The sequence below is a fragment of the Hylobates moloch genome, unplaced genomic scaffold (genome assembly GCF_009828535.3).
Source record: "Hylobates moloch isolate HMO894 unplaced genomic scaffold, HMol_V3 SCAFFOLD_5, whole genome shotgun sequence".
NCBI classification, from domain to species: domain Eukaryota; kingdom Metazoa; phylum Chordata; class Mammalia; order Primates; family Hylobatidae; genus Hylobates; species Hylobates moloch.
In genome coordinates, this window is record NW_026652280.1 from 116,168,218 (window position 1) to 116,309,301 (window position 141,084).

The 141,084-nt window shown below is 42.0% G+C and overlaps 7 protein-coding genes and 1 non-coding gene across 13 annotated transcripts in view; 4 read left to right on the top strand and 4 right to left on the bottom strand.

Moving 5' to 3' along the window:
- The first annotated feature begins 5,366 nt into the window (after positions 1-5,366).
- Positions 5,367-24,982, top strand: LOC116469613 (adenosine receptor A3). 2 transcript variants are annotated; one of them, XM_032155021.2, is made up of 6 exons: positions 5,676-6,040; positions 17,566-17,672; positions 19,294-19,641; positions 21,675-21,741; positions 22,485-22,585; positions 24,569-24,982. In XM_032155021.2, exons 1-6 carry the CDS (start codon positions 5,691-5,693, stop codon positions 24,637-24,639), a joined length of 1,044 nt encoding a protein of 347 aa, XP_032010912.1. In that variant the 5' UTR covers positions 5,676-5,690; the 3' UTR covers positions 24,640-24,982. The 2 variants fall into 2 exon arrangements, with proteins under 2 accessions (XP_032010911.1, XP_032010912.1); XM_032155020.2 differs by lacking the exons at positions 17,566-17,672; positions 19,294-19,641; positions 21,675-21,741; positions 22,485-22,585; positions 24,569-24,982 and adding an exon at positions 8,027-9,155 and having other exon boundaries at positions 5,367-6,040.
- On the top strand, positions 17,904-18,010 carry LOC116469974 (U6 spliceosomal RNA). Its single transcript, XR_004248422.1, has one exon. It is a non-coding gene; the product is annotated as a U6 spliceosomal RNA (small nuclear RNA).
- A 5,191-nt stretch (positions 24,983-30,173) lies between the features above and the next one.
- Positions 30,174-34,684, bottom strand: CUNH1orf162 (chromosome unknown C1orf162 homolog). Its single transcript, XM_032155022.2, has 6 exons — positions 34,451-34,684; positions 32,447-32,494; positions 31,427-31,496; positions 30,866-30,960; positions 30,526-30,575; positions 30,174-30,318 (listed from the first exon to the last, which is right to left on the bottom strand). The coding sequence occupies exons 2-6, from the start codon at positions 32,481-32,483 to the stop codon at positions 30,178-30,180; spliced, it is 393 nt and encodes a 130-aa protein (XP_032010913.1). The 5' UTR covers positions 32,484-32,494; positions 34,451-34,684; the 3' UTR covers positions 30,174-30,177.
- A 13,969-nt stretch (positions 34,685-48,653) lies between these two features.
- Positions 48,654-60,797, bottom strand: ATP5PB (ATP synthase peripheral stalk-membrane subunit b). The gene is made up of 7 exons (XM_032155025.2): positions 60,634-60,797; positions 60,342-60,378; positions 55,884-56,029; positions 54,013-54,176; positions 53,514-53,639; positions 50,653-50,832; positions 48,654-49,065 (listed from the first exon to the last, which is right to left on the bottom strand). The coding sequence occupies exons 1-7, from the start codon at positions 60,671-60,673 to the stop codon at positions 48,988-48,990; spliced, it is 771 nt and encodes a 256-aa protein (XP_032010916.1). The 5' UTR covers positions 60,674-60,797; the 3' UTR covers positions 48,654-48,987.
- Positions 60,798-60,875: 78 nt separating this feature from the next.
- On the top strand, positions 60,876-84,079 carry WDR77 (WD repeat domain 77). Of its 2 annotated transcripts, XM_058439471.1 has the most exons (12): positions 60,876-61,161; positions 61,413-61,598; positions 62,615-62,756; positions 63,047-63,096; positions 66,061-66,131; positions 66,264-66,318; positions 66,791-66,862; positions 67,428-67,536; positions 68,095-68,163; positions 68,791-68,969; positions 83,527-83,556; positions 83,976-84,079. In XM_058439471.1, exons 1-10 carry the CDS (start codon positions 61,047-61,049, stop codon positions 68,948-68,950), a joined length of 1,029 nt encoding a protein of 342 aa, XP_058295454.1. In that variant the 5' UTR covers positions 60,876-61,046; the 3' UTR covers positions 68,951-68,969; positions 83,527-83,556; positions 83,976-84,079. The 2 variants fall into 2 exon arrangements, with proteins under 2 accessions (XP_058295454.1, XP_032010914.1); XM_032155023.2 differs by lacking the exons at positions 83,527-83,556; positions 83,976-84,079 and having other exon boundaries at positions 60,891-61,161; positions 68,791-69,914.
- On the top strand, positions 83,550-96,371 carry OVGP1 (oviductal glycoprotein 1). The gene is made up of 10 exons (XM_032155026.2): positions 83,550-83,556; positions 83,976-84,180; positions 85,180-85,236; positions 86,906-87,071; positions 87,563-87,687; positions 88,938-89,046; positions 89,150-89,335; positions 90,881-90,997; positions 94,187-94,322; positions 95,304-96,371. Exons 2-10 carry the CDS (start codon positions 84,101-84,103, stop codon positions 96,224-96,226), a joined length of 1,899 nt encoding a protein of 632 aa, XP_032010917.1. The 5' UTR covers positions 83,550-83,556; positions 83,976-84,100; the 3' UTR covers positions 96,227-96,371.
- An 11,361-nt stretch (positions 96,372-107,732) lies between these two features.
- Positions 107,733-127,937, bottom strand: CIMAP3 (ciliary microtubule associated protein 3). 3 transcript variants are annotated; one of them, XM_058439840.1, is made up of 6 exons: positions 127,740-127,937; positions 112,450-112,589; positions 111,737-111,835; positions 110,546-110,676; positions 108,968-109,085; positions 107,733-107,983 (listed from the first exon to the last, which is right to left on the bottom strand). In XM_058439840.1, the coding sequence occupies exons 1-6, from the start codon at positions 127,906-127,908 to the stop codon at positions 107,915-107,917; spliced, it is 726 nt and encodes a 241-aa protein (XP_058295823.1). In that variant the 5' UTR covers positions 127,909-127,937; the 3' UTR covers positions 107,733-107,914. The 3 variants fall into 3 exon arrangements, with proteins under 3 accessions (XP_058295823.1, XP_058295822.1, XP_032010918.1); XM_058439839.1 differs by having other exon boundaries at positions 127,734-127,937; XM_032155027.2 differs by lacking the exon at positions 127,740-127,937 and adding an exon at positions 112,828-113,090.
- A 4,115-nt stretch (positions 127,938-132,052) lies between these two features.
- Positions 132,053-141,084, bottom strand: part of CHIA (chitinase acidic) — a 9,332-nt gene continuing 300 nt past the window's right edge. Inside the window, exons 2-10 of one of the 2 annotated variants that reach the window (XM_032151967.1) lie at positions 140,795-140,831; positions 137,925-137,981; positions 137,086-137,251; positions 134,718-134,842; positions 134,421-134,544; positions 133,951-134,136; positions 133,390-133,509; positions 133,161-133,302; positions 132,053-132,413 (exon numbers count right to left, since the gene is read on the bottom strand). In XM_032151967.1, the coding sequence (XP_032007858.1) occupies positions 132,148-132,413; positions 133,161-133,302; positions 133,390-133,509; positions 133,951-134,136; positions 134,421-134,544; positions 134,718-134,842; positions 137,086-137,241 (1,119 nt within the window). In that variant the 5' untranslated portion in view covers positions 137,242-137,251; positions 137,925-137,981; positions 140,795-140,831 and the 3' untranslated portion in view covers positions 132,053-132,147. Of the gene's footprint in view, positions 132,414-133,160; positions 133,303-133,389; positions 133,510-133,950; positions 134,137-134,420; positions 134,545-134,717; positions 134,843-137,085; positions 137,252-137,924; positions 137,982-140,794; positions 140,832-141,084 lie in introns of those variants that run through there. The other variant, XM_032151966.2, reaches the window with a different exon arrangement.

Below are 141,084 nucleotides of genomic sequence, written 5' to 3' on the forward strand. Positions count from 1 at the left end.
GCAACCTCCGCCTCCCGGGTTCAAGCGATTCTCCTGCCTCTGCCTCCTGAGTAGCTGGGAATACAGGCGCCTGCCACCACGCCCAGCTAATTTTTGTATTTTTAGTAGAGACGGGGTTTCACCACGTTGGCCACGCTGGTCTACAACGCCTGACCTCGTGATCCGCCCGCCTCGGCCTCCCAAAGTGCTGAGATTACAGGCATGAGCCACCGCGCCTGGCGGTGTATGATCCTGAGCAGATCACTCATTCCCCCTGCCTCAGTTTCCTCCTCTGTGAGATGAGATTGATGATACCTGCCTTGTGGGGTTGTTAATTCAGTAAAGTTGATTGTGGGAGGAGCTTTGCACATGGCAAAGCAAAACACAAATACTGTGTTTATTGGAACAGTCACAGGTTTGAAAGGCAAAGCTGCTTCTCAACCTTCTGGAGTCAGGAGGACTGAATTTGGTATTGCCCAGGAATACTCTACGGGATTGGATCGACTTTAGGCAGTTGGTTACCTATTCTCGTCCCCTTTGCCTTCCCTTAATTCTCACTTCTTTCATTTTCTGCACCATCTGAGGTTGCTGGTTAAGCAGTTTCAAAGGAGCATTTCAAGTTCTTCCCGTTTTCTTTCTCGGCAGCAGCGTGGGTCCCGAATGACAACAGAAACGTGCTGCCCTCTGGTGGCCATCATTGAGCATAGCGCCTCAGCTGGGACGCAGGAGTCAATTCTTTCAGATGCTTGAAGCTGATGCTACCGTGCTAAGTCTCCGGCAGCTGAAACGCTTCCTCACTTTCTGAGTGCCTTGAGTTCAGTTAGCTGAACCCTTCTCTTTCCCCCAGGGCCTGGAGATCTCCTGACACACTCGGTGTGGGTGGCGGGGTCTGGTGGGTGAGGCTGAGCGCCCAGAGCAGCTCCCCTTCGTTGGGCAGGATTTCCTGTTGCTCAGTGTGAAGGAACCTTGACCTCCCTTTCCAGGCCTCACCCTCCCTCCCACCAACACTGGCACGGAGTGAAACTCCTTGTACTCAGACTACAGCCTGTGAGTCTTGGGCTCCTTGGATTGGCCTCAGTGGCTTGGCCCTGGTTAGAAGGCCCGTGTGGACAGCGGCTCCAGATCAGCCCCTGGCGCGGGAAAGCCCAGCCTGACCCCCGGGGCTTGATGGAGAGGCAGAGCCCGGAGAGTGGTGGGGGAGGGGCCTAGGAAGCGCCACCTTCAGGGCTGACCCTGAGCACTTGTCTTTTCTAAGCCTCAGCTGTCGGCTAACGAACATGAAGCTCTATAAAAATATAAGGCTTTGGGGAAGTGGTGATGGGGCCAAGAGGAAGTGAGCAAGCTGATTTTGTGCAACTCTGCAGACGGCCGTGGGGAGGGAGACAGCCTTGGGCAGAAGCCCCACCTTTCGCCTGCCTGACATCCGGTCTCAGCTGCCCGTGGACCAGCTCTAGGGCTCCAGAGGCCTTTTCCCTGGGCTCCTGCTAACACTGCGTCTTGCTGTTTTTGTAGGCTGGCAACTGGGGTTTTTTAGGCTTTTCTGAGAAGCTGCAAAGGATCAGATGAATCATCTCTCCTGCCAGCCTCTCAGATTGTTAAGCGGAACCGCAAGGGCAAGGTTGCAGCCTTGTGGTTGAGCTGTGCCCAGTGGCATCAGACCCAAGTAGGCCCCAGGCCAGGGTTTGGGACAGGTGAGGCCTTTCCCCTCCAGTCACTCTTCCTGTGATTTAAGCCAATGGTTTCTCCTAGATCTTTGCTTCCCTGATGGAGTTCAAGTTCTTTTAGTAGAATTTTAAAATTTATTTTTAATTAAAAAAATAGAGATGGGGTCTCACTATGTTGGCCAGGTTTGTCTTGAGCTCCTGGCCTCAAGCAATCCTCTCACCTCAGCCTCCCAAAGTGCTAAGGTTGCAGGCTGAGCCACCACACCCAGCCTCTTCTAGTAAAATTGAAAACAGCCATGGCCTTTCTTTTAGGTGGGAAATTCTCCTGAACCACAGTTAACATATATATGTGTGTGTGTGTATATAAAATATGTGTGTGTGTGTGTGTGTATATATGTGTGTGTGTATATATATGTGTATATATGTGTGTATGTATATATATGTGTATATATATGTGTGTGTATATATATGTGTGTGTGTGTGTGTGTGTATATATATATATTTTTTTTTTTTTTAAGAAAAAATTCGTACCTTGATCCAATAAAAATGGCTTCCTTTCTGGCCCAGAGCTCATCTTGGGGCCCCAGCCTCACCAGCGGCCTGCTCATGCAGTCATCTCTCTGGTCCTGCCATCTCTTCCTAGCTCAGAGCAGTTGCCAAATCTACATTATACTTGCACTTTGTGCCCATAGTCTTGGTGGCTACTTTCTTTTTTAGGTCTGAGAATACTGATCTCTACTGATTTTGATAGCATGGCAACATCAAACCCACGGACTCCTTGTACTTTTGAAAGGTTTGTAGAGTTTATTTGCTCATTTACTTACTGAGGGCTGCCATTCAGAACCTGGGCTCCGAAGCAGAAGCCTGGGTTTGAATGCTGGCTTTGCCACTGCCTAGCTTACAACTTTGGGCAAGTTATTTAACCCCGCTGAGCCTCAACTTGCTCAGCATAATGGTAGTATCTATTTCATTCGAGAGCATTGAATGAGTCTGTGAATATAAGCTGCTTAACACTGAGTAGTTGGTATGATGGAGAGCACTTAAGAGTCCTCGCTGATTTATTGTTTCCTTATATACCCAATGCCTAGTTTATGCCACCTGATTCACTGGAGTGCTTTCCTATTCATTCATCAAAAATGTACTGAGCACCTATGATCTGCCAGGCATCATAGTAGGGGCGAGATGCAGAAATGGAAAGTGGTGGTCCCTGCCCTCCAGGAACTTACAGGCTAAGCGGGGAAGTCATATACACACAGCACAGTGCGGTCCCAGAGGAGAGGTGAAGACTGGGAAGTTTTCTTCAAGGTCCTGTTGGGGAACAGTCTTGGAGGAAAAGTATTTGTTTTCTAGGTGGACTTGGGGGAGAAGGGCCCTGCAAACCAGACAAAGAGTGTGTGCACAGGGGAGAGGAAGTGAAAGAGAATGACTCTGAGCCACGAGTTGCCCAGCGTAGTGGAGCCAATGGTGTCTGTGCAGACCCAGGTGACAGGAGACTGCAGAGGCTAGGAGACCCATCAGAAGGGTATAAGCCACATCTAAGGAGTCTGAACTTGATCCTGAGGCAATGCGCAGACCAAATGGTTTAGAAGGGGCAGGGGTCATCCTGGGCGTTGAGCTCTGGCATGGTTCCTCTGGTTGCCTGAGGCGCCGAGTAGAGGGCTGCAGCATCTCCTACTTGAGATGTGATGAGGCACATGACCAAGAGCAGCTGTGCGCCATGGGCTGTGGGTGCAGTGGTAGGAATGGGCAAATGAGGTGACCTTCTGCCCCAGCCTCTCTGTCCTCTTTCCCAGATTGCCTTTTGGTTTTCAGTCTAGGGCCAGGTTCCAGGCCAAAATGTTAAGTGACTGTGAAAGTCCTTACCCTCTGTTCTCAAATCACCCCACTCCAGCAGTGATGGACCTTGTCTATTCAGAGAACATGAAGGAAGGGCTTCCCTTGTTCACAGAAAAGAAACCCCCATGGTATGTGCAGAGAATTCTGAGGGTAGAATTCCCAGATGGGCAGAGGTGGCTGGGCTGGTGACCCTAAGTGTGTCTCCTGCCTTTATTCTCTCTAGTGGGTTATTCTTTCATGTGTTATCTTGCCTACAGCATGCTGTGTTTGGACACAAACCCCTTTCCTTGGTTTCTCTGACCCAGCTGAGATGGACTGATTCCAAAAGAACTCACCTATATACTGGAGTAGGAGAGGGAGGGTTTTTTGCAGTGTTTAACCAAGGTTGAAAGAGTGCTACATAGTGAGAAAGGCTTTTTTTTTTTTTTTTTTTTTTTTTTGGCAACATGCAGTCTCCTAGAAATTTCTCTTGGTAACTTCCTTCTCTGAAGCACAGATAAAGAAAACAATTACAGTAGAAACATTTATGAGGGACACATTGGAGGCTGATGAAGCTTTTCAAGTTCCAGCAGTGCAGGGATGTGGGCAGAACTGACATTGGAAAATACTAGAATGATGGAAATTCAGTTGGAGAGGACTGCCCTTCTTAATGTCTAGGGAATTTGCTCAGGGAGAAATGACAAGTCTGGCGGGGACGAGTATGGGATTTGCTAAGACTTGGATCAACTTGGGATACAGGGTGGGGGTTGGGAGCGGAATCAATGAATGGTGCGGGAGCAGAGCAACTAACAAGAGGACCCTGACGAGCCCCAGGCAGAGGCGTCTCCCTTATGCCCCACTCCGAAGTGTTTGTTAGTAAACACCAGAACACCACTGTTGTTACTGCTGAATTTTATTTCGGGCTGTACATATTTAGATGCTTAAGGTAAAAATGATAAAGCCCTCAAGCCACTGTGTGGGCTTCCGTCCAAGTGTTCCTTCTTGCTACCTCTCTAACACGCCTGGTTAAAATAATCCCTTTGGGTGGTGCCGAGAAGCACCTGAACCAGATGGGCTCCCCAAATAACAATGGCGTGCAAGTGTTTGGTTCCCAGAAGCTGGTGACTAGTTAAGCAGCTTCAGGGAGAGGGGGCTGATTCCCAGACAGTCGCCTGTTCCTGCGGGGATGGGGCTGAGGCTTGGGGAGTGTGGGCAGGAGGATATGCTATTTGATTCTGTTGCACACGTTCTTTTCCCTTCTTTCTGTATGTCTGGTCATTCTGCCATTCTGTCGTTCCTCACATAGGTTGGACATTGGCCGGCTGCCAGTGTAAGGGCCAGTGTGATTTTGCTGGGGTGTGAGCTGAGAAAGAGAGGTGGAGGCTAAGCAGGTGTGATGCTTCGCAGAGGTGCTGAGTTTTTGCCCTTCTGAGCGGGGAATCTTTGCTTATCCCTTTGACCAAGGATCTTTGCTGCAAAGGCTGGGTATCGGCTGTGCTCAGCAAAGCGTCAACTCGTGCAAGAACTTAGCAGGAATAGTTCTGGCTAAGGTTAGGAGGCTGCCACCAAAGTCTCTTTTTTGTTCCTCTTCTTCTCCCGTTTGCCTCCTTATCATGAGATCTTTTTGCTAAGCTGGCAGAAAGATTGCATAGTCAGTGCTTCCAGCTCCGCTCCCACCTGATCCTGCACTGTCATCTGGTCCCAGAATGAATGAATTCTGATACCCAGTCTTGTCTCGAGCCTTCTCTGTGCCACTCATGTCTCCTCTTCTGTGCTTTCCATCTTTTTGCTGAGAGTTCCAGGCTCCGTACTTCCTCTTGGCCCATCTCACTTCCTGAAATACCCCTGAAGAGGGTTGCTTATCTTGATGGAACTCAAAAAGCCAAAAAGCTGCAGGCAGAGGCCTTGAGGACATCTGTTTGGGGAACTAAGAGCAGCAGCACTTTCAGATTCAGTCCATATAGAGCTGTCCTACAGCGTTCTGGAAACTTGAGGATGTGCGGCGCATAAGGGGGCTGGAAGTGACCCACCTGTGATGAGCCCTTTCTAAGGAGAGGGGTTTCCAAGAGATCACCCCACCAGAAAAGGGTAGGAATGAGCAAGTTGGGAATTTTAGACTGTCACTGCACATGGACCTCTGGGAAGACGTCTGGCGAGAGCTAGGCCCACTGGCCTTTCGGACGGATCTTGCTGGCTCACCTGTCCCTGTGGAGGTTCCTCTGGGAAGGCAAGATGCCCAACAACAGCACAGCTCTGTCATTGGCCAATGTTACCTACATCACCTTGGAAATTTTCATTGGACTCTGCGCCATAGTGGGCAACGTGCTGGTCATCTGCGTGGTCAAGCTGAACCCCAGCCTGCAGACCACCACCTTCTATTTCATTGTCTCTCTAGCCCTGGCTGACATTGCTGTTGGGGTGCTGGTCATGCCTTTGGCCGTTGTTGTCAGCCTGGGCATCACAATCCACTTCTACAGCTGCCTTTTTATGAGCTGCCTACTGCTTATCTTTACCCACGCCTCCATCATGTCCTTGCTGGCCATCGCCGTGGACCGATACTTGCGGGTCAAGCTTACCGTCAGGTAGCCTGCGGCGTGGGGTGGGCAGCAATTGAGGCACCTGGGAAATGAAGTTACAAAGCCTAGAGCCCAGATTTTTTGAGTAAAAATGAATCCAAATTGGCCCTTGATGTTGAAAGAGGGCAATAAGTGTCTTTTTGTGATATGGTCTGTGAGGGGGTTAGCAACAATGAGCTGGGATTCAGGAGCTAGAATCAGAGGAATGCTCCAATCCTTTCTCCACTGACTATGGGTGGGTGCTCAGTCCCTCCAGCTATAATTACTAATCCTTGGCTAAAAATGATGAAATCTTGATGCATCTTTAATTAGTAAAAAATGCTCTTCAGTTTTAGAAATGATAAAAGCCTACTAGATGAGACTTATTATTTTAGGAGAAGCAGGCAGATAAGAATAAGAGGAGATAAACTGATGGTTCTGTTGTTTTGCAAATGTAGGTTATTATTTTATCTTTGTTTCCTATTCTGTGCCCACTTTAATGTTGAGAAAGGGATTCTTGGAATATATATATATATTCCTATATATATATATTTATAATATTAAATATATATATATGTATATTTTTCCTCCTCCTCCTGAGACGTGAGAGCTTTTTTCCTAAAAATATTCTTCATTACATGTGACCATATGAAGAGAACGGACTGCCAAATGGAGAAATCTACTTCCCTGGGTGACCTAAATTGCATTGGTCTCGTGTTTCTCCTCACTTTTCTGGAGGAAAGAGCAGAGTGAGGGAGCTACAAACAAGCTTTAGATGTAGACAGTCTGGGTTCAAATCTCAGATTAGAGATCTGATCTTGAACAAGTTGTTTAACTTTATCTCCTTTGGTTTCCACTCTGAATCACAGTGGTTACGATGCTCGGAACTCAGACTTACCCTGTTTTAGTTTTAGCCCCACCACTTCTAACTTGTAGAAGTTACTTGTTTGTGTTCCACTTTTTAATCTACAAAATGGGGATAATTGCACTATCCTCATAAGATGAAATGCATTACATATGTAAAGCTCTTAGAAACATACCAGTCACACAGTCTCTGCTCAATAAATGGTGGCTATCATTACTATTATTTTCACAATTGCCATCAATAAAATTGAGGTTATAATAAAATATCTCCTGTTTGTTGTGAGATTTAATTGAGATAAAAATCTACTGAAACTTAACTATATTTATTTCCTTTTTGTGGTCTGTATAGGCTGTTGTTAGGAAGGACAGTTTAAGGAGAAATGGGGACTCTTACTGGATGAGTCTTTTAAGGTCTCTGAAACACTTCAACACAATTTTGTAACTTCATTGATTCATTTAACTCAAATACCAAGTATGGATGCCCATGAAGATAGAGAAGCAGGAGCAGGCACAGGTAGAGGAGAAGTGTCGGGGAGGCATAGTATAATTTATGAGAATCTGCACAACAGCCAAACAGAACAGTGCCAAGAACAGCAGGCAAGCTTGCTTTGAGAGTATCATTTCTCACCAGGCAGACAATCCTAGGAGACTTAGATGAATCTCAGCTCCCAGGAATTGAATAATTCTTGGGCTTACACCTTATTGGGAACAGAAGGAGTAAACTGAGTTTAAGGGGGACTTAAACTGCTGAATTCACCTGTGGATGTTTTTGAGTAAAAAAAAAAGAAAAAGAAAAAGATAGGTAACTGTTGTATAGCTCTCAGGAAGTGGAGCCCTGAGTGAAGCACATAAGCACTTGACTCTAGGCAACATCTTCCTTATCCATTCAAGAGTGTTCTTCTTTAGAAAAGTCCCCAGGGAAGGTTCCTGGATTTTTCTCCAATCGTTGTCTGCTCATCTTGTCTTCGTATTCAGTGGAGTTTAGCTGGAATCACCAAAGAATATCAATGCTGCCCTCTCTTAGCAGAAGATTGGAGAATTAAGAGAGTATGTGCCTTATCTCACCTCTCTCTCTCCTTTACCAGCTCCATCTCCCCTACCCTTTAGCAATTACTGCTGTGGACTCACTGGCTCTCTTCATTCACACAGATACAAGAGGGTCACCACTCACAGAAGAATATGGCTGGCCCTGGGCCTTTGCTGGCTGGTGTCATTCCTGGTGGGATTGACCCCCATGTTTGGCTGGAACATGAAACTGACCTCAGAGTACCACAGAAATATCACCTTCCTTTCATGCCAATTTGTTTCCGTCATGAGAATGGACTACATGGTATACTTCAGCTTCTTCACCTGGATTTTCATCCCCCTGGTTGTCATGTGCGCCATCTATCTTGACATCTTTTACATCATTCGGAACAAACTCAGTCCGAACTTCTCTAACTCCAAAGAGACAGGTGCATTTTATGGACGGGAGTTCAAGACGGCTAAGTCCTTGTTTCTGGTTCTTTTCTTGTTTGCTCTGTCATGGCTGCCTTTATCTATCATCAACTGCATCATCTACTTTAATGGTGAGGTACCACAACTTGTGCTGTACATGGGCATCCTGCTGTCCCATGCCAACTCCATGATGAACCCTATCGTCTATGCCTATAAAATAAAGAAGTTCAAGGAAACCTACCTTTTGATCCTCAAAGCCTGTGTGGTCTGCCATCCCTCTGATTCTTTGGACACAAGCATTGAGAAGAATTCTGAGTAGTTCTCCATCAGAGATGACTCTGTCTCATTGACCTTCAGATTCACCATCAACAAACACTTGAGGGCCTGTATGCCTGGGCCAAGGGATTTTTACATCCTTGATTACTTCCACTGAGGTGGGAGCATCTCCAGTGCTCCCCAATTATATCTCCCCCACTCCACTACTGTCTTCCTCCACTTCATTTTTCCCTTGTCCTTTCTCTCTAATTGAATGTTTTGGAGGCCTGACTTGGGGACAACGTATTATTGATACTATTGTCTGTTTTCCTTCTTCCCAAATAGAAGAATAAGTCATGGAGCCTGAAGGGTGCCTAGGTGACTTACTGACAAAAGGTTCTAGTTGGGCTGAACATGTGTGTGGTGGTGACTCATTTCCATGCCATTGTGGAATTGAGCAGAGAACCTGCTCTCGGAGGATGCCTAGGAGATGTTGGGAACAGAAGGAATAAACTGAGTTTAAGGGGGACTTAAACTGCTGAATTCACCTGTGGATGTTTTTGAGTAAATAAAAGCTAATAGCTAACTGAAGTGTAGCTCTTGCTGGTGTAACTTGGGACTTAAAGACCCAGCTGGCTGTCTTTGGCACTAAGCTTGCTTGCTACTTGGAGCCATGTGGTGGCATACTCACCTTCTTATTCTTAGCCCCAGAACACCCTGATCCTTATTCCTGGGTTCGTCAGAGCATTTGTCAGCTTTATGAACCATTCATCTACTGTGAGAGAAAGAATACTATTCATTTCCCCTGGTGTTTCATTCTCACAAGAGTAGTGGAGGTAGGGCAAAAAGAGACAATGGATAGCTATTATTTGTTGAGCCCTTTTCTTTTCTTTCTTTCTTTCTTTTTTTTTTTTTTTTTTTGAGACAAGGTCTCACTCTGTCACCCAGGCTGGAGTGTAGTGGCTTGATCGCAGATCATTGCAGCCTCAACATCCCTGGCTCAAGGGATCCTCCCACCTCAGCCTCCCAAGTGACTGGGACCAGGCACATGCCATCAAGCCCAGCTAATTTTTTTATTTTTATTTTTTATAAAGACAAGGTCTCTTTATGTTACTCAGGCTGGTCTTGAACTCCTGGGCTCAAGTGATCCTCCTGCCTTGGCCTGCCAAAGTGTTGGGATTACAGGTATGAACCATTGTACCTGGCCTATTGAGCACTCTCTATACACTAAGTACTTTGCATGCATTACCTCCTTTGATCCTGACAATCTGTGAGGTAGGTACCACTATAATGATCATCTCCATTTTGCAGAAGAAAAAACTGAGGCACAGGGAAGTTAAGTAACTTGCCCATAGTTTCATGATTAACAAATAATAGAGCCAGAATTTAAGCTTAACCCTGCCTTACAGGAGAACTCAAGCTTCTTGCCACCTATTCTCAGACATAAAGAGGAACTTGTAACATTAAAGCCCAAACTTTCAAGCTCATCTTATGTACAATTAACAGATAGGCACAAACTACAGCTTTGTACGCTTGAGGACTTCCAGATTTTTGCCTTAGCTACTATTGCTGATCTCTAATTAATCAGGACACTAGACAGGATAGAGTGCCAGTCACATCTTCTGAGCATTGAATGTGGCTCTAGAGATTCAAGGTGTCATCTCTGGTTTGATCTATCCAAATTTGCTGCTGTGAACTCTCACTTTCAAGACAATATTTTAGTTAGAAAAGAGCAACAAGATGGAGATTTCAATTAAACAACATCAAAGTGGGTAAGCGTATCTGAAAATGAGATTCATTCTTAGCCAGTCCTGAAGGTTTATCCTGAACCTAATTTTAGGCCACAGCCTGATAACCAAATGTATCTTGTTAACATTTCATTTCAGCAAAGGAGAATTGCTTCTCCTCCTGTCAGCCCAGGAATCAAGAATTCTAGGTGTTTCCCCTCTGATTTGTGGTATTTAAAAGGCACTTCCAGGGTGAGGCCCTAGGTTTATTCTAGGGCTTTGGGTGTCTCAGGCACACTGTTCACCTTGGAACAACTTTTGCCCCATTGGAGAAATGAGAGGAAGGGTCCTGCAGCCCTCAGTCTCTTGGTAATCCCTGCACCATGCTTCTTAATTTACAAACAGCTTCTAACGTAGATACACTACGTTGTACACTACGTTGCCATAGGAACACTTAACACTGCCCTGTTTTTTAAAACTTGATTTAAATGGACCACTTCCCTCAAGACAAAACAGCATTCTTTCCTGAGTCATTTGGTATCCTTAGCTCCTGAGTTTCAGAACTGCTTTTACTTTTTTCTTTTCTTCCCTCTTCCTCCTCCTCCTTTCTGTCTCTTTCTCTCTCTCTCTCTTTTTTTTCCTGATTGCCACAGCTTAGCAAGTCCACTGATGGCTTGCTGGGAGTTGTGTTTTTTATCTTTGTCTAACGGGAATCTCCTGACTTAAGGTGTTCCCTAAGCCCAGAAGTCCTTACAGTGAAAATAAATGTCTTTCAAAGTAAACTCAAAAAAGATAAATGAAGAATCACTGGTGAGGACCTTGGTTAGAAGTGACAAGATCCACTCTGGTTTCAGGTTTAGAGATTAGTGTCCCAGAAGCCGGGCGCGGTGGCTCACGCCTGTAATCCCAGCACTCTGGGAGGCCGAGGCGGGCGGATCACGAGGTCAAGAGATCGAGACCATCCTGGCTAAAACAGTGAAACCCTGTCTCTACTAAAAATACAAAAAATTACCTGGGTGTGGTGGCAGGCAGCTGTAGTCCCAGCTACTCGGGAGGCTGAGGCAGGAGAATGGCGTGAACCGGGGAGGCAGAGCTTGCAGTAAGCCGAGATCATGCCACTGCACTCCAGCCTGGGTGACAGAGCGAGACTCCGTCTCAAAAAAAAAAAAAAAAAAAGGAGAGAGAGATTAGTGTCACAGGAATCTCCTAGGAGCCCCTCTTCTGACTTGCTCTCTCAGCTAAATGGTAAAGGATAACTGTGGGCTTTTATTCTAAAGGAATAAGATTAAAAAGGCCACCCAGACAAAACTGAGGTTTGCTTCCTCCCTTTCCTCCATATGAATAAGCTGGAACTAGGGTGGATGTTGAGCAACTGGGTTTATTTGCCTTATTTTAAAAATCAAAACAACTGGGGAAAAAAGTAGAGACCCATCTAATAAGAAGAAGCAAAGGCTATTTATTCTGAGCTTGCTATAGCAAGGGGGCCAGCTGTAGTCACTTGCATTTTGGCAGAGACTCAAAGGTAGGCAGAAGAGTGGGAAACATTTATAGTAGCATAAAAACACAAATTTAAGCACATTAAAATTTTAATGAGTTTATTTGAGCATTCAATGATTCATGAATTGGGCAGCACCAGACTACAAGTGGTTCAGTGCTCCACCAAAGGAGGTGAGAGAGGAAACTTTTATGAGGTATTTGTGAAAGTAAGACAAAGAAAATATATTTTATTGGTTAAAGTGGAAAGTCCCTAATTTGAGGTTAGCTTGGTGGTTTCTGATAGGTTAAGCTTAAGTTTTGTTTTACTGTTTGCACTGAGTTGGGTTTCAGTTTGCTTTGTGTAGGAATCCAAGGCACCAGAGCCATCTTCGGCTAATGGCTGTCCGATTAATTTTTTTCATCAGTGAAAAAAGGGAAAGGCTTTAGGTGTGCCTTGATTGGAGGCTGTTGGCTTGGGAAAGCTGTAGGCAGGGTAACTAGAAGTGGGGCAGCCTATTTGATTAACTGGGGGCACACATTTGGCTTTCTTGGTTGATCCTAAGTTGAAACTGGGGACAAAAATTAGGGGAGTTTTCAGTTATTAATCAAGTCCTGGCTATTTTTTAATGTCTCTTTTTAAAAATTTTAATTTTTTTATATTTTAAACTTTTATTTTAGGTTCAGGGATACCTGTGCAGGTTTGTCATATAGGTAACTTCATAGGTTTGTTGTACATATTATTTCATCACCCTGGTTCTAAACCTAGAACCCAACAATTATTTTTTCTGCTCCTCTACCTTCTCCCACCCTCCACCCTCAAGTAAGCCCCTGTATCTGTTGTTTCCCTCCTTTTCTCCATGTTTTATCATTATTTAGCTCTCACTTATAAGGGAGGACATGCAATATTTGTTTTTTTGTTACTGCATTAGTTTATTAAGGATAATGGCCTCCAGCTCCATCTATGTTCCTGCAAAGGACACGATCTTGTTCTTTTTCATGGTCACATAGTAGTCCATGGTGTATATGTACCACTTTTTAAAAATCCAGTCTGCCATTGATGGGCATTTAGGTTGATTCCATGTCTTTGCTATTGTGAACATACACATGTGTCATTATGATAGAACAATTTATATTTCTTTGGGTATATACCCAGTAATGGGATTGCTGGGTTGAATGATAGTTCTGTTTTTAGCTCTTTGAGGAATTGCCATACTGCTTTCCACAAATTAGTTATACATGAATTGAACTAATTTTGTTTAGTAATTGGTTCAATTAGTATACTAGTTGAACTAATTTACACTCCCACCAACAGCATATAAGTGTTCTCTTTTCTCTGCAGCTTCACTGGTATCTGTTATTTTTTGACGTTTTCATAATAGCCATTCTGACTGGTGTGAGATGGTATCTCATTTTGATTTTGATTTGCATTTCTCTAACGATCAGTGATATTGAGCTTTTTTTCACATGCTGTTTGGCCACATGTATGTCTTCTTTTGAAAAGTGTTCATGTCCTTTGTCTACTTTTTAATGGGCTGTTTGTTTTTTTCTTGTAAATTTGTTTAAGTTCCTTATAGATGCTGGATATTAGACCTTGGTCAGATGACTAGTTCGCAAATACTTTTCCCATAATTTCTTTTGCTGTGCAGAGAAGCTATTCAGTTTAATTGGATCCCATTTGTCAATTTTTGCTTTTGTTATGGTTGTTTTTGGCCATTTCATCATGAAATCTTTGCCAGTTCCTATGTCCAGAATGGTATTGGCTAGTTTGCCTTCCAGGGTTTTTATAGTTTTGGGTTTTACATTTAAATCTTTAATCCATCTGAGTTGATTTTTGTATATGGTATAAGGAAGGGGTCCAGTTTCGATCTTCTGCATATGGCTAGCCAGTTATCCCAGCACCATTTATTGAATAGGAAGTCTTTTCCCCACTGCTTGTTTTGTCAGTTTTGTCAAGGATCAGATGGTTGTAGGTGTGTAGCTTTATTTCTGGGTTCTCCATTCTATTCCATTAGTCTATGTGTCTGTTTTTGTACCAGTACCATGCTGTTTTGGTTACTGTAGTCCTGTAGTATAGTTTGAAGTTGAGTAATGTCATATTCTCCAGCTTGGTTCGTTTTGCTTAGGATTGCCTTAGCTATTTGGGCTCTTTTTTGATTCCATATCAATTTTTAAGTAATCTTTTCTAGTTCTGTGAATAATGTCATTGATAGTTTGATAGGAATCACATTGAATCTGTAAATTGCTTTGGACAATATGGCCATTTTAATGATATTGATTCTTCCTATCTGTGAGCATGGAATGTTTTTCTGTGTTTTGTAATTCTCACTGTAGAGATCTTTCACCTCCCTGGTGAGCTGTATTCCTAGGTATTTTATTCTTTTGTGGCAATTGTGAATGGGATTGAATTCCTGATTTGGCTCTCAGCCTGGCTGTTCTTGGTTTATAGGAATGCTAGTGATTTTTATACATTGATTTTGTATTCTGAAACTTTGCTAAAGTTGTTTATCAGCTGAAGGAGCTTTTGGGCTGAGACTATGGAGTTTTCCTGATATAGAATCATGTCATCCACAAACATGGATAGTTTGACTTATCTTCCTATTTACATGCCCTTTATTTATGCCTCTTGCCTGACTGCTTTGAGTCCTGGCCATTTTGGGTTGATTGTTAAAGGGGCTATTATTTGGCTTTCTGGCTTAAGATAGCAATTTGACTTCCTATAAGTCTGACTTATAACAGGCTGGCTTACTATTTATTGATTAGCAGTTGGTTTCCTGAGCAGGTTGTGCAGGTTGCAGGTCAGGATTCTATTTTCATATATGGTGTGGCCATAGTCCACTTGTATATTCAGTTTCTTTTAACCAAATGCACCTTTTCTAGAGAAACTCTGCTCTTAGCTACTATAGCTGAGTATGATGGGAATAAGAACACTTGGGCTGCATCTTGCTCCAACTACTCAGATGACAGATATCTGTAAAGACCCTTTGTAAATTCTAATATGTTCTACAATTTTACAGTATTATAACTATTGGGAAAGCAGCACAATGTTTGTTTTCCTCCCAGATTTACCATCAAATCATAGTGGCTCTACTAGCTGTGTGAATGTGGGCAAGCTACTTAAGCTTCTGAGCCTCAATTTTCTTCATTTGTAAGATCAGATTAATAATACCTGTGTTGAAGTTGTTTTGTTTTTTGATTTTTACTTTTTCTTATGGAAAACTTCAAGCATACAAAAGTGGAGTGACTATGTCTTAGTCTGTGTTGCTATAAGAGAATACCTGAGGGCGGGTAATTTATGAAGAAAAGAGGTTTATTTGGCTCACAATTCTACAGGCTGTATAAGAAGCATGGTGCTGGGACCAGTTTGGCTTCTGGTGTGGGCCTCATTCTGCTTCCACCCATGGTGGAAGGCAAAGAGGAGCCAGCGTGCAGAGATCACATGGTGAAAGCAAGGGAAGCAGGGTGGGGGGGAGTGCCAGACTCTTTGAAACCATCAGCTCTCATGGGAGCTAATAGATTGAGAACTCACTCATTACCATGATGACAATGATGGCACCAAGACATTCATGAGGGATCCACCCCCATGACCTAAATACTTCCCACTAGACCCCACCTCCAACATAGGGGATCAAATTTCAGCGTGAGGTTTGGAGGGTCAAATATGCAAACTGTAGGAGACTAGAAGAAGGACCCCTTATTTATCTATTATCCTGTTTAGTAATTATCAGATTATGGCCAATCTTGTTTCATTTGTGCCTGTATCCACTTACCCTGCCTATCTTGAAATTTTAGATATTAAGTTATTTCATCTATAAACTTTTCATTTTGTATTTCTAAAAGATGTTTTAAAAATTATTTGGTTTATTCTTATTGCCTATTTACCTTTCTATTTATACATCTAAGTAGAATCAAAGTTAATTCTATGGAATTAATATACCAAGTAATATTCGGAATACTAGCAGACACATCATTCATTCTCTGTAACTCTAGCACTTTCATTTAGAGATATTTTTTCATGTCTTGGGCATTTTGCTGATATCTGTGCACAATCCAATTCTCTTTTTGCTGCTTTCTTTGGTTTCATGTTGCCATCTCTGAGCAATGCTGAGTGTGTTTGTTTTGCATGAAGTATTGTCAGAGATAAGGACTGCCTCTTAAAAATATAACCAAAATATTTGTATTAATTATTCATTGCTGTGCAACAAATTACACCCAAAACTTAGAGGCTTGAAATAGCAATCCTTTATCATCTCTAATGGTTTCTATGGGTCAGGAATTCAGGGGGAATTCCCTGGGTCAGGAATTTTGGTTGGGTGGTTAATGCATGGTGTCTCATGAGGGTGCTAGGTCTTCAGTTATCTGAAGGCTTGACAGTGGCTGGAGGATCCACTTCTGAGATGACTCTCACATGTCTGGTGAATTCGTTTTTCCATATGGGCCCCTCTATAGCCTGCTCAAGAGCATGGTGGCTGACTTTCCCAAGAAGGAGCAGCATGAGAGACTAGGGTGGAAGTTGCACGCCTTTTATGACCTAGCCTCTGAAATCACATGCCATAACTTCTGCAATATTTTATTGATCACACAGGCCAGTGCTGATTCAGTGTGGGAAGGGACTACATAAAGGCATGAATTCCAGGAGCCATTGTGAAGGTTGGCTATGGTAATGCCATTATCACATCTCAAAAAATAAATTGAAGAATTATATCATAATAGTATCACTGTCCATAGATTCTAAATTGTTTGCTTCAATCAGGATCCGAATAATTTCCACATATTATAATTTGTCAGTATGTCTCTTAAGTCCCTTTTGATCCATAGTTTCTCCTTTCCTTCCTTCCTTTTTTATTTATGTAATTTATTTGTGAAACTCATAGAGGTTTTTGATGAGGAGCAACTGAGGTGATGTAGATAAAAACCCACCATGATGCAGGCTTGCTGCTTGCCCACATGCTGACTTCACATGAATTGGAGACAGGCTCTCCTTCCTCCAGAGAGGACATTATTGCATAACCTGGACAATCTATGTATGACCCTTGATGGGACGTGCTGGCTCTGGGAAGTTAAGCACCCAGCTTAATTTCACCTGAGAGGTGGTTCAATAATTCAAACTTTTAAAGCCAGTGGTCGGAGCACATGAGTCCCATTAGAATCAGGAGAAGTTGCTGCTGCTGCATAGACGAATCTCCTTGCTTTGTCCCAGCTCTTCTCAAGAGAGCTTTCAGGAAGTCTGAAGACTGCAGCCCAAACTGCAGCCATCCAAACACCCATACTTCCACCTGCTCACTTGTTCCAGGTCCCAGGCACGCAGGCTACTGACAGCTGGCGTGCTCCACCCCTGGCCGTACTCCCCAGATGAGCCTGCAGTGTCCACTTGGGAGCTGGGTTAGTTAGGAATCTGATTACTAGGATTCCTCTCAACTATATAAGAGATTGGGCCTCCGAGAGTGGTAGACAGACAAAAGGAGTGGCCTCTGATGATGCCAGGACCATTGGCAGCAGGACAGGGCACAGTAGAGCACATACAAATGGGTACCAGTGATGGTTGTGTACATGTGCTTTTCTGAGTGTGGGTCAGAGCCCATTTATGCAGGAGGGAGATCTCTACTGCCCAGAATTTTCTTGGTTGCCCCGTCAGTAAGTTTAGGTCTATGAAGAGCATGTGGTGTGGTGCGTTGTGCAGTGTACTTACACATGGCAGCACTGCTTGGACTAACTGGTTGTTTTCATTTTTCACTGGTCTCTTCAAACCAGGATAAAGCCATATTAAGCTCAAGCATATCTGTTTCCCTTAAACAGATTCAGAATTCCTGGGCTCCCTGGGTGCATTCTATCATTCCAGTTGAAAGTTTGCTTCCTTCCAGTCATGTGGCTCTTCATTCTACTCTCCTTGGCTCTCATTTCAGGTAGGATGGGGGACGGAACAGCTCCAGCCCTTTAAGCTGTGGCCTTTCCACAGACTTTGCACTGAAGTCCTCTCCTACTTGGAGTCTCTGCTTATTAGCTCAAACCATCTAAGGAGTGGGATGGGAAAATAAAAGGCGATGAAAATAGGTCTTGTCCATATTAGTTCTTGTTCTTAGCTCCCATAAGAGATTTGTGGGGAAATTGAAAAGCTTGACTAAAATGATGACTCTGCACTCACTTTGGCGGCACATACACTAAAATTAGAATGATACAGAGTAGATTAGCATGGCCCTTGTGCAAGGATGACATGCAAATTCATTATGCATTCCATATTTTTCCCTAGCATCTCCACTAAAGTAAAATAAAACAAAACGAGAGCTCTGTATTTTCTCTTTTAGTTCAGCCGGGTTCCCCCTTCTCCCCTCAAAAATATATGTGCACATATATGAGGACATGACTTTCCCCTTTCCACTTGTGCTTGACCCCAAAGATGAGACTTGGAACACTGGCATTTTCCCAGCTCTGTCTGACCTTCAGTTGTGTGGCATTTAGAGTTGCTGAACCTTTCTCTGGGTCAGCATTCATACCTACAAACTGAAGATCATGCTACCTTCCTTGTGGGGTTGTTATGAAAACAAAATGTTACAAAGAACCTGAGCCTACATTTTAGTGGTCTCTGCTATACATCTGGAAGGCTGAGAGGAGGATGGGCTCTGCTGTCCCATCTCCTCTTCTTGGTCAGACACTTTCCCCACCATGGTTAAGCTGGACGTGGTATGCACAACTTCCTCATTGTGCAATGTCCTGAGATGATAGAGGTGCCTATGCTGGTCTTGTACAGAGGGAACATGAAGTTCTTATCCCCTAACAACAGAACATGACTTCCTCTGTTTTCAGCCCTGTGCAGCCAGCAGAAGCCTCCAAACCTCACTTTCTTTCTGAGGGTGCTAAGGTGGTGTGGGAGCTAGGGACAGAGGGCCTCCTGACGGTAAGCCTCAGGCTCTTCAAGGCCCTCCGTCAAGCAATGGTAGGAGGCCTCCATATTTTACCCACCCTTAGGCCAGGGAAAAAGACTTCTCCAGGGTTGCTTTATTAGTTTGCTAGGGCTGTGATAACAACAGCAACAAAACCACAGTCTGGGTGGCTGAAACAATGGAAATTTATTTCCTTATGTTATGAAGGTGATTAAGTTCAAGATCAAGGCATTTGGTTTCATTCTGAGGCCATCTCTCGGTTTGCAGATGACTGCCTTCCGGCTGTGTCCTCATGGGCCATTCCTCTGTTTATATTGTCAGTGTCTTAATCTCTCCATTTCGTAAGGACATCAGCTGAATTGAATTAAGGACTACCCCAATGACCCTATGTTAACTTAATTATCTCTTTAAAAGCCTTATGTCCAAATACAGTCACATTCTGGGGTCACTGGAGGTTAGGTCTGAAACATATGAATTTTGAAGGGGACGTAGTTGAGCCCATAACAGTTGCCAATCAAAAAGAGGCAAAAATCAGCCTCTGATTCTTTAATTAATTATCCTTCAGGAGAGCAGGAGCTGCAATGTTTTGAGAGAACAATTGTGTGTATGTGTGTGCACATGTGTGTGTGTGTGTGTGTTTTCACAGATGCCATGGTCATGGATGAAAAGGTCAAGGAAAGCTTTGTGCTGGACACGGCTTCTGCCATCTGCAACTACAGTGCCCGCTACAAGGATCACCCCAAATACTGGTGCCAAGGCTATTTCCGTGACTACTGCAACATCATCACCTTCTCCCCTAACAGCACCAATCATGTGGCCCTGAGGGACACAGGGAACCAGCTCATTGTCACTATGTCCTGCCTGACCAAAGAGGACACAGGCTGGTACTGGTGTGGCATCCAGCGGGATTTTGCCAGGGATGACATGGATTTTACAGAGCTGATTGTAACTGACAACAAAGGAACCCTGGCCAATCACTTTTGGTCTGGGAAAGGTAAGGAGCCTGCCAGGGGTCTGACTGGATGTGACCCACGGCCATGGGTGTTTGCTGCTAAGAGAGCACACTCTGAAGCCAGTGAGCCCCATCTCAGACTCCTACTTGGTACTCTGGGCCTACCTGGCCTCTCTCTTCCTCCAGCAAACGTAGGGTTGTCATTAACAGTGCTGGGGAATAGCTGGAAGTTGGGGACAAGGAGGGTGGCTGCACCCTGCAGCACTTTTAGAACTTCTCTTCCCTTGCAGCAATCTGGTTTAAGGACCTTAGAAGAGGCTGACAGGGTCTAATAGATGTGAGATCTCTGTGTTGAAAGGCTTTGAAGTTGTTATTAAATGTCTGTGTGAGAATCACTTGAACCAGGCAGCAGAGGTTGCAGTAAGCCGAAATTGCGCCACTGCACTCCGGCCTGGACGATAGAGTGGGATTCAGTCTCAAAAAAAAAAAAAAAAAAAAAAAGTCTATGTGCCTTGTGGGTCTAGAATCTTGAAGATTAGTTTCTTGAGAGGTGTCTGAGGCTGGAAAAAATGACCCACGTGCCTGGTAACTGTCAACTTAAATAATTTAATAATATACGGAGGTAGCCAGGTGCGGTGGCTCACTCCTATAATCCCAGCGCTTTGGGAGGCTGAGGTGGGTGGATCGCTGGAGCTCAGGAGTTTAAGACTGGGCAACATGGAGAAAGCCTGTGTCTACAAAAAATACAAAAATTAGCTGGATGTGGTGGGGCCTGCCTGTAGTCCCAGCTACTCGGGAGGCTGAGATGGGAGGATCATCTGAGTCCAGGGAGGTTGAGGCTGCAGTGAGCCGTGATTGCACCACTGCACTTCAGCCCGGACAACAGAATGAGACCCTGTCTCAAAAAATAATAATAATAATTTACAGATTTAAATATCATGGTCCAACTAGTAAGCACCCTCTTTTGCTTTTAAGGAATGTGCAGTTTATATTTGGAGACCACTAGGAAGCTGTGGGTGGAACTGGAACCCACAGCAGAAAAGTCTGAGTTAACCAATTATGACTCTTGGCTGGAGCTAAGACATAGGATTTCCAGATGTTCACTCAGGTTCCTTCTGTTGAATGATGAAAACCTCCTTTTGCACCAGAAAACCTCTGTCTCTCGGACAGAGGACTTATGGAAGGCACTAGCCTTTCTTTCTTTCTTTTTTTTTTTTCTTTCCCCTGTGCCTTCTCCTTGTTTCCATTTCTAGAAAGGATGTCCTTCTCTATCACAGTCCAGAGCACAATGCTGGTAGGAAAACAAACCAGAAGGGCTTAAGGGGTGCCCTTGGAAACCTATCCCCATGCTAGAAAGAGAGTTTTGCTAACACTTGACCAGCTAGTGATTGATTCAGCAAGCATCTTACAGAATGTAACATCGTTCACACCCACAGTGTTTCTACTTTGTGTGGTTCTGCTTTTACTTAACTGTGCAACTTGACCTGAATCTTAGGCTCAGACAAGAGAACGTTCCCACCTGAACGTACTCCTTAGTTTAAATGAAACACAGACCTCTCCCACGTCTTATCAGAGGGGGTATCGTAGGTGGTCGTGGTGCCACTGCTCCCACTGGGTTTTGGTGGCTGTCATGAGAAAAACATGGCAATTACATCACCAAATGAGCAGTTCTTTAAGGATAGGACTGGCCTTCTTGGGCCTCTGGCATCCCCTCCTATGGGGAGGAGACCTCAGTGTGGGACTCTAATCATGGGCCACTTCTAGTCCACGTGGGGCCTTTGTTCAAATCTGGAAAAGGGGCCCCTTCCTTCAGGTGCATAGAGTCCAGTGGTAGGGTGCATGGCCTAGCAAGCAGAGTGTGGGCTAAATGTCGGCCCCTGCTTGTCTCCTCAGCCTTGTTCCCTGTGCAGGGCACATTTATACAACTGTACTTGGTGCCTCTGCTTTACTCTGAAGTCAACCAGGGGACTCACTCTCTGGAGATTGACAGAATGACAGGCAGAGCTGCAGCTGGGAGGCAGAGGCAGGACCTGGCTATGGGCCTCACCTGACTTAACAAATCCTTTCTGATTCAGACCTATCAGGCAACAAAACCAGAAGGTGCAAGGCTCCCGAAGTTGTCCGCAAGGCTGACCGCTCCAGGTGAGTCATAGTCTCGGCAGGTGAATGGGCTTGGGGCGGTGGGGTGGAGGTAGGGGCTGGGGTGGCAACAGTATGATATGACAGTTGATTTGCACCGACAACTTTTCTACTGCACATTATTTCTCCACCTTAACTATGTATCCTTAATGTATTTGGTTTCTCCAAAAAAAAAAAAAAAAAAATACAGTTTAGGACTCTTGGTTGCAAGCAGCAAAAAGGCCCTCTAGCTATTTTAATTAAAAGGGGACATTTATCATGAAGAGAGAGAGGTGTTTCAAATGCAAGAGCAGGGATGTGGCCACCCTTGGAAATTGTCAGGAGCATCATCACAAATTTACCTCAGTCTCTAATCTGCTTCAAATCTTTGTGTTTCCTTCCTTCTGTCTCTGTATTGCCCTTGTATATTTCTCTTTTTCCCCCTAATAGTCATCCATTTATGGTTCCTGAGTTTATTTCTCCCCATTCAAGAGACTGGCCAGTCTGAGACTGAATTCTTCTATTCCCAACCCACAGTTAATTTCTGAGGAAGGGGTTCATTGGCCCAGCTTAGTCAGATGCTCAGCAGGTCCCATCAATGGTGGTCCAAAGGACAGGGTCACTCTAAAGGAATACAGTTCACAGAAGCTACTGTAACTGGGTTGGGGGGTGGGCAGGGGTGCAAATCCCAGTAAAAGGGATCCAGAGCTGAGAATCAATAGGCAGTTTCTTCCAAGGAACATGAAATCTGCTGTGGTTCCTTCTAGGACATCCATTCTCATCATTTGCATACTGATCACAGGTTTGGGAATCATCTCTGTAATCAGTCATTTGACCAAAAGGAGGAGAAGTCAAAGGAATAGAAGGGGTAAGTAGCTATTGTTGAGGGAAGGGGTGGGCAAGAATTAGAGAAAATGAAAGAGGTCAAGGAGCAGCTTTCAAATGGGTGAATGAGAGCCTCTTCATATTGCCTGGTCACCTGGAGACCAATGCAGCCAGCCATGGGCTGGGGTAGATACCTGCTTGATGGTGACAAGGCATCACGAGAAGTGACAGAGGGAGCACTGGAGCTTTCTTAAGTGGATACATGTGTAGGTCAGGAAGGAAGGAGGTCCTGAGACAACCACACCAGGTTCCCATCTGCAGAGCCACCTACCTCCCCAGCACACAAACTTTGGGCTCCTGTCAAAGGAATGAGCTTCTGGGACCCCTGGGTAAGCAGGTATAGAAGAGGCTCCTTTTTCATATACACAGGGTGTTGCCCTGTTGCCCAGGCTTGAGTGCAGAAGTGTGATCATAGCTCACTGAAGCCTCATGCTCCTGGCTTCAAGTCATCCTCTCACCTCAGCCTCTCAAGTAGCTGGGCCCACAGGTGCCTGCCACCATGCCTGGCCAATTTTAACTTTTTTTTTTTTTTTTTTTTTGAGACATTGTCAAGCTCTGTTGCCCAGGCTGGAGTGCAGTTGCTCGATCTCAGCTCACTGCAACCTCCACCTCCCAGGTTCAAGTGATTCTCCTGCCTCAAGACTGATCTTTAGGTCTCCGCATCCCTAAATAGAGAAGGGACTGTGTGCCCACCTTTCCCTTTAGGGCAGCATCAGAGACATGACTGGTCAGTAAGACAAGGCTGGTCTTACTGTTCAGAGAATCCTCCGGCATGTGGCAAATATGCCAACCTCTGAAGTGTACACAGAGCAGAAAGAACATTGCACAGTTGCCACTGTTTGGCTAATAGTAGTTTTGCATTTTTCTTTTTATGCTCAGAAACCACAGGAACACCTTAGGCAATGAAGAGTCTGTAGGCATAATTAAAAACAGACTGCAACCTCCCATGGGTATGGAAACGTAGAAGAACAATATTTCAGAAAAAGACAGAAAAACACTCCTAGTAACCCTTGCTAGTGACACACCAGGATCCATAGCCAGAAGAATCTGAAATGCAAAGCAAAGGCTGCAAGGCCTCATACTTTCCCTGTGATATTTTGTTCCTGTGGTCAGAATAGGAGCTCTAAATAAAGCAAAGTAGTGGCTCCCACAGCATTCTTGACCTTTTGTCCTCTAACAGCCTTGGGAACTGCGAAGGTGGGGCATGTGGACAAGACAATGCCTTTCTCAGGTCTGCCCAAGACCAGTCCCTTTGGGACACAACTGTAGTCTAGGTTTTTGCTAAAACCATTGTCACTTTTTAAAGGTGTGACCTTGGGCAACTTTATACTTTTCTGGGCCTGTTTTCTTTTCTATAAATTGAGGGTCTCATTCTCATACTCCCCAATATTTTTATTCATTAGTTCAACAAAAAAGGACCATGCTAGCTAGATGCTGGGGATACAAAGATGGGCAAAAGAAATGCCATCTGTGTCCATGGAACTTGTAGAGGGGGAGGAAGACAAACTATCACACATCAACACCCAAATATAACATTGGCACCTGGAGTCGGTGCTCTTAAGGAAAGGCACGTGATACTATGAAAGATGAGGCAGTAGAACTCAACGCTATTTCCTTTTAGCAAGAAGTTGTACAGCCTGTGGTAGCCGTGGCTTGCTTCCTGAAACTCAGGCAGATGAAATGTGGCAGCCTGAACCAAGGCTCCTAGCTTTGACATTCTTGGGCTCTGAAGAAGTTCAGTTGTGTTCACAGAGGTGAATGCAAGCCCTGTGTACCAAGCCTTCCTATTGACTTTCCTACTGATGAGCTTTGCAGTAATGATATCTGATCTCAGCCCTGAAAATAAACTTGTGTTTAGTCCCCATGAAAGCCCCATGACAGAGTTTGGAACTTTTGCTGCAGAAATACTCTTCAGGGGTAGGCAATAGATCTCAACTCCATTTTCCCTTTCTATTCCCCAACAAAGTAGGCAACTCTTTGAAGCACTTCTCGCGTGTCCTGACTCCAAAAGAAATGGCTCCTACTGAACAGATGTGACTGAAGACTTTTTTTATTTAGTTCATAAGTAAAGTGATGCTACAACAGAATAATCACCATGACAACTGGCCCACACCTCAGAGACTGATTCTGATCTCCCAGGAATTCTGAAGGACCCTCTATCCTTGACAACAATCATTTGCAGCCAGGTAACAATGGCGGTAGTCAGAGGAGCTATGATAGACCACACCTGAGCAAGGCTGCCCTCAAATAACATCTCAAGATCTTAGTTCTTATGCATTCCATCGGTCAGAAGTGAAGAAGAGGTGGAGAATCTGGATCGGGGACCAGGAAATCACTTGTATTTTGTTAGCCAATAAATTCCTAGCCAGTGTTGAATGAACTCCAAGGTATGAGTAACTTCTTCTAGGGTATCACTGTAAAAATATTTCTGGAAAAGTTTCTTTCAAAGAATAACATTCTAACTCATTTCTGAATTGGTATCAAATGCTGCCCAACCCAAAGAAAGGGAGATAGACTAAATCAGTGGTTCTCAGATTCTCTTGGTGAAAAGGCCATTCCTCTTATCCTTAATGGGAAACTGCCACCTGACTAAAGGGATGCTGCTTTTGATCAATGAGAAACCAAGGTGTGATAACTTAAGTGAAATATTCATTCAAATCAGGAAACACAAATCAAGAACAGGACATCAGAAGCCATGGGTGCGAATGAGGTTATATTGCCATTCATGCCAGAATTACCAATACTCTTAGCTCCCACCTGCATATCTACACCCTCTCTCCCCATATAGGGTCTCTCCTACTGTTTCTGGGAGTTCCCAGGGCCTCCCCATCACTGTCTGTGCTGCCGTCATCACAAGCCTGCTTTTCATTGTGTTATGATCTCTTCTAATGGGCGTGCTGGCCAGCCTCAGTCCTCAGGATACTCAAGTGGCCTTCTGGTCTGAGCAGAGTTGGAACAGGGAGGTTGTTTGTTGAAATGGTTCTGCACATGCCCTGAGTGTTTAGATCCAGACTCCCACAAAATCTTTCATGAACACACTTCCTTCGGCTTCCACCCTAACTCCTCTCTCCAAAGGTAGGGAATTCAAAGCTACTCAACGGCCTGATGGGAAGGGATGAGGGTGTGGACACCCCACCTCTGTGTTTCTGTACAACCCACCTCCTTGCCAGAGGCTCAGATCAAACAACATCAAAAGTGCTCTCTTTTCCCTTAGCCATGAAACAGCCCCAATTCCTCCCCTGTGGCCCTGTATTGAGTTTAAACAAACGGGATCATTAACCCACCAGTACTGCAAATAGCAATCCAGTTTGGGTTTGGTTAGGACATTCCATTCTACAAGGCGAGACAGCAGACATAGACCTTCCGCAGCAGATGAAGACATCTACAGATGTCTTGGAAGATTTACATTCACAATGTCTGGAGAACCATTTCCCTATAGGTTTGTTCTGATTCCATGATCCAGGATTCAAGAGCTTTGTTCTGCTCTTACCTAGCAAAGATCTTTGAGTCTGGGGTCAGTCATTTAATTACTCATTTTATCCTCTAGCAAGGCTGGATGCATAATGTGAAGACAAAAAACAAGACTCTGTTTAGGGCTATACCGTTAAAAAAAAAAAAAGCGCAGCTTCAAGAAAACAGGAAAGAGCAATTAATTTGATATTTCTTGTACAAGTAGATAGCCATGTGATAGTGCTTACTCTACTCTTGCAGCTATGTTTATAAGGTGCTGGCCCTGAACTGGAAAGCTGATATGGCCTCTAGCTTCAGGGATGGCAGAATTGTTTGATGTCAGCCCCAAGTCTGGGAACAGCTGAAAGCTTAAGAGGCCTCCCTGTGTGCACTTCACAGTCAGTGAACGGAAGAAGGCCATTCCTGGGTCTCTGCTGCCCTCGTGGGGCGGCTGCCCTGGTGGTGCTGTGGCCACCTCACTGAACTATCTCCCTTAAACCTGTTTTTCTTCTAGACCTGTTCACTCCCACAGAGAGACTACTTTTTTTTTTTTTTTAATCAAACTGTCTTCCACTGGCTTCTCCCTCAAAATCCAGCTTCCAGGAGCAGTTGCTCTCTCTCAGAAAGAACACGATCTCTGGATCACGTCACCTGACTCTTTACCTTTCTCGTCTCCTTGACACCGTAAGTGCTGTGGGGCGGCTTGGTGTGGAGGCCAGATGCAAAGAATTTGAAGTCAGAGGACTTGATTTAAATTTTTGTTCTGCCATTTATTTTTAGCCAGATGTCATTGAGTAAATTATTTCATCTCCTTGGACTTCAATTTTCTTAACTTGATTTTGCAAATAATAATAAGAATTATTATTATTAAGACAGAGTCTCATTCTGCCACCCAGGCTGGAGTACAGTGGTGTAATCTTGGCTCACTGCAGCCTCAACCTCCTGGGCTCAAGTAATCCTCCCACCTCACCCTCCCAAGTAGCTGGGACCACAGGCATGCACCACCATGCTTGGCTAATTATTTTATTTTTTGTAAAGATGGGGTCTCCCTATGTTGCCCAGACTGGTCTCAAATTTGGGGGCTCAAGCAATCTTTCTGCCTTGGCCTTCCAAAGGTCTGGAATTACAGCCAAGAGCCACTACATCCAGACCCCAAAATATTATTTAATGTATTTTTGAAAGATCTGTGGTGGATGCTTCTCTCCCACTCCTGCTTCCTTTGGTGTAGACTGAGCTCCGTTAAGGCAACACTCCTCAGTGACCCCCTGCCCATGGGAGGTAGAGGGGGCTGTCTGACATGGGAGACTGGGAATAGGAACTGGGCATACATACTTTCTCTCTTCCTCTTCCTCTTTTACTCTTTTGGGTGCAGCTTTGAAAGAGCACATGAGCTCTTCTGCAACTCCTTAGGGGAAGGTTGAACAACTGCATTGCTTGTTGGGAGGGGTGAGCTTGCTCTGGTGCAGCTTATAACTCAGTTGTGGAGTTCAGTATTCTGAACTTCTTTGCCGCTGTAGTATAAGCTCTATTCTCCAATGTTGACCATGTTCATGATAAAGATGATATTTTGGTTTCTGTCTGCTGAGTCCTCTTATTTATATATATATATTTAGGGATCCTCAGTCCCACAGGTAGCAATTTCCCCTCCCCAGAGGCCATCACCAAGACCGTTCGTTGTGTTTTCTTCCAGAGGTATAGTAAATATAGAGATACACATATGCTCTACTACATGTGAGTAGAGCATGTTCATAATTCTGTTCAACAGCTTGCAATATATCATAGATATCTGTTTTTATTAGAACATATAGAGCTGCCTTATTCTTTTTAATGGCTACATTGCACTCAATGAACCAGTCGCCTCTCCATGTACAATGAAGATTTTCTCAATCTTTTGCTGTTTCAGAGAATTGAGCACAATGTATAAACGTGCAAAGTCTGGAGCCAGCCTACCCAGGGTTGAGTTCCGGTGCCACTACTACTAGCAATGTGAACTTGGGCAAGTTACTTAACCTCTCTGTGCCTCCATTTCTGTATCTAAAATGAGTAATAATTGTAACCTCACAGTGTTCTGTGAGGATTCCATGAATACATGCCACGCACTTAGAATCGTACTAAAAGTGTAATAAGCCTCAGTAAGTTCTAGCCAATTTGATTACTGCTGCAATTCAAGTTATGTAGGCAATTTTCCATGTATTTGAGTAGAATAAATCCTTAGAAATAGGATTATTTATAAATTCTTAGAAAAGAATTTAGAATGTTGTTGGCTATTGCCAAATGGTCTTCTGTGGTAGCTGTACCAATGTGCTCTCCCACCAGTAGTGTATGTGTGTCTTGGTTCCCCCCCAGTTTTGCCCACAAAGTTAGCAAACTTTTTGAATTTTGCCAGTCTTACTGATAGAAAAAATTATCTAATTGTAGTTGTAATCATTATTTCCCTTATTATGAGTGAAGTCGAGTATCTTTTCATATATTTGAGCCATTTATATATTCTTTCCTACAAATCGCCCACCCCTATCCCTTGTCCTTTCTATTGAGTTGCTCATTTTTTCCCCTGTTGATTTACAAATGATCTTTATATGTCTATAAGATGCTTTGCAAGTGTCTTCTAAGCTTGTCATTTGCCTTTTGACTTTTTAATGGTACTTTGGACTTTTTAATTGTACTTTAGAAGTCAAGTTAATATTTTCTGGTTTCTGGGATTTGTGACATACATTCAAAGGCATGCTCTACAAAAATATTTTTTAAAATTCTCTCATATTTTCTTCTAGTGCTTTTATGATTTTTTGGCAGTTAAATTTTTCACATCTGGGATTTATTTTCATATAAGAAGTGAAATATGGATCCTACTTTATTTTCATTTACATGGTTATCTAGTTATCTTAATACAACTTATTGAATAAACCAATTTCTCCCAAATGATTTCATATTCCATCTTCATCATACTCCAAATTTCCTTATATATTTTGATGTATCTCTTGTCTTTAAATTCTATTCAATTGATTTATTTATTCATGTACCATTAACATATTGCTTTAATTAGTGATGCTTAATAAAACAGGTACTTTTAGTTAGCTGCAAGGGCTAGCCTTCCATATAACTTTTATTATTTATTTTTATACATTTTTCTGGATTTGCTGTCTTGTTTATGGTTTACATAGGAAATTTAGAGTAAGCCTGCCCGGTGAAAAATAATCTTATTGATATTTTGTTGTTGTTCATCTTTGGGACTCATCTGATGATATTTTTAATGGGATTTTTATATGTGATTATTCATTGGGATTTTGGGGGAATTAATGTTTAGATTAATCTTTATCTTTGGTTCTCATATAATATTGTTATGCATACCTCTTATGCTATAAGATGGAGGTAGAAATCTCCATTTGCATAGTGCTTTATACAGTAGGGAACTTGTGTTTGTGCAGAGCTCTTGAAGGTATAGAATGCTTATGTATAAGGTACTTCATTTAATCTTCACACTTACTATTAGTGGTAAGTGTTATCTCTGTTTTCAAGATGAAAGACTTAAGGCTTGAAAAGTTTAACAAGTTTGCCTAAATGAATGCCGCTAGTTAGTGGCAGAGTTTGGTACCTGCACCCCAATCAAATCTGAGCTTGTTTCCAAGTGCCATCACCTTTGGTGGTGTTTTTGGCTGTGAATGAGCTCTGGACTTTTAATCTTGACCTCTGGAGAAGGTGGCAGGAACAGACAAATAAATAATAAAGATGGAGGCAGCACTGTGGGGGTTTGACTTTATTTGAAATTCTTGGTAGATTGTTCATTTGATTGACTCCTCCCAAGTTGATTCATGATGCTGGGTGAATACTCTGTGCACTGAGCTCCGTACCACACACTTTGGAAAGCTCCAAGGAAGGCAGTCTATGCCCCCAAGGGGCTCACAGGCTGTCAGTTCAAGTGGGAGGGCCATCAATCTTTTCTCTGGCCAGGAAAAGACTGACCATTGGTCTCCAAAGCTGCTAGATAGCATTGCCAGATCACATCTAAACAACTCCGACTGCAGTTTCCACACAGGTGGTGGTCCAAAATTTGTAAAAAAGGGAAAGTGACGTGTGAAGATAGGGCTGAGATGAGAGGAAATGGATTCAAGGCTCATTGGAAAAAGTGGGTTAGTTTGTTACTTTAATTTGAGCATAGACAATGGGGTCAAAGTCTGCAGAACGGTTCTCAGCCAAGTGATTGCTCTTTTCTTCTGAGAGTTTGAAAGTCATGCTGGCATAGGTAAGTGATTCCCCTGGGATGGATGAAAGCTGCAAAGGGAGAAAAAGGAGGAATGAGTGAGTTCGGTTTGGAGCAAAAGGTTGCTCTGTAGAAGCAACCTGAGCACTTTGGTCAAAGAATCACTTGCCCAGTGTCTGGAAATCAATACCACCATTCTAGTAGATAATGAAGAGTATGGAGGGGAATTCCAATGACGGTAGCCCTTCAGTGTCCCCAAAACAGTGTGGTCATCTTACCTTGGCCAGAGGATCTGAGTGAGGATCTGGGGCCCGGGACTTGGAGTGACCTGCCAGAAAGAAGAGGGACCCATCTCAGCAATGGGGCCTGGGGAAATGGGAAGACTCTCCCTTCGATCTTGGGTGAAGGGTGGGGTGGGGAGGAGGTGTTGGCAGGTGGGTGGGGGGCAGGGCGGAAGAAAAATGAAGGGATTTGAGTCTTCAGTCTGCAGACAGGGTGGGCTAAGCAGTTTTTATCACACTGCACCCTCCCCTACCTCCTCCCGTTACTCACCCATAGCTAATTCTAGTATCAATGGCAGAGAGAGAAGGGCTGTCCTATCCCTTGGAGACCACTTACATTTTCTGTAGCTCTTTATGATGAGGAAGATAAAGGCTATCAGCAGCAGTGCCAGTAGAACCCCAGCACAAAAGGCAAGGATTAAATGTTTTTGGCTGTTTTGGCAAAGAAAGGCAAAGGATGAACTGTTGGGCTTTTGAAGGCCTTTCCTAAAGAGCGAAACCTTTTCTGCCTATGGATGGACTCCTGAAATGGTTTTCATACTGATTAATGAACTTTCACCCAGTGGTTTTCGGCTTTTGCTTTTGAATTTCACATTTATTTGAGGCCTCAGAGGAAGCTGTGGCCTCTTCCTCTCCTCCTCCCTCAACCCACACAATGTTCATAATTCTCCACCCAGCAAATTTTACCTATAAGCTTAGGGGATCCATGGATCTCTTGAAGCTTAGGGGATGCCAAATTAAGAGCCATACTCCTGAGATCACAAACTGACTTTGTTCTTTTACTGTTTCTAGTCCTTTGTCCCCAGTCTCCCTGCCCAAGTCCCCAAGCCAAGGCTGTCAACACAACATCAAATCCCATGTGGTACAAGACGAAACAGATGGGAGAATGCTCATTTACTTGTAGTAGTTAGAGAGACAGGGTGCAGGGCTAGTTGTTGGGGCTGCTGTGGGGAGAGTGCCTTGTCTTTCTACAAGAAAACACAAAAGGAATTAGTTTATCTGTCACTTTTCATGATACCCTTCCAGCTTAAGTGTCTCCAGGTGCCCCATTCTACCCAAGCAACCAGTGGAAATTAAGGATGGGGCTGCAACTCTTACAAAAATGAAAGAACATTGTTTTTTAGATTCCAAGTACTACTTTTAAATGAAAATTAGAACTTAAAAATCAACTACAGCCGGGCGCGGTGGCTCACGCTTGTAATCCTAGCACTTTGGGAGGCCGAGGCGGGCGGATCACGAGGTCAGGAGATCGAGACTACGGTGAAACCCCGTCTCTACTAAAAATACAAGAAAATAGCCTGTAGTCCAGTATCGAGGGTGAGGCAGAGAATGGGTGAACCGGAGGGAGTTTCAGTGACCGGTGCCATGATCCATCAACTACATACATGAAATACAAGCCTAGTGTCCCTTTGATAAAAAAAAAAAAAAAAAAATCTCATGTGTTGCCCTCCTCAAAGACTTTAATAGGAACTCCTGAAGAGATATGCTCCCTCTGGCCTAAGGAAAGCATCTCCCAGCTAGGGAGAAACAACAAATGCTTCCCAAAGTCCTTGGGGAATTTGACCTTGAAACTGCTGCCCTTTTATGTTTGCTCTTTTTGCAGAACAGCTATTAATAGTGCCTAGCCAAAAACAGCCACAGTGGTTTTCCCAATGCCTACACTACAAATAGGGGAGCAGGACCCACCTAGTTTGATATTGAGCAGAGACACCCTTTACTCAGATTTGGAGGGCCAGGCAGGTCTCTGTGGTTCCCCCTTTCACCCCTCCTGGCATTAGATTCTGTGTCCTGGTAAAATTGGATTCTTCCAACTTCAGAAATGCGCTAGCTAGTGCCTTTCCATTACAGCCCTTCAGCACAATTTCTAGTTATTTTAACTCAGATGTGAGGCAGGTAATTATTCCTGTCGTAAACTCACCAGTGTCGGGTTTAGATGTGGAGCCATTTCCTCCCATGCTGTCATCCCCTGAGAATAAAACAAGGTATCTCTTAGAAAGCTTAGAAGGGAGAGCCAGCTTAAGGGCCAGCTCTGAGACTGTGATTGTCATATAAGAGTAGTAACAATGAGAGGCAATTTGTGGGTGTTCTAGTGCCATCAGTGGTCAACAATTCTGGTGTTGTTTCTGCAGCTCAGCAGCCAGCCTTCAGGTTTGCAGGTCCAGAAATTTGATCTTATCAGGGCACCAAGAAATGACTGATTTCTCCAGAACTGATTCCCACCAACCAACTCACAGGAGACTGATGTATAAGCCGAAATAACACAAGGTACATGTTGGTGCAATCAGTGAATTTTGCCTATCAGGGGAACATATAAGAATGCCAATGAAAATAATAAATTTGCTTGGTAAGCACTGAACTGAAGTAAGCATGAGAGAAGATGAATGGATGATTTTTATATTGACTGCCAACTGGGGCTGATGTATCAATCTTACTCTTCCCTGGCATTGCTACATAAACTTTGACAAACTTGCTCTTGGAGACCCTTACTCTAGACCTCATTAGACGCTTCTAATCTGTTCACGTATTATCTTCTCAAGTTTGCCAATATTCTTGTTTAGGCTTTATATCAAAATGTATAAAATATCTAAAGGCAGAAAAGTGAAATCACCCAAACTCCTACTACTCATTAATATTTTTAGTGTCTTTCCTTTTAGTCAGACTTCCATGCATTTTTTAAAAAGCTAGTTGAGATATTTCTTTTTATAAGAGGTCATATCTTCCTTTTATACTCAGCATTTTACCATACACATTCTTCTATGTCACTAAAAACTTTTTATAACATTTTTAGTGGTGATGGGTCTTTCCATTATAGCTATGTATTATAACCTGCTTAACGAATTCCCCACTTACTGATAGAATTGTTTTCATTTTTATTTAAATCAATAACAATGAAACAGATATTTTGTGCATAAAACATTGTATGCATCCCTGATTTTTTTTTTTAGGAGGCCAGAATTTTACTTCATATTTAGAAAAACTCATGGGAAAATGTTTGGGCTTTGTTATTTCTTCTATATTTTAAGGTCCTTTCTTTAAACAAATGTCCTCAATTATTTATTGTTGTATTGTTCAGCTCTCAAAAGTTAACTTCCAAGTCCTTGGACCTGTGGGAGGGTTGGGAGAAGGACACCTCATCTCCCTGTACCTGTTACAATCGCAGCAACAGCAACATTACCAAGTACCTTACAATTCACCAAACATTTTTAGATCATGCAACATCAGATAAGAAAGGGGCCAACGGGAAGATGTGGTGAGGAATCTGAGCCATGAGAATAGGAAGCCCACGGTCCACAGCAGAATCGGCAGTGGTAATTTTTCTCACATTTCTTGCTCCTTTTCTAAGTCAATGGTGCTCTTTCCAGACCATCATAAAATATTGACATAATATTTTTAAAATATTGAAATATATGCTGGTGCTAAACAGAATATGAGCTTACACTAGGCTTTGCCACTGGAGAGGTGGAAGAAGATAGGATCATAGGTTTCTGTAAAATCCTGAAATTCACAGTAGCAGTTCTGAATTTACAAAAATGTTACCATAGCCACTGTGAAAACGTTAGGCCACTCTACCTAACTTTCACATAAATGGACAAAATCATCGCACAATACCACAGGGAAACAGCTACTCACAAATCCAGGCCAAGAAAAGCAGGAAATACATTTCCCTTTCAGCACAACCCAAACATTTGGCAGAAGCATAAATTAAAATAGAAGCTGTGCTATATATACTTTTTTACGTTTCATCCAGCACTGGAGAATCTTACCGATTGCGTAAAATCCGTCAACTAAATAGAACCATTCAAATACAACCCTTCCCGCACCAAAGAAAACAAGTGATAGAAACCACTAACAATTAGACGACACTTTCTTTTGGTGAGTGATTATTTAATCTAGATTAAAAGCAAGTGGTAAATGCATTTACCTTTCAAGAAAAAGTCCGGTCATAGCACGACGCAATCGTCTAAGACTGAGCATTTCACTTGCTTCCGTTACTGCTCCTGTGTTTCAGAAATGACGAAATAAAGATTACTGCCCCTGCCACTGCCAGCGTCACGTTGTGTGTGGCAAAGATCTTACTAAACTCAAGGGTAGACTTCCTCTTTGAGGTCAACATTATGATTTATTTATTTTATTTTTTGAGACGGAGTCTCGCTCTGTGGCCCAGGCTGGAGTGCAGTGGCGCTGTCTCGGCTCACTGCAAGCTCCGCCTCCCGGGTTCACGCCATTCTCTTGCCTCAGCTTCCCGAGCAGCTGGGACTACACAGGCGCCCGCCACCACGCCCTGCAATTTTTTCGTATTTTGTTTAGTAGAGACGGGGTTTCACCGTGTTAGCCAGGATGGTCTTGATCTCCTGACCTCGTGATCCACCCGCCTCGGCCTCCCAAAGTGCTGGGATTACAGTCGTGAGCCAACGTGCCCGGCCCAACATTACGATTTTTTAATCTTTCTTTTGTACCTTTTCTTTGTGTCTGACACATGAATGCCAGAACATAAGGAGGTAAGACAGGTTTCTTGCTAATTAAATATTTATTAAAGATTTACTTTAACCACTGTGCCAGATTTACTGTGGAGGTGGCATCAGTATGACATTATCATTGTCATCAAAAACCTTATAATCTCATCTATTCTAACCAGGGAGATGAGGCTAATAATGAAAAATGAAGAGCAAACAGTGCTAAGAGTTAAGTACTAGCTGTGCAGACTTCAAATGTGTTAAGAGTGTTAAGATCCCTTCAAAGGGAAGGCAAATCATTTCTTTATAAATATTTATTTGTAAAATAATATTAATAAATATACTCATTAAGTAAATGCTATAGGCCATACAGTGAGCTGGTGTTATAGGTTTTTTGTTTATTCTTTTTTTTTGAGGCAGAATTTCATGCTTGTTGCCCAGGCTGGAGTGCAATGTTGCAACCTTGGCTCACTGCAACCTCCATCTCCTGGGCTCAAGCAATTCTCCTGCCTCAGCCTCCCAAGTAGCTGGGATTACAGGCATGCACCACCATGCCCGGCTAATTTTGTACTTTTAGTAGAGACAGGTTTCACCATGTTGGTCAGGATGGTCTTGAACTCCCGACCTCAGATGATCCGCCTGCCTTGGCCTCCCAAAGTGCTGGAATTACAGACATAAGCCACCGTGCCCGACCAGGTTATATAGGTTTAATAACTGACCAGGTTATTACAGGTTTTTCGGAGAGCAAGGCAGAAAAGTTCCTTGCCTCACAGACTCTACCACCTAATTGAGAAGAGAAATGAAAAACAAATAAATGATAAGTCAATGACACATTGTATTAAGGGCCTTGAGGGAAAAAAAAAAAAACAGAGTGCTAGCTAGACAGAATACACTGGGAGAATGTCTTTAGAGAAGATGGAGGACTGGGGAAGGCTTCTCCGAGGAGTGGACATTTCCACTTAGAGAACTCGAGGATGAGAAGGAGCTAGCCAGGCATAGTGTCTGAGGACGAGGTTTCCAGGTGGAGAGGAGTAACTCACAGCTGGCAGAGCTGGAGAAATCAGGCAAGGAGGTATTCAGGTAAACCTTGAGCGCAGATAGGCTTTGGACGGATGGACGGAGAAAGGACTGCGGGAAGGGTGCCCTAGGCCCAGGGTTGGTTGCTGAAATTCAAGTGATGTATTTCTGGGATATTAGCACAGTTCAAGAGTGGAACATTTTGGCTGGGTGTGGTGGTTGACGCCTGTAATCGAGGCGTCAACCTTTGGGAGGCTGAGGCAGGAGGATCCTTTGCGCCCAGGAGTTTGAGGCTATAGTGAGTCACGATCATGCCATTGCACTTTAGCCTGAGTGACAGAGTGCTTAAATAAATAAATAAATAAATAAATAAATAAATAAATAAATAAATAGGGAGGGGCATTTGGAGAGGGCGGGAGATGAAAAATAGTTGACTTAGATGGATTGCAGCCAGATGGTGGGGAGCTTTAAATCCAAGCAAGATATATTTGAAATATTTAAAAAAATAAACACTAAATATTTTTGATTGAGATATAACATGATAAACATAGCCTTTATGACAGATTGTACCATATCATATAAGATAAATTGTGGGTAGAGACAAAGAAGCTAGATGGTATGGTGATATTCTGGGTATTGTGTAGTAAGGGTGTAGGCTGAAACCACAGGGATCATAAAATTGGAGGACATATAACTTGGGACCTGGATATGGGGAATAAAACAGTAGGATGAGTCAATGATTACTTCAAGTTTTTGAACCTCAGTTGCTGAGATAATTCATTTCTTCATTCACTTACTCCAAAACATTTATTGAACATTTACTATGTGCTATGTACCATTCTAAGCTTTAAGGATATTATGACGAGCATGAGGGCCTGCCTTCATGGAACTTTCAGACTAGTAAAGGAGGCCCTTACCACATAAAGAAATGGTAAATTGTGACTGTTAAGTGTGCTGTGAAGGATCAGGACCCTGTGCCATGGATGCCTACAACAGAGGGGAAGAGGACCAGGGAAGCCTTCCTAGAGCCAAAAAAACAAAACAACAAAATGACCCAACACTTAAGCTGAAATCTGAAATGTGAGTTGCAGTTCCACTAGACCAAGAGGAAGGGAAAGTTCAGAGGGAACAGAACATTTAAAAACCCTGTGCCAGAAGGAGGGTAGGAAGTTGAAGGGCAAAAAAAAAAAAAGAAAAAAGACTAGTTTGACAAAAGCTGAAAGAGGAAGTATGTGAGGTGGTACTGGGTCGTGGGCAGAGGGTGGAGCATGATGAGGATGAGGTTGAATAGGCAGGAAGGGGCCAGTCCCTCACAACTTTTGTCTTTAAGAGAAGTGGGTTTATCTGTACTAACGATATTTAAGCAAGGGTGACATGATCAGGTTTGCATTACGGAACAATCACTAAAACTGGAGCAAACAGATTGGAAGTTAGCCAGAATAGATATGAATAAACTGGTTGAGAGATTACTGCAGTGATGCAGTTGAGGAGGGTAATAGTAATATGGACTAGGATGGTAGCAGTAGAGATGAAGAGATATATATGGATTTGAGAGAGATTTAGGAAAGTGGCAGCAAAAACAAGGGGGGATAAAAGATCAGACAATGATCAAAGATACAACCAAAGGGCAAGAAGGAGGAAGAGGAGACAGAGAAGGAAACAGTGGTATTTCAAGACTTAGAGGGAGGATTAACTAATTAATCAGACATTCACTTAGCACCTACTCAAACACCCTGTCAAGCTCTGGAGGTTCAATAATGAGTAAGACAATAGTTCTTGACTTGAGGGATCTGTCTGTTATAGAGAGACAGATATCTTCATTCATCTACAAAAGCATGTTCCAGACTGGCCAGTCACATAAATAAGCATAATGAAATATTGTAGATGTGAGACATTCATACAGGATAGAGTGAGACGCAAGGAACGAAGGGGTCAGACTACATGATAAGGAGGGAGGATAGGTGTCAAGAAAAGCCTCATAGAGGAGACAATGTTTGAGTTGCACCTTGAAAGATGAATAATTTTCTAGGTAGACTGAGGGAGGAAGTGTATTCCAGGTAGAGGGACAGGGTAAACAAGGACATGCTTTGGCACGATGGTTGAGTTTAGGGAAATGCAAGTATTTCACCATAGGTGGTGCTATGGGGAATGAGGATAGGATAAGGGTGGGTAATGGAAGAGGAAAGCCTGGAGAGGATAGATAAAACCAGGTAATGGCGGGCCCTAAACATATTTTACCCTTATAGGCAATGGAAAGACTGCTGAAGAGGACTAACACAAGCACATTTGGGTTTAGGCAACAGAGTGTAGGGGGAACTGGTGAGGTGCTAGACAGTGGGTGAAGAATCCTTTGGTGTTGCAGAATTCCAAGTGAGAAACTAGGATGATCTGAATAGAGGCAATGGCCATGGGGAAGAGGTAGAGCAGATAGGTGATGAGTCTAGTCATTTATTAGGTGTGAGAGGAAAGTAAGAGAGAGAGGGGAGGTGGCAATAACTACGTTTCCTGTGTTGTATCCGTCAACTAACGTTGAGAATATAAAATAAGGGGTTATAGGATTGGGAAAAAATAATGAGTTTAATTTTGGACACATTGGGTTTGGGGTGCCTGTGGAACATTCAGGTAAAGATGTTGAGAGAGCAGTTGGATGCACAGATCTGGGGCTCACAAAAGAGATCTAGATTTGTGTGGTAGACAGTACCAGTTCTCACCAATAACCAGTTCTCTTCTCCTTCTTGTGTGGAGCCTCCCTTGTGGTTGGGTAATGTCATGTGACAAGTTCCGGCCAATGGGCAGTGAATGAAGTGATGCATGTCTCATTTAGTCAAAGCATTTAATTGCTGATGCAAACCCTCCTCTGACCCCCTCCCACAACAATGGAGATTTTATGATGGGAAGGTGAAGGTGAGAGTTCTAACCCTGGATCATTGAGTCAGCATATGGAGGACAGTTTCTCTGGGGAGTCACTTGGACCTGCAGTAGACTCTATATGAGCAAAAAGTAAACTTTTCCATATTAAGCTACTGAGATTTTGGGTAGATCTTTTCTTTTCTTTTCTTTTTTTTCAAGACAGGTCTTACTATGTTGCCCAAGCTGGTCTTGAACTTCTGAGCTCAAGCTATCCTCTCACTTCAGCCTACCTAATAGCTGGGATCATTGCACCTGACACGTGCAATGTCACACCCATCTATGATCCCAGCTATTATCTCATCTCACTTAACCTAATTTACCTTTCCAAATACAATTTGAGATATAGATTAGGAAGTCACCAGCATACTCATGATAGTAGAAGCCATAGGAATGGATAAGGTAATCCACGTACAGTATGTATTACAGAATGAGAATAAAATTCCTAGGATAGAACTCTGAGGAGCGCCAAGATTTAAGAGGGAGGCAGAAAAAGTAGAGTCAGCTAAGGAAATTGAGAAGAAACAGTGACAGCAGAAATAGCATAAACATATGTGATTAGGAGCCAGAGGAGGAAAGAAAGGAAGGAAAAGCTGTGGCCACCTGTGCCAAATGCTGCTGAAAGAGAGAGGCCAAGTAACATGAGGACTGGAAAGAGTTGACTGGATTTGGCAATTAAGAGATCATAATCTCGGCCGGGCGCGGTGGCTCACGCTTGTAATCCCAGCACTTTGGGAGGCCAAGGCGGGTGGATCACGAGGTCAGGAGATCGAGACCACGGTGAAACCCCGTCTCTACTAAAAATACAAAAAAAAATTAGCCGGGCGCGGTGGCGGGCGCCTGTAGTCCCAGCTACTCGGAGAGGCTGAGGCAGGAGAATGGCGTGAACCCAGGAGGCGGAGCTTGCAGTGAGCCGAGATTGCGCCACTGCACTCCAGCCTGGGCGACACAGCGAGACTCCATCTCAAAAAAAAAAAAAAAAAAAAAAAAAAACAAAAAAAAAAAAAAAAAAAAAAAAAAAAAAGAGATCATAATCTCTTTTGCTTAAGTAGCTTGGGGTTTGGTAGTAGTAGGAAATTTACCTTCAATGGGCTGACGAGTAATGGAAATTCCCAGGTGTATAGCAGATTAGGTATGTAAAGAAATCCTCTTGTTAAAAAACATATTTCAAATCGTTTTGGAGTCAGTCAACAAACCACAAAGGATAACCCTGCCAAGGGCACTCTATCAGGCCCTCAAAGTGAGTCATGAAAAGGAATAAATGAAGTCCCTACTTTCAAGCTGCCAACATGGTAACTTTCAAGGAAACTACAAGACTGTCCAACAAGTGTCCAACACTTGTTGGATAAAATATTTTAAACACCATAATTTAAAAGCACTTGGCTAAAGTAGATGTAGATGTGGGAAATCCTCAAAAAAATAAGAAAGTTGATTGAGACCTGAAATGGGTGTTTGCTCTGGATATAGCTACCAATTTTTGGTGACCTGAAGGTTGAGTTTAAAGGCCATGTGTGCAAGGTTAGGAAACAAAGTCTAGAGCCTGCACAAAGGTGGCGATTTGGATTGTACCCTCTGAAAAGGGACCGCTGGTGGGTGAACGAGGAAAAAAAAATCCATGCCACAGATGGAGATGGGAGAGACCTTTGCTGTATTAGTTTTCTATTGCTGCCTAACATATGATCACACATTTAGAGGCTTAAAACAACACACATTTATCTTATAGTTTCTATGGGTTAAAAGCTTGGACATGTTTTATCAAGGTTCTCTGCTTCAGGGTCTCACCAGGCTGTAATCCAGGTATTGGCTGGGGTTGTGTTCTTATCAGAGGCTTGACTAGGAGAAGATACACTTCCAAATTCCCTCTGGTTGTTGGATGAACTCATTTCCTTGTGACTTATATGACTGGCTTCTTACTGGTTGTCAGCTGGAGTGTGTTTGCAGGTCCTAGAGGCTGTCTACAGTTCCCTGCTTTGTGGTTCTCTCCACAGGCAGTTCACAACATGGCAGTTTGAATGCCACGGAAGAGTCTCTCCAGCTTGTTCAGACAAAGTTGTATATAACGTAATGTCATGATGGAAGTGACAGCCTGTCACCTTTGCCATATTCTATTGATTAGATGCAAGTCACAGATTCCACCCACATTCAGGGGAGGGAGGATTATACTTGGGGTAACACAAGGGAGCAGAGATCACGGGGCATTGTAGAATTCTGCCTGTCACACTTGCTTATCTCAAGCTAGGCTCTGGATAGAAGAGGACAAAAAGAAAAACAAAACAAAATACCTTTTCTTTGGACATTCCTAACCACAAACCTAACTTTAGGAGGTTTTAGGCCAGACTTTGTACTGTCTGTGGACCTCAAAATTCCAAGTTTAAATTGGTTAAGTTGGACGCTGGGAGAAGAAAATGCAAGTTATCTGTAGACGAATGCCTCTTTGACCAAGTGTCAAAGACTTCCACAGACACATTTCCAATAAATGTGAGCTAACAACAAGACAAATCACAAAAACACAAAAAGTAATCAAGCCATCATGAAAGAGACAGCAGAAATAACAAACCACAAAGGTTAGAGACAGAGACCTGCAAAGGCTGTAGGTATAAGAATGATCAGATTCAAAATAAAAGTATGCTTAATATTTTTAAGTAAATTAAGTGGATATTGAAAGTGTAATGAAGCAACAAAAAAGTACTAAAATAATCAGGCAAATTTGAAAAGAAATAAGTAGAATGTAAAGATATTAAACCTATCTTTGAAATTAGAAATTGCTGTGTTTCGATGTATCCCCTTCAAAATTCATGTTGAAACTTAATCTGCATTATGATGGTTTTGAGAGGGGAAGCCTTTTGGTAGATGATTAAGCCATGAGGACCTTGCCCCCTGAATGGATTTAGCATCCTTACAAAAGGGCTCAAGGTTGAAAAGAGTCCTCTCTTGCCCTTCTGTCCCTTCTGCCATGTGAGGACATAGTATGCCTTCTCACCAGAAGGTATAGAAGCAAGGTGCCATCTCAGAAGCAGGGAGTAGTCCTCACCAGATACCAATCTGACTGCCACCTTGATCTTGGACTTTCCAGCCCCCAGAATTGTGAAAGATTAATTGTGTTTTCTTTATAAATTATCTAGTCTCAGGTCATAGAAGCATAAATGGACTAAGATAGAAATTCAATAGTGGGGATAAATAACAAGTTTAAAACATTTGAAGAGAAAAACAGTGGACTAGAAACATAACACAGACAACAAGATAAAACATAAAAGATGTTAAAATATTAAAATTTCTAGAGTGATCATTATAACAGAAATAGAATAACTCAAACTATTAGAGAAAAAAAAATTGGAATTAAATTAGTCAATCCAAAACAATGAATAGCAAAAACCAGAATAGGCCGCAAAACAGAAAATATAAAATATATTAGTGGGAATGAATCAGAATAGAACAGTAATTGCTAATTACAATAAATGAAAACGGACTATACTCTTTAGTTAAAAGTCAAAGATTGCCAGATTGAATAAAAAATCTGCTACATGCTGTTTGAAAATATGTATCTAGAACTTAAAGAGCCATAAAGGTTGAAAGAAGAAGGATGAAATGTTACACCAGGAAAATGTTCACAAGATAGCTGGTATATTCATATCAGGCAAAATATACCTTAATGTAGACACTATTAGTTAAAAAAAGAGATCATCATTACATACTGATAAAAGCTTAACTCAGTGAGAAGAGATAACAATTCTAAACTTATTTGCTTCTAGTTACCTAAACTATAAATTTATAAAGTAAAATTGACAGAACTATAAGAAAAGCCCCAAAACAAACAAACAAAAAAACAAACTTAACAGATCCACTGCCAAATTAGGAAATTTAGTTTACATTTCTCAGTATTTGGTAGATTAAGCAGACAAAACGTTGTAAGTATATAAATTTGTGTAATACAGTCAGTAAGATTAATCTAATAAACATATATAAAACCCTGCATATGTTATCTGGAGAGTACAGATTTTTTTTAAGAACACCTAAAACATTAAAAATTGAACACATTGGAAGCCAGGGGTAGGTAAACTTTTTCTGTGAAGGGCAGATAGTAAATATTTTGGGCTTTGTGGAGCATATGGTCTCTGTTGCTAGTACTCAGCTCTGCCAACATGGTAACAAAGAAGCCAATTTACAATATGTAAATGAATGAGTGTGGCTATGTTCTAATAAAACTTTATGAACACTGAAATTTGAATTTTGTATAATTTTTATGTATAATATTTAAAATGTAAAAATCATGCTTAGCTTCCAGGCTGTACAAAACTAGGTGGCAGGCCAGATTTAGCTTACAGGTTACAGTTTGCTGACCCCTCTTTTAGGCTAAAAGTGACTCTCAATCATTTCAAGTTGATATCATACGGACCACATTCTCTGACCAGCCTGTAATTAAGTTAGAAATCAACAATAAAAAGAACCAAAAGAACAAATATGTTTAGAAATTTCAAAAACATACTTTTAAGTAAATCATAGGTCAAAAAAATCATAATTGAAATTGGCCCTTTCTCACCAGTCTCCTTTGCCTGCTTGATTTCCTCCATCCAGTCTGGCTGAGACAGCCCTCTCTTCTTACTCCATACAATTTTCCTATGTTATCTCAGCCATTCCCTGGACTTACTATCTATATGCTAACGATGCCCTACTTTATTTTTTGGCCATTACTTTTACCAGATCTGAAGCTCATTTCCTCATGTTGCCATAGAACCATCTAATTGTCAACTTATATTCAACAATGAAACTGAATGCAGTAGCTTCTCCCTTAAAACCTGCTTCTTCTCCTCTATTCTGTATCTTAATTAACAGTACCACACAGCCAGAACCCTACGAGGCAATTTACATGCTTTCCTCAATCTCACATCCTCCTCTCCACCTATCTACAAGCAAGCTTGGTCAATTCAAACTCTAAAATCTTATGGCAAGTCTCTTCTTTCTCATTATGGCCATTCTCTCCCAAGCCATATCAGGTCCTCCTTAGACTACTCTGATAGCTTCTAGATGCTCTCACCACCTACTCTTACTATTTTCTACTGTCTTACAGGGGTCAAACGGTTGTAAAAAGAAAACACAACAAAACATAAAGACAATTATGTAGCACAGACTGTATGTGGCCCTCACAGTCTGAACTATTACAATCTGGTCCTAAAGAGGAAAAGTTTGCTGGCAACTCTTTTAATACATTATCCATACTTACCTTGCATAAAGTCTCTTAAAAAAACAAACAACTGGCTTTCCATTATTTAAAAAAAAAACATAGAATTCTTTAATATGGTCAAAAAGGCCATGAATGTGCATAATCTGGATGATCCACTTCTCCAGCATTATCTCCCACACCTTCCCTTTCCCTCTCTCTGCTCCAGTCATTCATTTCTAGGGTTGTTTTTCAAGGTGCCGTGTTCTTTCCTACCTCAGGCGCTTTGCACAAGGTATTAATATTCCCTCTGTTTGATGATCTCTCTTTTCTACAGATACCAATTTAAACATTACTTGTTCCAGAAGGCCTTTCATAATCTCCTACACTAGATTAAGTTTACTTATATATGCCCCATCACCCTACAGTTTTAACAATGGCAACCCTTATACTACTCTATGTCTAGATTGCCAGACTGTAAAGTCTGTGGAGATGAGATGACATATTGTCTTATCTTAATTTCTAGCAGTAAGCATGACACATGGTATTTTTTTTTTTTTATAAATGATTGTTGAATGAGCTTCCTGTTCCCCCACTGAAAAACTTCATTCTTTCAAGGTCCATCTTTATCTTTCTAGTTTCAATGGAAGATGTTTACCTTCTGTTAATTCCTGTCATCTGAACATTATTCTCTCACTTAGGGATTTTACTATGTTTATTTTCCTTCACTGTTTTCTTTTCATCCTCATCTTCTATTGACTTTTTCTTCATTCAAGCCTCTTATCTTAAAACAACATTCCCCCGAGCCAACCTTTGGTTCCCTCTAGTTACTGGGGTGAGAAATGTTCTGGAAATTATTCTATATTTAAGTCAATTTCTTCATTGCTGTTCAATCCTTTTAACCCCATGTAATCTTCTTCTGTCCCTACCATTCAACCAAACTACTGTAAGGGCATCAAAGACCTCTAAGTTCTTAGCTCTAATTGGCACTTTCAGTCCTTCTCTTAATATCCCTAAAAAATTGGTTACTATTGACTCTTCTTAGATGGAATTCTCCACTCTCTCAATTTTACGACACTACTCCACCCTGGTTTTCGTCCAATGACTGGCCATTCCCACTTTTGCAGAATTCTTTTTTCTCTGCCATGACTAAAACATTGATGTGTTTTCATGGCCGTATACTTAGCCCTATTCTTTCCTTTCCTGAATCACAGTTTCCCCTGTATTACAAATCAGTGAATAGTGCCTCCCTCTTCTACTCTCTCAAGCAAGAATCCTGACTCAACCTGATTCTTTCCTTCTTCTGTATTCTCCTCAGCCAGGTCCTACAAATGTTGCCTTTAATATTTCTCGTCAATTCTTTCCATCTGTACTGCCAAGGCCTTTGATTAAGGCCTTCAATGTCGGTTAGCCAGAATGATCCAACAACCTAACTAGTCTTGCCTCTCCAAACCATCCTCTGTCGCTAGTGATTTTTCTGAAACAAAAATCTAGTCGTCATTCCTATTGCCTAAAACTTTTGGGAGGCTGCCCTCTGTCATCATAAAATCCAACTTCTAAGCACATCATTTAAGAACACTAATATAGGCCAGGTGTTGTGGCTCACGCCTGTAATCCCAGCACTTTGGGAGGCTAAAGCCAGCAGATTGCTTGAGCCTAGGAGTTTGAGACAAGCCTGCGCAACATGGTGAGACCCCGTCTCTACCAAAAGCCCCACAAAAATTAGATGGGTGTGGTGGTGCATGCCTGCAGTCCCAGCTACTCAGGAGGCTAAGGTGGGAGGATCACTCGAGCCCAGGAGGCGGAGACTACAGTGAGCCGAGATCGCACCACTGCACACTCTGGCCTGGGTGACAGAGCCAGACCCTGTCTCAAAACAAAAACAAAAACAAAAACAAAAAAACCCAAAAAACCCTTTGGGAAGCCGAGGCGGGCAGATCACGAAGTCAGGTGACTGAGACCATCCTGGCAAACACGATGAAACCCCGTCTCTACTAAAAATACAAAAAATTAGCGGGGCATGGCGGCAGGCGCCTGCAGTCCCAGCTACTTGGGAGGCTGAGGCAGGAGAATGGCGTGAACCCGGGAGGCGGAGCTTGCAGTAAGCAGAGATCGCACCACTGCACTCCAGCCTGGGCGACAGAACGAGACTTCATCTCAAAGAAAAAAAAAAAACAAAAAAAAACCCATTAATATAATTTGTTAAATATTTATATTTCACTCAAACTTGAGAGTTTTTAAAATGTCACACCCTCCTACGTCTATGCTGTTCCATCTTCCTGGACTCTATCTAATCCCTGCGACACCCTCTTGGCTAACTTCCAAATGCCAGCTCAGATACCATTTGTTTTTGAATCTGTCACTTTCCTCTCTCTCTGTTTTACTTGATCTCCTGGGGCTGAAATTTTTAAGCATTATTCATTCAGGTTAACAATTATTGATAGGATAGTTATTGTGGTGGTTTGTAATGTCAGCTTGGTTAAGCAGAACTACATTTTCCAGAATTATCTTGCCTCAATGTTCTGGTTAGGGTAAGCCACAAGTCTTGAGCAAAATTTGGAGGATGAATGTGAAGCAGCAGCTGTTTTATAGCTTATACCTGTTGTGTTAGCTCACAAGCTGCAGCTGGACAACTTCCCATCCTTTCCCTGGATCACTCGTTTCTCTAACCAGGTTTCTCTAAACCACGTGTTTGTGTTGGATATGGGGTTATACAGGACAACTACTATCAAGGCCAGAGATGATAAAAACTGACATGGGTTTTTCTGTGCTTATTTCCACTTGTTCTTAACTGCCTCCCATTTTACATCCATCTTCCCTTAACTGACTGCCGTGTGGACTCTAAGCTCCAGCATCAGAAAGAACACTAACAGCTTTACAGATTGTTTAGCTCCCACAACAGCGTAGTCAAATTCCTTATATATAAACATATAGTCTGCTTCTCTGACTGAACCTTGACCTGGATGATGTATATGAGGGAAACAAGAGGCTGGTGAGACTACCTAAAATGGTGCTTGCCACACTCCCAGAGCACCCTGTGCTCAAGTTTGTATTATCACATATTCTTGCTGTCTTCCTAGTAGATATTTAACTCCGAGGTAAGGACTTTTATCTCTGTATGATCACTGCATTATGTTGCTTAGCACAAACTAGGTGTTTTATAATTTTTTGTTTAATCAATTTGAAATAACTGCTGATCCAATCAAATTATCTTTAAGTAACAAAGATATCAATCTGATTTCAATATTAGATTAGTACATTAGCTACCAATATTGACTCCAATGATTATTACATAAAATCTTAGGAAGTCAATGAAAACAGCAATTACCCATGATAAATATTTTCAAATATTTCCTATTACGTAATTTGTCCATTTGAATACAAATAAATCCTTGTACAAGTATGGGAGAATCAAATGCAGATAAACCTATGAAGGGAAGAATTTTCTAATTTATCTACAGGATTTTTCTTCAATTTAAAAAAAGATTGTAAAATAGACATAAAATTTACCATTTTTAGGTGTACCATTTAAGAACAGTATTAAATATATCCCTAATGTGCCACCATCACCATCTATCCAGCTCCATAACTCATCCTGTAAAACTGCATAACGTCCTCAAGGTTCATTTATGCTATAGCCAGTGTCAGAATTTTCTTCCTTGAAGTCAAATAATATTCCGTTGCATGGATATACTACATTTTGCTCATCCATTCATCTACTGATGGACAATTGGGCTGCTTCTATGTTTTAGCTATTGTGAATAATGGCTGCTATCACCATGGAACACAAGTATCTCTTCAAGACCCTGCTTTTAATGTTTTTGAGTATGTATGTCGACTGGGATTGCTGGATCATGGTATTTCCATTTTAATTTTATGAGGAATCACCAATTTTCCATAGTGGCTGTACCATTTCATATTATTTCTACGAACAGTGCACAAGTGTTTCAACTTCTCCACATCCTTGTCAACACTTGTTATTTTCTATGTTCCTGATAGGTGTCTGCTGGGTTTTTGTTTCTTTTTTCTAGATGGAGTCTAGGTCTGTTGCCCAGGCTGGAGTGCAGTGGCATGATCTCGGCTCACTGCAACCTTTGCCTCCTTGGTTCAAGCAATTCTCCTGCCTCGGCCTCCTGAGTAGCTGGGATTACAGGCGCCTGCCACCATGCCTGGCTAACCTTTTGTATTTTTAGTAGAGATAGGGTTTCACTGTGTTGGCCAGGCTGGTTTCAAACTCCTGACCTCAAGTGATCCGCCTGTCTCGGCCTCCCAAAGTGCAGGGATTACAGGTGTGAGTCACTGTGCCTGGCCTGCTGGATGGATTCTTAAGAGTGATTTTATGACACATTGAGTCCATAATATTTTCTATAGGCATACTACAATAATAAAGTCAATGATATGAATTGATATATAATACTCCATTTAGTTATTTTAAGAGTACTAGAAAGCTTTACATATCTCATAACCTATCAGCCAGAAATAGTTCACCACTGAATGGTCTCATAAACAAGACATTAGTTCAATGACATCTTTAATTTTTACCCATATGACAAAAGCTCAGTATTTCACAGAATTATACAACTTGAAAAACCTTGTTTCATTCAATTGTCACTTTATTGCAAGATGGTAGAATTAATTACAAATTTAAACTATAACCTGGTAATCTTTAGTCAGGCAGCAAGTTTTTATAAAGGCAAACTGCTTATTCAGAAGTGATCATGGAACAGCTCAAAGGCAGAGCAAGAAGCATAAGAAACATCTGACCAGCCGATAGAGATTTCGTTCTCTCACTATATGAAACAAACTTTTCATTTTTAGGAGGGGTAAACTATAACTTCAGTAGACAGCAACACAGAAAGGCTTTGTCAAATAGTTTCCATTTAGTCAGTCAACTGTTTCTAGCTGTCTCAACTGGGATAGATACATTTACATAACTGGCTGTGCTTGAGCCTTCTTTGCCAGCAGCTTTAGGTCCGCAATGCACTTGGCAATTGTCTCCTTTTCCTGTGATAAGGAAAGAGAAATCTGGTTAGACCTTTCCACAACACAGAAAAGTACAGAGTATAAATAAACACCATTATTCTAAAAGACACCTCCTACCGGACCAGAACCTCAAGATGATTACTGGCTTAACACTATACGGCTACTGGACAGGTTTAGAAGGAAAATTAATTAACAGAAAGGAGATACAATTTACTTTAAGCAAATCCAGGGGGTTAGTTAAAATTCCCTGGCTCACAGCTTTTTTTTTTTTTTTTTGAGAAGGAGTCTCGCTCTGTCGCCCAGGCTGGAGTGCAGTGGCACGATCTCGGCTCACTGCAAGCTCCGCCTCCCAGGTTCCCGCCATTCTCCTGCCTCAGCCTCTCCGAGTAGCTGGGACTACAGGCGCCCGCCACCACAGCCGGCTAATTTTTTGTATTTTTAGTACAGACGGGGTTTCACCATGGTCTCATATCCTGACCTCGTGATCCGCCCGCCTCGGCCTCCCAAAGTGCTGGGATTACAAGCGTGAGCCACCATGCCCGGCCTGGCTCACAGCTTTTATGGGTGAAACCTGTATAGAATTTGAGGCCAGATATTCCTGTAACCATCTGCCACTGATGTTGGCTTGTACAACTAACAGTTGCTTGAAAAAGACCAATTCAACAAATATTAGTAATATGTAAATGTTAAGAATGAAAGTAATTTTTAATCTCTTTTCTAGACTTTTGTATTTTCTAAGTTTCTTAAGTAAGCATGTATATTACTTTTATGTAAAAGACAGTTTATCAAAAAAAGAAAAAAACTTTGATAGACACTGTTTTTCTAATCCTATATAGGTTATGCTGAAAACGACCAGAAATACTTAAATGTTATAAACTCGAGAAAGAAAAAAAATCAGGTCATATTAAAGCAAAAATATAAATGAAAAAAAAATTAATTCAGTTTAAGCAAATAGAAAACATTTCCGTTCAAAACAGACAAGTTATGCAGGTGAAAAGAAGAAATGGAATGTCATGGAATTAGAAAACGGACGGGGCTTAGAAATAGCTGTGTTCAGTCTTTTATTTATTTTATTTTTTGAGGCAGGGTCTCACTCTCTCACCCAGGCTGGAGTGCAATAGTGTGATCACAGCTCACTACAGCCTATGCTTACTGGGCTCAAGACATCCTGTCACCTCAGTCTCCTGAGTAGCTGGAACTACAGGCGTTTGTCACCGCACCCAGCTACTTTTTAAATTTTTTGTAGAGACAGGATCTCGCTATGTTGCCCAGGTTGGTCTTGAACTCCTGGCCTCAAGTGATCCTCCTGCCTCGCCCTTCCAAAGTGTTGGGATTACAGGCGTGAGCCACCATGCCCAGCCCAGTCTGTTTTATAGAGAAATTAAATATATCAGTTAATGTTACCCAAATTTAAGGAAAGAGAAAAGCCATCCTAACAGGTATGCAGCATCTTCCTGCTTATCACTATCCAGAAAAACAAACCCGGGGTTACACTGCTACTTCTAGGCTAAAGACTCCTTGCCAGCTATTCCTACCTTAATGAAACATCAGCAGATACTTGTTAAGAGATACCAGTACAACATCAGAACCTACAAAAATGTTGTGTACCTGCTGTGTGGAGATGCTTTGCACCACGTGCTTCTCCACCCAATTTATCATGTGCTCTTGTTCCTTTTGACGCATCATGTTCTGCACAGATATATGATAGTCCAGGCGATTCTTTACTTCCTTATATACTCTATACAGTCGTTCCCGGTAAGTAATTTCCAAAGCCATAGCAATGTTATTCTGGGGCAAAATTAAGAAATGATAAATATTGTTTGTATACTTGAAGGAATACTTCTACTCTGAAGATTCTGTCAGTGAGAATGCCCCACTTCTTTTGCATTTTATGTGAAATTCTTTTATTTAATAGATAATATGTACCTAGAAATTATAACAGCATATGGCAAAAACATATTTAAAAGTGTAAGCTGTATGAAATGTCTCCTTCAGCCTCCCCCATAGGCCATTAACTTCCTGTATTTCCTGTATTCCCTCCCAGAAATATTTAATAAAAATAAAGGTATACCCATCAAAATACAGGCATATACACATCACTTTTATTAATTATGACACACAAACCTATCTCAATTTTAAGTTACACTGGATTCCACTATACTGGTATTCCATAATTCATTTTTTGGTACTACAAATAATGGTGCATACACTGTAGATTTGTCTTTGTGTTTATGTCATAATACTTGCTGGATCAAATAACAGTTAACATTTGTAGAGTACTGACTACGCTCTAAACACTCGTGTGTTTAGATTCAATTAAACCTTGTAACTGAACTATGGCATAGTTGTTATAATTGTATCCATTTTGCAGTAAGGAAACTGAGGCAGAAGTTAGGAAACTTGCCCAAGGTTACAGAGCTAATAAACTGTGAAGCCAAGATCAGCATACAGGCAGTAAGACTACATAAGGCCAAGCTCTTATATATCTCTACTTGGCTAACCCATAGGCATCACAAACCAATGCATACCAACCTGAAGGCTATTGGCAACAAGGCAATCAGAATGATCCTTCAATGACTTTCTCTCATCCAGAGTCCAAGTTAAAGTTCTCATAGGAGCCTAAGGTCTTTATATATCATAGTCCCAGGCCACACTCTATCTCCTTTTATTCTCCTCTGACCAATTCTAATTCAGCTGTATGGGCTTACTTTTCCTTGACTATACCAAGCAAACTTCCAGGTTTAGGGCATTTGCAACTGTTCTTCCCTCAACCTGGAACTTATTTCCCCCAAAATCCACATACTTTGCACTATTAGTTCTTTCAGGTCTCTGCTCAAATATCATATTAGAGACATTTCTTGAATGCCCTACAAAAACAGTGACTCCTTCCTCCTGCAATTTTGTAGACAGGGGGTCTATGTTGCCCAGGCTGGTCTCAAACTCCTGGGCTCAAGTGATCCTCCCACCTTGGCCTCCCAGTGCTGAGATTACAGGCATGAGCCAATGTGCCTGGCCTGCAATCTTTTTAATACTAGTTTATTTTTCTATCTAGCATTTATTACCTGTTGACATTTGCATCTGTTCAATTATTTATTTTCTGTGCTTCTCCCAAAGGCTGGCTAGAAAATAAGACTCCATGAAGGCAGAAGCTTTTTGTTCTCCACTATATTTTCAGCATTCTGCCTTGATCAGAATATCTACACAGGAAGAACTCAATAAATATCTATCAAGTAAATATAAATAAATAAAAACCTAAATTACTATCATTTGACTCTTAGGAAAAAGCGACATTTTCCAATATGGTTTTTTAAAAAAGCCAAAATATATGTATGCATGCATTCACGTGTGTGTATATACTATGCAAGAAGCAGGAAGCATTCTCCCTTTGTAACCTAAATATACATGGAATTAACATTTTCTGAGATTTTCAAATATCCATGTGCTTAAGAGTCTTTAGGGATCTTGTTTAAAATAATACAGATTCTTGGATAGCCCCTAAGAACGGTTCTGATTCCGTAAGTCTTGGAAAGTCTTGGAAAAAAACTTAACACCAAAGATAACTCTAATCCATATGGTACCGAGACCACATTGGCCAAGATCCTAAACATTTCAGATGCTTAGGATCTTGGCCAATATTGAGAAATATTGGCCAAGATCCTAACTATTTCAGATGCTTACTCTATCTTAGCATCTCATTTTTCATTTCGTTTTAATATAAAACTTTGACATAACAGCACCTCACTTTTAAATATTAGCCATAAAGTAAAAGGCTCAAAATAAAAACAGTAATAACAAAATACCTGAACATTTTCCTAAAGATTGTTTTGGAAGCTGCATATTTTAGAATCTAATCATGTTCTGACCATGATAAAAAGCTCTACTGCTATCTAAATTTGTTGTGTGTGTGTGTGTGTTTGAGAGAGTCTTGCTCTGTTGCCTAGGCCGAAGTGCAGTGGTGGGATCGTAGCTAACTCCAGCCTTGACTTCCTGGGTGCAAGCAGTCCTCCTGCCTCACCCTCCTCAAGTCCTAGGATTACAGGTGTGAGCCACTGTGCCCTGCCTGCTTTGTGGATTTAGAATGTACAGTATCAGATTTCCTTACAGCAAAGATGTTAAGATGTTCTTGTAGCAAGTGTGTATGAAATACACAGGATGTATTTTACCTAGCCTTCCTTATACAGTGCATGCCATTTTTAAATCAGCTTTAACTTAATGACTATTTCCTTTTGTGTGGATCCAAAATGTTTTTTTAATAGCTTCTATTGTTTCTAATTTTATAATAATTTGAACTATTTTTCCACTTGACAGTTCTTAAATGTTTGAATAGCCGTGAATGCCAACTCCTACACAAATCTTCTCTTTTCTAAATAAAATATGTTCAATCTATTTAACCATTCTTCATAAAAAATTCTGAATTAAAAAAATGCACACAAGTAACTTCATTCTTCCTAGAAACTTCTGAAACCTACCCTTTGCACATCAAAAAGGTAATGACGCTTCTGAACCAGTGCCTGTTGTGACTTCTCCATATCAATTGCATTCTGGATTTGTTGGATGGAAGCCTGCTTCGCCTCTTCTAGTTGGGCAAGTTTTTGCTACAATTGTGATAGCAACAACAAAGATCAGTGAAAGCACAAAGGGTAAAAAAAGGAGATTCATTTCATGCTTCTTCAAAGTTGTATCTCCCATTTGTAAAAACACCCACAAAGAAACATAGAGATGCACAAATCCTTAAAAAGAATTGCCCATAATAACTATACAATATCTTTTGAATGATTAAACTACAATAAGGCTAAACTGTTTAGTAGATATAAAAAAATCTCAAATTAGTAACTAACGTTAACACTTATTTGAAGCATTAGATTCATTTCTATATGTTGCTCCCTTAACACTCATATCAAAAATATCACTAGATGACCTTCCTATTTCTGCTAGTCTAAAATAGGAAATAAAGTTTATGGTTCTTACCTCATTGAGTTTATCAGCAAAGTCTGCAACAGAGGGACCATATTTTTTAATTCCATAGACCATTATACCTATTACTGATAGGGCAGTGAAGGTCTCTGCGCTAATCACATATATTTCTTTGGATAAAGCGTACAAGATAAGCCCAGTTCCGAGTACATAGGGTCCTAAAAGAAGAAAGAGTTATTTTATGAATGGATATGCTATGCCTAAAAGAGGGAAGATAGAAAGGTACTTCTACATTTGATTAGCTGAAGGCAAAGTAATGACTTAATTAGATTCAAAGACAAAACACTGGATTGGGAAGCAGTATGGTAGAGTTGAAAGAACAAAGATACGGACTCAGGGAAATCTGTAAACTGACTCTACAATTTTAAAGAAACTGAGCAATCTAAATAATCTCTGAATTTAGTTCCTTATTTGTAAAATGGGGACAGTACCTTCTTCAGTCTGATAAATTTGAGAAATAATGTTAAGCACAATCCCCCGCACAGTAAATTAAACTATTCTACAAAGATGTCAGATAACTTTCTGAAGTAATTTGTCCAGCAAAATATACTATTTATTGAATGGGACACTAGACTGGATAAAATTTACACAAGAAAGAAGCAAAAAACAACTATAAAGTGATATGTATATAAAAGGATGAATAAATATCAGGATTCTCAACTCCTGTAGCACCTAATTACAATGCTTCAAATATGGCTTTTCCTTTAACCAGGCCATGTGTTCTGAAAGGATGCAAACCATGATTTACATTTCTTTAGTCTTTCCTCCGCGCCTCACAGGATGTAAGGGAGGCCCAGAGCAGGCTTTTAGGGAAGCATTTTACAGTATTTCTGAGAATCATAGGATGGCAGGATGTATCATGAGAATAACAGGGTTATAAACTCAAATACATTTTACCCAGTTTCCCATACAAAGTTCCAACAGTTTTTTTTTAATTGCCTTTAATATACAAATTTTAAATATGAATTTGCAAGAAACTTCTATCATATGTAACATTTTTATCACCTATGGAAGTCTGAGGAGACTAATGTTTCTAGCAATTTCAGTTAGGAAAATGCTACTTTAGGTGACTCCAGGGCTAAAAAAAAAAACAATCTTTGGTTTCCAATGTTCCAGTCATAGCAATACTTGGGTATGGGCCAAGAAAGGCAGTACATGTAGTAGAGAGAATCATAAACTTAATCAGGGGACTCTTGCCTTACCCGGCTTCATTTTTATTCGTACCTTTTTCATTATCTAACAGTATATTATACAGTTACTCATTTCTTTATTGTCATCCTACAGAAGGTATGTTCCAGGACAGTAGGCATTTAACACTGTTCAACACTGTATGGCTGCAACAGTGCCTGGCATAGAGCAGGCATCAAAAAATTTGATCTACTAACAAACAGAGATAATGCTGTAAAATTAAGTTAAAATCCCAAATAAATTTATACCAAAGACAAGTTGGAGCAATCAAATCAATTGCTACAATTTCCTTTTAAAAATAGCTGACTTGCGGCTGCAGGCGGGTGGCTCAAGCCTGTAATCCCAGCACTTTGTGGGGCCAAGGTGGGTGGATCCCACGAGCCCAGGAGTTGGAGACCAGCCTGGGCTACATGGTGAAAGTCCGTCTCTACAAAAAAATAGAAAAATGAGCCGGGTGCACGCCAAGTCCCAGCTACTCGGGAGGCTGAGGTAGGAGGATGACCTGAGCCTGGGGAGGTGGAAGATGCAGTGAGCTATGATCTATCACTCCATCCTGGGTGATACAGTAATATCCTGTCTCAAAAAAAAAAAAAAAAAAAACCCCAAGAAAACCCACCTAACTTGATTTTAGTGGTGCCATCAAAATATATTATCAAAGACTAGGCAAAAATGCTCACCTGTTACACCAGTTTTAGGATAAAGAAACTGGAAGAATTCTTCAGGGATCAGTCCATAACGAACTTTTCCTCCATATTCAGGAAGAGGTGGTACAGGGGCAAGGTGTGGCTGCCCTGTATGAAAGGTCCTTGTTGCCTGCAATACCCTACAGGTAGTAATTGTACAAATGTAAAGCCTGTTTCTTCAAGGAGAATACAATGTATGAATAATTAGCAGAAACAATAAATGGGGTTGATGATTGAGGCAGTTTTCTAACTCATAATGGAAAGAGAACGGACTGGGAATAGGAAGGTTAGGGTCCAGTAATCAGCTGTGACAACAGCAAAGAATTAATCACAGACACTTAACCTTCTACCCAATACTGGAATCCTTTCTATCAGCCTTGCAGATCATCTCTCTAGCACTTTGTATGTCTATTAGTAGCACTGAAATATGTAAGAATGTGGATGTGACAGCCAGATAGACATCTTGAGTTCAAATCCTAGACATGCTCCTTGACTTTGAGTAAAGAACTTAAGCTTTTGTAATCTCAGATTTCTCTCAGTAAAATGGAAATAGAAGATAATACCTTATATGGTTGTTGAGGATTGAGTTAATATATGTAAAGTGCTTAGAATGATGTCTGGCACATGGAAAAGTTCTATGTAAGTGGTTAGCTATTATATGCCTGATGTGTTGTAAGCTCCTGGACCTTTTTGAATACTCTCTTTGATGAGAGTGCTAATCACTATATGTAACAGACTTTTTCAGTACTGGGTAGCTCTAATTATGTTCATCTTTGAAATGAGATGCTACATACATTCTTGGAACCTCAATCCATTCTTAGTTCTAATTTTGCTTTTCTATGTAAGATAACACAAATGTACCTGGGTCAAATATCTGTTCCCTCACAATCCTGATTGCCCATAAGGACTTCTCTGGTTTTGTCTTTTTTTTTTTTTTTAATGAGATATACAGAACTGAATATAATACTCTAAGTATAGTCTGGCCAATTTATTCATCCTACAAATACTTATTGAGAACTTGCTATTGCCAAGTTGTACTGAGCTTGAACAATTGAACTATTATCAATAGTGGATTTGGAAACTATTCTTGTACTAAAGCAGCTTAAGACTACACTTTTAACAGTTACAGCATACTAATGTCTCCTTAAGCTTCTGATGAAATAAAATCTAGTCCCTTTATATCTGCTGTCGTTTAGTCTCCTTCAAGTTTTCAGTGTATTTCTGTCCAACTTCCTACCCTCCATTTCTCCAATCTCTCAAATTTTATCTCCTTGTAATATAAGAATTTACATTATTTCATTTATTTTGGTACAATGCTTATCTTTTGAATATTATTTCTGCCTCCAAATATATTAGCTACCCCACCAGGTTTTAAAATCTGAGAATCATGCTTGAGATTCCTTCATTTACATCAAGGTTTCTCAATTCAGCACTACTGACGCTTGAACTGGATATTTCTTTGTTGTAAGAGGTTGTTCTGTGCATTTTAGAATGTCTGGCAGTATCTTTGTAGCCTTTGTACAATAGATACCAGTAGCCCCTCCCTCCCCAACCCATCCAATGGTAACACTGAAAAATATCTCCAGACATTGCTAAATGTCACCTGCAGGCAAACCACCCCAGGCTAAGAAGCACTGATTTAAATCATAGCACTAAAGGGTATGCTTAGGCTGACAAGTCTCCCTAACTAGCTACTTTAGTTCAAGTCCTTATCACCTCTTGCTTAGTTTAACAATCCAAAACCTGGTCTCTCTGCTTATTTTATTTTTTATTTTTTTGAGACAGAATCTCGCTCTATCACCCACGCTGGAGCACAGTGGCATGATCTCAGCTCACTGCAACCTCCACCTCACAGGCTCAAGCGATTCTTGTGCCTCAGTCTCCCGAGTAGCTGAGTAGCTGAGATTACAGGCATGTGCCACCACACCCAGCTATTTTTTTTATTTTTAGGAGAGACAGGGTTTTGCCATGTTGGCCAGGCTGGTCTCAAACTACTGTGATCTGCCATCTCGGCCTCCCAAAGTGCTGAAATTACAGGCGTGAGACACTATACCTGGCCTCTGCTTCTTATTAAATACCCCAACTTAAACCTAGCCCACTCACATTACTGCCAATGTTTCTAAAATGAAAATCTGACTTGAAAACTCAACAGGCTCTCTCCTGCCTACAGAAAACTACTTAATATAACATACGTAATCTAGTATCTGTCATTTTTTTTTTTGAGACAAGGTCTCACTCTGTCACCCAGGCTGGAGTGTAGGGGTGCCATCACTGCTCACTAGCAGCCTCCACCTCCTGGGCTCAAGCCATCCTTCCACCTCAGCCTTCCCAATAGCTGGGAGTACAGGCGTACACCACAATGCCCAGCTAATTTAAAAAATTTTTTAAAATTTTTGTTGTTTTGTTTTTATGTTGCCCAGGCTAGTCTCAAACTCCTGGGCTCCAGTGATCCTCCTGCCTTGGCCTTGGGATTATAGGCATGAACCACCACTGTGCCTGGTCCTGCCAAATTTTATAACCTTATCTTCCTTCATTCTCTTCTCTCCTGGAATTACTTAACAGCTCTCAAAAACAAACGAAGAAACACCACAAAAAAATTGCCTTATGCTGCTCCTTCTGTCTGTATGCCCTTCATACCATGACTTCATAGCAATGACTATCAAGACCAATCAGGAACAGTGACTACCAAGACCAATCAGCCTCCAGATTTGTAAAGCCCTCCCCCCATTTTGGGCTAACATTCATTCTTTTAATCAACAAAACATTTACTGACTTTCTATTAATGCTAGGCACGGATAACATGGCAATGAACAAAGCTCCAGCCTTCAATATTCTAGTGGGGGTATGGGAAGGGTGAGTGTGTATCTCCATACAAAATTTCAGGCAGCTGTAAGTGCTATGAAGAAAAACTGAGCAAGGTAAGGGGATAGGGAGCAACAAAATGGGGAAGAGTTTTTTGGTAGGCAGTCAGATGACATCTGACCCAATGATCTGGGGAAGAGAGAAGAGCAAGTAGAAAGATACCAAGGCAAGAATGTGCTTGGTAGTTTTCAGACGAACACCAAGGTTGGAGAATGAGCTAAAAAGAGAACACAAGGAGACGGTGTCAAGAGACAGGATGGGATCAATTCATGTTGGACCTTCTGGGTTATGCTAAGTTTGGATTTTATTCAAGTGGGATGGGGAGCTTTGGAAGGTGTTGGTGGGAGATTGACATAATCCTCCTGGCTATTATGAGAATGGGCTGTAATGGGACAAGAATAGAGATGCAAGACTAATTAAGAGACTACTAAAATACCTAGGTGAAAGTTTACGGTGGTTTCTACTTTAGCGGTAGTGGAAGCAGCAGTCAGAGTCCAAATTTCTAGAGGAAGAGCCTTGCTGAGGTACTGGACATGGAGTGTGAAAGAAAACCAAGGATATTCCTTGTATCTTGTAAATATAAGTTATTTACTACTGGTATTACAATTATTTGTTTACAAGTCTGTATGGGGTCCTTTTTCTTCTAAGTTGGAAGGAATCAATTATAGCCTTACTTTTTGCATACATGAGACTTAATTATAGATAAGACCACTTTTTCGAGTCCATTTTTTTTCAATTTTAGTTACTGTATTTTGCAAGCTTTAGAACTAAGTTTGGAAGTAAAAAGAAGAATCTCTAGCAAAATGGACATGTCTTATGGAACAATTTTAACGGTAACAGCTGCTAAATTTACTAAGCACAAACCAGGTACCAAGAACTGTTTTTGAGTTTCACAGAAATTGTCTCAATTCTCAAAAGCCACAATGCACTATTATCGCCATTTTGTAGATGAGGAAATTGAGGTCACACAGCCAGTAAGTGCAGGGGCCAGGGACCCTGTACTGGCTGTGGAGCCCTCACTCTAAACCAATACTCTTAAGGTGCCTCCCATTCCTAGACTGTGAGCTCCATGAGGGCAGGTAATTAGCCATACTCATTCTTGTATCCTTGGTTATGTGTTTAGGCAACATAAATATTTACTGAATCAATGAATGATTTCTCTGATTGTTATCATATGGCAGCAAAAAACTAGATATCTGGGAAACCGACTGCAAACAACATGCTTTACTGTTTTATTGAACAAAATTTGTTCTTGGGTATGTAATCTACTCCGATTCAGGCTGTGGAAGCTACATGTCATAAGGCCCCAAGGGAAGGTCACAAAAGAGAGGGGCGGGTATAGAAGACAGCAAAACCAATTTCTAGTTTAGTTAGAATACGTTACTTATCCTGTTAAAATCTTGGTCATTAGGTGATATGAGAGCGTTGCTGGCAGTTACAGAAACAAGTGTCTTGTCTGAAAGAGGGTTTAAGTGTCCCAAAATTATCGGAAATAAATTTCTGACCTAAAGCTAAGGGGGTGGGGACAGGAATCGCGAAATAAAAGATAGTAAAAACAAAGACGAAAGGGAGCATTATCCTCACACTTACCCTGGACCTAGGAAGGCTGCATTCTTCAGAGAGGGGGCTGCAGATAGACAAGGCGTAGGTCAGCAAAGTCAAATGAAATCTGGTTTGCCCCTTCCTCATCCCCGCCAGGCTCTATCACTAAGGCTATGTACTCCTCTTTCCCGTCCCTCAAGACCCCACGCTCCCTTCCGAGCTGCACTGACCACTCGCCGCTCAGGCCCGTGTCGCTGCGCCCTTCTCCCCTCCCTGTCACCCCTAGATTCGCTTCTTTCCAATCACTCTGATAGTCCAGAGCAGGGTCTATACCCCTCACCCGCTGTGGCGGCGGCGGAAAGTACCACCCGGGACAGCATGGTCAACGAAGGTCCAGGTAGCAATCTTAGCGTCCCTGTGACCCCGATAGGAGAATCTGTTAGGGCAGGAGCAAGATGGCCGCTCACAAGTCTCGCGAGATGAAAATTTTGTACTCTTCCTACAACTTTCCTCGGGAGATTTAAAAAAAAAAAAAATTATCGCGAGAAGAGGCAAGTAACGCTGAGAACCTATCGCAGGAGGGTGACAGCCGGAAAGCAGAATGGAGCCATAGAAGCAATTCTCGCGATAAGTAGAGTTGCCGTAGCCTCGGGAGAGGGGTGGAGGCTCAGAGGCGCACCACGTGGGATTTGCTGTAGGTGAGTCTGCGACCGGCGTCCGGTTTGAGTCTAGGTTGGAGTTGGAACCGTGGAGATGCGGAAGGAAACCCCACCCCCGCTAGTGCCCCCGGCGGCCCGGGAGTGGAATCTCCCCCCTAATGCGCCCGCCTGCATGGAACGGCAGTTGGAGGCTGCGCGGTACCGGTCCGGTGAGCCGAGATCCCGGGCCTGGGAGCTCCCTTACCCCGGCCCAGGGCGCCCCTCCCCGGAGACTGACCCTCCCAGCCCATCCCCGCCCTGCATGTTATCCTGACCCCTGGGTCGCGTCGCCGAGCTGTCCCCAGCCCTGCCCCGCGTTCCTGAGCGCAGATCCAGACCCGGCCCGAACGCTGTTCTGTGCGGTCTCCATGGAGGCGAGCCCTTCTACCTTTCACGCACTGACAGCTTGTACCCCCCGTAGATGGGGCGCTTCTCCTCGGGGCCTCCAGCCTGAGTGGCCGCTGCTGGGCCGGCTCCCTCTGGCTTTTTAAGGACCCCTGTGCTGCCCCCAACGAAGGCTTCTGCTCCGCCGGAGTCCAAACGGAGGCTGGAGTGGCTGACCTCACTTGGGTTGGGGAGAGAGGTATTCTAGTGGCCTCCGATTCAGGTGAGTCACTTTCCCCTCATCCACCCCCCACCCCCCCACCCCCGGGTGGAACGGTAGAATGGAGGCTTGGGGTACGGGTAGGGTTGAGCTCAATCTAATGTCCTATACTCATTGCCTGAGTGTTGGCCCCGAATGCAAACTTTTGTGTAGGTGGGAAATACCTTTTCTAAAATTCTAAATTGTCTGGTGAGATTTCCTAGAAAAATCCGTTAACAAAATTAAGCAACGGATTGGAAACATTTTTTCTTCTGTGTAACCAAGCATAATCTTGATTTTAAGATGACACCAAAGCCAATCTGTGCTACATGTCTCTTCCCATTTCTTACCGCTTTCTCATCTTCATTCTGCCTTCTTTGTGTTGACTGTTAGGCTTAGCGATGCAGGCTTTGGCATTTTTTTTTTTTTTAATCAGAATTTGGAAGTTGGCCGGCATTGCATGAAAGTTTAAAAGTCCCACTTTTTGATAGATTTAACCTCTCTGACAGTTGAGCTCGAACACTACATAATCAAGACAACTTTTGGCGGATTCTCTATACTTAACCAGTCACTGTGCAAGACGTTCAATTATTCAACATATTTTTAAAGACTCTGCAAGACATTTATTCAACTAGTTCAGCAAACACTTACCAGTGTCCAAATAATGGGGAAGTGTTAACATCACTGGATAGTGTGCCGCTTAAACAGCTGTGGAAACTTCATTCTTGTCCCCTTGCAGCTCATTTTCCATTATTCTCTCACTAAAAGCAGATCATGAATTTTACAGACTGTTCCAGCTTTGTCTTTTTCTAGAAGCTTTTTGCACCTACTTGTCTGGGCTGTCATTAGGAAAACAGTAACGCAGAATAAAGTCAAAGGCTCAGAAATTAGCTAAACTCTCCAATGATGTGGACTTTCCTTTTACAGGAATAACTAACTTACTTTGTTAATTTAGTGACAAATGGCTCTTTGAATCCTAGAAGTGAATTACTGCCTTGGTATAATCCAAGCTCATGTTTTCCTTACCCTACCCCCAACAGGTGCTGTTGAATTGTGGGAACTAGATGAGAATGAGACACTTATTGTCAGCAAGTTCTGCAAGTATGAGCATGATGACATTGTGTCTACAGTCAGTGTCTTGAGCTCTGGCACACAAGCTGTCAGTGGTAGCAAAGACTTCTGGTGGGTCCCTGTTCTCATTGCTCCTGTCTCTAAGCCTCCTGTGGTTGCCTTTCCTATCCTGTTAACCTCATTAGGTAACATTTCGGGCTTATTCTAAGAATCCAGTGACTTATTTTAGCATGTCTATAAGATTTCCTTAGGGATTTTGCAGTCCATTGTAAGTAGACCATAGCAGCAGTCCAGGAGGCAAAGACTTGGGGAATGTTGGTTACAGGAAGTTCTTGTTTGAACACGTTTTTATGTTGATAGTGTAGGTCAAGATTAAATGTCTGTTTGCTTTTGCTTCTTAGCATCAAGGTTTGGGACCTTGCTCAGCAGGTGGTACTGAATTCATACCGAGGTGAGTATTCTTTCATTTTTAGCGCTGGTGTTAGCTGTTGTGTTTTTGGACGTTTTGAACTTTGCTTTGATGTTAGGAGCAGCAATTCCATGTTCTGATAGTTTTCTTGTAAAACAATAGTCAGGCTCCAGTATCTACCCCTTGTCCTTTTCTCAATTTCCTTGTTTCTTTCTTTTTTTTTTTTAATTCGACTAGTCAAGTGCAGTAGTGAAAAGGGAGGAAGGAATAGAACAAGGAGTTTAATCTATTACTGACTGAACAATCAATTGAGATAACTCGCTACCTTCAGACCAGCCAGTTTCCCTGTTTCTACTGATGGCCTCACCACCTTGGCAACACAGGGCTCAAACTCTTGGTCCTTTTCCACCCCTTCTGTTTTCCCACCATCAGTTGGCCACTAAGTTCTTTTTAGTCTTTTCCACTGGTCAGTCACCTTCCTATCCATTTCTATGCCCGTATTCGCTTTCAGGCTTTACCTTACACAGGCAGTGGCACTCATCTCTCCACTAGCGATCTAGCTCTTTTAGTCTTTTATTAGTTTCTTGTGGCCTGTGGATTAAAATCCCATTTTCTTGTCCTGGCATTGAAGCCCTTTTACTTCATTTCCTCTCTTCAAGCTTGCTAGATGCTTGACATTCTTGAGGGATAAATCTTGAGACTTTTAAATCTTGAACTTTTGAGTATTTACGTTCATAAAATGTTTGTTTTCTGGTGAGAACCATTACTTTTTTAATGCCCCTCTTTCTGCTCACTTTCATTAACAGCACAAGTAGTTGACTTTATCTTGGGAGCCATTCTTTGTGAAGATAATGTCTACAGCCTTAATGTGTGCATGGTTCCAAGATTTAGATGCTGGGTGATCACTGTGGTTCTCTCAATGGCTAAGTGCCTTTCCCTGCCATTTCTTACTTCAAAGTACATGATAAAGTTATAGGCCAGAGAAATCACAGACTCATATCCAAGATCCAGTATCCTGGACCTTCAGGGTCACTTGCAAATAGTTTTACAATAATGTTGAATGCCCAACTGTGCGCAGTGGCTCATGCGTGTAATCCCAGCACTTTGGGAAGCTGAGGCGGGTGGATCATATGAAGCCTAGGAGTTAGAGACTAGTCTGGCCAACATGCCGAAACCTTGACTCTACTAAAAAGTACAAAAATTAGCCAGGCGTAGTGGTGCACATCTGTAATCCCAGCTACTTGGGAGGCTGAGGCCCGAGAATCGCTTGAACCCTGGAGGTGGAGGTTGCAGTGAGTTGAGATCACGCCACTGCACTCCAGCCTGGGCGATAGAGTGAAACTGTCTCAGGGAAAAGAAAAGTCAATGCCCTATGTCTATTATATTTGCTTTTTATTTCTTAGACATATGATATGCCTTCCTGGTTAATGCTAACTCTTTTTCAGCATTTCTACCATGCAGCCTTTTTGTTAGTTCTTTGTGTTTGTGTCTTATTCCCCCTGCTGAATTCCAAATCCTGTATTATTTTTCAATTTTTTGTAGAGAGTCTTGCTATGTTGCCCAGGCTGGTCTCAAATTCCTGGGTTCAAGTGATCTCCTGCCTTGGCCTCCCAAAGTGCTAAGACATACAGGCATGAGCCACTGCACCCTGCCCCAAAACCTTTGAGGGTAGAGGAACCATGTATTCTTCATCTTTTGTACACCACCATGGTGCTTGTCCCAGAGCTTTGCTTTTTTCAAGTGAGCAATAAATTCCTTTTCTTACTTCTTATCCTGTTGGCTTTCTGTGAATTCTAGGGCTAGGAAAGAACTATGGAAGCTGATTTAATTCCATCCTTCTGCTTCAGGGAAGGGCCACATTCAGACTACCTGGGAAAGTCTGGTAAAATGACTGTAGAAAAGATTTCCACAGTTTCTAATTAACATGTAGCAGTGACTTTAAAGTTTTTTACATGTAGACCTCCTAAAACAATTTTGAAAATCTGTGCCCCCTGGTACATTTTTAAATTGATACCTAAAAAAATTTATTTAAGTAGTTGCAGAGAAGGTAATTTCTGGCATGTAATTTATTGTATACTTATTTCAAGCATATATTTGTCAAAATTTTAGATTTGCAGGTTAACCCTACTTAGTTTGTACGAATGTCTACCAAATAGCCTAATTGGCAAAAGCCAGTCTGCATTGTAAAGCCGGTGAACCAAGTTAGACTAAATTTTCTGTCAGAAAAAGTCTGACTTTGTTTTTAAATTCAGATAAAGTTGTTGAATATGTCCTTATCACAATGATCTATCATATTTTTTAGTTCTCATTATTAGACAGAAACAGAGTTAAGTCACAGAGCCATACTTGTGTGTGTGGTGTGACTGAAACAAGATCAGCCCCCTTCATTGAATTTTACCTAGATGCTCTTTCTTTTTGCTCTTTGGTTCTTACGGAAAAGCCCCTTTTGTCCCTTAGTTTAGAACCCTTATATTTTTATACCCCTGAGCATTGTACCATGGAAAGATCTGGGATGAATGACAGGTATGTGTTGTTTCTATAAAGTGGGAGAAACGTGATTGAAAATAGAGGCAGTTCAATTTTAAGAAAGAGAACATTAGAGAAATTGGCTCTCTTAATGCTATTAGCGCCCAGAACTCCCTCAAAAGTTTTTGTATACTACTTGGAGGTGTGTGTACTCCAGTATGAAGACTGCTATTCTAAAATTATTTAGCCCTCACATCTAGGATGCCTTAACTGGAAATTCCTTTGTTATTCTTACTAAGCCCCTAATTTCTCATTCATTGTCTTTACTAATACATTTTTTTTTACAAGGCTTTTTAGGTTTTATAAGTCTATAAACTTCTCCTCTTAGCTTTTGTCTAATCCATAATCTCCCACAAAATTTGTTAAATTGCATCATGAGACCAGCCCTCCCTCCCTCCTGCCCCTTGATTATTCCTGGGCTGGCCCTCTTGTAATGCTTCAGCTTGTTTTCTATCATATTTCTTTCTCTGTCCTTTATAGCTCATGCTGCTCAGGTCACTTGTGTTGCTGCCTCTCCTCAAAAGGACTCTGTGTTTCTTTCATGCAGCGAGGTAAGAGATAGCTCCTTCTTCCCTAAACACACTCCAGCCCTCCATAGGCCAAAGTCTCTAGTGTGGAGACTTTCTGGCTTGCAGCTGCTCCTTTGGATTGTGAAATCCTTTTTCTGTTCTGCCTTCCTCTAGGACAATAGAATTTTACTCTGGGATACCCGCTGTCCCAAGCCAGCATCACAGATTGGTGAGTCTGAGATTCATTGGTTGGAGAATAGTACTTGGAACCCTGATAGAAGAGACTTTCTTTGGCCAGTGTCAAGGCATAGTTGCTAGATGCCCAGTGTAGTTACTGTGACATGAGTGACATAATCTCCTTCTTTTCCAGTGAGGCTCTGCTAACCCCGTTCTGTGCAATGAATACCAAGAGGAAGGGCCAGTTCCTGGGTGGGTGATTTACTTTATTAGATGGGAGGACAAAGGGGCCAGAATTGTTATCTTCATGATTTGTGCCTGAAACTTGCCTGTGACTCGTGTCCAGAAAGGGCAGGAGGCTGGTGGATAAATAGTTATGAGGCTCAAGGATGAGGACACTGCTGCCTTAGCAGGGTTTGGGAAATCAAATAAAGGTGCTCCCAGGATTTAGAGTGATATCATTTGAGAAACTGCTTCTCCTGTACTCTTGAGTTTTGGTCCAGACCCTCATCTCTCCTTTGCAGGCTGCAGTGCGCCTGGCTACCTTCCTACCTCACTGGCTTGGCATCCTCAGCAAAGTGAAGCCTTTGTCTTTGGTAAGGCAGCATGTCAGACTTCATATTGACTCTGGGAAAGGGGAGGAGGAAAGAGAAAGAGCTGACTCCACAACGCACAAGGCCCTTGTTGCTCAGTCTTAGCCCTCATGGACACTAGATGAGTTATGAATTGAGGGTGGGGAGGTGGGGTGATGCCAATGTAGTTTTAGTGTAGCTTTGGAGAACATGATTATTTTCCCAGTGGATTTGATTTTTGATTGATTGATTGATCCAGCTTCTGTATTCTGGGCATGGCTATAAGTCAGTGAGCCACAAAGCAAGTGGATTGCTATATAGTGAATTCTGTTCTGCTGCGGGTAGGTGTAGAGCTATCGTGGTCATGAGGCTGTGTATATGGTGACGTAGTTTGTGGTTAAAATAATAACTGCTTCATTCATTAACTTAATTTTCACAATCATCCAGTGACTTCTTATTCCTACTTTGCAAAAGAGAAAACTGATGCTCAGTATGGTTAACTTTTCCAAGCTTGAGGAACTAGGATTCAAATCTTTGGCACCAAAGTCCATGCTCTTAATCACTATGACATGTTCCTTCTCTTCTACAGGTGATGAGAATGGGACAGTCTCCCTTGTGGACACCAAGAGTACAAGCTGTGTCCTGAGCTCAGCTGTACACTCCCAGTGTGTCACTGGGCTGGTGTTCTCCCCACACAGGTACTGTTCTTTGTCATCAGGGGCCTGATGGGTATAAATGGGAACAGTGAGGGTGTGTGTGTATGTTTTCAAAGTGTTAGCTGATGAAGTAGTTCCTTAAAGCAGACAGTGTTCTAGCTGAGGTTTCGGAACATCAAAGATCCCTTAAGTGTGAAGTGGAATCCTTTGGGAATCAAAGGATTTTTCAGGTTAGATAGTTTCTGTCTGAAATGGCTGAAATGTGATCTCATTCCTGCCCAACAGCCAAAATGGTTAATATTGTGGGATTCTAGGACTGTGAGATTGGAAAAGCCTGTGTTTCTGGATTATTGCTGAAGCTATAGAGAGGGACCAGATGGGGTGGTTAGTTGCCAGGATGGTTGTCAACCCTAACTTTGCTTCATTTCCCTCATCTTTGCTTGAAACTTTTAGTGTGGACTTGTAGTAGCCAGATTAGCAAAAGTGGGAATCAGGCTGCCTTTCCTGGGTCACTTTACAGTGGCGGTGGGGCTGGCCCAGTTAAGGTTTTGTCTTGGGATCCAGGCTTGACCTTTCACAACCCTCTCCTCCCACTGATAGTGTTCCCTTCCTGGCCTCTCTCAGTGAAGACTGCTCACTTGCTGTGCTGGACTCAAGCCTTTCTGAGGTGTAAGTGTGAAGTGGAATCCTTTGGGAATCAGGGAAGGGGAGCAGTGGGTGGGCGAGTCATTTTCCTCTTCAGAAAAGTGTGTTGTGCTTTTGGAAGGGACTGTATCCGAAGGGACTTGGTAATGGAAGCAGGCTGGCTGTTGACCCTCTCCGTTCCTGGGGCACATTTACAACCCCAAGGACAAGCCGTGTCCTTGGTAGGGGGAGGAGTAGGTGGAATTTTTAAGTCTAGCACTCCAGCCCTCTCCCACAAGGGGGCGGCAGTCTACCCTTTCCACGTAAAGAACGGCATATGAAATGCAGCCTGCTTGCTGTAGGGTAAAAGGCAGCACCTGGAAGACCTGAGTTGTACTTCCCTCCTTGCCGTGATTTGCTGCCTGTTACTGCCCCACATCACTGTCTTGTTCTATCCAGCATTTCTTCATCTATGAAAATAGAGGACTGGATTGGATGACTGATGACATCCACTGTGGATAGCTACACTGCTATCCTGGCGATGAGGCCATACAGTTGGTGAAATGTGTGTAACACACCCTAAAAAGGTGCCCCAGATGTGTTGGGTTCTCTTGTTTCTCCAGGTCTGCTTTTCTTGTCTCTACTCTGCCCGACTTTTTTTCTTTCTTCTAGGTTTAGAAGCCGAGCCCACAGAGACTTTGTGAGAGATGCGACTTGGTCCCCGCTCAATCACTCCCTACTTACCACGGTGGGCTGGGACCATCAGGTCGTCCACCACATTGTGCCCACAGAACCTCTCCCAGCCCCTGGACCTGCGAGTGTTACTGAGTAGATTGGATTTAAGACAAAAAGCAAGTCCCCCATGAGTGTCCACTTCTTTGCCCTGCCCTGTCAGCTTGTGAGACAACACAGGAGCCTTCTATAGTATGTTGATATGCTAGATCTGTGCCGTTAATAGGCATCGTCCCTCAGCCTGAGGGAGGCTGGATTCTGGGTTCCTGTAGTCACAGGGAGGAAAAGCTTTCTTAAAAATGGACATGTATGTGTGTGTGAGTGTGTGTGTAGATCTGTAGTTTTTGGTAGTGGCAGGAATAAAAAAATCCATCCTACATCTTCCCTAAGCACTGCCTCTCTCTCACCCCCCAAAACAAGTTGACGAAAGGGTTTTATGCTTCCCATGTAGCTGTCTATGAGGAATTAGCCATGTCTGGGTGGGTTATGGGATGTGGGCATCCCTGGGTTCTTGGAAGCAGCTCTTATGCTACTCATAGAGATGGGATTCATTTTATTTTTTTATGGTGCTTAATTCACCATTATGAGAAATGCTTCCAGTCACAAAAATGCAGCCCAGCTCACTTTGAGGAAGAAGCAGGACTTGGTATGGTTTTACACAACTCCTTACCATTAAACTGAATCAGAAATCCATTTTCTGGCTGAATAAAAAGTTTGGCTTGCCTGTGTAATGCCCACTCCCTTCCCCCCGGCTCCCGAGTGATGGGACATATATGAGAGAGGAGTGTTTTTCTATCATAGACACCATAGGGGAAAGTTTGGTGATGAAGTAGAGCTTAAAGGCATTTCAAGTAAGTTAGAAAACTGACACAGACTGTTGAGAAATCTTTGCCACTTTTCCCACTCCAAAACAGCCTGGGGCCTGACATCTTCTGCCCTGGGCCCCTTTCTCTTGATGTGGAAAGTCTGAATGCAGTATTTATAGACTTCTAAGGTTTTAAAATCCGGTATCAAGAAGAAAATCAGAAATACTGGTTGGTGAAATAAAGAGTTTAGGCATTGTTGGCCTGTCTTTTTTGAAGCATGTGTGTTATGCGTAGTTAGGCATATTTTCACTTATGTGAGTCATCTTGGTGTCGGTCTTGTAGACCATTATTATTCCTGTGCTTCCCCAGCTTCCCAAAGTAGCTAGTTAGAACTTAAGGTAAACATTTATTATTGGGTTGGTGGAGTGGATATTGCCAATTAGGAGTCATGGATCAATTACTGATTATATTGAAACTATAATCAATTATGTACTTTTGAGCTTTGGAGGTTCAATTTAGGTAAAAATCACATTATGAAACTGGGAAAGTCTGAAGGAATATGGGCAAAATATTTCTCAGCAAAGCTTCCATGCTTCACCCTTGACATGATTACCCTTGAGTAAAACATGGGAATTTGTAGTTGTGTGATCTTCTGGTGTTGATGTGGAGTAGGAAAGTCTTGCATCATTTTTATAATGTGGGAGGAAATAGAATGGGTAGGTACAATCACTTAAGTTCTGCCTCTCAAAGATAAAACTTTAATTTTGTGGACATTTAGAGAAAGTAAGGGGTGGGGGAGCTTGAGGTGAGTAGGAATTTGCCCTTTTCTTCCTGGACTTAAGAATGATGGAGAAAAAACTCAGTGAAAGAGATAAGAAAGGAAATGTGTGTATGTGTCAAGGTGGTTACAATATGGAAGGAAAGCATAGGTTTTTTTTTTTTCTTTTTTTTGAGATAGAGTTTCACTCTTGCTGCCCAGGCTAGTGTGCAGTGGCATGATCTTGGCTCACTGCAACCTTCGCCTCCTGGGTTCAAGCGATTCTCCTGTCTCAGCCTCTTGAGTAGCTGGGATTACAGGCACCCACCACCATGCCCAGCTAATTTTTGTGTGTTTAGTAGAGACAGGGTTTCACCATGTTAGCCAGGCTGGTCTTGAACTCCTGACCTCAGGTGATCTGCCTGCCTTGGCCTCCCAAAGTGCTGAGATTACAGGCATGAGCCACCGTGCCTGACCAGAAAGCATGGTTTTTGAAGGACCATATTTTATTGTAAAAAAATGTTTTGGTTCAGATAGATCTGTGCTGATGAGAGTAATTCACATCTATCAGTGACCACCACCAAGATATTTATAAACCTTCTCAAATACAGTAGGAAGAACAACGAGCACAATTTTGGGTAAGTGTATATGTTGCAGTGAACAAAGAAGATAGTTTAAAATAAAAGATGACCACAGAATAATTAGAAATGGTACTGTCACATGTGGGGTGATTTGCTAGGTCCTTCACTTGAGGATAGTTCTAGTAGAGTGAGTGCAGAGCTGATGACAGGTAGAAATGAGATCAATCTATTTGTTTAAAAATATACAAATATTTTGCATTTAATTTCATTGGTTAAAATGTCTTAACATTAGAGTAAACCCATTTCCCTATCTACATCCTTACTCTGAAGTCCACTAATCAAACCTACTCTTCCACGGCTGTTCTCTGGTCCACCAAGGGCTATGAGGCTCACCCCTTGGATGGTGCTCAGAACCACAAAGAATACCGAAGAAGGCTTGCCTGTGATTTCAGGTGGCATCAGACATTGGGCTAATTTTCAAGGTGTCTCTCCTTCCCAACACGACAGTTGGAGTCTGGTTCTTTAATAAATAGCTATATGGACCTTATTTACTGGTTCACAATCATATTGTAGCAGCAGAAACACCCAAGCTGTAACTGCTGTGGGCCTCCAGCCATGTTTCCTGCAGATAGCATGTTAGAAAGGACAGGAGATTTTAAAAATCAAATTGAACTTCAGAGGGCTCCAAAACTTCTTGCCACATCTAGACCTGAAAGTGAAGAGCTCTGATTGTTAAGAGGCAGATTCTTGTTGCATTTGGACAGCATGAGTAATGGTCACACTGAACATATTAGAATCAGTTATGAAATTGATTTTGTTTCAAAAAAGGATAAGCAAGCTGTAGTCTCAATTTTGAGTTAATTGAAATTTCTCAAGAACTTCAACAGCTCACATGATACAGTTTTGGAAGAGTAAACAAGGTAAGCAGACAACTCCGGGACCCCAAACACATTTTCTTTTTTAGTTCTCCATCAAAAATAGGCATTTCTGGAGTTTTGGTCTGACTGAGTGATCACAGGACTACTGCAATCCAGCGAACTGAGGGAGCTGTGAGCATCTGAGAAGAAAGGTTAGCTCTTGTTTTAAGTTGTAGAGACAAAACAAGTTGTGACACAATTAGTGATCCCATAATCTTTTATCATCTGGTACAACATTTAATATAGTAGCATTCTACTTACTGTGGAAACTCCTTGTTTCATAAATGATGTTCTGCAGCTTCAATATGTAGTGGATGGACCATCAAAGTTCAAAATATAATAAGGAATTTAATTCCCAAACAACATCCTTTAACATTCTGGTGAAAGCCCAGCCAGTGTCACTGGTTGAAAGTGCCTTCAGTGGATATAGCTATATTTCACCTGTCCCTGTGATCATGAGGTACCAGATTCCGGTCAAGCATTTCACTTTGGGAGGCACCGTGTTGTAAGCATTAGGAATTTCAGTTGCAAACTAATTTTCCATTCTGGTAGCAACTCTTATCTGGAGTGTCAGCTAAGTCATGAAAATTGTTTAGATTAGAAAATGCACTTTTTATATACAGCCTAAATTAGCTTCATGTTCTGTAGTTTCTGCAACTTGTCTCAGAAATCCTCTGAGTAGAACTGATGTATGAGACCCTTTAAGACCATTATCCAACTGCAGTTTGCTTGGCAAAACTGCATAATGCTAACCTTTGATCTAGGCACCTGGAGGCAGGTAAGACAGGCTCTGTGTGTACCACTGTCCCTGGACCTGTTGTGGTGGACTCCTTGAAGCAAGATAAACTTGGGCCTTGTTTGAGTTTTTAAAGTCTTTTTTAATGTAAAATTTGTCATTTTAACTTTTTAAGTGTACAGTTCAGTGGCATTAAGTTCATTTGCATTTTTGTGCAGCTTTCACCACTTCCATCACCAAAACTTTTTCATCATCCCAAACTGAAACTGTACTCATTAAACAGTAACTCCCCTTCCTCGAGACCCTGGCAATCACCATTCATTTTCGTTTCTATAAATTTGACTATTCTAGACGTGTAAGTGGGAGCATACAATATTTGTTTTTTTTTGGACGGGGGTTCTGGCTTTTTTAAGGTGTTAACTTGTTCCTCAAAATGTGTTCTATAAACTGGCAGCATTTGCATATCCTGGAAACTTGCTAGAAATACAGAATGTCCAGATCTACTGAGTCAGAATTTACATTTTCAAAAGCTTCCTACGTGACTCATGCATATTAAAGTTTGGGAAGCACTGACTTAGATTACCTTTTGAGAATTCCAGATGGGTCAGAAACCAGACAAATACTCAGTAGTGAGAAGCTATGGTGTATCTGAAGCTGTTAGGCATTTCGTGGTTTGGTAGTGAGCAAGACAGATGGTTTTCCTGCATTCAGCGGCTTAGTCTAGAGAGAGAGACAGGATGGAATTAAGTGTTCAGGTGCTAGTCAAAAGTAAAGATTCGTAGAAAACAAGGGTTCATATCCCAGTCATCAAAGTGATAAATTTTCCCTGCTTAACATTTAGATTAAATTTAAAAAGTAATAATTAGGCCAGGTGTGGTGGCTCACACTTGTAATCCCAGCAGTTTTGGAGGCCGAGGTGGACAGATCACTTGAACTCAGGAATTCGAGACCAGCCTGGGCAACATGGTGAAACCCCATGTCTACAAAAAATACAAAAGTCAGGCACGGTTGCGTGTGCCTGTAGTTCCAGCTACGCGAGAGGCAGAGGCAGGAGAATCGCTTGAGCCTGGGAGGCAGAGGTTGCAGTGAGCCAAGATTGGGTCATTGTACTCTAGTCTGGGCGACAGGAGTGAAACAGTCTCAAAAGAAAAAATTAATTGACAAATATTGTGTATATTCAAGGTATACAACGTGATTATTTGATAGACGTGTAATGAGTTATCACAACAAGCAAATGGTACACTCAATATAGTTTCGGAGAGTGTATTTATAAGGGGACTAATTAGAAAGGTTTGGAAATGGTGTAGGAGAACCAGAGGACTAGTGCCCAAGGGCAAGGGAAGGGAGCGGTTACCTGAAACTGGAAGAAAAGATAGTTTTGTAGAGCATCTGCTTTGAGAGCAGCAGTGACTTTTATCAAGAGATAGAGTTACCTTGATGCCACATCACGGGGTGATCCAGGAGAATGAATATGCCGATTTCTGTCCTCCCTTCCTCTACACTTCTGTCAGGCTGAACCCAACAGAGCCCATTTGACGTAGTCCAAACAGACAGACTTTCAGGGGCAGCAAGCAAGGTGGAGAAAGATGGGAAATACTAATAGAAGGGCAGTTGAAAAATATGTTTAGTCTACCTTTTTGCCCCTTGTCGTCCTCTCTTGTCCTTAATATAGGTGAAGTTTCATGTCCTTAACACAAGAGATGCCTAGAGTCCCATCAACTATTTTATCATTATGGGGTGGTAACCATTTGTTTATGCTTCCACCTTAAACCTAAAGGATTAGGTATCATTAGTGTCCTCATATAAAGCAGCAGTAGAAAAGTGAGAAGAGAAAAACAAGTAACGAAATATAGTTGTTAGAGTTCCTACTCGTAAATGGTCATACAGCCTAAGTGTCATGGCCATCTTTTCCTACCATCCATTCGATGTTGGGTTCCCCTCACCCTCTGAGAACCCCTCGTTCAGGTTCCCCTCACCCTCTGAGAAACTTGGTGAGATGACCAAACCTGTGTGCGGGGTCTGAGTTCTTAGTGATTTGCTCTTTATTGGGCTTCTGCAGCTTTCCGTCATGGGAATTACTGGGCAAGGGAGTAGTGAAGATGTCCCAGTGAGTCCCCAGAGTTGCAAACACAGTCCTCCTTTCTCTAGTTGTGTAGCAGCAACTCAATTCCCCCCTGGTAATTGGGATCAATTACCCCAACTGGTGCAATGGCTTCTTTACATTTTTTTTTTCCAGTGGCCTAAGGAGCCCCAGATGGCCAAGAGGTAGCTTAGCTTCTAATTCATTGAGACCATAACTGTATTGGGTGAAATATTCCTCATTTAATGCTAGAATCTTCAAGCCTACTTAGCCAGGACTACCGAATAAGAAGCAAAAACTCAAGTGAATTATTAGATATAACAGTAAAAAAGGCAACTTCTGTTCCTACCCCTTGGTTCTTAATTGCAGCTATGCATTTTGGCCTTGGGAGAGATGACACCATATATTCTTCCTGATTTAAGGCATAGTGGCATTAATACAGTGGACCAATATAATGTTTTGTGGGCTACTAAGAAATTTAAGTTCCCTTTGGACTGTATTATAGCAAAAAGTGGAAGAGTTGACACAGTCCTGGGGCAAGATGGTATTAATAAAATTATACTCTTGTCCCTACCATACAAGTGCAGTTTCCCCAAATTCCTTAATGATTGGAATGGAAGATAAAGCAGGTCAGTAGCTGTATGTCAAGTCCAAGGGGCTATGTCCTTTTGCTCCATTAAAGAACAGCACATCTGGAATTTAGTTGTGATTGGCAGCACAACCTGATTATCAACTGTAATTCTTCAGAATTTGTCTGGTTTTCACACCAGCCAATTAGGTGAATTAAGGGATGATGTGGTAAGAATCATCACTCTGCATTTCTCAAGTTTTTGATGGTAGCATTATTTCTGCAATACCTCTAGGGACATAGTTTTTTTTTGTTTTGTTTTGTGTTTTTACTATTTTTTTAAACTATAAAGTTTAAAACACACACACAACACACACACGCATACATATATGCAACTCCAGAGGTTTCTGCCTGACCCTTCCTACCACAACAGTCCTCCTACCAGAGGCCAGGGAAATAACGTAAGGACTCTGCTTGTTACTGATATCTATTCCCAGTATACATTCTGGGACTTGGGAAGAATCACATAATAAGTCCGTGGTTATGCTGCCTAGATGGACTCAGGCCAAGACTTCATTTACCCTTTGAAATTTATAAGCCCCCAGTGACATGTTAGGTACATTGGTGTTTCCAGTCTCTGAGAATCGGTGTAAGTTTAGAGACAGTATCTAATGCCCCTGTATAGTCTAGGCATTTCTTTTTCCCTGTGTGAAGTCATGGCAGCCCACACTATCTCTGGGGAAAGCTTGGGTGAAAATTCTGAATGCATACCTGTGGCTACATTGCAGGATCCCTTCTCAGAAGGACCCAGCTTCCTCATAGTTAAGTGGCTCCGGGACTGTGAACTAGCTTAGATCTGGGAACTGGGTAAAAAGCTGTGAATCCCTTCTATAGTAATCTGGGTTAGGTTTCTGTCTTGTAGACCTAGAAATTTGTGTCTAGCTGCACCTTAGTAGGCTGCTCATTTATTTCATTTCTTGGGAACTTACCATCAATTAGTCATCACTACAAATTCTTATAGGTCAAAACACCATGATTATCATTTCTTTATATTTAGTTTATTTATTTGAGACAGAATCTTGCCCTGTCACCCAGGCTGGAATGCAGTGGCACAATCACAGCTCACTGCAGCCTTGAACTGCTGGGCTCAAGTGATTCTCCCACCTCAGCCTCCCAAATAGTTGGGACCATAGACATGTGCCAACATACCCAGCTAATTTTTTAAAAAACTCATTGTAGAGACGAGGGTCTCTCTGTTGTTCAGGCTGGTCTTGAACTCCTGGGCTCAAGTGGTCCTTCCACCTCGTCCTCCCAAAGTGCTGGGATTACAGGTGTGAGCCCTGCGTGTGGCCCATGAGTATCATTTCTTTCTTACGGGGTTTATTGTGGTCACTGCCTAGCTTGTATCTGATTGATCAGGGAACTGATTGCCTTGTATCTATTCCTACCATTATCTCCAGCATACAGAGGACAGCCACCATAGAGCTGCACCTTTCTGAATTGGGAATCAGTTACCATGAGCAAAGGCACAGCACTGGGAAGGTGGGAAAAGATAAACTCAAGATGGTTTAGCACCCTGCCCCCTTCCTGCCATCCAGTGGGTCTCTGCTCCATTCCTCCTTTTACTTGTCTATAAGCATCTTCCTAGAATATCCTTTTGATTGTTTCCCTTTCCTGCCCAGATACCTTCCATGGTAAAGAAGTTTCTAAACCATGTTCTTCCCAAACAGTACATCCTGCATGTTTTCTTAATCATACTTATACAAAATATAAGTAAATAGGAAAAGGCAATTATAGTAACTTGCTATTGGAATTCCTCTTTGGATTTATTAGAGAAAGTACCCTAATATATGCCTTGGGTATAGATAGTGAAAGCCCAAGCATTTTGGGCCTGGTTAGAACTAAACTGTAGCAAACAAGGGAGAAGTTTTTCAGGGACTCTGGAATGAGAGAGAGAGAGAACACTGGGATAGCTGAGAGGAGCCAGGAGTTGGTGAAGTCTTTGCATTAGGGGATGTGACACTTCACAGGCACCCCTCACCCCTATGTTTTTAGTAAAAACTACCAAGAACTTGATGTGTAAGGATTTCTTATAGATGCCAGTAAAAAGGTTAAGTCATGCACCAGGAAGCTTTGCAGAAAAACAGTCTACACCCGGCCGGGCGCGGTGGCTCACGCTTGTAATCCCAGCACTTTGGGAGGCCGAGGTGGGCGGATCACGAGGTCAGGAGATCGAGACCATCCTGGCTAACACGGTGAAACCCCGTCTCTACTAAAAATACAAAAAATTAGTCGGGCGTGGTGGCGGGCGCCTGTAGTCCCAGCTACTCGGAGAGGCTGAGGCAGGAGAATGGCGTGAACCCGGGAGGCGGAGCTTGCAGTGAGCCGATATTGCGCCACTGCACTCCAGCCTGGGCAACAGAGCGAGACTCCGTCTCAAAAAAAAAAAAAAAGAAAAATAGTCTACACCCAAGGATGCAGGAGCACAGAAGTAGAGAAGAATATAAGGAGGAATTCTTGAGAATTTGTTGGATTATCGGGGACACTTTGGGCTGACACAGGGAGTGGGGCTGGGATATAGGCAGAGTGTAATCAGACCACTGAGGGGCAGGGAGTCTCTAACATCTAAGTTACGTGCTTGTATTTTAAATTTTTGTGATTTTAGTTTTTGCTTGCTCCATTAGAGTAGAAAATAAGTATTTGTTGAATAAGTTAGAAAAATGAGTGAATGAATGTATTGCTTTCAGGACTATGCCACAGAATGTTAGGAAAGGACCTTAAGGATCTATTAGTTAAACCTGTTGAGCAATTAGTTCAATGTTATTAGGTATTGATCTCACTGCCAATGATAATAACCATTAGCAGCAATAACAACAGTCACCGCTATGAGTGCCTACCATGAATCAGACAGTTTACATTTATAATCTCTATTTTTTAAACCTTTCAAGAAAAGTGTCATTATTGCTACTTTTCAAATATGTTGTCCAAAGTTTCTCAATTAGTAACCCAAATCTGCCTGTTTCTAAGCGGGGGTGTGCCCACCTCTTTGGCTATGCTTTTTCTCAGCTCATTCATTCCAAAGACAGACTATTTAACCATTGGATTTGGGGCAACAAAGGTGGATCAATCATGAATCCTTCACTAAAAGAGCTTGCTTTGTAATAGATGAAACAGTTTAATTTTTAGATCTAGTGTTATAAGGGTTTAAGTAGTAGCACACTGTCAAACTTCTGTTGGAATGAAAAGAATAACTGACGACCACAAAAAAGCAATTCTGCTTAAACCAGGGTCTCTCACCCTTGGCACTATTAAATTATCTGTACAGGCGGTCCCTGACTTCTGATGGTTCAACCTACGATTTTTCAACTCTACAACAGTGCAAACAACAACAACAACAACAAAAAGTGTTGTCAGTTTGTTTATCGACTTATGATGGAGTTACATCCTGATAAAATAGTGGTTAGTTGAAAACATTAATATTTTTTATTTTACTTTAAGTTCTGGGATACATGTACAGAACATGCAGGTATGATGCATAGATATACATGTGCCATGGTGGTTTGCTGCACCTATCAACCTGTCATCTAGGTTTTAAGCCCCACATGCATTAGGTATTTGTCCTAATGCTCTCCCTCCCATTGCCCCCAACCTGCCAACAGGCCCCAGTTTGTGATGTTCCCCTTCCTGTGTCCATGTGTTCTCATAAACATTAATATTTTCAACTTACAATGGGTTTATCGATCCCATCATAAGTCAAGGACCCTCTGCACTGAATATACTTCATTGTGGATATTTCATTGTGGGCTGTCTTGTGCATCGAAGGAGGGTTAGCAGCATCCCTGGCTTCTACCCATTAGGTACTATGGCATACCTTCTTCCACTGTTGTGACAACCAAAGTATCTCCAGACATTGCTAGATTGGGCAAAATTTTACCCAGTTGAGAATCACTGTCTTAAAAGGAAAAAGGCCATTGCATGGATGTGCAATAACACCTTTAGCCATTTCCTAATGATGTCATTTAATCAGTTAGGATTTTTGTTTTGTTTTTAGTATTTTGCTGTTACAAATAAAGCTGCAATGAACATTGTTTCTTTGTGTACTTGGGCATGATACATTTCTAAAAGTGAAATTGCTAGGTTACAAGATTTTATATTTAGGATTGCGATGTTGGCTCTATGACCTCTAAAGACATTAAACAAATAGCACTACCTTTACTATTTTATTACAAATATTCTTTTTTGAATTTCCTCAATTTTTAAACTTAAATAAGATCCCTGAAAGTATAGGTTTATATGATAATATTCATTTTCCTACTATACATTAAAATAAACACATTAAATGCTTTAAAAAATCCCTCATGCACAACCAAAAATCATCTTTTACACCAAATATTAGAACACTCCCTTCACTTTAAAGATGTGGTAACTGACTAGAAAAGAGTCTTCAAGTATACAGTGATCTGTGGTCAATATTCTTTGGATTTTTTTTTATTATTCAACCAACTGATTTTGTTTAAGTCATACTTCGCTAATTCATTCACATGAAATATTTGGCCAAATGCTCTGTTAAAACCAAAGCACTTCACGTCTTTGATCTTGCCTTCATCTTGATAATTGTTGTAAAATGTGAGAGGTGTCACACTGCTGCAGGGATTTCTTCAGTTACTCAGTAAAGGACATTTGCAAATGTCATTTCTAACTTCATGAGAACAGGCTAAGCACTAGGGAGGGATATTGTCTAAGTATCCAGGTGGTTGGGTAAAAATAAAAAGCAATGGTTGTAATTTTTTTTTTTTTGACAGCAAGAACTGAAGGAAAAGGATTGAGAACACACAGAGCGACACGACACACTGATTTTCAACATAACCCCCATTCAGCATTTTACTATTCATCATCTGCTGAACATATAGAGGCATAGTTGCCAGCTCTTTGGCACGGTCATCCCTGCATTATGCAGAGGTCATTCCTGGGCATCCATTGTTATATCTTGGCATTCTCAGCATCATCAGTCATTTTTGCAAGGCACAGAGGGGTCAGGTCTGAGATCTAGCCGTGCTCAATGCAGCAGAATAGGAATCCAGAGGATGACTCAGGTGCAGATGAATTAAGTTCAAATTGACAGGCCAATTTGGCTTCTGTGTTAGGTACAGCATTAGCAGCTAGTGCCCCTATTAGGAGTTTCAGTGAAGGCCACACCCTAGTGGGCGATCTCAGTGATGTGAAATCTTGAGGGGCAGGGGATACTGTGGGAGGAGGCTCAGAAGTGGAGGAAGGTAGGCATTCCACATCAAAGAGGTCTTAAAAGACAGGAGGCGTTTAGGCTATAGGATATGAGGAAACTAGCAAGACAGAGTCAGAAGACCCAGGCCCTAGGAACCAACTGTGGTGCCAGCAGTTTGTAGAACAGGAAGATAAGTCAAAGCAGGGACCAGACCCAGTTACAAGAATGAGGGCACAAGGGCTAGGAATGGGGGAACAAGAGCATGGTCGTTGTAGTCAGAAAACATACCAGGGGTAGTCTAATCCATGGTACAAGTTGTTGCCGAACATGATCCGGTGTTGGTCTCAGGAGGCCTAATTTTCTCCTAATTCAGGTTAATACTAGTCCAAGGAATGGATGGTGGTATTGAGCATGCAAGTGGGACGCAAGTTGCCTCAGTGATGGTACAGAGTGAGAATTGCATCTGAAATCATTTTGGCAACAAAACTCATGTTTTCCTCACTGCGCTCATCATGCTACTTCTCCAAGAAAGAGATACATAGTCGGCCGGGCGCGGTGGCTCACGCTTGTAATCCCAGCACTTTGGGAGGCCGAGGCAGGCGGATCACGAGGTCAGGAGATCAAGACCACGGTGAAACCCCGTCTCTACTAAGAATACAAAAAAAATTAGCCAGGCGTGGTGGTGGGCACCTGTAGTCCCAGCTACTCGGAGAGGCTGAGGCAGGAGAATGGCGTGAACCCAGGAGGCAGAGCTTGCAGTGAGCTGAGATCGCGCCACTGCACTCCAGCCTGGGCGACAGAGCGAGACTCCGTCTCAAAAAAAAAAAAAAAAAAGAGACACATAGTCTAGCTCTAGGGATATGATCAATCTGTTCACTAAATCATAAGCTCCTTGAAAGCAGAAACTGTTTCAAGTGCCGAGTAGGGCGTGGCACATGCTCAGTGATTATTTGTTGAATACATAAAGAAAGGCAAAGATGGATGAAGAAAAGGAGATATAGTCTGGGTTGGGTGGGGTATTCCATCAGGCTTTCCCAGAGTTTCAGTGAAATACTCCAAATATTCTATACAATTTGTTGCTTTTATTCCATCATATCCAAGCAAACTGCTGATTTAAAACAATGACTTTTCTGGTTTCTTCATACTGGAAATGAAGGATAGATGTTATATGAATTTGACCACTAGTCATTATTTCCCTGTGTTGTGGATTATATTGACATCTGGTTAATACCTCGTGGTAGTTCATGTGGATTAGATGAGCAGCATCAGTCTCTGTGAAGGTGGGCATAGGGTCCAAGACCCTCTGTAGCAGAGAAAGAAAACTGATGAATCAAAAGCATCTGGCTTGCAGTCTGGTAATAAAAACGGTATTTTTTTTTAATCTTTCATACTCCTGTTGTTGCATGTTTTGAAAACTGGCTCTTAGATGTCCAGAATTGTGTCCATTATATTCTTGAGGTTCATAACACATCCTCACAATTGGCTCATATACTGACTCAAATATTGTTGTCTTATAAAAATTCAGGTTTTGTTTTCTCCTGAGAAACTGAAGGATCCAGCAACACTGGGTCTGTTTCCCTTCAGGGAAACCATTAGCAGCTGCTCAGAGTGCTGTCCCTCTTTATACTGATCTCTGTTGTCTCCTGACAAAGAGGCTTCATGTCAGTTGATGTACATCATTGGGCATGAACTGTTACTTTTCTAATAAAATGGAGAGAGCTGTTTTATTGCATCTACGCCATCCATTTACATTACCTGCCTGGCAAGTGTCTTTTGAGTTTGAGAACTCTGCTCTGCTGGGCAACCCTTTTGACATCCCTAATAATAGTTACCATTCACGGAGCCCTTATTATATGCAAGCACAAAACTAACAATTTTTGACCCATTATCTCTTTGATCTCTATAAAGCTCAATGAGATAAGTCCGAGCTGTCATCTCCATTTTACAAGCATGGAAACTGAAGCTCACAGAGGCAGGTAATTTGTGCAAGATCACAAAACTTCTAAGTGGTGACACTGAGATTCAAACTTTGAATTCAAACCTTGGATTCAAAGCCTAAATCCAAAGTTAGAGTTTAAATTATTTTTTAAAATTACGCTGCTTCCCAGCCAATAATCTTTTAATAATAGAATTGCTGCTACCATATGGGGTTTCTCCCCCAGACGGTACCTCTTCCTGGTATTCAATGCCAACCTGCTGCTGTTGCTTTGTTGGAGAGGGAAGACAGGTGGTTCTGGGGTCACTATGACTCTAATAAATTACTGATCCTGGCACTGGGGTGTGTGTTTGTGTGTGTGTGTGTGTGTGTGTGTAGCTGGGCTGTCCCAGCGCTATCCACAGGGAAGCTCCTATAAAGGGCTCCATCTCTGGCCTCACAGCTATCAGACCATTGAGATGTGGAAGCTGTTGCTGTGGATTGGTGAGTGTGGCAAGTCCCAGCAGTGTCACTCAGTCCAGGAGGTGCCAGGCTTTATGAGTTTGTCATCTCTCTGGTGCCTGAGAGAGCAGCCTGAGACTCAGGGAGCCTAGATTAGGTAGAGATGGGATGGGCCATAGTTAACGGTCAGAGGTCAGAGGGACCCAGGGAGAAGTGGTCAGAGCAGTGGTTCTCAAACCTGGTGGCGCATTAGAAATTTTAAATGCCTGAGTTCCACCTTGGACTAGTTCTGTCAGAATCTCTGCATGACCAGCCAGGATATCAGCACTTAATTTGCAGCCAGGGTTGAGAACCACTGGCCTCGAGCTTTTTCTGGGACTTCTAACACTCGTCGTTGTCCCTGGGCAAAGCATGAGCATATACACATGTTTATCAGAAAGAAAGGAACTTAACATCTAGCTCCACTGGTCCAACTTTAGAGACTAGGAGAATGGTGTGTGTGTCCCCATTTGTGTGTCTGCATCTGCATAAGGTGCTGTGTTGGGCACCCTTGCTAATCAGAGGGTGTGCTATGGCATGCAACTCTGGTGAGGGTATGAATCTCTGTGTGACTCCTCCCTTTGTTTCCCGCAGGGCTGGTTCTTGTGCTGAAACACCACGATGGTAAGGAAACTGTGTTTTCCCTTCCAGAGCCAGGGAGCGTCTCTGGCTGAGAAGTCCTCCACATTGAGTGTCCCCTGCAGCCCGCCTTGCCCTGGCTCCTCTGACAGGGATTATTGCTCCAACACAGTTTCTCGGAGGATTTTTGGTCACCTGCTGTTTGTGTCGCTGACTGTGTGTCTTGGTCCAGACTTGAGAATCCATTTTGACCAGGATTTCACAAGGCATTCTTTTCTTCCTGAGACCTCAGCATTGGGGGAGGAATAGAACCTCAGTGTAGTTTTGAGGTGTACTTCAGGGCCGGGAGAGAGGATGTGAAAATGTGGCCTGGTCTCTTGGGCTGTGTTCACATTGCTTTCTGGAAGCTGAGCTCCATCCCCTCCCTTGGTTTCTGCCAACTAATGTGTGCTCTCTCTTACCAGGTGCTGCCCATAAACTGGTGTGTTATTTCACCAACTGGGCACACAGTCGGCCAGGCCCCGCCTCGATCTTGCCCCGTGACCTGGACCCCTTTCTCTGCACCCACCTGATATTTGCCTTTGCCTCAATGAACAACAATCAGATTGTTGCTAAGGATCTCCAGGATGAGGAAATTCTCTACCCAGAGTTCAACAAACTAAAGGAGAGGTGTGTTCATATTGGATGTGGGGGTTGTATTTTCAGATTTCACAGGTATAAGATGACAGTCTATTTCTCTTGTTACTCTTCAACTTTATTCTATTTCTTCCAGTCCTAGCTTCCTCTCAAATAGGGGTCCAGAGCACCCCAACTTGAGAACTCCTTGTCACAGACACCTTGAGCTCTTTCCTGCCTCCTTACTTTTGTAGTTGCTGTTGCCTCCGCCTGGAATGTGCTTCTCTCTATTCTCTGCCTGGCAAAACCCAACTCAGCCTTTGAACCTAGTTGTGAGGATTTTAGGTATTAATACTGTTAAAGTGGGCCTACACATCCCAAATGCTCAACAAATGCTCGTGTTTTTATTACCATTTGTTACCAGTGAGCTACTCCAGGGAAGGGGCAGTGTCTGCTGTGTCGTTGTATCCCCAGTGGCTAGGTCAGTGTCTCACACAGGGTTGTTGGTGCTCAGTAAGTGTTTGCTTATATTTTCCTCTCTCCAGAACTCCTGGGATCTCTCCGTGCCCAAGGGAAGGCTTGTTACTGCATTAATGGTTATAGATGAGTGGAGTGAAAGTTCTATGCCACTAGATGATAAACTCCCTGAAAGTGGGGAGCTTATCTGTGTTGCTCTTTGTTCTAAAGTGCCTAAAGCAGTAAATGGCACATAGACATTGCTCAATAAATATTTGTTGAATAGGAAAAAGAGAAACACTTTAGACTACTCTTTTTTTGGAAGCATCATGGGGACACGCGTGAGTTTGGCAGACTTTGTGCAGCCTTGGAGTTGTTGGGCTGTGATGGCCCTTGGGTTGATTGTTCTCTCTGTCTTTCCTCCTCTCTCCTGCACTCATCATCTCTCTCCTTCTATCACCTTCCCCCTTTTCCTTTCCTTACCTCCCATCTCTCCTGTTTCCTGTTTTCTTCCAATGAGCAAAACAAAACAATGTGGCAGCAGCTGCCCACCGGATTGAAGGACCCAGCTCATCAACCCTCTCTCCCACATCATAGGAACAGAGAGCTGAAAACACTACTGTCCATCGGTGGGTGGAACTTTGGCACCTCAAGGTGAGACTTTGCTGTTATTCTCTTCTCCCTGGGAGGGTGGAGCAGGCTGGCTAGACGTGAAGACAGAGGGGGAAGGCAGCTTGGCCACGGGGATAGCAAAGCTAGCGCAAGCACTTCCCCAACTCATGAATCTTAGACCCCTGCACTCAAAGGACATCCTGGCCTCTTCTCCATGGTGGGTCAGGGAAGACAAGGAAGTTCTAGCAGGTGGTGAGAAAGGGGCTGGGGGAAAACTAGAGACAAAATGAGGCACTCATAATTGCTTCCTCAACCTTTCATAATAGGCAAGGATTTTGTCTCCAAGGGGAGGAATCAGGTGCAGGATGAGAATAACTCCCAAACCTCATGGGTTTCTTCGCTTTATTAGTGGATCCAGGGATATCAACCTCAAAGGGCTGGATCAGAGGAAAGGAAATAACAAAATGCTAAGCTTAGTGCCGGCACATAGTACATGTTCAGTATGTAGCAGCTGCTCTTGTTAGCACTTCATTCTCCATGAGGCAATGTGGAGATAACAAACTGCCTTCATATTTTCTGAAGAAATATTTCCCCTATTTCATGGCTTAGGCCTGGGTTAGAGGCCGTGCTTGCCTTGTTGCCTTAAAGGCGTGAGATGCACGAGAGGGAGGGCTGGTGGGCTGGGAGCGTGTGAGGATGCACTTTACAAGATGGAGGAAAGATTCAGGGCAGGGGAGTGAGAACTAGCTCTGCCCAGCCCAGGATTCACCTCTTCCCATCTCTGAACACTCCCTGTGCTCCAGATGCTGGGCTAGGGCTGTACACGCATTATCCCATGAACACTTGGAGGAAGCTTTACAAAGTGGTTGTATTCAAAATTGGTAGAGCAGAAAGCACAAGTCACAGGTATTAAGGAACTTGCCAGATTTGTCACGGGTATTCCTCAGAGATTGCCCAGCAAGGAGGTGGCAAACTGACCATGGAACCCAGGTCTATTTATGAGTCTGGTTAATTTTCTAATCATGGCTCATCTCAGGACTACCCCAGAGTTGCTTAAAGTCAGGTCCAATAAGTTAGAATTTTTCCAAAGTGTCATCACTACGGAAGAGCAAACAAGTAAAATAGAAAAATATCAAACAATGAACAAAAGAACACAGGATCAGGAGCCCCTTATCAGAGCACAGGCCTCTTGTGCCAAGTTATACAGCCCAGGCCCAGATTAACTCATAGATGTTTCTGGACATGCTGGCCCTTGACTCATGTTCTCTCCCCTAATCCAGTCAGGTAGAAAATGTCAGTGCTAGGACAGGTTGTGGGAATTGAGTAGTTACCTGTGAGGAGACAGCACAGAGAGGGATGGTGCCTTGCCAGTGGGCATACCATGTTTTGGGGGCAGAGCTGGGCTGAGCCATTTCTCCACACCCCAGTCTGCATACTTGGTTCTGTGCCTGCTGTTCCCTGTGCCATCTGGCCTCGGGGCAGTACGTGGTTTTCAACATCTTTTAGCTGCCTGAATTCCCTACTCCTGGGTATTGAGCTCCTGGTGCTGGGAGAGGCATGTAAGAAGGTGGGAGAGTTTTGAAGATCTGCCTTCCTTTCCTCCAGCCACATCTGCCAGGCCCACCACAGGGCACCAAGCTTGCGAGGGGCCTTGTAGGAGGTTGTGATTCTGTGGATAGAGTTCTTTGCCTTACCCCTGGTCTCCCTGCAGATTCACCACTATGTTGTCCACGTTTGCCAACCGTGAAAAGTTTATTGCTTCAGTTATATCCCTTCTGAGGACACATGACTTTGATGGTCTTGACCTTTTCTTCTTATATCCTGGACTAAGAGGCAGCCCCATGCATGACCGGTGGACTTTTCTCTTCTTAATTGAAGTAAGTCTGGTCTAGAAGCACCAGAATCCAGAAATGATTCTACTTTTATATATCTGGGCTTATGGCAGGAGAGGAGCATAAGTCCAGGGCCAGGGGCAGAAGAGGGTGACAGAATGTCCTTTTACTGTGAACCCTTGGAGGGTAATACCTGTAACTCCTTGAGGTTGCTCTTTTCTCTGCACCTGGGGCTTGCTCCAGTCCTCCAGCCTAAGGGATGCCTTCTCTCTTCACTCTCTCAGGTGCACTCTCTCAGGCAGTGTCTGTCTGAATTCTGTGCTCCTGAGCCTGCTCGCCTCCCCACTATTAAATTATTCACCACATCAGCCCTCCTCTGCCTGTCTCATGAGCCTGTGGCATGGCCCATGTCCAACTCACCTTCGTGTCCCAGAGCCTGGCTCAGGAGCTCAGTAAATGCTTCCTGGATGACACTCCCCTGAGGCCCCGCCTCTCTGTTTGTCCAGTTCTCTGTGTCTTTCTGTCTTTCCTTCTAGGAGCTCCTGTTTGCCTTCCGGAAGGAGGCACTGCTCACCATGCGCCCAAGGCTGCTGCTGTCTGCTGCTGTTTCTGGGGTTCCACACATCGTCCAAACATCCTATGATGTGCGCTTTCTAGGAAGGTGAATGTATATTGCCTTAGTGGGGCAGGACATTGGAGGGAAGCAGGTGTCTTGAGCTCAGAACCCCAGAGCTTCCCAAGCACTGTTTTTGAGCTCACCGTGTGCCTGCCCTGACATCAGTGCAAGTTTGGGGCTGGACTGAGGAGCATGGGTGGGGACAAGGGCTAGCTCCATTATACCCTGAGGGTTTCTTTAGACCTCAGAGGGAGGTGATGTAATATCTGCCCACAACGTTAGCACAGGTAGAGTCTTCTGCACAGCCTATTGCTGGGTCTCACAAGGAGAGAATCCCAGGGGCCTGTCCTCTTTCTACCTAGAGTATATCCGTAGACATACACTATGCAGTGGATGCTGGCATCAGAGATGGATGAATTAATAATCACTGTCACAAAAACAAAAATAGGAATGCCCAGTCACACCCAGTATTCAGAGCAGTTCTTCATGCAAAAGTTAAAAAGCTAGACAAAGAGCAGCACATAAATCTTTTTGGACATGTCATCTCTAGGTATATTTTCTAGAATTTTGTGAATCAAGTATTTACAGAAGAGGAAACTGAGGCAGATGCAGACCAAAAGAGAAATGGGATGTTCCTTTGTGTGAGTGTGCTAGAGAGTGGTTTCAATGTGGGAGGATGGTGAGAGACCCAGGGGACATGGAGTATGTTAGTGTTGATCTTTTAGCCAGACAGGATTGAGAGAGTCCTGCCTTCACCCAACTGGGCAACATTAGGCAAATTAGTTAACCCATCTGAGTTTCGATTTCTTCAACTTTAAAATGGAGATAGTAACACTACTTAGGGAATTAGCCAGATTAAAATAAAATTAGATATTCAATGTAAACCCTTATCCCTGTGACCTGGTAATGATGAAAACTTTCTAGAGGAGGTGGGTTTCAATGGCTCCTGGAATTGTAGAAAGACAAGCTATGGAACAGACTGCTTTTACTCATGACCATTTGTGCAGACGCCTGTTAGCATTTATATCAGGCCTGAGTGTATTTTCTCTCATCTAACTCCTGCCTACCTCCACAGATACTCTCAGGATGCATAGCTCCTCCTACACAGCAGTTCCTAACCAGCTGTTTGTTCCAGTGGCAGGTGGATAGCACAGCCTGGGCAGGCCCTACAGGCAGAAGGAGCAGGGAAGCTCTGGTGACCAATGTCTAGCTAGTTAGCTAGATAGTGCTGTGATGCTCTGACTTGAAAATCTGGCTAGCCCAGTCTTTGTATCTCTTCCTCCTGCCCCTTACAGACTCCTGGATTTCATCAATGTCTTGTCTTATGACATACATGGAAGTTGGGAAAGGTTCACAGGACATAATAGCCCCCTGTTCTCTCTGCCTGAAGACCCCAAATCTTCGGTAAGCAAAGGAAAGATCTCAGGTGGTCCAGACATCTGCCCCTCTGAGCTCAGGCCATTGGCTCTTAGTAACAAGGAGGAATCTGGATTCTTCTTACCTGCAGGCATATGCTATGAATTATTGGAGAAAGCTTGGGGCACCCTCAGAGAAGCTCATCATGGGGATCCCCACCTATGGACGTACCTTTCGCCTCCTCAAAGCCTCTAAGAATGGGTTGCAGGCCAGAGCGATCGGACCAGCATCTCCAGGGAAGTACACCAAGCAAGAAGGCTTCTTGGCTTATTTTGAGGTGATGGGAATATCAGTCTCTGTCTAGCAGTTAGGACTCTCCCAGCCCCAGCTAGAGCAAAAGCCAGGACAAGAGGCAATGGCAAGGGTGAGAGCTGTAGACACGGCAAAGAGGTGGTCTATTAGTACAAGGGAAATCCACTCTCTGGGATATTTTCTTTTCTTTGGGGTAAGTTATTTGAGTAAGGGACGAAGGACTTCGTGGAATCTGGATGGAAGAGTTTCATTGCACCCCAAAAAAGGATCTTAAATGCTATACAGGTAAACCCTGACTTTCTGTAAGGCCTAAATAAAAATCATTAATATTTGCAATATATATAATTTCAAACATATGCAAAATTAAAAGAATAGTATAGCCTCTCTACCTCCCCCACGTACTACTCACTCAGCTTCAATCATTAATAATTCATGGCCAATTTTGTCTCATCTCTACTGACTCCCTCCCTGCCTACTACTAGATTATTTTGAAGCAATTCCAAGACATTATCTACTACAGGTTCTTTCTCTCCACTCCAGCTCTGCCCTCTTTATCTTCATCTCAACCAAGCTTGCTATTGGGTGGCGGAAAGAGACGTGTTTCCAAGGGAATGTAACCACCAGAGGTGACAATACGAGCCACATAAGTGTGTGGCTGTAGTGACCTGGAAAGGTCTTATGGAGCAGGTAGAGTTTGAGCAGAGTTTGAAGCAAAGGAAAATCCTGATGGACAGGAATGACTAGACGGGAAGGACTTCCCAGGTAGAGGACAGCAGGTACAGAGGGACAAGGTGAGTACTTTAGGCAGTAGTGGAGGTGCTGCAAGTCTCTCCGATCTCTGCTCTGCGCTGGATGGATGAGGGTGTTTTTCTGCTAACCCAATGAAGCATTTTTATGAGTGTTGGCATAGTTGAAACAATGTTCTAGAAGGGCGAAGAAGCTTTGATAGACAGACCCTTTAAAGCACCAAAAGAAAAAAGGAATGACTTAGACATTAATTTCTGCAGCACAGCTTGCATACCTCTACTTTTTTGCAGCATATAGTTTCTAGCACAATGCTGGGCAGCCCATGGACACTCGAATGCTTAATTGATTGTAGCAACCTAGTTCTCCCTGCTTTCAAGAACTTTAAATCTACTAGAAGTTCAGGTGCTAGTTTGAGAACTACCTATATGGGGCAGTTTGTGCTGGGATCTAATAAACAAGAGACACTTGTTTATGAAAACACTTTGAATGAGGTACAGATTTGGTCAAGGATCATGTATGTTACTCTTACTATTTTGGTACTGGCATTATACCCCTGGCTTGGTTTCTTAAGGATGTCATCCACTCTTTGGTTCCTTTTTTTCCATCATGGACAGTAGAGGAAGGAACGGGTAACAGCAGGAATTTATTCAAAATAGAGAGGAACTCATTTGTGAGTGGCCTCTCCATTCTCTCTTTGGTTTACCTTCTTCTCATTCGCTGGTTAGGGATTCTTGGATTCTTTATCCTTGGGCAAGGAACAACTGTCTCCTGGTGCTTATCTCCATGGCACTTCCCACAACTAACCTGGTGGTCCTCTTGGCAGATTTGTTCCTTTGTGTGGGGAGCGAAGAAGCACTGGATTGATTATCAGTATGTCCCATATGCCAACAAGGGGAAAGAATGGGTTGGCTATGACGATGCCATCAGCTTCAGTTACAAGGTGAGACCCTGGCTCTTTCATGCTCCAGCACATGGTTTCCTACTGTCTTCCATGGGGCCCTTATTTGTACAATGCATATATGTGTATTGGGTGGAGGGTGAAAGGTGAGGATGATTAGACCAGGGGAGTTTCAGGCATGCCTACATTTTAGTTCTAATTGGGGTTTTATAATCCCATCTGTTCCAAGTCTCTATTCTGAAGAGAAGGAATCCAGGTTCTGAGGGAATAAATAGTTCTCCCAGTTCTTACAGCTTTTTGATGATCTTTTTGGTCTCTTCCTTTCCATTTGGACCAGCTAATTTCATAGCAGATAAATACCAACACAAAGTAGATCATGGTAAGTGCTCTGTAAATATTACTGACACGTAGCAGAAATGAGGAAGTCTGGGAGGGCTTCCTGAGGGAGGTGAGTATGTGTAGGAGAAGATTATGACATGGGGGAAAGGCTCAGTGGTGTAGAAAGCTTATAGCAGATTCAAAGAAGAATTTGGGTGAAGCAGAGACTTTTTATAAAGGGACTTGAATGCTGGTAAAGGTGTTCAGTCTTCATCCTGTGGACATTTTAAGGCAAAATCAGGTTTCTACAGGTGGATGACCTTTAATTTTCAAACATTTAGAGCCAAACTATGACCACCACCCTCCCTTCATGTAAGTGGTATTTTATGAAGTTGAATCTGGCAGGTTTTTACAGTGAACTGAAAGAGAACTGACATGCTCCAGTAGTTCCTAAACCTGCCTCTGTTTTGGAATCACCTGAGAGACTGGATACATATAGAAATCATTGTTCCACTCCTCAAAATTCAGTAGGTATTAGAAAAACTTTGGAAACTATTTCAGAATGCCTCCACATATGATCCTTCCAAATGCTAAGTTGGCATTTTGGGAGCTCTGGGGGTGGACACAGAGGTGTCCAAGCATGAGATAATGAGGGTCTGGACTAGGGTAGTTGGAAGGAGCAGCAGTTTAAAGGTGAGAAATTGTCAGAATGTGGCAACTGCTTGGATATTGAGACTTAAACAGAGAGAATTCACAGTTCTCCTGTTAACGGTGATACAGAAATGGCAGGTGTTGGCTGTTTTTTGTTTTTTGGGGGAAGTTTGTGTGGGAAGCACCAGAGAGGAAGGTACTCATGAAGATTCACTGTTTAGCTCTTCTGTGCATTAACACTGGATGAGGCCTGCTGGGGAGGAGAGAAATAAAAGAGCATGGGTTCTCCCCTCTGGGATCTAGCTCAGTGGTTTGGGAATGGGAAGACACAAACAAGAAAGATTAATGACTCAATGGATTTACCCAATTGGATGGAATTAACTTAATTCCCTATGACCCATAGGACATCAGAGAGGGGATTGACCCCATGTGTTGGGGGAGGCCCTGGGATGAGCAGCAGAGGGTGGTCTTGCTTTGAGGTGCAGTTACTGTAACTTGCAGAACTAGGTGAGGGGACATGAAGCCAGGGTGGGGATGGTTAAGGGATTTTGACATAGAATATCAGAGCTAAAAGAGACCTTGGGGATTATTGTTGGGAGATAATTATACCCTGGATTTCTCAGAGTTCCTGCACAGTTTGAGGATTCTGGGCAAAAGAAGCAGACAAGCTATACTAAAAATAGAGAGCTGCTTTCCTCTTTCCCCCAGAGCCATTTGCTTACCTTCAATGATTGTGAAAGTCACCTTCCCAGGGAGGACTTGTTTACATTCCAAGTTCTCTCCTCTCTCTGGAAGGGAGGAGGGCCACATATGTCAACCATCCTATATAAGCTCTGAGTCTCATAATTTCAGGGTTCTTCTCTGCAGCGCAGACCCCACTGCATATGCAGGTGAAATGAACATCTGACATTCATCACATTGTCCTTTGGGTAATTGGAACATGGAAACTGACTCAAGGTGCTATTCTGGCTATTTTGTTTTGTTTTGTTTTGTTTTTCTGTGAATAATAAATGTTCTGTCCTCTGATCCAGAGGTCTGGGGAGTTGGGGCATGTGAGTATGTGTGTGTATGTACGTGTGTGTGTGTGTATACACACAAAACTGGCAGACTAATTTGTTAGCTTGTAAGTAGCATAAAAGTCTCAGAAACTTCACAGTTTCAGACTTAATGATTGGATTCCTCCTTCCTCTTATTTTACATATGGGGAAAGTCAGCTCCTGAAAGGAGCCAATTGACTTGGCTAAGGCACACAGCTATTTGGACCTGATGGAGTCTGTCTTTTCCATCAGACTTGACAGAGAGTGCTGGCAAGATAATAATAAAACCTGGACTTGAATCTAAGCTCTGCCATTTAGTTGTAGTAGAGGTTTTAAAAAGTGTGGATGAAAGCCTTTATTTTCTCCTCTGTGAGAAGAATATAATATTTTGTGCTCTACTGCATTTTATAGCATCACTGTGAGATAAGGAAATGAATTTTAAACAGTAGAGCAATATCTACAGTTTAATACGATAATAATGGTGATTAGTGAGGTGGGGAACCCAGAGCGTTAGTAGCTAACTTTTATTGAAGATTCACTATGTGCCAGGTATTGATCCAAATATCTTATGCACAGGAACTCTTTAGGAAAACTTATGTAGCATTCCTATGTAACATAAAACATAAGATTTACCGTTTTAACCATTTTAAAGTCTGAAATCCAGTTGCATTAAATACATTCATGTTGTTGTGTAATTATCACCACCATCCATCTCCAGAACTTTTTCATCTTCTCGAATGGAAACCCTGTGCCCATTAAACAGTAACCTCCCCTTCCTCCTTCCCCCATCCCCTGGCAACCACCATTCTATTTTCTGTTTCTGTGAATTTGAGTATTCTAGGTACGACACATAAATGGAGTCACACAGTGTTTCTTATTTTGTGTCTGACTTATTTCACTTAGCATAGTGTCTTCACGCTTCATCCATATTGTATGTAGTATGTGCATGTAAGACTCTTTTGGGTCTGAAAATGTTGGACATGTTATTATTCTCTTTTTTTTTTTTTTTTTTTTTTTACAAATGAGACAGTTAAGACACATAAGGGTTACATAACTTTTTCAAGATCCCATAGCTAATAAGCAATAAAAGCTAGATTCAAATGCAGGCTACACTCCTAACCACCCTGCTACATTGCTTCCTGAGGGACTATCTTCAGTTTTTTGCCATTATACCCAGTCTAGAGACTGACAAGTATAGCAAGTTGACTGACTGTTACTTTTACAGGCATGGTTTATAAGGCGAGAGCATTTTGGGGGGGCCATGGTGTGGACATTGGACATGGATGACGTCAGGGGCACTTTCTGTGGCACTGGCCCTTTCCCCCTTGTCTACGTATTAAATGATATCCTGGTGCAGGCTGGTAAGTAGCTGTGACCTAGAAGCTGGGGTTGGAAGTTGCATAACCAGGCACTGGGTGAGTCCCTTCTGCTAGATCTAAATGCCTTGGTGAGGCAACATGACATTGAGGGGAGAGAAAAAGCTTTGCCAGGCCAATATGTTTTCCAGTCTTTGTTGGGATACTTGGCCCTTATTTGACCTCTTTGAGCTTCCTTTGTTCTATCTAAAATGGGAATAATCTGTATACTCATGACATTATTATAAGAACTAAGTGAGCTATGGAATTAAAATTCTCATAGTTAGCACTCAATATATGTTATTTATTTCTCTCTTTCTCTTACTTTCATGGGCAAGGGCTGAGGGAATTAGGTTTCTTTTGATATCTCTTTTTGATAGCAGAGGCTACCCTGGCAATTAGGAAATGGAAGCTAGCATGCAAGAGGTGAAGCATCCTTACAGATGGTTTATAATCTTCATTTTATGGGTAATGCCACTGGAGCTCAGTCAGGTCAAGTCTTTAGGTGGGCCCCCGTCCCATTGTTCACAGCATGCTGTCTCCAGCCTCCTTGCCCCTGGCTTTGTTCCTGGCGCCTCCTACAACATAGAGACATAAGAAGCTTCTCCTTGAGCATTCATCAAGTAATTATTTAGAATTAGGCCTTGAGGGCAAAGTTTTGCTGATGGTGCAGTCAGAGATGTCAAAGTGAGGGCTTAAGCACAAGGAATGGGTGGGCTCCTTTCTGGGGTCATTCATGGAAAATGTAGCAAATCCACTGCGTGCCTGCCTGTCGGTGTCTGGGGCCTGCGAACATGATGGGGTCTGGAGCAAGGCTTCAATGTGGTGGGATTTCGTCTGTCCTCAAGCAGGTATAGTATGAAATCTTACACTTCTGAATTTTTGGACCAGGTACTTCAGCCCTGGAGTGGTTCTAGTTCTGCCAGTAATTAATGGGATGAGAATGAAGTGGTAGGAATCTCATTCTTTTCTGTTGATTTTCTCTAGAGTTCAGTTCAACTTCTTTACCACAATTTTGGCTGTCATCTGCTGTGAATTCTTCAAGCACTGACCCTGAAAGGCTGGCTGTGACCAAGGCATGGACCACTGATAGTAAGATTTTGCCCCCAGGAGGAGAGGCTGGGGTCACCGAGATCCATGGAAAGTGTGAAAATATGACTATGACCCCTAGAGGTACAATTGTGACCCCTACAAAGGAAACTGTATCCCTTGGAAAGCACACTGTAGCTCTAGGAGAGAAGACTGAGATCACTGGGGCAACGACCATGACTTCTGTGGGTCATCAGTCCATGATCCCTGGAGAGAAGGCCCTGACCCCTGTGGGTCATCAGTCTGAGCCCCCTGGAAAGACCCTGACCCCTGTGGGTCATCAGTCTGTGACCACTGGACAGAAGACCCTGACCTCTGTGGGTTATCAGTCTGTGACTCCTGGGGAAAAGACCCTGACCCCAGTGGGTCATCAATCTGTGACCTCTGTGAGTCATCAGTCTGTGAACCCTGGAGGAATGACTATGATCCCTACCCATTTTCAGACTGAGACCCTTAGACAGAATACAATGGCCCCTAGAAGGAAGGCTGTGGCCCGTGAAAAGGTGACTGTCCCCTCCAGAAACATATCAGTCACCCCTGAAGGGCAGACTATGCCTTTAAGAGGGGAGAATTTGACTTCTGAGGTGGGCACTCACCCCAGGATGGGTAACTTGGGTCTTCAGATGGAAGCTGAAAACAGGATGATGCTGTCCTCCAGCCCTGTCATCCAGCTCCCGGAACACACTCCTCTAGTTTTTGACAACCGCTTTGTTCCCATCTATGGAAACCATTCCTCTGTCAACTCAGTAACCCCTCAAACAAGTCCTCTTTCTCTAAAAAAAGAAATCCCAGAAAACTCTGCTGTGGATCAAGGAGCCTAGGCCCCGCTGGTGTCAGAAACCAGGGAAAACCCTTGTCTTTTCTTCCAAGTGACATGTTGGAAGCCTCCTCATCCCAGGGCAAAGCAGGCATCAAAACCACAATAGGCCAATCTCTTTTCCATTAAATAAACTGTAAACACAAGAACCCATTGAGTTCTCTGAGATTCTTTTCTTGAATTGAACTCTGCAACTCAGTTGTCAGCTTCTCCCTTTCAAGGTCATCTTCCCCACTGCTATTTTTGGAAAGAGGGAGTTTGTGTCTAGTGTACAATGATGCTGTCCTGTGTGGATTATGTGCCTCCTTCTTTGCTATGAGCAACTGCTCACTTCACTGTTGGTTGGAGCCAGAATCTCTTCTAGAACAGTTTCCACCATCCTCAAGGGGAGCTGATATGGGGAGGGGGAAGTTGAGTCTTCCAATTATATTCTCTCTTTGGTAAAATCCTTGTTTTCCCTGAAAAAACAACCCCATCTGTTCTCTCCTCAAGAAGTGTTTGAGGAAAAGGTATAAAAAAGGTACTTTAAAAATTATTTTCTTATAGTATTACCTTCACACTTCTGCTAGGTCTCCTCTAGAAACACCAGTTCTCACACATTAAACCTTTAATCCACCCAGGGAACATTTTCCTAGGTATGACTGTCCCTCATAAGTTGCTATAGATGCCGGATCAGTTTCTAGCCCTCCAATTCTAGGAGCTAGTGCTACACAGAGTGGGTGCCATACCTATTATTGTGTTACTTTTTCTTTTGGAAGCGTAGCCTCCAAGTCTTTAAGCCGGAGTCTGAAATTAAAATGTCCATAGGACCAGGCACCTGCCATAAAGATTGAAGCATGTGAAAGCACATGGCCATCTGTTTAACAGTACCTAGGTCACATATGAAACCCTTTTGCCTTGACAAAAAAAAATTATCTGAGCATGATGGCTCGTGCCTGTAGTCTCAGCTACTTGGGAGGCTGAGGTGGGAGGATAACCTGAGCCCTGGAGATTGAGGCGCATTGAGCCACGATGGTGCCACTGCACTCCAGCCTGGGTGACAAAACAAGACCCTGTCTCAAAATAAATAAATAAATAAATATTTCTGATGAATCTGAGTTGTTTTTCTGCCCCGTCTTCTGCATGTACTTTATTCAAGGGCAACTTGCCTTCCAGTTTCTAATTTATCTGTGTTTTTTTTCTTATTTATAAGCTTCCTTGAACTTATCTCTTAGCCATACATTGATTGGGTCTTCTGTCTATCATCTAATCCAAAGCATAGATCAATGGGTGGTCAAGATTCTTGCCTCTGTTTATGATAGTTGTTAGTTGCAGATAATGGAATCCACTAAAGGTAATTTAAGAAAAAAGACGTTAGATGGTATTAGAGTTTCTGGGAGGATCAGGAAACCAGAATGGGATACTATACATCTGGAAACAATATGTCCAGGAGATATGGATGACTCACTTTTTAAGACATACTGTTAAAGGTCTCAGCTTTTACCCTACTTGCAACCTAACAACCTAGCCTTTTGCCGTGTGTGTATGCACACTACAGAAAAACAAGACCTGTGGGTCAGAGACAAGTCAATGTATTAATAATAGCAAAAGCCAGATCAAAATCTTTTGCCAGTTCCACAAGCTACAAGGGAGATGCAATGAGGACCAAACTGTGCCTGCACATTCAGTGGGTGCATTTCAAGAGAGAAACCCCAAATTAGGAAACTATGATGTTATATATATGGCTGCTGATGACCAGCCCATTTTTCCCCTCTTCTTCCTTATTGAGAGATAGAGATTTATCTGCAGTACTCAAGGCTATTTGCTATTCGAATATCCTTGAAAAGATAGTCCAAGATGTGCAGAAAGGCCAGATCCATGGAGAATACCTTGGGACTATTCTAGCAGTAATCCCACTGCTGTCACTGCCTGCAGCTCAGCATCCGTGATGTTGGAGACTGGATACTAGAATCTCTACCTCAGCTTTTCCAGAAGAGCTGGTCTCACCTATACATTAATTACCTTTATTCTATAATTCACCTAAGTTTCCTATAGGCACATTTGCTTAGCAGAACCTAAGTCACCGATGAAATCTTTACTTCAGGGAATCTGGGAATTCTAGGTTTAGCTTGCTAGCCTATGTCACAGGAAAGCACACTGGAGGGGGTTAGAATGAGTACTGAGTTAGGCAATGTTACAGCTGTAAGGATCACTCTGGGGGTATGCAACATACATACATACATATTAATTATTCTTCTCATACTTGAGTATCCTAACAACAATTGCAAAAAGCGCCCTTACCTAATATAATGCAAAAATTCATCCTCTCAATGAAAATGTGGTAGCGATAGGGGCAACTAAAAATGGAATACGAACCGTAACAAATGAATTCTACTTAACAACAACAATGTAACTGCACTGAAGAGGTTAGGAAAGAAAAGTACTAATCTTGGTAATTTTAACTTTGGAAAATAGGATTTTGAATTTATATGGAAAGGCTAAAGACAAAAAGAACTATACACAAATACTGTACTCTAGTTAGTAGATTTATTTCTTACCGGTGTATACATTAGCAATTTTTTTTTTTTTTAAAAAACCTTTATTTTAGGTTCACGGGCAGGTGTGAAGGTTTGTTACACAAGGTAAACTTGTGTCACAAGGGTTTGTTGTACACATTATTTCATCAGCCAGGTATTAAGCCCAGTACCCAATAGTTACCTTTTTCCCCTCCTCCCACTTCTCCCACCCTCCACCCTCAAGAAAACCTCGGTTTCTGTTGTTTCCTTCTTTGTGATTATGAGTGGTCATCATTTAGCTCCCACTTGTAAGTGAGAACGTGTGGTATTTGTTTATCTGTTCCTGCATTAGTTAGCTAAGGATAATCGCCTCCAGCTCCATCCATGCTCCCACAAAATACATGATCTTGTTTTTTTGTGTGTGTGTGGTTTTCTTTTTTTTTTTGAGACAGGGTCTTGCTCTGTCTGTCGCCCAGGCTGGAGTGCAGTGGCGCGATCTCTGCTCACTGCAAGCTCCGCCTCCCGGGTTCACACCATTCTCCTGCCTCAGCCTCCCAAGTACGACTTACAGAATGGGTAAGACTACGGGCGCGTGCCACCAAGCCCAGCTAATTTTTTGTATTTTTTAGTAGAGACGGAGTTTCACCATGTTAGCCAGGATGGTCTCAATCTCCTGACCTCGTGATCCACCCGCCTCGGCCTCCCAAAGTGCTAGGATTACAGGCGTGAGCCACCCCGCCCGGCCGATCTTGTTGTTTTTTTTTTGTGGCTGCATAATATTCCATGGTGTGTATATACCACATTTCTTTATCCAGTTTCTCACTGATGGGCATTTAGGTTGATTCCAGGTCTTTGCTATTGTGAATAGCGTTGCAATGAACATTCACCTGCACGTGTGCTGTATCCTTTTTTTTTTTTTTTTTCTGAGGCAGGGTGTCACTCTGTCACCCAGGCTGGAGTGCAGTGGCACAATCATGGCTCACTGCAGCCTTGACCTCCCCAGGCTCAGGTGATCGTCCCATCTCAGCTTCCCTGGTAGCTGGGACCACAGGCATGCACCACCACACCCGACTAATTTTTGTATTTTTGGTAGAGACAGGGATTGGCCATGTTGCCCAGGCTGATCTCAAAGTGCTGGGATTATAGCTGAGAGCCGCCGTACCTGGCCACATGTGTCTTTATGGTAGAGCGATTTCTATTCCTCTGGGTATATACCCAGTAATGGGATTGCTGGGTTAAATGGTAGTTCTGCTTTTAGCTCTTTGAGGAATAGCCATACCGTTTTCCACATCGGTTGAACTAATTTACACTCCCATCAACAGTGTATAAGTGTTCCCTTTTCTCTCCAACCTTGCCAGCATGTTATTTGTTGACGTTTTAATAATAGCCATTCTGACTGGTGTGAGATGGTATCTCATTCTGGTTTTGATTTGCATTTCTCTGATGACCAGTGATGTTGAGTTTTTTTTTCATATGCTTATTGGCCACATGTATGTGTTCTTTTGAAAAGTGTCTGTTCATGTCCTTTGCCCACTTTTTGATGGGGTTGTTTGTTTTTCTCTTGTAAATTTGTTTAAGTTCCTTATAGATGCTGGCTATTAGATCTTTGTCAGATGCATAGTCTGTAAATATTTTCTCCCATTCTGTAAGTTGTCTGTTTACTCTGTTGATAGTTTCCTTTGCTGTGCAGAAGCTCTTAAGTTTTAGATCCCACTTGTCAACTTTTCCTTTTGTTGTGATTGTTTTTGGCAACTTGTCATGAAATCTTTGCCCATTCCTATGTCCAGGATGGTATTGCCTAGGTGTCTTCCAGAGTTTTTATAGTTTTTGGTTTTACATTTAAGTCTTTTTTTTTTTGAGATGGAGTCTTGCTCTGTCGCCCAGGCTGGGGTGCAGTGGCGCAATCTCGGCTCACTGCAAGCTCCGCCTCCCGGGTTCATGCCATTCTCCTGCCTCAGCCTCTCCGAGTAGCTGGGACTACAGGCACCCGCCACCACGCCTGGCTAATTTTTTGTATTTTTAGTAGAGACGGGGTTTCACCGTGGTCTCGATCTCCTGACCTTGTGATCCGCCCACCTCGGCCTCCCAAAGTGCTGGGATTACAAGCGTGAGCCACTGCGCCTGGCCACATTTAAGTCTTTAATCCATTTTGAGTTGATTTTTGTATATGGTGTAAGGAAGGGGTCCAGTTTCAATCTTCTGCATATGGCTAGCCAGTTCTCCCAGCACCTTTTACTGAATAGGGAGTCATTTCTCTTTTGTTTTTATCAGCTTTGTTGAAGATCAACTGGTCATAAGTGTGCATTCTTACTTCTGGGCTCTCTACTCTGTTCCATTGGTCTATGTACCTGTTTCTGTACCAGTACAATGCTGTTTGGTTACTGTAGTCCTGTAGTATAGTTTAAAGTTGGGTGATGTCTCTAGCTTTGTTCTTTTTGCTTAGGATTGCCTTGGCTATTCAGGCTCTGTTTTGGTTCCATATGAATTTTAAAATAGTTTTTTCTAGTTCTACGAAGAATGTTCGTAGTTTGATAGGAATAGCATTGAATCTGTAAATTGCTTTGGGCAGTAGGCCATTTTAATCATATTGATTCTTCCTATCCACAAGCATGGGATATTATTACATTTGTTTGTGTCTTCTCTGATATCTTTGAGCAGTGTTTTATAATTCTCATTGTAGAGATCTTTCATCTCCCTGGTTAGCTGTATCCCTAAGTATTCTATCCTTTTTGTGGCAATTGTAATTCCCAAATTAGAAAGGGATTGCCTTTCTAATTTGGCTCTTGGCTTGGCTGTTGGTGTATAGGAATGCTAGTTATTTTTGTACATTGATTTTGTGTTCTGAAATTTTCTAAAGTTGTTTATCAGCTGAAGGAGCTTTTAGGCTGAGACTATGGGTTTTTTTAGATATAGTATCATGTGGTCTGTAAACAGAGATAGTTTGACTTTCTCTCTTCCTATTTACATGCCATTTTTTTTCTTTCTCTTGCCTGATTACTCTGGCTAGGAACAATTCTTAAACTACCTCATGTATCTTCCAAAAGTAAGCAAGTAAATAAATGTCCTGTAGATAATGAGAGCTGTGTTTCTCACTGTCAGAGAAATAAGTTATAAATAGGGAAAGAGAAGAGGCTAGAATGAACCCTTTGGTATTGGAATTGAAGGTATTTCAGTATTTAATTATGGTTTTATTTAAATATATTTAAAAATATATATTATAATAATATATTTTAAAATATATTTAAAACCATGATTATATATCCATACAGAAATTGATATAAAAATATGTATAACATATATTTCCCAGCTTTAACTGCTGAGAGGCCCTTGAAACAATTATAATATTATAATAATATATTTATAAATATGTATTTAAAAATATATTTAAAACCATGATTATATATCCATACAGAAATTGATATAAAATATGTAAACATAAATATATTTCCCAGCTTTAACTGCTGAGAGGCCCTTGAAGCAATTATATTCCAGTAGCAATAAGTATATCTAGTGCCCAGATATTGGTTTTTAAATTCCATTCTTCAATAAAAAGGAACCAGGAGTCCCTGAAGAAATGGCTGATTCTTGGGCTGAGGTGAAGAAAGTAGAAGAAAAGACTGTAACATCTTATGGTTACAGAGAGTAGTAAAGAAGTGCAGGCCGGGCGCGGTGGCTCAAGCTTGTAATCCCAGCACTTTGGGAGGCCGAGGCGGGCGGATCACCAGGTCAGGAGATAGAGACCACGGTGAAACCCCGTCTCTACTAAAAATACAAAAAAATTAGCCGAGCGTGGTGGCGGGCGCCTGTAGTCCCAGCTACTCAGAGAGGCTGAGGCAGGAGAATGGCGTGAACCCGGGAGGCGGAGCTTGCAGCGAGCCGAGATTGCGCCACTGCACTCCAACCTGGGTGAGAGAGCAAGACTCCGTCTCCAAAAAAAAAAAAGAAGTGCTTAAAAAGATGGTTGAGCCATGTCAAAATGATACAAGATCCACCTTGAAGATGTTCCCAATGGCCAATCAAATCTGGGACAATTTGAGCAACAAAGTAAATGATAAATATAATAATAAAATGAATTATAGTTCACAGAATAAGGTAAATATCAGGAGTCTATACTGTTATCAATAAATAATTGAATAAATAAATAATTAGGGAAGAAACGGCAGCTCTTCCTTACAATAGAATGCCACTTAATAAATGTAAAAGTGGTAGAAACAGAAAATCATGATTTGGCAAACACTACATGGTAATAATTGCTAGAGACAAGAAATATCATGGGATGTTAAAATTATTGTATAAAAATATGATAAGAAACAGGATATTTGCACAGTCTCAAAATATTCTGCTGCAAAATTTTAATTATAAAGGGAAAATAGTAACTTTATAATGAATGAAGCAAGGCAGACACAATTTAAACCAAATGATCAAAGTTGACATTACTTTCTCATCAACAGTGAGACATGTCAACATTATGTAACACCCGATGTACTGAGAAAGACACAATATCAGTTCTGTGATATTCTTTTCAAAAATACATAACTTGAATTCAAACATAGAAAAACATCAGACATACCCAAATTGAGAAACATTCTAAAAAGATAACTGGCCGGTCCTCTTCAAATGTGTGCAGGCCATTAAAGACAGGAATTGTTCCAAGTTGGAGGAGACTAAGGAGATATGACATCTAAATGCACTATAGGGTCATGGATTGCATCCTGGAACAAAGAAGACGTTTTCTTCAAGATAGGGTTAGTATAGAAAAAATCTTACCATGTCCATTGCTACACTGGCCTGTGACACCTCTCACCTGGGTTACTAAGATAGCCTTCTTGGCTTCTCTGCTTTAAACCTTGTCCCCTGTGCTCTATTCCCAACCCAGCAGCCAAACTTTAGTCTTATAATGTTCCTTCACAATGGCCCCTGATTTCACTCAGGGTGAAAGACAAAGTGTTTACAACGGCCTAGGAGGCTCTCCAGGATCAGGCCTCTCTCCTCACACCGTGCTGCAGTTCTGGCCATCTCCTTGTTGTTTCTTGAACACCCAGACGCGGTTCTGCCTCAGGACCTTTGAATGAACTGTTCTCCAGGCCTAGAACACTCTTTTCTCAGACGTTCCATAGCTCATTACCTCCATTCTGTCTTTTATTTAGTAATTCCTTTTTCAACAAGGCTTAAGCTGATCACCCCGCTGAATACTGCAAACTGCATGCTCCCTGCCCCCACACTCTTGATGTTCCTTACCCTGACTTACTTTTTCTTCATTCCATAGCAGCAAACCTTAGCTTTTTGAGGAACCATCACACTGGCTTCCACAGCAGATGTACTATTTTACATTCCCATCACAGTGTATGACAGTTCCAATTTCTCTACATCCTTGCCAACACTCATTTTCTATTTTTTATTATAGTCACCTTAGTAGGTGTGACATGGTACCATTTTGTGGTTTCAATTTGCATTTCCCTGATCATTAATGATGTTGAGCATGTTTTCTTGCACTTATTGGGCATATTTAATCCTCTTTTGAGTTTTTTTTGTTTATTATATTTTAATTTCCATGGTTTTATTTTATAAACTGTTCTTGCTTCATAATTGCCCTCACTAGTTTCATAACCTCCTTTTCTTTTTTGTGGGTGCTATTTCTACTTTATATATTGGAACGTTAATATATACTATTTCAAAATCATTTTTTCCAATCATCGTCCTTTTATGAATATTTCCATTCATGTTTTCCCATTTGTCCGATCTGCTGACTGAAAGACATTTTCTAATTCTTGTTCAAAGGATCATCGTCATCTGACCATGCTTCCTCAGTGGCCCTACAGTGTACATCACCCCAGGGCAAGTCCTGTGTTTCCTGCTCAGTTCAGTGTCCTCCCCTTGTGCAGGTGGATCAACTTGGACCAGTATCTGGTCCCTGTGTGATGTGGATCTCGTCTAGTCTCAGACTCTCATTTGTCTCTGCTTTTGGCCACAGGCAAGGTTTCTACAGCCTTAACTTATCACATTGCCTGGGAGTGATCGTTTTCTCCCGTTTCACACTTCTTCCTGTTCAGGTGCAGAGCTGGGTGCTGCAGCAGCTGCAGGCTGCTAGAGTCTGCTGAGACAGCATGCCAGAACCAGGAAGGGAAAACCCCTTTTCTCCTACAGTGTTTCTCTAGCATCCTGTACTGACGAAGCCTAAAATCATGCCAGCTGGCAAAGGAAAGCTATTTAAAAGGTCCAGTACCATATTTGCAGAGCAAGCAATAGAGAATGAATGAATCTGGAACTGAGAGATAATATACTGATAATGCTCAGTAGATTACAAATATCTTCGCCAACTCTTTAACCCTTTCAATGATGCCTTTAGAGAAACAGAAATTCATAATTTTAATTTGTTCCAAGTTATAAGTTATTTCCTTTATAGTTAATGAGTTATTTTTGTGTCCTGTTTAAGAAATCTTTCTTGCTAAGGTTATGACAATTTTTAAATGTTATTTTCTAATAGCATTACTGTTTTATCTTTCACTAGAATTGATTTTTTTGCATGTGATGTGAAGTAGTCATTTTCCATGTGGTTATTTAATTACCCAGCACCATTCATTGAAAATACTATCATTTTTTTTTCCACTGCTTTTCAGTGCCACCTTGGTTATAGATAAAATATCCATAATGAATCTATTTCTGGACTCTCTGTTCTGGTTGTCTGTGTCTCAGTTGTCCCACATGTAACTATATCTAACCAAATAGATCCTTCACCATTTAGTTTCTAGGTCTACTCCATCTAATTAACCACATCTTACATCCTGAGTTTATCATTACCTTAATTTCTTGAGATATAAGTTCAATTGTGGTAGGTGAATTTCCAGAGTATATATCTTTATTGTAGTTGTTTTAACTTTACAAAAAGGGTCTTATATACTTTATGGGGGACTTTTAAAAAACCTAACATTATATGTACTATTTATGGTTTCTCCAGAAAATGTTGAGGGTTTAGCTGAGGCACACATGAGCTAAGCTGCCTCTATGTAATGTCTGCCAGTGTTTGTCCTAATCTCCATCTCAGGCTAGCTGAACACCTTCCCCTGCCTTAGAATTTCTCATTTCCTTCCCATCTCACTCTCCACACTCTTTTACTCCTGCGTCCTAGGATCACCTTGCAATTAAACTACCTTCTCACAAGTCAGGCTCTGTTTTCAGGCAAAGTCGAACCAGGGCAGTGGATAACTAGCTGCCTCTGGCACCACCCCTCATAGTTAATAATAGCAGAAATAATATGACACTTACCAGGCACTAGACATCAGACTAGGCAATTTACATATTGTACTTTATTTAATGTGTATAATAGCTTACGATGTAGTCACTACTTGTTATCCCCATTTTGCCAACGATGAAACAAGCACAGAAGTTGTTAAGTTCAGTCATGTGCCGCGTAAGACAATTTGGTCAACAATGAACTGCATATATGATGGTGGTCCCATAAGATGATCATATTGTGCATTTACCGTACCTTTTCTATGTTTAGATACACAAATACTTACCATTGTGTTATAATCGCCCACAGTGTTCAGTAAAGTAACAGGTTGTATAGTTTGTAGTCCAGAAGCAATACCATATACCCTAGGTGTGTAGTAGGCCATACCATCTAGGTTTGTGTAAGTACACTCTATGATGTTTGCACAATAACGGAATTGCCTAACAACACATTTCTCGGAGCACGTCTCCATATTTAAGGGACGCACAACCATGGCTTGTCTGAGGTCACATAAGTAAGTGGCAGAGCCAGGATGCAAATCAGAGCTGTCTGGTGTCTGAGTGCATGCTCTCAACCACTTTTCTATACTTCCTCTCACTGCCCAAGGTACATCACGAAGATTTCATAAAAGACAGGTGAAATAGAACTATGTGAACAGAATGCAAATGTAAAGTAAGATGCTAATATTTATTAGGCTGAAAGATCACAGAGGGCATAAACAGATGTCTATCCATTATTTAGCCCCACTGCACCTACTCTGTGGTGGTCAGTAGAGCTGGATGATTGATAATTATGACCACAAGCAAAGTTCATCATGGCCAAAGAATAGAACTTGAACGTTCACATTTCCCTTCTTCTGTGAGGCGTATGCCCTTTCCCCATATCTACTCTCTAAAGACCTGACAAATGCCAGTTAACCCAAGAGCTGGGAGAACCTGGGACAAAGTTGGGTCCCTCACATTAAGGCTTAGTTTCCTTAACATCAAGTGTGGCAGAAGCATGATGTTGTAGCAAAAGCCTAAGTGGGTACAAAAAGACCCTCTTATTAAAAGATTAGATCATATTTAGTGCCAATCCTGAACAAACTATACTTGATTATTTCAGCTAGTTCTGGAAGGAAAGGGGTCTACCTCTCAGGCCTGAGTGTCTCAGTAAGTACTTTAAATGTAGCTGCTTACAAGTCAGTCTGGTGCTCTAAATGTTATGACCTTTTTAACCCCAGAATGACATGTAAGGTTCTAGGGGGTCATTCAGATTGGAGGGCAGACCCAATCCACTAGCTGCCCTGGGGCGTCCTCCTCTGACTTCAGGCCAGGCCCAAGGACTTAGTAGATAGGTTTATTTTGATTCCTGCCATATCCCCAGTGCTTACTGCTCTGCTCAACACATAGTAGGACCTCAGTATATATGTTGACTCACAGACTAAATGGATGATGTCATCGGAAAGGGGCAATTTTTTGGTTTTTGAGTTTTATGTCAATCTGGGAAAGCCAACCAAATCAAGACCTTCCCACTCCACACTGAGGAACACAATACATGTTTTAATCTGCCTTAAGTGTTTTCTGTATCTAGCAAGCCCAAATCCCATCCAAACCCTTGATTTGTATAGGCTAACAGCCTCCTATGACCAGGGCTTAGTGGTAGAATATATAAAATTGGCTCCTGGGAATTAGAACTAGAGAGCAGGGGCCCACAAATATTTCACTAAAATGAAATCACCCAACTCAGCACCCAACAGGAACCCACAGACCCAGACACGCATGTGTACACCACAAGTCAGTAGATGGAGATAGCACTGTGCACTAGTCTTTATGTTCTCATACAGCAGCTATAAGCCCCTGTCCCTCCCTGGGCTCCAGGCTGCCAGACCAGAGGGCCACAGTAATGCAGAAGAAGAAGAGCAACTCTGTCCTCAGTCCTGGAGAGTCTGTGTATAAGAGGAGCACGTGAAGGTAGTCACAGCTGCTTAATTATAATACAGGCTTAGGTAGGCCACACGGTTCCGATGCTTTCTAAAGTCTTTGTCTGTGGACAGCTGCAATGAAAGAATGTTGTCTAGATCAATATTCTAATGAGAACCCTCTGCCTCTGGTCTTCCCAGTTATGCAAAAAAAAAAAAACTGTACATTATGGAGGTGAATCCCAACTCCATAGTAATCTAGCCTTAGTGATTCTCCCAAAATTTGTATGTACATCTACCCTTTATCATCTTACTATAGTGTATACCATGCTAGGAATTATTTACTACTTAGTAAATCCCCAAGCAGTTGGTGGGCTTCTTGAAGTCAAGGACTATATGTTTAATTCTTGAGTTGTTACCCATAGGCCCTAATGCAATAATGTTAATACATTCGGCATTTAATAAATAATTGTAGAATTAATGAAAATTTCCACTAGGAAAGAAAAAAGCACCTCTGGAATTATGATAGCTAACAGATTGAAAAATTACTATGTTATCAGGTACTGTGTTAAATGATTTTCCACATTTTCTTTATAACCTTATCGGATTCATTCTATTGTAATACCCATTTTACAGATTAAAAAACTGAGGCTTTGAAAAGTCAAAAGATTTGCTCAAGATTACACAACAAGTAAATACTGCAGCTAGTATTTGAATCCAGGCAGTTTTGTCCCCAGAATCCATGCTCTTAGCTGAATTCTCTATGGCTCCTCAGTGATCTAGTACTCAAGGGATATGTTGGAAAGAGCAACGTATTAGGAGTCACAAGATCCGGGTTCCAGTTGTGAAACCTGCACAAATCACTTAATCCAAAGTTATTTAGGGATCAAATAAGAAAATGTCACTTTTGTTTAGTCATATATACCTTTAAGAATCTAATGAAATAGTGTAATTCTCCAAAAAGTTCCTCACATTCATATACACACAAAATTGTGCATATAATCTTTTGGGATCAAGGACTTCCTGAAGTTCATTCACAGACCCCTAATTAAGAGTCCCTGATACCTATGAAAGTACTAGATCGAATAAGAGTCTTCTACAGAAGTCCAATCTTATTACCTCAGCTTTTAGGGTTCTTTTCTGTAGACATGGAACCTGAGCCCAGTCTGGAGATCCAAATTTCATTGGCCAGGCAATTTTTGGCGGTGGCTTCTTCTCTGGGTTGTATGCACCAGGGCTAGAAATAAAAATACAAGCATCATGTCTAATGAGTTAGTGACCATACACAAACTCCATCAGTACCAGAGCCGTCCCTGAACTAGGCCTAACCTCTTGGAAAAAGGCAACAGATTGATTAGCTTTTTAATTAAGCATGGGATTCCTTTACCTGTTAATGTATTTCAAGTTAGATGTTAGCGTTAAACATCTAACTTGACAATCTTGACATCCAGTTAGAGCACAGATCGACTCCAGATTAAAAGATATTTCTGTACCTCAGTATCTATAGCTGAGAGACGAGAAGGTCCTAGAAGCGGTGGGTGATGAAAGAGATCTAAAGCAGTGATGAATTAGTACTGCCCACTATTTAAAGTTGGTGATAAAAGTGCCGTGATAATCTATCTGCAATGTAGGCAAAGCAAAGCAAAGCATAGCCAGTTAAATTTTCTCGACAATGGGGTCATTTAAAAATTGTCTTTGTTCATCACACTTTGTCTTTTGGTGTAGACTCTTTACTGTCAGGAAATAACGGACTGGACATGGGGGTCAAGACTCAATGCTTCTACTTCCTTAATGCAACTTGAGAAAGTTACATTCACTCTGTGATCCTTGGATTTCTCATCAATAAGAGAAAGTCCTTGATCTTTTGCCCTACAAGTCTATACATTCTGAATAGCTTCCTAAAGCATTGAGAGTAAGCCTGTTGGCCTGCAAGGCCTATGTGCTCCAGCATGCCCTCCATTTCTGTCTCATTTCCTACTTGCTCACTACACTCTAGCCATGCTAGCATGCCTTTTTGTTCACATCAAATTCCTTCCCAATTTATAGCCTTTGCACTTGCTGTTCCTTCTGCTAGGAATGCTCGGTCCCCAGATCTTCACAGGGCTGGCTCAGTCTTGTCATTTACATCTCAGGTTAACTGCCATTTCTTCAACCCTTTCTAAAGTAGACTCCAGGCCATCACTCCCTATCATATTGTCATCCTGTTGTACCTTCTTTGTAGCCTGGACAACCTACTTCCTGGTTTGTCCATGACAGTCCCTACCTTATGGCTGTTGTCTTGGTAGAATTATTAATAGGCCCCCTTTTACTCTCAGAAGTGTCATGGTTTGACTAACAACTTATATGGTCACTCTATTACTATTGATATTTTCTTGTATATTTGCTTGTGCTCTGTCTGGACTCTAGAATGTAAGCCCCAAGAAATCAGGAGCCTTGTGTGATGGATTTACTGCAAAATCTATCAAACCTATAAAACTGCCTGGCATATTAGTAAAAATTCATTGAATGAGTAACTATGATTCTACATTCTACAATGCCAGAAATCTATGAGACAATTAATTAAATCTCTGAATGGTTCCTTATTTAACTGGGATGGTTTGGATGTCATTCCTTCTTTATGTGCTTCTTTTCTTATTACGTACTTCTTTTCCTCCTATTGCTTTTTTGTTGAAGTGCACCAAAAGAGAGGAGACATACCTGGGATAGTAAGTGTCCTTTGGGTAGTTCTTAAATCGAGGCACCAAGACATTAAATGGAGCAAAATTTTGTTTGTGTTTTTCCTGCTGAGGACTTACTTTCTGGTACATGCCTGCATGAGGTGTCGTTTCCTGTTTCCAAGAAAAAGATCACTATGTTACAGAGTGATATGTATATATATACACATAAAGCCTTCCAGGTAGAAAAAACAGAATCATCCTCTTTCTGTTCATAAATCAGCTATGGTTCAGCCACCTCAAGCTACAGAAGTAAGTCTTCGGTAGGTAGAAAACCGACATATGGGTGTGGTTCAGCTACCTAGTGATACATAATGTATAAGTTGTAGAAATAAATATAGGATGGGTAGAGAACCAAGGCAACTTATCACAGCCACTACCCTTAAGATCTCACTCAGAGATTTGAGAGATAGTATCTCTGCTCCTTAAGCTCAAGAGTCAGGAAAATGTCCAATAAGAGATTAGGATCCCCTACTGAACTTTACACTTGAAACCCAATCATACAAAAGGGTGGAAAAATTGGAATTTGTTTTTTAACTGACAAGATAATATAATGTATATAAACACAAGCTTCAAATGTTTAACCTCAGGCATCTCAACACTTAAAGCCCTGTGTTGGGACCATTTCTTCACTAAATTGTTTTCCACTCTCCCCAGTACACTCACACCCATATTTGCAATGTTAATGCCCAAGCTTTTCAGATAGGCTTTTTATTATTTTTATTTTTATTTTTTTTGAGACGGAGTCTTTCTCTGTCCCCCAGGCTGGAGTGCAGTGGCGCGATCTCGGCTCACTGCAAGCTCCGCCTCCCGGGTTCACGCCATTCTCCTGCCTCAGCCTCCCGAGTAGCTGGGACTACAGGTACCCGCCAACACGCCCGGCTAATTTTTTGTATTTTTAGCAGACACGGGGTTTCACCGTGTTAGCCAGGATGGTCTCGATCTCTTGACCTCGTGATACGCCCGCCTCGGCCTCCCAAAGTGCTGGGATTACAGGCTTGAGCCACCGCGCCCGGCCTCAGATAGGCTTCTTAACAGCTTTTGCTTAAATGCCTACTTTTCTTTAATTTCAGGGCATATTCTTTTAGATCACCCCCCTCTTGCTCTCTGCCCTTTGCACTCCTGTGCAAATGCGTGCAAGAATGTGGATAACACTAAAATCCCAGCACATTACCTTCTGTATTGGCTTAAACCTCACAGCTGTTCTGGCTCCCAAAGTATATCCTTTTATACTGGTTGGGATCTTAGATAAGTAGTATGCCAAGCCATATCCCTTTGGGTGGTACATTAAAAAACAAACAAACAAACAAACAAAAAAGAAAAAACAACGCATAGTCAGAGAACATCAGGGCCATCGAAATGGAGTGAGCTTAGCATGTTCCCATCTGAACCTTCTCTGCAAGGGATTATTCTTTCTTGTCTTGACTCCTTTGAGGTCAAGACCATAGAATTACACAAGTAATACAGGTAACTTTGTAGAGGGGTGTGGCTGGATACGTAGACTATAGGACATTGCCATATATTCGAATGAATCAGTCTTCGGAGCCCCACAGAGCTGAACTTACTCTAATGCAACTGTCAGCCTGAGGTTTGGAGGAATGGGAGGGTAACTGGTATTGGCTCAGAGGCCTTTGGAAGTGAGGACGGAGTAGGGATTATATGAAGCTAGGGCTTGCGTTTAATGGAGGTGCAAGGCGGGGAGCAATAATCCTTTAATCTCTGGCATTGGCTGAAACAGCTGCTTGCAGAAGAACAGAGCCCTTTCTTATGCTGGGACTCTGAAGATCTCAAGTCCCATATAATTTTTTCTTTTACGAAACTTGGAAACTTGGCTATCCGTCAATAGCCGGGGAACGGAGGCGCATCTAAGGGGAGGTAAATACTCACATCTGATAAGTAACACCCAGGCCCTCTGTGGGGTGATCCCCTAAGAGGGACAAACTTGTTCCCAATCAAATTTGGGGGATGGAAGTGAGGAAAAAGTTTCCTCTGTTGACATGTTCCAAAAGGGTAGTTATCCGCAGCGTCTAAAATAAAGAGGAGAGGCTCCACGTGAGGGACGGCACCTGGGTCTACGTGAGCGCGTTCCGGGAGGGGAAGGTCGGGGAGACTGAGCAGAGCACAGGGCCCAACCGTGCGCTTACAAAACCTCGCCAAACTCCATGGAGAGGGGCGAACTGCACTTCCTCCCACTTCGTCTTTCCCAAATTCCCCACCCTTCCCCCTATCGGCCCTCTATTCTAGGCTTCTGGCAGCCCTCCTCACCTGCTTTGCTGTAGCACATCGCGAGCTGCTAGGGCTAGCACTTGTGTACTGCGTTGCCAAGGAAACGAAGGCTAGTCCCGTGATTCCCAGCTGCGGAGTGCGGGGATGGGGAGAGGGCCCGAGCGCGCCTGCGCGGCAAGTTGCGGCGTCCACCGAGCCATTACTGGGGCAGGAACCCGCACCTTGGAGCCCAAAGCCCAGGGGATTGTAAACTCAGTAGCTGGGCTGCCGGTAGAGGGTTTCCTGGATTCGCGGCTGCAGGGGCTGCAGGGTTGACGGGGCGGCAAATAGCTTTGGAAGCTGGGCCAAGAAGAATGCGCTGTTGTAGAGGGAAGGACAGTGGGGTTCTGAACGTCCCGAAGTCCAGGCCACCAGCAAGTAAAGTGAAAGTAGAAAGGCAGCCGCTGTAGCGTACCGGGGTGGACTCCCTGGGTAACACCCCAGCAGAGGAGTAGGGGGCAGAGTTGAGCTGACAGCTAGTTCCATATTAGGCTCTTAGACCATTTTTCCTTTTCCTCAAGCCCCTCCAATCAGGTTGCCCATTCTATCCCGGGGGGCCGGGGGAGGGGGCGCGAGGTTTTAAAAGAACTGGAGGCCTTGCGTGGACCGGGTAGAATGCCACGGAATCAGAGAAGACTAATAGTTTTTTTTTCACAAGTTGGGGCAGTCAAATTTCTAAGCCCCAGTTTTCTCATCTCTAAATTGGGAATAAAAATTCCTCTATATAGGGTTGTTGAGAGGATCAAGATGACAGGATTAAAACAGTTCAGAACGTGGTACTTGGTGGGTGACATACAACAGGTTATTATCACTGAAAATAATAACTGAAGAAAAAAAGATCAGAGTGTGTTTTGTCTTTTTTGCCTTTGCCATGGATATTGATACTAGCTTGTTTTCACTAGATTTTTAGGATGGCTTTAGGAGTTGTCCAGGTGTTAGAGGTAACAGAACACCAAGGATGACTGGTCCATACTTTGACCCTTTACAGGTGTTGACCCTGGAATCTACACATACTCCGCGTTAGCACGGCCTTCAGGGATGATTTTTATAGATCTAAGGTAGACTTTCCTAAAAGGGTGACAGTGACTCCCAGAGGGTGTTTTGGAAATTTGTGGAAGAATTTTTGCTTGTTAAAAATTGTTGGGGTGTTGTTCCTGGTCAACAGGCTAGGGAGGCTAGACATCCTACACTGCATTGCCCAGGCATACAGTGAATTGTCCTATGTCCCACATGACATTCAAATATGTCCTGTTGGACTCTACAAAAATAATTAGTAGTAGTCATATATATTAACATTGTGAAGACATTTATAGGAAATAATGCAGAAAGCCCAGTAATATAGAAGGTTGTTATGATGAGCTAAGCTTAAATGGAATAAAGACAGGGTCTGAAAATTATTGTATAATTTACGCCAAGCATTTTGTCTACTTAAAATACAGTTGCAATAATACTGATAATAAATAAAATGTAAAGAAATGCAATCACCCATTACTTAGTGATGAGGATGTTTTCTAAGAAGTGTGTCATTAGGCGACTTTGTTGTGCGAACGTCATAGACTATACTTAACACAGACCTAGATGTTGTAGCCTACTACACAACTAGGCTTATAGTATGGCCTGTTACTCCTAGGCTACAAACCAGTACAGCACATTACCGTATTGAATATTGTAGACAATTGTAACATGATATTAAGTATTTGTGTATCTAAACTTACCTAAACATAGAAAAGGAACAGTAAAACTATGGTTTAAAATTAAAAATGGTACACCTATATAGGGCTGCTCCATTGTAATTTTAGGGAGCCACCATTGTATATACACTTCATCATTGATCAAAATGTCTTCATGCGGTGTATGACTGTATTGGTATGGATTTGATGATTTTTACTTTCATTAATAATTTAGGTAATAGTAACGTTTGTAGGTATTAATGTGCTTTTTGAAAATAATGTTTACATTATTTGTGACATGAAACATATTTCGCAAAGTGTCTTGAAAATGTGGTAATCCATTCTTACTTTGGTAGACTGGTTTGCTTCAGACTAATTCTCCAGCTGAGAACAGGTGAATTGAACAAGTAAAATATATATGTTTGAAGATATCAAAGATATATCCAGAAAGAAAGAACATTCAGAGCCAAAATCTCAGAGAGAAGAGAAGCCCAAAGTGGTGAGTTCAACCTTGGTGCTGCTGTTCCATTGGAACGCTTGCTAAATAAAAAGCTGGCTGAGAAGCAGAAGATTTGAGCAGAACTTTGGTTAGACAGCCTCTGAGAACTTAGAAACAAGATTTAGGTTGGCCATGGAGAAGGGGAGACTGGAAAACACAGTTTGAAGTTTAAGTCGGAACTTCAAAGAGATAAACCCTAGGAATAAGGGTAAACAATAAATAGACCAGCTGTCAAAAAACCCTGAAGTTCAGCTTTGCACCAGTTCAGTTCCCAGTTGCATTAAAGTGATCTACTTCTATCCTTATTGCATGTAATAAACAAAAGTAAGTATTTTCTGAAGATATCATCCAGAGACTCAACTAATTTTTACAATCTTTTTCGTGCAGAATGTTTGGCATTTGATATAAAACAAGAGCTTATAATAAAAGAGAGTAGAAACAGACCCACAGAAAAATCCAGATATCGGAGTCATCAAACATGGACTTTAAAATAACCATACTTGGTTTGAGATTTTGGAGAAAGCAACAGGACTGCAAGGTGAACGTAGGGGAGCCAAAGAAAGCAAGGAAATAACATAAAGCAAATGCTTGACTTCTTAGGTAAGAGGCTAAAAGAAAAAGATGAGACTCTAAAAACAAAGTCAGTAAAGATCCCAGTATACCTAAGGAAAGAGAAATTTCCTATCAATCTCTGTTCATATTACCAACGTGATCAACATAACTTAACTGGGCCCATCTACATCCTGATTGATGCAAAATTTATCAACTTTTCTGTAAAGCCAGACCGAACATCGTATAGTCAAAGACAGACTGTCTATGTGTCATGTGTATCTCCTGTATAACCATCAGTGTAATGATAAGAGGCTAATGCAGAATTTCAGGTAGCTCTAAGAAATGCCAAAATGCCAGTTTTTGAATGATGACCATGCACGAAGGAACTCATGCAGGTGTCTGCTAGTACCAGGGAATACTTAGACAAAGTTTTATAGTGTAGCCAGTTTTGATGAAGACCTTAAGAATTCAGTAGTTTCCATCATGCACATTTTATAGTATCAAGAGGATGCCAGATGTTTATGGAGACTGTTATAGCTTTATGAGACAGTTAATGGCTTTTTTCACTTGACTGTCTCTGAGGACATATAAGAATTATTATTATTCCAGGGGATTACTTGCTCTGTTGCAATGGTCTAATTTAATGAGGATAAGTAGATTCAATTTTTGGTATAATGTTTTAAATAGATTTGTCTCATTTTAGAATTATTGAATTAAATAATAATCAATTCAACACAGAGGATAAAGCTGATTACCATATTTAAGAAATTAAATGACAAGATGAAGAATTTAGAAACAATAAATGAATCGAATAAAATTGTAGAAATAAAAAGTATTATTGTTGAAAATAATAATTCAACATATGGGTTTAACAGCAGATTAGAAAAGCTGAAAAAAAAAAAGAATGAATGGACTTCCAGTTCCAAAATAGCAGCATAGAAGCAAACTGGCTTTATTCTTTGCCTCCTCTAGAAAACCAAAACCAAATATACATCACTGGGATTATCACGAACAATATCCCAGAATTCAAATATGAAAACAGTTGCCAAGGCCATGAGAAGTGAAAAAATTCCAAGCAGATGGTAAGAGAATTGGACTTCCACATCTGTGGCACCCCTCCTGCCATTCTGCCCAGAACAAGCATGTGGAAAATTTTCCTCCAGCTCAGTTTCTGCATTGGAAGAAGTGATATTGAGATGGACAACCAGTTTTCCCACTATCTTGGGTTTCCTTGCAGAAGATATGCCCCGTCCTTAACCCACAGGAAGCATCACAGTGCCTGGGGGGAGAAATATACCTGAAAACAGGCAGAGGCAAAGGGAGGAGGCAGGATTACCTAACCAGCCCTGAAAACTCTGTAACTCAGCTAAAGGAGATGCCAAATCACAGTGGCCGTTCAGCAGCGCAAAGCTGTAGGAAGTTCATCCCACAGGTCTCCTGGGCACAAACCCCTAGCTGGCCTTCTCACACTAAGAATTTATCTCAACAAGGGATATCTCAACAAAGGGTTCCACTTTTGGCTCCAAGGCTGATGCTCTTGCTAGGTCTCAGTTTGTGGAAAGAGAAAGGGACCAAGAAGGCAAGGCCTGAAAGTTGGACACATCATTTCCACTCATGTACAGAACTTAGACATGGCCACCTGGATACGGTATTCTTTTTTTTTTTTTTTTTTTTTTGAGACGGAGTCTCACTCTGTCGCCCAGGCTGGAGTGCAGTGGCGCAATCTCGGCTCACTGCAAGCTTCGCCTCCCGGGTTCACGCCATTCTCCTGCCTCAGCCTCTCCAAGTAGCTGGGACTACAGGCGCCCGCCACCACGCCCGGCTAATTTTTTGTATTTTTTAGTAGAGACGGGGTTTCACCGTGGTCTCGATCTCCTGACCTCGTGATCCGCCAGCCTCAGCCTCCCAAAGTGCTGGGATTAACAGGCATGAGCCACCTTGCGTGGCATCTGTTTATTTTCAAATAATCCATCTTTGAGCTCACTGATTCTTTCCTTTCATTGATCCATTCTGCTGTCGAGAGCCTCTAATGAATCTTTCAGTTCAGAAAATTATTTTCTCAGTTCTATTTTTAAAATTTTTAAAAATTGTCATTTAAATCTCTTTAAAATTTCTCTGATAAGTTTCTGGATTGCTTTTCTGTGTTATCTTAGAGATCACTGAGTTCCCTTAAAACTGCTATTTTGAATTTCTGGTCAGAGAACTCACATATCCTGTCTCAGTAGGGTCAGTTACTGGTTCCTTGCTTTGTCCATTTGGGGAGGTGATGGTTCCCTGTCTGCTTCTGTTTCTTGTGAATGTACATCTATGTCTTGGCATTGAAGTATGCCTTCTCTGTCTGGCTTGTTTTGTTTTTTATTGGATATATTTACTGTTAGATTCTTTACTGCTAGGTCGCTACCTCCTTTTGAGCTCTAGGTGGTGCCCTAAGCCCAGATTTGCCTCAGCTCTAGTAAATGATTGGAGCCCTGCCCTTCCTAAACTGTCGCTACTTTTCTCTCTGAGATTTTGGCTTTGCATGTTCTTTCTTTCTTGGTATATCTTTGATATCGTCAAACATATATATTTTAGTTATTTAGTCCAGCCTTTTCTACCTGTTCTCAGCTGGAGAATTAGTCTGAAGCAAACCAGTTTACCGATGCAAGAAAGGATTACCATATTTTCAAGGTACTTTGTGAAATATGCTTTATGTCACTGATAATGTAAACACTGTTTTCAAAAAACACTGTGATTACCTACAAATATTAATACTACCTAAACTATTAATGAAAGTAAAAAGCATCAGATCTATACCAATACAGTCACGTACCACCTAAAGACATTTTGATCAACGATGGACTGCATATGCAATGAGAATGACAGACCAGGCCTTCCAGCTCGGAATTGCCTACTTCAGCTTGTGAGGTTCTGAACATCAGCAAGAGGGCTGATTGCAGATGCCTGACATTTGTTTCTCACACTCCCCAAAAGAAGAAGTTACCAAGGCAATGAATAATCAGCTAAGATTTGACCAGAGTATCAGACAGAGAGTGCTATAGTACAGTGGGGGAGTAAAGATGCATCTGTGGTCATGGGAAGTCCAGGAGGGCAGAATGGAGGCACCCTTCCTCTGCAGCCTCTCCTTCTCCACCTGAATCAAATCTGCTGGGAGTCAGGAGGGACTTCCCATTGTGGGGAAAAGGTAAGCAGAAGATTCCCACCAGTCACCACAAACACCTACAGTCCTTACAACAGGAGAATACCACAGTCCTCATGAGCCCTGAGCCCAGTTTGGAGATATGCTGGGAAATCACACAGCTGCATTGCCCCAGATTAGGAGCACAAGGGTATACACCTCACCCCTCTATGAGCCAAGCTGCTGCAGCATGGAGCCATCTTGAGACCTGAGGTACTTCTGGAGTGCTTCCTTCTCTGGGGGCCAATAGCCACTGCACCTCTCCAGCACTGCAGCTCCATCTTTATTCCACAAGCTTCCACTGGTGGTTGAATGTTGCAACCCCAGCAGTGTGGAGCCTGATCTAGGATAGGCTGTGATGCTGGTCCTGCACAGCAGGGAAACCAATTCCCACTGCTTTCACCTCCAGCCAGGGGAATAGCCTGAAAGGTCCATCCAGGGTGAACTTGCCTTCAGGCCAGCCAAACTGCTGTTCACACTCCCTCAACAGGAGAGACTCTCAAGCCTCTGAGCAGCTGACATGCTCCCAGGCCAGTGGAGTGGCTATGGGCCTGCATCCAGGGCCTGAAAAACAGCCCTGAGATGCCCTACTCATTGCAGACAGGCCCTTGACCTGTCCATTGCCCCTGTGCCCACAATTAGAGCTTGAGAAACAGCTCCACAGGTGGCACCTGGTACAAACGCCTCTGGGCTGGTGGAGCAAATATGTATCTATGCCCCAGGACTGAGAAATTCACAGGTCGCCCCTGGAGGGCAAGCCCCCAGGCCAGCTGAGCAGCTGTTTGCTCATGTTCTGGGCCTCAGAAACTGTCCTGTGGATTACCTCCTGCAGACACATCCCTTAATCAGCCAAGCAGCTATGCACCATTGTCCCAGGCCCAAGAAGCAGTCCCACAGGCCACCCCTCCAGACCAGCTGAGCAGCCCTGTGTCTGTGTCTCAGAAAAGCCCTGTGCATACCTCCAGACCAGCCAAGTAAACCTTGAACCTACATGCCAGACCTGAGAACCAGCCCCACAGATCACCTCAAGCAAAGATACTCCTAGGCCAGTTGAGCAGTCCTGTGCCTATGTCTCAGGCCTCTGAAACATTCCTGTGGTCTACTGTCTGCAGAAATGCCCCCAGTCCAGCCAAGTAGCTGTGGGTCTGTGTCCCAAGCCACAGAAATAGCTTTATAGGCCTCTCACTGCAGACTCATAACTAGACCAGCCAAGAAGCCATATGACCACAATCCAGGCCTGAGAAACAGCCTGATGGGCTACATATGACAAACATGGCCTTAGGGCAACGAAGCAGTCATAGAGCTGGGTCCCAGACCTGAGAAACTGCTGTGGGTTTTCTCCAGAAGACACATCCTCAGGCCAACCAAGAATCCAAACAACTGCATAACAGCCCCACAGGCTGCCCAGGCAGGCACACCTCCAAGTAACCACATGCCCATTCTACTAGCCAGAATAACAGCCGTGTGGCTCAAATCCTGGTGAGCCAGACTCCAAGTTGGCCAACCCACCCTATGCATACACATGCCCCTGATCTGAAAAACAGCTTAGTGAACCCACTCTGACAAAACTAAATCATCATTGCCGCCAATTCTCTTAGCCTAAGCCGCTGAGAAACTCTCAAATGCCATCATTGTGGTTTATAGCTGGTCACTACATGGAGAACACACTACTACTACACCTAGAACAAGACCAATGCACCCTCCCTGAACTGACATCCCAAGACCCATTCATATAAATAAGTCTTTCTTTATGAAACCTACTGCATAACATTTGAAGAGATGACTTTCCTATCAGATGTGTAGAAATCAATGTAGGGACACATCAACATGACAAAGCAAGAAAACATGTCGCCACCATACACCAAAAAAGAATTCTCCAGTAACAGACCCCAATCACAAGGAAATATATGGAATGCCGCCCCCCAAAAAGAATTTAAAATAATAATATTAAGGAATCCTAGCGAGATACAAAGAATGCAGGTAAACAATTCAATGAAATAAGGAAAACAGTTCATGATTTGGATAAGAAATTTAACAAAGGGATAGATATCATAAAAAAGAACCAAACAACTCCTAGAGCTGAATAATTCAATGAATGAAATAAATAAATATACAATTAAGAGATTCAAAAACAGACTAGACTAAGTAGAAGAAACAATTTCTGAACTTAAAAGACATGTCCTTTGAAATAACACAGGCAGATTAAAAAAAGAAGAAGAAAGAATTAGAATGAAGAAAGATTACAGGATTTATGGACATCATTAAGTCCATACTATGGGCATTGCAGAAGTGAAGAGAAAATGTGAGAGAAACATATTTAAATGAAATAATATCAAAAAACTTCCCAAGTCTAGGGAGAGAGACAGACATCCAGGTTCAGGAAGCTCAAAGAATGCTAAATTGATTCCACCCAAACAGGTCCTGAGGCACATTGTATTCAAATTGTCAAAAGTAAAAGACAAAGAAAGAATTTTGAAAGCAGCAAGAGAAAAGTATCAAGTCACACACAAAGGAATGTCTATTCAACTATTAGATTAGTAGCAGATTTCTCAGCAGAAACCTTATAGGGCAGGAGAGAATGGGTTTGATATTTTCAAAGTGCTTTGAGTTTTCAAAGTGAATAGAAAAAACTGCCAGTCAAGAATATTATTTCCAGTAAAGATATTTTTCAGAAATGAAGGAGAGGAGAAGAGGCCAGTTCATCTCTCATGGGTCCCCACAACTGCTCATCACCAGATGAGGAACCCCTGGCTTGGGCCCACAGCACAGACCCTCCATCCTGGGCTGATTGCACTGAGTGATTGCTGAACTGCATCTCTTTGGGGTGGAGCCCCCAGGAGACAAGCAAGTAACCCTTGGCCACAACCACTGCTAAGATCTCTTCCTCTGCTGCCTCCATGGTGGGGAAGAAACATAGGCACTGAGATCACCCCAGAGCTGCAGTGGGCAGATCAGGAGTGCCAAGTCACAATCTACAGCCAGCACTGAAGCGGGAGAGGAACTCTGCAATTTCAGAGCATTGAAAAAGAAAATGCTGCAACTGTGCAGAAACATAGGGAGCTGCATAACCGAGCAAGAGTCTACCGACTGACCAATAAGCCTAAGTGCCACTTGCTGGATCACACCCCAAAGCTTCAACACCAAAAATACCTCACTAACAAACCTCCCTCTGAAACCAGAGACAAGAAGTCAGCTTCAAATAAAGGCCCTGCACGAAGCCTCAGCCTGGTGAAAACATCCAGAAAAGAAGTCTAGTGATTGTACTCAGTCTACACTGCAGTTAAACAAACATCCACAGACAGAGATGAGAAAGAACCAATGTAAGAACTCTAGTAACTCAAAAGGCCAGAGTGTGGTTTCTCCTCCAAATGACCATACCAGCTCTCCAACAAGAGTTTTTAACTAGGCTGAACTGGCTGGAATAACAGAAATAGAATTCAGAATATGGATAGGAACAAAGATTATCGAGATTCAGGAGGATAGCAAAACTCAATCCAGGAAAAATAAAAATCACAATAAAGCAATACAGGAGCTGAAGGACAAAATAGCTGGTATAAAAAAGAACCTAATGGATCTGACAGAGCTGAAAAATACAATACAAGAATTTCACAATGCAATCACAAGTATTGACACCAGAATAAACCAAGCTGAGGAAAGAATCTCAGAACTTGAATACTGGTTCTCTGAAATAAGACAGTCAGACAAAAATAAAGAAAAAAATGAAAAGGAATGAACAAAACTTCTGGAAATATGGGATTATGACTGGGTGTGGTGGCTCATGCCTGTAATCTCAGCACTTTGGGAGGCTGAGGCAGGCAGATCATCTGAGGCCAGGAGTTCAAGACCAGCCTGGCCTACATGGTGAAACCCTGTCTCTACTAAAAATACAAAATTAGCCAGGCATGGTATTGCGTGCCTGTAGTCCCAGCTACTCAGGAGGCTGAGGCAGGAGAATCACTTGAACCTGGGAGTTGGAGGCTGCAGTGAACTGAGATTGTGCCCCACTGCACTCCAGCCTGGGCAACAAGAGCAAAACTCCATCTCAAAAAATATATATATATATATATACGTATGTATATATATATGGGTTTATGTGAAAAGGCCAAATTTATGAATCATTGGCATCCCTGAAAGGGAGGGGAAGAAAGCAAACAACTTGGAAAACATATATCAGTATATCATCCATGAAAACTTCCCCAACCATGCTAGAGAGGCCAACAGTCAAATTCAGGAAATACAGAGAACTCCTGCAAGATTCTACATAAGAAGATCATCCCTAAGACATGCAATCATCAGATTTTCCAAGGTCCAAATGAAAGAAAGAATGTTAAAAGCAGCTAGAGAGAAAGGTCAGGTCACCTACAAAGGGAACCCCATGAGGCTAACATGGGACCTCTCTGCTGAAACCCTGCAAGCCAGAAGAAATTGGAGGCCTATATTCAACATTTTTAAAGAAAAACAATATTCAACCAAGAATTTCATATCCAGCCAAATTAAGCCTCCTAAGTGAAGGAGAAATAAGATCCTTTTTAAATAAGTAAATGTTGAGGGAATTCATTACCAGGCCTGCCTTACAAGAGATCCTGAGAGGAGCACTAAATATAGAAAAGAAAGACCACTACTAGCTAACACAAAAACACACTTAAGCACACAGACCGGTGTAATTGTAAAGCAACTAAACAAACAAGCCAACATAATAACCAGCTAACAGCACAATGATAGGATCAAATCCACACATACTGATATGAACCTTGAATGTAACTGGGCTGAATGCCCCACTGAAAAGGCACAGCGTGGCAAGCTGGATAAAAAAGCAAGACCTAATGGTGTGCTGTCTTCAAGAGACTTATCTCACAAGTAATGATGCTCACAGGCTGAAAATAAAGTGATGCAGGAAAAGCCATCAAGTAAATGGAAAACAGAAAAAAGGAGGAGTTGCCTTTTAATTTCCAACAAAACAGATTTCAAACTAACAAAGATAAAAAAAGACAAAGAAGGGCATTACATAATGGTAAATGGTTCAATTCAACAAGAAGGCCTAACTTTCCTAAATATATATGCACCCAATACAGAAGCACACGGATTCATAAAGCAAGTTCTTAGCAACCTGCAAAAAGACATAGACTCCTACACAATAATATTGAGAGACTTCAACACTCCACTGACGGTATTAGACAGATCATTGAGGAAGAAAATTAACAAAGATATTCAGGACCTAAACTCAACATTGGACCCAATGGATCTGATAGACCTTTACAGAACTCTCTATCTAAAAACAACAGAATATACATTCTTTTCATTGCCACCTGGCACATACTCTAAAATCGACCACATAATTGGACATAAAATAATCCTCAACAAATATAAAAGAACCAAAATCATACCAAACACACTCTTAAATCACAGCACAATAAAAATAGAAGTCAAGACTATGAAAATCACTCAAAACTATGTAATTACATGGAAATTAAACTATATGCCTCTGAGTGACTTTTGGGTAAATCATGAAATTAAGGCAGAAGTCAAGAAGTTCTTTGAGCCGGGCGCAGTGGCTCACGCCTGTAATCCCAGCACTTTTGGAGGCCGAGGCAGGCGGATCACGAGGTCAGGAGATCGAGACCATCCTGGCTAACACGGTGAAACCCTGTCTCTACTAAAAATACAAAAAATTAGCTGGGCAAGGTGGCGGGCACCTGTAGTCCCAGCTACGCAGGAGGCTAAGGCAGGAGAATGGCATGAACCCCGGGGGGCGGAGCCTGCAGTGAGCCGAGATCGCGCCACTGCACTCCAGCCTGGGCGAAAGAGCGAGACTCCATCTCAAAAAAAAAAAAAAAAAAGAACTTCTTTGAAAATAATGAGAACAAAGATAACAACATACCAGAATCTCTGGGACACAGCTAAAGTAGTGTTAAGAGGAAAATTCATAGCATTAAATGCCCACATCAGAACATTAGAAAGATCTCAAATTAACCTAACTTCACAACTGAAAGAGTTAGAGAAGCAAGAAAAAATCAACCCCAAAGCTTGCAGAAGATGAGAAATAACAAAAATCAGAGCTTAAGTGAAGGAAATTAAGACAAAAAAAAACTTCAAAAAATCAGTGAATCCAGGAGTTGGCTTTTGGAAAAATTAATAAAATAGGCCACTAGCTAGACTAACAGAGAAGAAAAGAGGGAGAATCCAAATGAATACAATTAGAAATGATAAGGGAATGTTACAACTGACCCCACAGAAATAAAAACAACCATTGGAAACTACTAAGAACACCTCTACGCATAAAAACTAGACAACTTAGAAGAGATGGATAAATTCCTGGACACATACACCCTCCCAAGACTGAGCCAGGAAGAAATTAATTCCCTGAATAGGCCAATGACAAGCTCTGAAACTGAATCAGTAATACATAGCCTACAAATAAAAAAAAGCCTGGGACCTGATAGATTCACAGCAGAATTCTACCAGAAGGACAAAGAAGAGCTGGGACCATTTTCCTACAGAAACGATTCCAAAAAATTGAGGAGGAGGGACTCCTCCCTAACCCGTTCTATGAGGCCAGCATCATCTTGATACCAAAACCTGGCACAGACACAACAAAGAGAGGTGGATATTCAAATGCAAAAGAATGAAACTGAACCTCTATCTCTCATCATATAAAAAAATCAACATAAGATTTATTAAGGATTTAAATGTAAGACTTGAAACTATAAAACTACTAGAAGAAAACATAGGGAAAACACTTCAGGACATTGGTCTAGACAAAGACTTTATGGCTAAGACATCAAAAGCACAGATAATTAAAAAATAGACAAATCGACTATATTAAACTAAAAAGCTTCTGTGCGGCAAATGAGGCAATCAATAGAGTGAAGAGATAACCTGTTGAATAGGAGAAAATATTTGCAAAGTACTCATAAACAGGGACTAATATCCACAATATACAAGGAAGTAAAACAACTCAAAAATAAAAAACAAATAATCTCACTAAAAATTGGACAAGAGACATGAATAGGCAATTTTCAGAAGAAGACAAAGAAATGACTAATGTGTATATGAAAAAAAGCTCAACATTACTAATCATCAGAAAAATGCAAATTAAAACCACAGTGAGATACCATCTTACCCCAGTTAGAATGGCTATTATTAAAAAGACTAAAAATAACAGATGGTGGTGAAGATGTGGAGAAAAGGGAACTCATATATTGTTGGCAGAAATGGGAATTAGTATAACTACTATGGAAAACAGTAGGGAAATTGCAAAAATCTGGAAATAGAACTACCATATGATCTAGCAGTATATCAAGGGGATACCTGCATTTGTGTGTTTATTGCAGCAATATTCACAATTGTAAAGATATTAAATAAACAGATGAATGGATAGAGAAAATGTAATATATATACCCAATGAAATACTATTTGGTTATAAAAAAAGAGTGAAATCATGTCACTTGTAGCAACATGGATGGAACCCGAGGTCATTATGTTAAGTGAAATAACCCAGACACAGAAAGACAGTGTCACTTATATGTAGGAGCTAAAAAATTGATCTCATAAAGGTAGAGAATAGAGAGTAGAATGGTAGATACTAGAGGCTGGAAAGGGTGAGTGGGTGGTGGGGGATGAAGAGAGATAGGTTAACAGGTACAAACATACACTTAGATACAAGGTGTAAGTTCTGTCATTCAACAGCAGAGTGACTATGGTTACTGATAGGAAATTGTATATTTCAAAGTAACTGGAAGAGAGGACTTGAATTGTTCCTGATATATAAAAGTGACAAATACTCAAAGTACTGGACACCTCAAATACCCTGACTTGGTCATTACACATTCTATGCAAGTAACAATATCACATGTACCCCATAAATAGGTAAAATATAATGCATCAGTAAAAAAATAGCATATTTACACTCTCTTCCTTTTTTCATTTCAATGGCTTGTAATTTGTCTAGTTATTATTCCTATTTCAACTAAAGCTATTTACCTTTTTCTGCTATCAGAAATTGGTAAATCTGGAGTGTTATTAATTCTCCTAATACTGGTTTTTGTTCTGGTGTCCACTTATAACTCTATTATTTTCCTAAACTGCTTGTATGAAAGGACTTTTGATCTCTTTATTCTAGACTAATTCATTATAAAACATATGGTGCAAGAATCTGACTACTTCATTGTCTCTAAAGTAGTTACATCTAAACATTTATATACTGAAATCCATATGATTTTGTTGGAATTTTTTTTTCTCCTTTACTTTGTAGTTAGGGCATTATACCAAGTTGTTTGTGAAATTATATGTAGTAGGTTATGTTATCCATGAATTAATTCTAATTTTAGGATAATAAATAGGGTGTTATAAAATAATCTACCACTCAAAGCTTGAGAATCCCTATCCAAGAGAATAGAGATCTCTATTTTGGAGAAGAGAGAAAGAGAGGAGGAAAATATACTTTGTATATACTATCTTCCAAACTTTCTTAAAACCTACATCTACCATCTGGTGGTAGAGGAATGAATAAAGGCTTTGAAATTTCTCAGCACTGGCTTTCAGTAAGTATTATTCTGTCGTTGACTAGCTATGTGACCTTGTGGAAGTTACTTAAACTTCCTAAGCCTTTGTTTATCTATAAAATGGCATGCATCATTTCTTTCCTCCTAAGGATGCCATAAGAATTTCAGAGCTAACACAAGGACAAATCGTATACAGTGAGGGACTAACCTATATTTGGTGTTTAGCAAATATTAAGGCACTTCCACTTTACCACCTCCATGCCCAGGGCTGCAGCTAGCTCCAAGGGTATCTTTGTGCAAATGAAAAAACAGTGCAGGTTTATTAAGATGGGAGCTGGCCCTTGCTGAAGCACATAATTTGGTGAGTGGAACACTCTTTCTGCCTCCATCCAGAATCAGAGAACTTGTGTAATCAGAGACCTTGTGAATATTCTCCTTCTTTCCGGTTAGACTCCAATGCTAAAAGGATGAGTTTTCATACGTCTACTAGAATCCAAGAACATGATTACCATTACCAAAGTTCCAGATGTATGGCTGTCTGATCCATGATATGGTTTTGTTGCCTCTCAAGCTCCCAGGTAGAGAAGATAGCACGGACCTTCTGGATTTCTCAGTCGTTCTGGGCAAGAACAGGTCCTCAGGGGAACTTCCAGTAAGCCTGGATCTCTCATGTATTATTTCCATGAGTTGCCACTCTCACATGGGGACTTTAACCAAGAAAATGAAGGGTGTAACTAAGACTGGCTGCTAAGCAACAGCCCCACTCTGGAAGTCCCTCTTCAAGTCATTGTGACATTGATTTGCGCAAGGCAGCATTGTGGTTTAAAGAGAGCCAGAGAGGCCTAATTTTTGAGGATGAGGTGCACTAATTACCAGCTCTGTGATCCTTGGCAAGTTGCTTATCCTCACAAGGTCTTGATTTCCTCACCCTGAAACCTGGGGATAATACTCACTAAGTAGGAGATAACTTATATAAAGTACATTGCCTGATGTTTGAAATATTCAGCTTTTTTTTTTTCTGTACAGCTAAATGTTTAATAAGTCAGTACTGAAGGCATCAGGAGACACCAAATATGGTCAGGACACCGCACAGCAATGATTGGGATGCAAGTCATCTACAGGCTCACCACCATTTGTCCTTCCTGGTAGAGAATGGACAAGAGACTTTTATAAATTTATGTCCTGTTTTTTAGCCTATAGTGGGAAGGCAGAGAATTTCTCTTGTATGTGACTCTTTTCAGTTGCCTTCAAATCAAAATAATACTTATTTTGAGGCAGCATATTCTGGTCTCTTACATTGTATTCAAACAGGTTGCTGCTACTTCTCTATTGTCATTAATCTTTTTATCATCTTCTTATTTCTCTTAGCACAGTCAGGGCATAACACATTATCTTCTATGCCTGGGGATGGGAAATTGCAGGCAGGTAACAAGAAGAGAGAATTCATCCTCCTGTGAGTGGTAGGCACCCAGGACTGGCCTGCATGAAACTACAGGCCTACCCAACCCTTTGTGTCTGCTGAGAGAAGTCTGCCATGGACCACACACCACCTGACATGAGGGGTCAGCTTGTTAATTCCTATCTCACTTCCTTTACCTCATTCATTTATTAATTCACCAAGTATTTATTCCCTTATAATATGCCAGGCCTTGTTCTAGGCAGTGAGAATGTTGCAGTGAGCAGAAATGCCTTTCCTCATGGAGGTTAATACTAGTGAGGGAGGTAGATGATAAAAAAGATAAATACATTAAATGAATGGTAGGTCAGGTAGTGACAAGTGTCAAGAAAAGGCAAAAGAAGCACAGCAGGGAGAGGCGGAGAAAGGGGTTTTCAAAATTAGGTTGAGTGGCCAGGAAAGACCTCACTGAGAAGGTGACTTCCAGGAAAAGCCTGAAGAAAGTGAGGGAAAGAGTCAAATGGAAATCTATGGAAAGTGTGTTCTAGCTTGTATGAAGGCTCTGAGGCAACACATGCCTGGAATTCTTGAGAAACAGCAAGAAGATGACATAGTTGAAATGGAGTGAGTGAGAATTGTTGGAGGTGAGGTCAGAGTGGTCAGGGGAGCTAGCTCATGCTCACCCTCTTTTTGCACATAGTAGGTGCACAGTAAACATGCATTTGAATGACCAATTAATATGTAAAAATAGGAAGAAAAATGGAGGGGACACTACTTTTTTTGGCTGCAATAATTTCCCTGTTCTAGAAATGGTGGCAGAATTCATCTTTGTGGGAAAATAGTGGCATTGAAAAAGGTGCTAGTTTTGAAAACCACTTTGATTTAGCCACTGGACACTATGTTGTTCAAAGATGCTCTTCCTCAAAGCCAACAGCTGATGTCATGTCATTTTTTCATTAACTGCAGAGTCCCACATCCCCATGTCCCCACTCAGTGCTATTTACTTTAGTAGTGACCTAAATAGGAAACCGCTTTCAAAAGCCACCCCCAAAATTTCTATGCTCTATTTTACTCCAGATTTCATCATTCTTTGACTAGAAATATAATGACATTACTAGTGATACCCACTTTTACTGTCTCTTGCCTTCCTCTGTTCATTGAAGACACAAGTCCCCCACTTCTGTCTTCAATCTTCAAAGCATGTCACAAAGGTGCTCAGTCAATCCATTGGCTACCATCACCATGAGTGCCATTTTCCTATATTCTTTAATCCTATTCCAGTCTCATCTCATCAATGTTGAATTTAGATCCTGTCACCAACCTCATCCCCGCTATCACTCTCCAATTGCTTCACAGCCCACTTACAATGAAACACAAACTTCTAATCATGTTTCAAGACCTTGCATGATCTGACCCCTGCCTATTTCTTCTCTGTGCCCACCACCTCATGGCCATGCTGGGCTTCTTGTATCTAACACTCCATGTTCATTTCCACCTCAAGGACTTTGCACTTAGTCCCTCTGCCCAAAACACACTTTTCCCAGATCCCAAAACAGACAACTCTTTTTGACTGTCAAGACCATCTTGTATAGGACCTCCTCAGAGAAGCCTTCTGGGATTGCTCCAAATAAAGTAGTGTCCTCTTTTGGTCACTTTCTATCACTGTTTTACTTTTCTCATTTGTTCATTTGCTTATTTATCATCTAACACTTCCACAAGCAAAATATAATCCCCATGAGAGTAGAGTATGTCTTATTTACCACTATGTCTTCCATACCTAGAATATCACCTAACACATAATAATCAATAAATGGTGTGAGTTTATGAATAAATGATGTTGCCCAGAGAGTGGTTGCACCTCCTCACTGCCACCAGTGCTGTCATCTCCCATGAGAACAATGTGGTGTGTGTCAAAGGAGGCAAGTAAAACATAGTAGATAAGACTGTGAGCTCTGGGGCCAGCCCACCTGGCTAAGTATCTGGCTCTGCAACTAACTAGCTGTGTGATTTGGGGCAGGTTAATTAATTCATCTCTACTTCAGTTTCCTGGAGTTAACGTTATCCACCTCATAAAGTTGCTAGGAAAACTAAACAGGAAAATATATGTAAAACACTTAGAACAGTTTGACACATACTACGAATGCCAGAAAAAAGAAATGAGCCCTTATATTCTCATTACGTTATTTAGGTTTCTTTCATTTGCATGTAAAAGAAACAAACTTTAGTCAGCTTAAGCAGCAAAGAGGAATTTATTATGTGGTTATAGGGATATTTCACAAAATCCACAGGCAAAAGTGCATCTGTGCCTCAGGAAGGAACTATAATCAAAAGCTAGAAAGCCATCTATCTGGCCAGGCGTGGTGTCTCACGCCTATAATCCCAGCACTTTGGGAGGCCGAGGTGGGTGGATCACTTGAGGTCAGGAGTTTGAGACCAGCCTGACCAACATGGTGAAACCTCGTCTCTACTAAAAATGCAAAAATTAGCTGGGCATGGTGGCACGTGCCTGTAATCCCAGATACTTGGAAGGCTGAGGCAGGAGAATCACTTGAACCCGGGAGGCGGAGGTTGCAGTGAGCCGAGATCACGCCGCTGCACTGCAGCCTGCTGATAGATTGAGACTTCATCTCAAAAAAAAGAAGAAGAAAGCCATCTATCAGTAAATGTTCTCTCTCATCTCACATCCTGGCTTTTGTCTGTAGCTCAGCTCTGCATCTAGGACAACTTTTCCTTCCCCCTAGTCCCTCGCTACAGCTCCTGATCTTACATATTGCAGACCCACCCACACGAGTGATGACAGGCAATTCCTTGTTCTGAGCTGCAAATTCTGAGGTGTGATGATCTTATTGGGCCTCTTGAGCCTGATGTCTATCCCAGTCTATCAGCCAAGCCATGGGAGGGGGTATGCATACAAGCACAGCAGCTGGTGGCCACCACTACAATTCCAATGGTAGGTGTCGTCTTCTGAGAAAGGGAGCCTGGCTGGTCCATGGGCTAGGCAGACACCCTAAATGGAGTCTACTGCACAAATCTTCCCAAAGCTGCCAGTCCAGGAGGTGTTAGACCAGATCTAGGTCTTCAGTAGCAGTGGAGAGGATGTCCCAGTCTTCCACTCCTTGAGCAAGCCAGGCAGCACTGCCTATGTCCCCCAGTCTTACAGAAGCACTTCAGCTCCTTCCTGAGGAAAACTGCCTGGTGACAGACCTATCCTCTTCATATCCTCATCCCTCCCATGCACCAAACATTCAGACATTTCCTCCTTACAGCTTCCAAACTTCATGCAGACAAACACAGGCAGATAGAAGACTGTGGTGCTGTTGGCTCCACCACTTCCTCCCACACTCTACTCCACCACTCCACCCCCCAGCATAGCTCCTATTTTCATATCTGGAAAAGGTTTCCACCCAAATCACTTAAAAGCAAGGACAGTCATGTTTTGACCTGATTTTATTGCAGGACTTTTGGTAGGAGCAATATGTCCTAAGCAAAAGAGACTGGAACTCTAGGGAATATAGACCAGGTCAGGTTTATGCCCAGTTGCAGCAATCACAGCTGGTGTCGAAGACAAGCCCGGCCTGACAGTTCTGCTGGTACGTGACTCCATTCAGGCAGTGCCAGAAGGCATTTCTGTTATTTGCCACGGGGTAGAGGCCATTGGCTTTGCCAGCACAGAATCCACTGCCTCCCGAGCTGCCTCCAGAGCTGCTACTCCCGCTCCCGTTCCCGCTGCCACTCCCGCTGCCACTGGGAGCAGCAGTTATTGGCTCAATGGGCTGAGCTGGAGCCGTGCAACCTGAAACATACAGCAGTAAGAGCAGACTAGTGGGCTTGGGAGAGGCTCTAAGCTTCACCTAGAGGTGAAGAGAACTGTGGGAGTGGAAGTGTGGAGGTGGGGTGCAGTTGGCTCTGGATCCCTGCAACTGAGAAGAGAAAGTAGCTCCATATTCAGGAGATAAGTAAAGCTATTATGTCAAGCCAGCCTGGCTTTTAATTGTAAAAAAAAAAGGCTGCTCTTTCCTTATAACATCTAAATCGTTCAAAAAAATATTTACTAACCACCAAATGTATGCAAAACACTTTTCTAGAATCTGGGCATAAATGGTGAACAAATAAATTCTAGGAAAAATCTGGAAAAAATTTAGAGAATTGATACGTCCCCTGAATCACTGACTAGAGGTATGTGAGCATTGGTGAGGGTTTCTTAAATCTCCCCAGGTGGGCTGAGAAAGACTTTGAATAAGGGATTCATAGAGAAGCAGATACTTATATTGATGTTAGTATAATTTCTTGAGGCTCTTCCACACCCTTAAGACTTAGCAGACTTAGAACACCCACCCAGTTAGGCCTGGCTTCCCATAAGTGCATCATGTTCCTGACATGGCCGTTCAAGGGTAAAACCTGTCTCTCATTTGGGCAAGAGCAGTGAGGTGAAGTGGAAAGAGGATCCCTGGGCAGGGGGGAGGTGGGAAGACATCAGGGTTGCTTTTTGAGTTGGAGAAGAGGCATTTATACACCTTGGCATTCCCCCTCAGTCACTTACTTGCACTCTGCAGGCTGAGGGCCTTCTTCAGGGTGGAGATTAGGGGAAACTTGCCCTGGTTGCAGAAAGTGCCAGTGAAGTCATCCAGATCAATGGCCCAGACCATGGCGCCTCCGAATTCGTTGTGCTTAAGCCATTGAGCCTGTTTAAAGAAAGAGGATAACAGGAATCATTTGCTTTCCTGGGACTCAGGGCTGGGACCTCAGCACATTTAAGGGACTGATCTTACCTTAATATCGAAGCTCTTGACGTTGTCATAGCCAACCCACACATTGCCCTGAGAGGCATAAGGCACTTCCTGAGGGGCATCCCATTCCTGAGTGGCTCCATTTTTCAGGAAGGTACAGATCTTTCAAAAGTCAAGAGATTCAAATCTTTTAAATGTTACTCCCATTAAAGAAAAACATGTTTCAAATTTTTCTTCTTTCATGTCTCCAGTTGGGGTTTTGCTCAATTTCTAATTACAGGTTTTTATTTGTAGTAAAGAGGATAGCGTTGCTTGTCAAATGATTTTGGGAACCCACAGTAATATGAGAGGTATATTTATTTTATAACCTGTGTGCTAATATAAATTACATTAAAAAGGTAGTCTGTCGTGTGAAGGGATATTATGCATTGTTAAATGCTCTTCATTTGGATTATGTAAATGAATGTTATTTAAACACTTTAAGCAGCTGTGTTTAAAGCATTTAGGTAGGAGACAGAATGAACATTCAAGATTTCAGCAGATTCCAGCCCTAAGGCACAGTGCATGGAATTCACAGAGCACTTTTCAGTCCAATCTACATACCTCATAGTAAGCCCAGATCCCAGACTCCCTGGTATAGGGCCCAGCAGGACCAGCACCAGAGGTGGGGGCACCAATTCCAGTGTTGGAGGGGTTGCTCAGGATGAAGGTGTGTCCATAGGTAGGGAATCCAACAATGAGCTTCTCAGCTGGGGCCCCATTGTCCTTCCAGTAGTTCATGACATAATCCTGCAATGTCAGTGGGTTAGTTACAGGGCCCAACCAGCTGAGGACCCAGTGCTTAGTTATATTAGTCCCCTATTCCAACAGGTAAAACTCTATGCTGTTAATTGCAGATGGATTAGTGTTTTTTTCAAAACATTTTGGTGAAGTTGTAGTTAATGAAATACGATCAACTTGAGACAGTTGTTTAAGTGAGACACTTGCAGAATTTATGTTTACTTTGCGTCCCAGTCTCTATGTGATTTTCATCATCATCTCTGGTCTGCTCTTGCATCTGTACAGGGACTCACCACATTGAGGTAGGCATTGCTGCCAGTGTCAGTCGGGTATTTGTAGAGGGGACTGTTCTCTCCAGTGTAGCCCTCCCAGGGGCCATAGAGGTCGTAGGTCATGACATGGATGTAGTCCAGGTACCTGATGTGGGACAGAGGCTTTAAAATCATTCTGATGGTCATTTCCCACACCTATGCAGGCACAGGACACCACTTCTAAAGTCTCCTAAACAAGGTCCCTGAATAGCAAGCCAGACAAGTCTAGTGTGCCCGAGTGACACCTCCAGGAGTTTGAAGATAAGGCACATCACTCACTGTGACAGTTGGGGAATCTCATAGCCAGACTGGATGTTGGAGATACCAGCAGCTACTGCAGCAGTGACCATCAGCCTGGGCTTGTTGATCTGCTTGGCCTCCTCCTCAAAAGCTTCACGCATTTCCTGCAGAATAATAAGGCTTAATAGGACATCTGTGATGCTGATTTCAGCTCCTTAAATAATAATAATAAACATATGTTTGTATAATGCTTCTTTCTCTTAAATTGCTTTCACGTATTTTATTTTACTTTAGTCTCTCAACAACCTAATAAAGTAGATAGGATAGATAATATTATTGAATTTTCTGGCTATCTAATATGCATAAGAGTTAGGACACTTCATCAAAGTCCCACAGTGAGTTAGTAGGTAGGTCATGACCAAAACCCAGATCCCAGATGACCATCAGGACTCCATTGTATCTCTATACTTTGAAGCTATAGTTGCAGTGATACCCTACATCCAGCAGGTATAGAAATTTGTTTCATAAAGTAGATGAACTACTTTATAGGACTGACATCCCATCAAATAAAACGGTGAATTGGCCAATAAGGAAGGCGGTAACAGCTAGATGATAGGTTCCCATTCAATACTAGAGATTAATCCACCTGTATCTGGGCGACTGTAATCTCATTTGGAGTACTGGGTTTAGTTCTTATAATTGCACTATTAGGGCGTGCCAGAGTATGTTCCAGTGAAGGCTGGTTCTGAAAATTGTCATGTGGTTATTGATTGAAGGAATTAAGATATTTAAGTGGAATAAGAGAAATTATAGGCAAGGCATTACAGCTGTCTTAAGACATTAAGCCCATATACTGCAAAAGGTGCAGTCTTATTCTCTGTTGCTTCAGCAGGAAGAACTAGAAACAATGACCAGAAGTTATAAATTATGACTAGAGGCATGTTCCAGCCAAGAAAGAGATATTCCTTTATGATCATTAGAGCAATTCAACAAGTAAGTAAATTGACTTTTCACCTATTACTTAACATTGAAACTATTCAGAGGCTGGATGATGATCTGTTACATAGAATGGTATAGCAAACGATCTGTCTTGGGAGACAGTAAGTCTAAAAACCAAGTATATCAAGTCAAGCTTTTTTGTTCTGAACTCCAGATTGGTATTTATCTGATGCCTACTGGGCATTCCGTTAGGATGCTCTACAGATACCTCATACTCATCAAGTTCAAGTCAATTCTTCTTTCAAATCTACACTTCTTCCTGTATTTACCATCTTAGTTAATAGCATTAAAATCAAACCCATCCTCAAAGTCAGAAAACTGGAGGTCCTCTCCGTTTCCTATTTCCAGTTGATCTCCAAATCCTATTGATTCTATCCTCTTGATATCTCTTATGTACATCCTCTTCTTGCCTCAGTGTTAGAGCCTTTTTTGGGGCCCTGATCATTTCTTGCTTGATTTAATGCAATAACCTCCTAATTCTATCCATGCCTTCCCATCTCCTTTTAATTTATCCTCTATGGTTAAACCCAGCTCTCTACTATTTAAAATTCTTCAAAACAGTCCCATTGCATCAAGGGTAAAGTGCAAATTCCTGAACATAATATAAAAGTTCTCACATTATCTGGTTCTTCATGCAACTTCACAGCCATTACTCACCCACTTGCTCACACTTATCTGTATATCATTTGTGCCATTCCCATCCTCACTTAATTGATTAACACCAGTTTCTTTCAAGACTGAGCCCAAGCATTACTTTCTCTAGGAAACACTTTCTGATCCTGCCCCAGAGCAGAATTAGTTACCCTCTTTCCTTGTTACTTTTGTACTCTGCAGACCTCTAGCATGGCATTTATCACAATGCACTGTCATTGTTCATATTTTTTCAGTCTTCCACCTCAGAAGTTCTTCAAAGCCAAGGATAGTGTCTTATTCTTACATTTAGCCTGACAATGTCTGCCACAGAATATGTATTCAGTAATAATGGGCAGCCTACTGTAATGCTTAGAAGCAATGGACTCTGTAGCCAAACTGCAGAGGAAGTTATGATGCCTACTAGTTGTGTGATCTTGGGCAAGTTACTTAAACCCTCTCTGTACTTTAGTTTCCTCATCTTTAAAATAAAGATTATAATACTTATAGTATGTATGCCATGGAGTAAATATGAAGATGAAATGAGTTATGATTCTTAAAACAACATGTAGAGCAGTGCCTGGCACAGAGCTCACATGTTGTTTTGTTGTTGCCATTAAATGTTTGTTTAATGAACGCATGATATATAAGAATCTTTGCAATGCTAATATTCTATCAGTTTAAATTCAAGTTTTGTTTTACCCTAGAGCCACCAATTCTCCTCGGAAAGAAAGACTTTGAATCTTTTTGGATTAAAGACTGTGACTTCCTTCCCCACCTGCACCAGGACAGTGAAGAGTTGCTTGTCCTGAGGAGGGCTCCCACGAGAGCCAGGGTACTCCCAGTCAAAGTCCAGCCCGTCAAACTCATACTGGCGCAGGAATTTGATGACTGAGGTGATGAAAGTCTGGCGGTTCTCAGGAGTAGAAACCATGGTAGTGAAACTGAGGGAGACCCAAAGAAGGCAGGGTGAGGCCTTGGTGGTCCCAACACCTTGGAGTAAAATCAAGCTCTCAATTTCTGCCTCAGAGCCCTTCATCAGGACCCATAGCCCAGAGTAAAGCATGTTCTTGGTTTTCTCCTCTCCTTCCTTTGTAATCAATACTCTTCCCAGCTATGGTATCTTAACATTCCCTTTATTTTGTTATCCCCTCAACTCTGCTCTTTCTCTCAAGTTGCCCTTGTTTCTTTGAATACCTGGCAAACCCAGCACACTGTGTTCCTTCCCCAAACATGTACCCTCCAAGAAGTCCTCTTGTTTATTTGTGTGATTTTCTCATTCCTCCCCCCACCAGAAGATAAATAGAGGGAAGCACTATAACACTCTCCTCAGGGTTTGTACTTTTGAAATACTTTAAGAAGAGGTTGTTTGGGAACCTCAGTAAGTAAACCTCTGTGGGTAGGGCCCCCAAATGTCCACCAAATTAAATGTATGAAACAAATTGTGTTCCACTTAATATTGAGGTTCTGGTATAGCAATTTATTTAATTCATATATTTGTTTATGTACATCCTCAATACCCTGTCTTAGATTGTGAAGTCTAAGGGGACAGTGATCACATGGGGCTAACTTGTTTTCAATAGCAAACGAATAACATGCTCTCCATAGAAGACTTACGGGGCAGTCCCGAAATTCCAGCCTCCAATGGCCAGGAGAGTTTTCAGCTGGCTGTTTCTGTAAAGCAAAGGATAGAAACAGGTAAATTTCAAAATTCATGACTCCCTCCATTTAAAATACATTGCTTTAGTATTGGATCTGGTCAGATATTTTTGTTTTGCCTTTTGTAGAACGATTTTCCTCCCCTACTGAAAACTTCCTTTATAAAAATTCTTTGTGGTGTTCTTGTCATGAATGCACTCAGAGTTCCCTAGGGAAATCTAAATTTTGAAACTGGGCTTTAAAAAATATTGTGTATTGGCAGTATCTTTGATATGTGTAAGTTTAAAAAGCATGAATAGCTAATATCATATTCTATTCTATCAGATAAAATGGTAAATGTTGCTTGAGCTTAATTACATTTTTAGCCTCTGTAATGTTAAAATAAATTAATTGGCTTGAGATTATACACATTCTCTCTAATAGAGATTCCCAAACATTAACATACATAATAATTAAGTGTAAGGGTTGTGGGAGGACAACATTAAAAATCTGGGTTTATCACCCCTTCCTCTGAGATTCCAATTCGGTTGGATTGCAGTAGGGACTAACACTTACTCAAGTACCTCACATGATTTTGAGGCAAGTTGTCAATGGACCACACTTCAAGAAACACTGCTGTAAAGGAGTTTATTTACTCTTAGTCATTGTAACTTAAATTCTAGTAGCTGTATTCACGATAATGTCATTACTGATAGTAGCAATCACCTGTAGCTTTCCTTCTCTTAAATATGACTAAACTGAACAGTCAACTCAGAATGGATTAAAGACCTAAATTTACAACCTCAAATTGTAAAACTACTGGAAGAAAACCTTAAAAAAAGCTCCAAGAGCTACAGCAAGAATTTTTTTGGATATGACCTGGAAAGTGCAGCAACAAAAGCAAAAATAGACAAATGGGATTACATCAAGCTAAAAAACTTTTGCATGACAAAGGAAACAGAGTGAAAAGACTACCTGTGGAATGAGAGAAAATAGTTGGAAACCATATATCAAGTAAGGAGTTAGTATCAAAACTTTATAGGAAATTTATACAACTCAGTAGTAAGAAAGCAAATAACCTGATTAAAAAATGGGCCAAGGACTTGAATAGACATTTCTCAAAAGAAGACATACCAATGGTCAACAAGTGTATAAAAAATGCTCAACATCACTAATCATCAGAGAAATACATATCAAAATCTAATGAGACACCACTCAATCCAGTTAGAATGGCTGTTATCAAAAAGATGAAAGGTAAGTGTTGGAGAGGACGTGGAAAAAAAAGGAACTCTTGCACACTGTTGGTGGGAATGAACATTAGTGTAACCATTATGGAAGACAATATAGATGTTCCTCAAAAAATCAAAGAAATAACTATCATAAGATCCAGCAGTTACACTACTGGGTTTATATCCAAAGGAAATGAAATCAGTGTGTTGAAGAGATATCTGAATTTCCATGTTCATTGCAGCACTATTTACAATAGCTAAGATGTGGAATCAACCTAAGTGCCCATCAATGGATGAATGGACAAAGAAAATGTGGTCTTTATATACAATGAATACTAGTAAGTCTTAAAAAAGAGGTAGAAATCCTGCCATTTGCAGCAATATGGATAAACCTGGAGGATATTATGTTAAGTGAGATAAACCAGGCACAGAAAGACAAATACCACATGATCTCACTTATAAGTGGAATCTAAAAGAAGTTGAACTCATAGAAATATATAGTAGAATGGTGGTTAGCAGAGGCTGGGGGTGGTGTGGGGATGGGGGTTGGGGGGAATGTTGGTCAAAGGATACAAAATTTCAGTTAGAAATGAGGAATAAGTTGCAGAGGTCTATTGTACAAAATGGTTACTATTATTAGTAACAATATATTGTATTTTGAAAATTGCTAACAGTACATTTTAAGTGTTCTCACTACAAAAAACATTAAGTATTTGTGGAAATGCATATGTTGATAGTTCAATTGAGCCATTCCACACCGTATACATATTTCAAAACATTACACTGTCCATAATAAACACACACAATTTTTGTCAATTATAAAAGAAAAATGAAATGCAGAGTCTTGGTCCCCATCTCAGATCCATGGATCTGAACTACATTTTAAGAAGCATTAATATTTGGGAAGTACTGAAAAAGGGGATACCAAATTAAATATCTCCCTCCTCCTACTTATTTTTCAGGCCATTGAAAGCTTGGTAGAGAGTCACATCATTCCATTCCGTGGTGGTGATCTCATTGTTCCGCATCCCAGCAAAGGCGTAGATCAGGTGGGTACAGAGGCAGGGGTCGATGTCATCAGGCATGAAGCGCCCCAGGCCTGTCCGGTACTGAGCCCAGTTGGTGAAGTAGCATGTCAGCTGGTAGGCAGAGCCTGTGTGTAGTCAGCAGGAGGGACAATGGCCTAGTTTAGGATCCACTGAAGTGTGCTGTGAATTTTGGCCCTGCCTCTGTTTCCCTCCCTGTGCCTCAGATGCCTGATCTCTGTGTGGAGGTAGTTAGTATGAACACCCTTGCAGATGCATCCTAAGATTCTAACTCAGAACTGGTCACTAACTTGGAGTTGTTTATTTTTAACGTTGACAGATTCATTTTGGGATTTTGGATAAGCCTAGCTAGCAGCCTTCTAAGAAAAGATGCCCATAGTCCTATGAAGCCCAGTGAATACCAGTTTATAATTCAGATGGTCATGCTGGAGAGTATAGCAGTGACAGCCAATCCAAAACACTAGATTACTCCCAAATCAAACCCATCTGTCTGTGAAGCAAACAGCGGCTCTCTTTCCCTAGTATGGTTTATCTCGTATATACACATTCAATGATAAAACAAGGAGTCCGTGACTTACCCACAGCTGCAAATTCAGTACAAGGACAAGACCTAGATAGAAAGAAAAAGCATATAGTTTGAACCAATTGTCTGTACCCCGTAGAATCTAATTCTGAAGGATTGATTGCCTTCCAATTTGTCATAAATTGTTACAGCCTCAGTGAAATTTGCTGGTGATTCCAAAGGCTTTTCAGTGAATACAACAGTAGATCTACCTGTCCCCACCTTTATCACAAATGACCATGGTGCCTTCGTCTCACACCTTCCATGTCACAAATAAATGTTACTGAATGCTGAGTCTGAAG

What these genes read in the sequence shown, in the direction of transcription:
- LOC116469613 (XM_032155021.2), top strand. Translation starts at nt 5,691, where the DNA reads ATGCCCAACAACAGCACAGCTCTGTCATTGGCCAATGTTACCTACATC. An exon ending in CTCCTTGGCTCTCATTTCAG is followed by an intron (nt 17,673 to 19,293) that starts GTAGGATGGGGG and finishes GTGTTTTCACAG; the next exon opens with ATGCCATGGTCATGGATGAA. An exon ending in CGCAAGGCTGACCGCTCCAG is followed by an intron (nt 21,742 to 22,484) that starts GTGAGTCATAGT and finishes GGTTCCTTCTAG; the next exon opens with GACATCCATTCTCATCATTT.
- CUNH1orf162 (XM_032155022.2), bottom strand. Translation starts at nt 32,483, where the DNA reads ATGGGAGGAAATGGCTCCACATCTAAACCCGACACTG. An exon ending in CACATCTAAACCCGACACTG is followed by an intron (nt 31,497 to 32,446) that starts GTGAGTTTACGA and finishes GTTTTCTTGTAG; the next exon opens with AAAGACAAGGCACTCTCCCC. An exon ending in ACTCAGATCCTCTGGCCAAG is followed by an intron (nt 30,319 to 30,525) that starts GTAAGATGACCA and finishes CTCCCTTTGCAG; the next exon opens with CTTTCATCCATCCCAGGGGA.
- ATP5PB (XM_032155025.2), bottom strand. Translation starts at nt 60,673, where the DNA reads ATGCTGTCCCGGGTGGTACTTTCCGCCGCCGCCACAGCGG. An exon ending in GCAGCCTTCCTAGGTCCAGG is followed by an intron (nt 56,030 to 60,341) that starts GTAAGTGTGAGG and finishes TACTACCTGTAG; the next exon opens with GGTATTGCAGGCAACAAGGA. An exon ending in AAAGCATCTCCACACAGCAG is followed by an intron (nt 49,066 to 50,652) that starts GTACACAACATT and finishes TCCTTATCACAG; the next exon opens with GAAAAGGAGACAATTGCCAA.
- WDR77 (XM_058439471.1), top strand. Translation starts at nt 61,047, where the DNA reads ATGCGGAAGGAAACCCCACCCCCGCTAGTGCCCCCGGCGGCCCGGGAG. An exon ending in GGTACTGAATTCATACCGAG is followed by an intron (nt 63,097 to 66,060) that starts GTGAGTATTCTT and finishes TGTCCTTTATAG; the next exon opens with CTCATGCTGCTCAGGTCACT. An exon ending in CTGGTGTTCTCCCCACACAG is followed by an intron (nt 67,537 to 68,094) that starts GTACTGTTCTTT and finishes TCCCACTGATAG; the next exon opens with TGTTCCCTTCCTGGCCTCTC.
- OVGP1 (XM_032155026.2), top strand. Translation starts at nt 84,101, where the DNA reads ATGAACAACAATCAGATTGTTGCTAAGGATCTCCAGGATGAGGAAATT. An exon ending in TGGAACTTTGGCACCTCAAG is followed by an intron (nt 85,237 to 86,905) that starts GTGAGACTTTGC and finishes GTCTCCCTGCAG; the next exon opens with ATTCACCACTATGTTGTCCA. An exon ending in CCATCAGCTTCAGTTACAAG is followed by an intron (nt 90,998 to 94,186) that starts GTGAGACCCTGG and finishes TTACTTTTACAG; the next exon opens with GCATGGTTTATAAGGCGAGA.
- CIMAP3 (XM_058439839.1), bottom strand. Translation starts at nt 127,908, where the DNA reads ATGGAAATAATACATGAGAGATCCAGGCTTACTGGAAGTTCCCCTGAG. An exon ending in CTGGGTGTTACTTATCAGAT is followed by an intron (nt 111,836 to 112,449) that starts GTGAGTATTTAC and finishes TACCACCCAAAG; the next exon opens with GGATATGGCTTGGCATACTA. An exon ending in AAAGAACCCTAAAAGCTGAG is followed by an intron (nt 107,984 to 108,967) that starts GTAATAAGATTG and finishes CTTTCATTGCAG; the next exon opens with CTGTCCACAGACAAAGACTT.